Below are 112,777 nucleotides of genomic sequence, written 5' to 3' on the forward strand. Positions count from 1 at the left end.
GAGGATGTAGTAGTCTATAATACCCGGGCTGAGGTTTACTTCAGTAGACGCGGGTTTGAATCCTCCCGGGTTAGAAATCAACGAAATTATGATTGAAATTCCTAAAAACAGGACTTTTTTAAATCTAGAAATCAATAAAATTATGATTGAAATTCCAAAAAACTGGGTACTTTTTATGAAATTAACTTCCCCCACCATTCTTATCTGTGTCGGTACCGGATAGACTCGTCGATCAGAGGATGTAGTAGTCTATAATACCCGGGCTGAGGTTTACTTCAGTAGACGCGGGTTTGAATCCTCCCGGGTTAGAAATCAACGAAATTATGATTGAAATTCCTAAAAACAGGACTTTTTTAAATCTAGAAATCAATAAAATTATGATTGAAATTCCAAAAAACTGGGTACTTTTTATGAAATTAACTTCCCCCACCATTCTTATCTGTGTCGGTACCGGATAGACTCGTCGATCAGAGGATGTAGTAGTCTATAATACCCGGGCTGAGGTTTACTTCAGTAGACGCGGGTTTGAATCCTCCCGGGTTAGAAATCAACGAAATTATGATTGAAATTCCTAAAAACAGGACTTTTTTAATTTAGAAATCATTAAAATTGTAATTAAAATTCCAAAAAACAGGGTACTTTTTATGAAATTAACTTCCCCCACCATTCTTATCTGTGTCGGTACCGGATAGACTCGTCGATCAGAGGATGTAGTAGTCTATAATACCCGGGCTGAGGTTTACTTCAGTAGACGCGGGTTTGAATCCTCCCGGGTTAGAAATCAACGAAATTATGATTGAAATTCCTAAAAATAGGGCTTTTTTAAATCTAGAAATCAATAAAATTATGATTGAAATTCCAAAAAACTGGGTACTTTTTATGAAATTAACTTCCCCCACCATTCTTATCTGTGTCGGTACCGGATAGACTCGTCGATCAGAGGATGTAGTAGTCTATAATACCCGGGCTGAGGTTTACTTCAGTAGACGCGGGTTTGAATCCTCCCGGGTTAGAAATCAACGAAATTATGATTGAAATTCCTAAAAACAGGACTTTTTAATTTAGAAATCAACGAAATTATGATTGAAATTCCAAAAAACTGGGTACTTTTTATGAAATTAACTTCCCCCACCATTCTTATCTGTGTCGGTACCGGATAGACTCGTCGATCAGAGGATGTAGTAGTCTATAATACCCGGGCTGAGGTTTACTTCAGTAGACGCGGGTTTGAATCCTCCCGGGTTAGAAATCAACGAAATTATGATTGAAATTCCTAAAAACAGGACTTTTTAATTTAGAAATCAACGAAATTATGATTGAAATTCCTAAAAACTGGGTACTTTTTATGAAATTAACTTCCCCCACCATTCTTATCTGTGTCGGTACCGGATAGACTCGTCGATCAGAGGATGTAGTAGTCTATAATACCCGGGCTGAGGTTTACTTCAGTAGACGCGGGTTTGAATCCTCCCGGGTTAGAAATCAACGAAATTATGATTGAAATTCCTAAAAACAGGACTTTTTTAAATCTAGAAATCAATAAAATTATGATTGAAATTCCAAAAAACTGGGTACTTTTTATGAAATTAACTTCCCCCACCATTCTTATCTGTGTCGGTACCGGATAGACTCGTCGATCAGAGGATGTAGTAGTCTATAATACCCGGGCTGAGGTTTACTTCAGTAGACGCGGGTTTGAATCCTCCCGGGTTAGAAATCAACGAAATTATGATTGAAATTCCTAAAAACAGGACTTTTTAATTTAGAAATCAACGAAATTATGATTGAAATTCCTAAAAACTGGGTACTTTTTATGAAATTAACTTCCCCCACCATTCTTATCTGTGTCGGTACCGGATAGACTCGTCGATCAGAGGATGTAGTAGTCTATAATACCCGGGCTGAGGTTTACTTCAGTAGACGCGGGTTTGAATCCTCCCGGGTTAGAAATCAACGAAATTATGATTGAAATTCCTAAAAACAGGACTTTTTTAATTTAGAAATCATTAAAATTGTAATTAAAATTCCAAAAAACAGGGTACTTTTTATGAAATTAACTTCCCCCACCATTCTTATCTGTGTCGGTACCGGATAGACTCGTCGATCAGAGGATGTAGTAGTCTATAATACCCGGGCTGAGGTTTACTTCAGTAGACGCGGGTTTGAATCCTCCCGGGTTAGAAATCAACGAAATTATGATTGAAATTCCTAAAAATAGGGCTTTTTTAAATCTAGAAATCAATAAAATTATGATTGAAATTCCAAAAAACTGGGTACTTTTTATGAAATTAACTTCCCCCACCATTCTTATCTGTGTCGGTACCGGATAGACTCGTCGATCAGAGGATGTAGTAGTCTATAATACCCGGGCTGAGGTTTACTTCAGTAGACGCGGGTTTGAATCCTCCCGGGTTAGAAATCAACGAAATTATGATTGAAATTCCTAAAAACAGGACTTTTTAATTTAGAAATCAACGAAATTATGATTGAAATTCCAAAAAACTGGGTACTTTTTATGAAATTAACTTCCCCCACCATTCTTATCTGTGTCGGTACCGGATAGACTCGTCGATCAGAGGATGTAGTAGTCTATAATACCCGGGCTGAGGTTTACTTCAGTAGACGCGGGTTTGAATCCTCCCGGGTTAGAAATCAACGAAATTATGATTGAAATTCCTAAAAACAGGACTTTTTTAATTTAGAAATCATTAAAATTGTAATTAAAATTCCAAAAAACAGGGTACTTTTTATGAAATTAACTTCCCCCACCATTCTTATCTGTGTCGGTACCGGATAGACTCGTCGATCAGAGGATGTAGTAGTCTATAATACCCGGGCTGAGGTTTACTTCAGTAGACGCGGGTTTGAATCCTCCCGGGTTAGAAATCAACGAAATTATGATTGAAATTCCTAAAAACAGGACTTTTTAATTTAGAAATCAACGAAATTATGATTGAAATTCCTAAAAACTGGGTACTTTTTATGAAATTAACTTCCCCCACCATTCTTATCTGTGTCGGTACCGGATAGACTCGTCGATCAGAGGATGTAGTAGTCTATAATACCCGGGCTGAGGTTTACTTCAGTAGACGCGGGTTTGAATCCTCCCGGGTTAGAAATCAACGAAATTATGATTGAAATTCCTAAAAACAGGACTTTTTAATTTAGAAATCAACGAAATTATGATTGAAATTCCAAAAAACTGGGTACTTTTTATGAAATTAACTTCCCCCACCATTCTTATCTGTGTCGGTACCGGATAGACTCGTCGATCAGAGGATGTAGTAGTCTATAATACCCGGGCTGAGGTTTACTTCAGTAGACGCGGGTTTGAATCCTCCCGGGTTAGAAATCAACGAAATTATGATTGAAATTCCTAAAAACAGGACTTTTTAATTTAGAAATCAACGAAATTATGATTGAAATTCCTAAAAACTGGGTACTTTTTATGAAATTAACTTCCCCCACCATTCTTATCTGTGTCGGTACCGGATAGACTCGTCGATCAGAGGATGTAGTAGTCTATAATACCCGGGCTGAGGTTTACTTCAGTAGACGCGGGTTTGAATCCTCCCGGGTTAGAAATCAACGAAATTATGATTGAAATTCCTAAAAACAGGACTTTTTAATTTAGAAATCAATAAAATTATGATTGAAATTCCAAAAAACTGGGTACTTTTTATGAAATTAACTTCCCCCACCATTCTTATCTGTGTCGGTACCGGATAGACTCGTCGATCAGAGGATGTAGTAGTCTATAATACCCGGGCTGAGGTTTACTTCAGTAGACGCGGGTTTGAATCCTCCCGGGTTAGAAATCAACGAAATTATGATTGAAATTCCTAAAAACAGGACTTTTTTAATTTAGAAATCATTAAAATTGTAATTAAAATTCCAAAAAACAGGGTACTTTTTATGAAATTAACTTCCCCCACCATTCTTATCTGTGTCGGTACCGGATAGACTCGTCGATCAGAGGATGTAGTAGTCTATAATACCCGGGCTGAGGTTTACTTCAGTAGACGCGGGTTTGAATCCTCCCGGGTTAGAAATCAACGAAATTATGATTGAAATTCCTAAAAACAGGACTTTTTAATTTAGAAATCAACGAAATTATGATTGAAATTCCTAAAAACTGGGTACTTTTTATGAAATTAACTTCCCCCACCATTCTTATCTGTGTCGGTACCGGATAGACTCGTCGATCAGAGGATGTAGTAGTCTATAATACCCGGGCTGAGGTTTACTTCAGTAGACGCGGGTTTGAATCCTCCCGGGTTAGAAATCAACGAAATTATGATTGAAATTCCTAAAAACAGGACTTTTTTAAATCTAGAAATCAATAAAATTATGATTGAAATTCCAAAAAACTGGGTACTTTTTATGAAATTAACTTCCCCCACCATTCTTATCTGTGTCGGTACCGGATAGACTCGTCGATCAGAGGATGTAGTAGTCTATAATACCCGGGCTGAGGTTTACTTCAGTAGACGCGGGTTTGAATCCTCCCGGGTTAGAAATCAACGAAATTATGATTGAAATTCCTAAAAACAGGACTTTTTAATTTAGAAATCAACGAAATTATGATTGAAATTCCAAAAAACTGGGTACTTTTTATGAAATTAACTTCCCCCACCATTCTTATCTGTGTCGGTACCGGATAGACTCGTCGATCAGAGGATGTAGTAGTCTATAATACCCGGGCTGAGGTTTACTTCAGTAGACGCGGGTTTGAATCCTCCCGGGTTAGAAATCAACGAAATTATGATTGAAATTCCTAAAAACAGGACTTTTTAATTTAGAAATCAACGAAATTATGATTGAAATTCCAAAAAACTGGGTACTTTTTATGAAATTAACTTCCCCCACCATTCTTATCTGTGTCGGTACCGGATAGACTCGTCGATCAGAGGATGTAGTAGTCTATAATACCCGGGCTGAGGTTTACTTCAGTAGACGCGGGTTTGAATCCTCCCGGGTTAGAAATCAACGAAATTATGATTGAAATTCCTAAAAACAGGACTTTTTAATTTAGAAATCAACGAAATTATGATTGAAATTCCAAAAAACTGGGTACTTTTTATGAAATTAACTTCCCCCACCATTCTTATCTGTGTCGGTACCGGATAGACTCGTCGATCAGAGGATGTAGTAGTCTATAATACCCGGGCTGAGGTTTACTTCAGTAGACGCGGGTTTGAATCCTCCCGGGTTAGAAATCAACGAAATTATGATTGAAATTCCTAAAAATAGGACTTTTTTAAATCTAGAAATCAATAAAATTATGATTGAAATTCCAAAAAACTGGGTACTTTTTATGAAATTAACTTCCCCCACCATTCTTATCTGTGTCGGTACCGGATAGACTCGTCGATCAGAGGATGTAGTAGTCTATAATACCCGGGCTGAGGTTTACTTCAGTAGACGCGGGTTTGAATCCTCCCGGGTTAGAAATCAACGAAATTATGATTGAAATTCCTAAAAACAGGACTTTTTAATTTAGAAATCAACGAAATTATGATTGAAATTCCTAAAAACTGGGTACTTTTTATGAAATTAACTTCCCCCACCATTCTTATCTGTGTCGGTACCGGATAGACTCGTCGATCAGAGGATGTAGTAGTCTATAATACCCGGGCTGAGGTTTACTTCAGTAGACGCGGGTTTGAATCCTCCCGGGTTAGAAATCAACGAAATTATGATTGAAATTCCTAAAAACAGGACTTTTTTAAATCTAGAAATCAATAAAATTATGATTGAAATTCCAAAAAACTGGGTACTTTTTATGAAATTAACTTCCCCCACCATTCTTATCTGTGTCGGTACCGGATAGACTCGTCGATCAGAGGATGTAGTAGTCTATAATACCCGGGCTGAGGTTTACTTCAGTAGACGCGGGTTTGAATCCTCCCGGGTTAGAAATCAACGAAATTATGATTGAAATTCCTAAAAACAGGACTTTTTTAAATCTAGAAATCAATAAAATTATGATTGAAATTCCAAAAAACTGGGTACTTTTTATGAAATTAACTTCCCCCACCATTCTTATCTGTGTCGGTACCGGATAGACTCGTCGATCAGAGGATGTAGTAGTCTATAATACCCGGGCTGAGGTTTACTTCAGTGGACGCGGGTTTGAATCCTCCCGGGTTAGAAATCAACGAAATTATGATTGAAATTCCTAAAAACAGGACTTTTTAATTTAGAAATCAACGAAATTATGATTGAAATTCCTAAAAACTGGGTACTTTTTATGAAATTAACTTCCCCCACCATTCTTATCTGTGTCGGTACCGGATAGACTCGTCGATCAGAGGATGTAGTAGTCTATAATACCCGGGCTGAGGTTTACTTCAGTAGACGCGGGTTTGAATCCTCCCGGGTTAGAAATCAACGAAATTATGATTGAAATTCCTAAAAATAGGACTTTTTTAAATCTAGAAATCAATAAAATTATGATTGAAATTCCAAAAAACTGGGTACTTTTTATGAAATTAACTTCCCCCACCATTCTTATCTGTGTCGGTACCGGATAGACTCGTCGATCAGAGGATGTAGTAGTCTATAATACCCGGGCTGAGGTTTACTTCAGTAGACGCGGGTTTGAATCCTCCCGGGTTAGAAATCAACGAAATTATGATTGAAATTCCTAAAAACAGGACTTTTTTAAATCTAGAAATCAATAAAATTATGATTGAAATTCAAAAAAACTGGGTACTTTTTATGAAATTAACTTCCCCCACCATTCTTATCTGTGTCGGTACCGGATAGACTCGTCGATCAGAGGATGTAGTAGTCTATAATACCCGGGCTGAGGTTTACTTCAGTAGACGCGGGTTTGAATCCTCCCGGGTTAGAAATCAACGAAATTATGATTGAAATTCCTAAAAACAGGACTTTTTAATTTAGAAATCAACGAAATTATGATTGAAATTCCTAAAAACTGGGTACTTTTTATGAAATTAACTTCCCCCACCATTCTTATCTGTGTCGGTACCGGATAGACTCGTCGATCAGAGGATGTAGTAGTCTATAATACCCGGGCTGAGGTTTACTTCAGTAGACGCGGGTTTGAATCCTCCCGGGTTAGAAATCAACGAAATTATGATTGAAATTCCTAAAAACAGGACTTTTTTAAATCTAGAAATCAATAAAATTAAGACTAAAATTCCTAAAAACAGGACTTTTTAAAATCTTGAAATCATTAAAATTATGATTGAAATTCCTAAAAACAGGACTTTTTTAAATCTAGAAATCAATAAAAATTGGGGGATATTCAGAGAGTTTTTGATTATAAGTACTCAGGTAAAACAGGTGCACAGGTACTTGGGGATTATAAACAGGGGTATGATGCAGGCCTTTTTTGAGGAAGTGCCATAAAAATCCTTCGGAAAAGTCACCTATTCTCTTTCAGATTTCTTCCGTCACTTAAACCTCTAATATTTGCTTTTTAAAACATTGACTTTGTAAAAAAAAAGTCACATTTTGATTTTCTTCATCTTCAGTGCAATGTTCATGATAGTCGTCGTCACCTTTAGACTCTGGGATCTCCTCACCGACTGGCATCTGAAAAAACGTTTCAGTTTCTGTTCAAATGTTATAAAACTTACTTCAAGATAGGGTTTCGGAGGTGATGTCTTGACTAGCTCCTTAAGACTAAACGGATCATAGAGAAATTTACCGGTTTGCTCCAAACAATAGTTTCGGCATAAAAAGTAAAGTCCAGGCCAGTTTTTGAGCACATGTTCAAGTATTATTATAAGCAGCTACCGATGTAATTGGTAAAGTTATTGAAAGTGAATACATTCTTGGTAGAATACATGTCTAGACTACTGTAATCCCAAGAGATCCCTTCAAATACCACTTCCCATCGCTAAAAACATTAACAGATACTCTCGAAAACATTAAAATGTGCTCGACTATGTAGCTAGAAGTGACCGTTTACGCTGAAATTATTGCATTTGTACTATCTGTTACTCTCAACTTGATTCTCCAATGTTTGATATATGAAATGCCAAAAAAGACTTTTTGAAACTATAAATATCTTATGTTCTCATGCACATTATTGGAAATTTACTATTCATGTTGCGATTACTGGAGTAAACCGGTAAGAATTTTCAAAATGCGTTATTGATCTTTGATCTAAACCTTTGATTCCAGAATGTTCACATCTCTGAGGTTTCGTTCGCCATATTCAACGTCAGAAAAGTGACAGGGTTTAATAAATATATTGGAGTAACCGCGCTGTGTTAGTACTTCTAGTAGTAACTCAAATTCTTGATATTCATTTTCAGCTATTTACTGCGGCTGTTATGGAATGATGCTCGTATCACTCACCACTCATTTCTACTACAGGTTCTTATCAGTCACTCTTCCGTCAAAGCTTTCTCGATTTGCTGTAAAAAACTTTCCAATTTGGGCTCTCCTTGTTTTGATGAGTTATTTGATATGGTTTGGTTTGACATACTTTGTAAACGGTTCCTCTTCTATGAAAGACCAAGTTTTGATACCTGAATTCAAAAGAGATTACTGTATGCAACCTGATGACTTTTCGTATGTGGGAATACAGTACTATTATACTGATCCATTGACAGGAGAAACAAAGATGCATATCCCTTCACTCTTCTCAAGTGGTGTTTTTGCATGTTTTATGACTCTTACTTCCGGTTTCATGACTTATTTTGGTGTGAAGACGTATGCTCATCTCAATGAGCTAACGACCATGACTAGTTTAGATTTCCGTGAACTTCAAAATCAGCTGTTCCGAACTTTGGTTATTCAAACTCTGATTCCCTGTGTTTTCATGTATTTACCAGTCTTTTGTACGTTTTCATTCCCATTATTCGGCCTGACAAGTGAATCTTTGAGAAACTTTTTGCCGATATCTGTGGCTCTCTATTTGTGCTTCGAACCATTGGTGGCGATGTATTTCATCAAGATTTTTAGAAAAAGAATAATTGGTATTCAAGATTTCTTAGGTTCAAAATTACTAATTGCAGATTTTCAGAAGTTGTAACATGCCAGAAGTATAAGAAAAGAGGACAAGTTTCAAATATGCAAACAATAACTTGAATCTTCCTTCATATAAGATTGAGGACACTGCTTCATGAACGATTATTCAATCTGTGTCCTCACCAACATCAAACATTTGTATCAGTCTTTAAAATAATGCGTTGCTTTGCTCATTTTTATACCATTTGCTCCAGAATTGTCTTTTTAGCATTTGCTGAAATCTTGAGTTTTTTGTTTTAAAAATACAGAACGAATTTAATTTTTCAAACTTTATTTTAAAGAAAAACAGAAGCCACACAAATGAAAGGAAGGGAAAAGTTTTTTCCAAAAAAGGGAAGGATAAATTAAATAAAGATAGTAAATCACTGATTGGATTTCAACTTGAGCAGCACTGAATCCACTGCAGACATATCGATGACACGTGGCTTCTTAGTCTCCGTCGAGTCTCCAGATGAAGCTGGACGTTTCCGATTGACAGCAGTCTTGCTCTTTACAAATCGGCCTCGTTTCAAATCTCCTAGAGAAATGAATTTAATGAGGTCACTTCTCTTGACATACGTGGCATCCAACTGTATTTGACCTACAATTCCTTTTGCCTGCTGTCTTGCCATGTTCCTTTTGAATCCTTCAATTTCAGACGTCAAATCCAAATTCTTTGCGTTCTCCGTAAACTCCAATCCCAAGAACCAAGTGGATTCATTTCGAATATTCTTCAGTTTTCTTGGATTGATGTGAGCTGTTTTCACTTGACTATTCCTCTCTATAATCTGAACCAATTGCCGGATTTTCGATTCAAAGAATCCAATATTGGTGTCCTCGTTGATTGTCAAAGCAACGAAATGTTTGTATCGACTGAAGAAATTGATCTCTTCGAACAGGTCGTTCCACGTGGCATTTCCTTTTTGAATCTGATCACAAATCTCCAAAGCAGACTTCATTTCCTCTTGAATTATATGGAGAGTTGACTTCGAGACGTTATGAGTTGAATTCTGTTCCGGGAATGTTGGAGTCAGAATTGGCATCAGATGGTATCGATCGGCTAGATTTTTTCGCGGATTCCAAACCAGGTTTGCCAATTTTGAATCCACACAACCAAACTGCTTCAGAACCACGGGAAACGGCCATTTCCATGTCGAAAACACGAAGAATACCTTTTGAATTATCTTCGATGGAGCTGCATTTGGATACAATTGACACGTCCTTGCAACCAGAATAGCCCAAGTGATGCCTCCGAAGAAACCCATCGCATTCGAGTATACTCCATGATTCTTCGCCCATAACTTGATTGCTCGGAGGGATTGACAGAAGGTATCTCGATTGGGGACAAGCTTCAAAAGCTGTTCAGCCACTCGAATTCCATTCAAACTTCTGATACTGGATTCATCCAAATTCACGAGAAGGGAGTCATCTGATAAATCGATATTCTCTGGGATCGTTGGCTTGTCAAGTCTCGCGAATAACACGTCGAGTTCGATTCCTGAGTAAGTCATCGTTAAAATCGGCACGAAGGCATTCTCGACTGCTTGCAACTCCTTCACATTTGGATTCTTCATAAGAATTTGTTTAAACGAAGTGAAGAAATCCATGCGAGTGACGTGTCGTGGAGCAATGATTACTGTGTCGATATCGGCTCCAGAGCTGTGAACTCCGAGACGATAAGAACCAAATGTCATCAGTTTTCCACCGGCATCCACTTGTCTTCCATTTGGAATCCGTACATCTGCGAGACTTTTGATCCATTTCTTGACCAATAGATTGAGTTTCGAAAGAGTTTTGACACGTTGACAGGTTTCTTCTTTAGATTCGAAACATTTGAACGTCTGGAGATATTCGTTCAGCGAATTGTTCAGTTGAATATCCTTTTGACTTGGAGCTGCCATTGAGATTGGTTGAGATACTCCGAGTATTTTGGTAGAAGACATAATGAAGAGTCAATAGATTGATGAGAATGGGAGAGAATGAGACAAATGAAAACTAACCGGGACAACCAGTCACGGCCAGATGGTAGTCACGCATCTGCGTCCTCAGCGTAATGGCTCCTGGGAAGAGCGCGCACCACTTTTAGGGTTATAGGCGTAGAGTTTTCCCAGGAGCAGTGACTATGGTGCGCGCTCTTCTCAGGAGCCAATACGCAACGGACGCAGATGCGTCTCCACTCGAGGTTACCATCTCCACGGCCTCTACCACATGCCATCCACTATATATTCATCAATCATTCCGAAATGTTTCCAGCTAACGAAAGTTTCATCTGGACATTTTCAAATCAAAATACTAGCCCTCTATAGCTAATTTCCTTATGTCGCTGTTCTCGGCGGCGGAATGACTTGCTTGAAATTCTACTGAACAAAATTCATCTAAATAAAGGTTTTATTTATTATTTACGAAAAAACGAAGAAAATGAAGCAAAACGCCTGAGATCAATTCTATTGAAAAAGATAAATTATTTTGAATTTCGTGCTAAAATTTTAGCTGATTTCAGCGGAGCGCACTACTCATATGTGCACATGTGTCACATGTGGCTTAACCACGTAATGTATTAAAATTGAAATGTCCGAGTTGGAGTTTTCTAGGCCACAGGTCTGCGCGGCCGCGCCGTGGTGCGCTGTGAAGGGTTGTGTGTGTGCAAACGCGCTCCGCAGAAAAAAGGCGTTTCTCCGTTTTTTTGAATCGAGATGGCCTGTGGCAGAGTCCGTGGCATCTCCCATCTCATTATACCTTCCAGACTGCCTACTGTATGGCTGGTCACCCCAATCCCTCTTATTTTTATTGAATACTAGTTCCCCTATCCCTATCGAACCATCTGTGTAAGTTATAGCAATCTCATATTTCATATCCCATACTCATTTTCCATTTTGCCAGTGTCTACGAGAAGTTCTGAATTCCAAAATTTCCAAAGTGAGGTGCAGATGCTGAAATTGGAGAACCAGCGTCATCGGACGGAGGCGGCAATTAGAGGCGAAGAAACCGGTGCGAGCCTCCTCTCCATCAGCACCACCAACACTCGGATCCCCCCTTCAAGGTCCCAATCGATGGGCGCAGACCTCCTTCGCCGAATCAGCAAGAAGCCGACCAACCTCCGTTGGTGTTGCAACCACCGACTCGTGGAACCAGCTGCCGCCGTCCACCTCTACCGTCGACTCCACACACAAAGTACATGGATTCAACAGCCATTTGATATGTTCTCATTTTTGCTGACCCACTCGGAGGCCAATCGCTCGACTCCTCTCGTCCCTTCACAGTTTCCCGCATCGGACGAGATCTGAGCTGAAGGCGCAGCAGGTTAAATTGGAAGTTCTGTCAGCCAAGAAGAATCATAAGGAAGCCATGGAAACAGTGCAACGTCTGTTGAGCGGAATTCGAAGAAGTAGGAGATAAAGTCCGAAAAATTTTAAGTGCGTTTATTCTCTTTAATATTTCTGAATTTGAATATATTTTTCCAGAGTGCGATTCGCCACACCGGAGTTCATTCAATGTCCCCGTGTCCCCAAAGCATTGAGTATGTAAATTGTGACCGATGATTTTTTTAATAGTATACTTTTGTGTTGTGAATCTTGTTGCTTTTGTTGAATAAATGCCTTATTTTTGAACGCCTTCTGTTAAAAACAAGACCTCCATTCGAAAGATGTCACTGGAGAAGATCTTCTAGATGGAAGACTTCTCATCAGACACAGCCTTCCAAAATGTATCACTGTGCAGAAGTTCCCTGCACCAATTGAAAGTTTATTTCAGGTTACAGTAACCTTCAACCCGCTGAAGGAAGATGGGAAGAAAGCTTTGAGAAATCTGAAAATAAATACGAACAATTTCAGAGCTGCTGACCATTAAACTGGGCAACAGCACCCCAGACATCAACGATTGTGAGGATGATAATTGGTAAAACTATAGCAAATTATTCGAGTAATAAACCGCTTCTTTAAAAAGAAAGTCTTACAATCCTTACAGCAATGAGAATATATACAATGAATCATGAGTGAGAAGCTGAAATTCTCGGCTTCTCCAAGAAAATAACCGAAAATTACAATACAAAAATACATATGATGGAGAGATCAAAATATCACAAGTTAGATGAGTGTACACGTTGGATTAGAGGAAAAATGAGAAAATTATTCATGGCTTCTTGTGATTTCTTCCCTGATGATTCGAGAATTTGCGTTGCGGTTCACGATCCTGTCGTGTCACCCGATTCTGACGGACGATTGCGACCTTTTCCTCTTCCGCCTCCTTTGCCACTTTACCGACGGGAGCTTCTTGGCTCTTCGCTACTTCCACACTTTTGAATGGAGGTCTTGGGTCCACAAGTGGGCGGAGTCTTCGGTTTGGTCTTTTCGTCTCATTGGGGGCATTTTCAACGTGTTTGGACGAGCCGGAGAACAGAAGCCAACCACAGATTGGTGCGAACTGAAAAAGAGAAAATTTATTTGATTTTTCAATGTCTAATGAATCGGCTTGAAAGTTCACTTCAGCGCGAAAAAAGAGATGTACTTCATCATGACTAGTTGTCTTTCCACCATTCCGAATATCCATCTCAATCCCTTACCACATAACAAAGTGTCCACTTCACGAAGATTTCTCTTCTCAACCAACAATGTGAAACACGAGCGAGACTGTGAATCGGATCGAATCCGGGGAATCCAATGAAGGTACGAGCTGAAAATTGTTGAATGGTTTCCGGTTTCCTATTTCTGACTTACCAAACGTGAAATATGCCGCGTAGACGAGTGGAACAGCCATGCTTCTCCTTCTGATCCCTTTTGAAGTGAGGAGAAATCGAATGACCGCCGCGAGAACGAATTGAGTGAGAAGTGGTCCGTAGAAGCTCTGGAACTATAGAAAAAATGATCCACTTGGTCAACTTTCCAACTATTCCCCTACCTCAAACTTCCAATGACAAAGACCGGTTCCCAGCAACTTGGCGTGAGTTCCAACGAGCTCTGGCCGATTCGTTTGTCCAGCCATCACACTCCAAATGAAAACAGCCATATATGGAGCGATTAGTGCTCCAATGACCTGCGCGAAGAAAAACGTCAACATCTTTTCGCCATTTCCTTTCCGCTTGACTGTGAAACGTTCGATTGCAGAAAGCGAGTTGGGAACGACGCCGGCTGTGTAGAAGTTGAGAAAATTGAAGACGAAGAAGCCAAGGTCGCCGACAGATTTCAAAACAGCTGAAAATTTAAAACTGTTTCTTTGAAAATTCTCTTTTTCCGCTTACGCTCCTCATAAAATCCGGCGCAAATTTGAATCGTGGCGATGAACTGGATGAGGAAGGTGCGTTGCAGACCCTCCCGTCTCACAAGTTTTTCGGCAATCTGAAAAAAGAAAAACGGGCGTTTATTTGGATAACACGCATAGTTTGACCGACCATTTTGCTGAAAAAAGCCGCGAAATTCAGCAATCCGAGGTAGATGGCTGCCAGGATGAGGGGTTGAATCGTTTTTTGGTATAAATCCCCTTGATCGGGTGAGCCCGTCGTCATTTTGGACCTGGAAAAGGGGAGAAATTGAATGAAACAATTGAAATACGAAATTTTTGTCGAAAAATTGTGAAAACTCGACGAGAAAAGAGCTAAAATGAGTCAAGAGCAAGGAAACATTTCAAGAATCAACCAAAAAAGCCGCCAGCGCCGAAAATTGAGGTCAAATGCAAACTTTTTAAGCCACAGAAAGTTCTAGAACAAAATTTTCAGAAACTGTGAATTTTCGCGTCGGCGTGTTTGCGGACCATCCAGGGACCGCGCGAATTTGAATAGAAAATTATATACGGAGCAGTCTCCGCTACTTTAAAAAATCTATTAATTTAATACCGGAGCAATCATTTATCACATTACACAAGAAGAATAAGATATCAAAATATTCCAAACCGGCGAAAACAAAATTCAAATCACAATTCAACATACAATTACAAATTTACAAATTATCAAGTTCGATTGAAGCTAATCCCTCTTTTTCCCTTGTTTCCCAGCTTTTCTTCTCGCTTCTTGCTCGGTTTTCTCTGCAAGGAGTTCAGCCTCTCTTTCTTGTCTCTCTCGCTTCTTCTCCTTTTTCAATTGAGATGCTGTGATTGGTGAATCCAGGAGGAAACGGCAGCACAGCCAACCAACAACCGGAGCGACCATGTAACTGAGGAACAATCCGAGAATTTCGTCGGTCTTCAAGCTACAAACCGCCAAATGAGAGAAGCTGTACATTACGTCGAATCCGGGGAAGCCGATGAGAACTCGAGCTGAAAAATTCAACTGTTTCGTGAAAAGCGATAGGGGTCAAGTACCGAACGTATAGTAGAAAGTGTAGATAGCTGGGGTAAATTTGGTGTTCAACTTAGTGAGAATCATTCGCATGGAGGCAGCGATCACGATTTGAGAGACAAAGGCGAAAAGAAAGCGTGGGAAGTCCTGAAATAAGACAAATAATCATCCACCAGTATGTTCTTAACGCACTTCAGATTTCCATGAACACCAAGGCCGTTCCAATAATTCGCTGTGCATTGTGGCAATGTGGGTGATCCATGTTTGCTGAGAAAGGACTTCCCAACTGATAATAGTCATTCCGGCAGCCAAAAAGGCGCCAACAAATTGACCGGCGAGGTTGCAGATCGGTCCAAGAAAACCGGTCTTTTTACGATTGAAGACGATATCCTCGAACTGTGTGAATGGACTCGCAATACCCCATTTGATGTTGTGGACAGAGAAGAAGCTGATAGCGTTGATGAAGAAGATGCTGATGTAGTCGGTGGATTTCAGGATAGCTGAAAAATTTTTTTAATTGTTAAAAACATGATCTCGTCTTACATTGTTCATAAAATCCGATGCAAATCTGAAGAGTGGTGATTAATTGAATGAGAGCCTCTGGGAAGATCGAATTTGGACTTTTGCATTGGGTCAATCCCTGTAATTAATTGCGATTTTCCGCAAAAATGTTAATCTTACATATCTCAGAACTTCGCAGACAATGAAGACGCATGTCACATAGAGAGTTGCAACTTTGAGAACGTCAAAGTCGAATGAATTTAGCGCATTGGGATTCGAAACAGAATCCATCTTCGACCTGAAATCGTAAAAAGTAACATTAAAACAACGAGAATTAAGAAATTAGAGAGCACGAGCATAATTTCATTGATAAATTAGATTACTTTTCATTGAAACACGGAGAAAAAATCTGAAAATTCATGAAAACCCGAGGAATTTTCCCGAATGTGTGCATTTTTGCGTGTCGCGACATGTCGAATATTCACAGATCGATGTTTGCGGACCGGTGAAAGAACCGCGCAAATTTCAAAATATACAGCTTTTTGAACTGTTCTTGATGAAAAACAAATATAGAAAGAACACTTTTAGTGAAATTAAAAGACCCTGCAATGATTTATCGAATTAGCCGAATTATAAATAGAAATGAGAGATTGATTGATACAGACTGTATGAATATGAACATGAATAAATTAGGCACAATATTGTCAAAATTACACATCATAATGTCAAAATTATTAGAGAAACTAGTATGAATGGGGGATAATACATATTGTTATTTTATTACTATTTCCGCCGCGAATTTCGGCTTCTTAACTCCTGATTTCTCCTCCTATTCTCTGCGTCAATTGCCTGTTGTTCGGCTTTCAGAGCCTTTTTGAGCTTCGCATCCTGTTCCTGCTTCTCCGCCTTCTCTCTGGCTATCCTCTTGACCTCATCTTTTTCGAATTTCTGCGCCCACATCGATCTCAACGTAGTCCTGATCTGACATGCGTACGGCAAGAATAACCAACCGGAGAGTGTAGAGAACTGAAGTTTTTTTTCAAAGAAAGATTAATCAAAAATCAATTTTTTCTTACGATGTGTAGGCAAAGATTCGGGAGAAGCTCGTAGACCATAGTCCAGCATTCAGGAGCCTTTGCAACACTGAGCACTGGATGAGCGACAGGAACGCCAATTGCCGCATGACCAATAGTGAAGAGGAACGCGTAGATCACAGCAATCGAGATGATACGTCCTTGGAATAGTTCGAGAAGCACACGAAGCGCGAGACCACCGAGGAAATCGCAGAGCATGACGATCGGCAGTGGTTTCTAAAAGATTTTTGATAAAATGTATGTTTGCAAATCGGGAAATCTCAATATTATGAGCTGAAAATATATCAAAATGTAGATCTCGGCGAGTTCTCTCGTTAATGTGCCGCAGGCCGGGAGAATGGCCAAAAAAGCTATTCTAGCCCGGCCCGCGGCACATTAACGATCCTAGATCCGGCCCACAGTAAGTCACAGGCATAGAACTCGCCGAGATCTACATTTTAGTATATTTTCCAGCTCATAATAATGCGTTTTAAGTGAGTTGCGAGCGTGCCCGATTTGCAAGTATAACATCGCTGAAAAATCCGATACCGTGTACTTGAAAAGACACCCGAGCGGTTTAGTTTTCAGGAAAACGTCTTGGGCGGTCACAATGAAGAAGAACGAGCAGAATAGTGCTCCGGCGAATTGTAGCGAAAGAACGGCGAGACAATCCTCATCGCCGACTCGTCCAGTCACGAATTCCTCAGCGACAATCATCGCATTCTCTCCGTGTCTTCGGTTCAACTTCTGGAATATCACTTGATTGACTACAACCATCGGGAACATTCCATAGTAGCCGAATGCGCGGAACATTAGTTCTGGAAGGGAAAATATAGGTTTTAGGCATTCTTGCTATGGACTAAGCTACCCTCTGTGTAGTGGCAGACACCGAACGAGAATGCGGCGATGATCTCGTAGAAGTAGTCTCGTTTCATAGAAAGTTGAGCTATCTAAAAAAATTTTTATAATTATTCAAGTGTTTCAAAGGAAAATCGAACCTTTCTGAAGAAAAGCACAGCCAAAATGAGTATTAAATTGTAGACTAGACACGAGACTAATGTATCCTTCCATTCTTGTCGCATACCGGCCGCGTACATTGTTGCATTGTAGGCAAATTCGAGGACATTGAACTTTTCGTCCGCTTCATCCATTTTATGACTGAAAATTCATAAAATAGGTTAAAGAGATGCAAAATTGATGAGAAGTGGAGCAAAAATCCGATTTCCCCCCGAGATATCAATACGAAAAAGAGTACCGCCGAAAAAAATAGATCAAATGCGAAATTCCGAGCTAAAAAACATGAAACAATTGTTCTTTTATTTGGAAATCAAGTTAAATCGATGATTTTTAGCATTTTTGCGTATTGAATTCATAATTTTCAGATAAAATTCAGCAAAAATGACCTTTTGACGCTGAAAATCGGTCTGAAAGAGCTTAAACTATTTAGCTTCTAGAAAATTTCGAAATTCCAATCTGTGCACTTTTGCGTGTCAAATGTTCACACTTTGGTGCTTACGGACTCCTGAAAAAACCGCGAAAATTCAAAAGTATGGGGCTTCAAAGAGCCCGTTTTGATAGAGAACAAGAGCGAAAATATTAATTCTCAGCAGTGACACTTGAGCAATTTTTCATTTTACACGAATTACATTAATATGACAAGATAATTAAATACAGTACACCAGAGTAAGAAAATTGAGTAAAAATACAAATCACAGGTTAAAATTGCTTTTTCATCGGTTATTCCTTGGTCTCAGATTGTAGCCATGGTTCCATTGCTCTATTTGCGAATCGATTTCCTCATTCATCTCATCCTCTAGCGCTTCATCGTATCTCTGTTGCCAAATCGATTCACATTTTGACGGCGGCGTTCTGAGCATTTTTGACGCAAAAATCCAGCCGAGGAAAGGGAAGGTCTACAAAAATAATTAGTTCGAGTTAAATGAATTTTCTTACCATGTGTATAATAAATGGGATTGGCCAACTGTTAATATTAATGGCTTTCATACAACCGAGAAGACGGGATAAGGTGATGAAAGGGTGAGCAGCGTAGATTCCAATGACCGCATGGGCTGAAAATGTCAGAATTTCCACCAATAATCAATTTCTAACTGACAAAAAGTGAAGACCGCTGCATAGATCAGTGCGCTACACACATCATGATGCCTATCATCTCGATGGAACCGTCTCAAGACTGCGTGTAGAACAGCACCACAGAAGAATCCACAAAGAATAACAACAATGACAACTGGCTGAAAATGTTGCGTTCATAATTGGACATAATTGGACTCACCTCTAAAACGCTGTTCTCGCAAACCGGTTGCGTCGTAATCATGTCGAATAGGTTTAACAGAAGAAAATAGACAATTAATGTGGCGGTGTGAGCGGGGACGATCAATGATAACAAATATGATGAATACCGGTCGTTTTCCGTATTTTTTAACCCCTCATCCATCAAAATCACCATGTTTTCACCGTGCCCTTCGTTAAGAGAATGGCATATGTACATATGACAAAATATCGCAAAGAATAATCCAGTATAACCGAAATGCGTCAACATGACGTCTGAAATTTTGAATAAATACATTTTTAAACTTAGAGAGGAACCTTGTGAGTAAAAACATGCACAGTAGGCCAACATGGCGATAAATTCGTTCAAAAAATCACAGATGCTCGGACGAAACCACGATGCGAGCTGGAAAAAACGAAAAAAATTTAATTGTTTGGCAGAAAAATCTGAAAAAAACCTTTCTGGATCCAAACAAAAACACTATTACTACAGTGGTGTGAAGCGCGAAAGTAGAGAAAGCTTTATTCGATTCGATGGTGGCCAAATCCGAGAAATGTATTACTTTCTCATTGCCCTTTATCAAATGTCTCGTTGCCATGTCTGAAATAAACAGGAGTACAACTGTAAAAATCTATAAAATTTAGGGTATATCATAAAATTTAAAAATTGGAAATTTCTGCATTTTCGCGTGTCGAATGTTCACACATCGATGTTTGCGGAACGGTGAAAGAACCGCGCAAATTTCGAAATATACAGCTTTTTGGGCTATTCTTGATGAAAAACAAAGCATTTTGCAGAGAAATTAAAAGATCCAGCGATGATTTATCGAATTAGACAGTCTTAGCAATGATTCATTGAAATGTTACAGGAAACGTTCACGAAATTAGTGAGTGAAATTAGTGAGAGACAAAAACCACAAAATACAATTACAAGGATTTCACAATACGACAAAATAGCGATCACAAAATAAATACAAAATATCACATAATAATTTCAAATAAAATATTATTAGCAGTTATTAGTAGATATTGCGATTCGAAATTGACACACTTATTTCAGTTTATTAGGTTTATTAAAACCTATTCTTGTTTTTCTTCTTCTTCTTGTTGACCTTGTCTTCTTGTTTCTGCTTCCATACTCCCGTCTTTTGATTTTCCTGATTTTGCTGTCCAGGTTCATCTTCTTCTGGAACTTCTTCTTCTTCCTGTTCTTCTTCTGCTCTTTCCGCTGCAATCCTCTCCATTCTTTCTATTCTCTCCAATCTCAGCCACCAGATCGATTTCAACGATTCCCAATCTCCGAAGTGTGACGCAAATATCCAGCCCATAAAAGATGGTAACTGAAAAATCATACTAGATTTATTTCTCTACTAATTTCCAACATACAGTCATTGTCGGAACTGTAAAACCCCAGAAGCCGTTCTCCACAACGTCAGAGCAACTTATGAAACGGATTACAAAGGTGTGAAGTTGAGCGGAGTAGACTCCGATGGCCGAACGAGCTACAAAAATGAATTTATTAAATGATTCTAGCATTTGAACCTACAAGAAGTGGAAATGATAGCGTAAGCCAACGCGATGACTGTGTGATTTCTGTTGAAGTATCTCAGAAACAAGTTAAAAAAGAAGCCACCAAGAAACTCAGAGAGGACCACGAATGCGATTTCTGGCTGAAAATTGAATAGATTTTCTGGCTGAAAATTGGAAACTCACTTTCACACCTCCTTCATAAACTGATAAATTGTAGAGCGAGGTACATTTCGGGAGTTGATTATACTTGGTCAACATGAATGACGTAAACACTGCGCCTAGCACGTGAGTGGTGAATGTCAAGAAATACCACCAGGTGTTTTCCCTATTATCGGTATATGAATATTCGCCGAGTGGGTTTGAAGGCGCATTTATTAGCCGAGCATTTTTATTACAACTGCGCTCCACCGCAAACGAGAGTTTTTTTTTATCGCGCCGACACAGATTTTCACAGTTTTTGACCAATTTTCGCAGTTTTTTATCATTCATTTTGTAACTTATTATGAAAAAATGCGAGAATTGATCGGAAAAAGTGAAAATTTGTGTCGGTGCGCGAGAAAAAAACTCGGGCGCAGTTGTAAGAGGACTGCTAATAGATGCGCCTTTGAACTCACTCGCCGACTTTCCGTGAACCGATAACAGTATCTTTTCTAGTCATCTCATCCATTAAAATCAGCAAATTTCCGCCGTTTTTCTTGTTGACTGATAGAAAAATGAGCATTTGAAATAGAATCGCGCAGAACATTCCAGGATAACCGAGGTGATGCAACATGAGTTCTGGAAAAAAACATTAGTTTGTTGCTTTTTATAGCTTAAATGCATCACCTTGAGAATGATAGCATAAGGAGTAGCAAACTACAGCGATGAATTCTTTGAGAATAATGCGGATTACGGGTTGGAATTTAGCAGTCAACTGGAATTTGTTAATTTTAGAAACGGAAGTGCAAAAATAGTGAACAGACCTTCCTGATCAAAAACACAACAATCGCGAGAGCAATGTTAGCGAGTACAAAAGAAACGATAACATGTATTGGATTTTCAGGGACCACTTCGAACAAGTTTATTAGTTTTATTATTTTATTAGCGTCGTCGTCCATTTCGGATCTGGAAAATTGAATAATTAGTGAGAAGAATAAGTAAAAATTGAAGAAAACAAGTGATTCCTCTTTAAAATAATCAGAAATTGGGTGAAATTGGCTGAAAAATCTAGAAATTTCTAGAAATTTTCCACGGTCTGCATTTTTGCGTGTCGAATGTTCACACTTTGGTGCTTGCGGACTCCTGAAAAAACCGCGAAAATTCAAAAGTATGGGGCTTCAAAGATCCCGTTTTGATAGAGAACAAGAGCGAAAATATGAATTTTCAGCAGTGAAACTTGAGCAATCATTCATTTTACACGAATTACATAAATATGACAAATTAGAGATCATTAAATACAAAATTGAGCACAAAATATTCACAAATACAGATTAAAATTGAAAGAACCGTCTGTTAACGTCCTCTGTTTCTGCCTCCTCCTCTGTTATTCCTCTGTCTCAGATTGTAGTGCTTATTCCGTTGCTCTTCTTCCAGTGCTCTCTGCGCTCTCATCGCCTGTTCTTGTTTTCGCTCGTATTTTAATAGCCACGTCGATTTCAGAGTTGACGGGCTTCGAGATACCCATGGAACGAATATCCATCCAATATATGGTAGGAACTGGAATAAAATATGAGCGTTTGATGTATTTTTGTTGTTTTAACTTACAACATGAACTACGAGGGCAATGACTCCTTCGTTGACCGGCATTTTGAGAACGCAGCTGAAAAATCGGAAGAAGAAGAAGAGTGGATGAGCGGCGGGGACTCCAGCGGCTCTGCGAGCTGAAAAATGCAATTTTTCAAAATTTACAGAGCAAATAGCGTACTAATTGTAAAAACGATCGCGTAGACCAATGCAGTGGCTCCGTCATTCCCATTGAACTGTCTCAGAAGTATATGAAAAGCGGCGCCAGACAAGAATTCACAGAGGACGACGATGATCATTATTGGCTGAAATTTCTCATACTTATTGATTCCATATCAATAAAACAAACCTGTAACGTGTCATTCTTGAAAAACAAATGCTCCAATTGACACGGAAGAAGACTTTTATACAACATCAATAAATAGGAGAAACTGAGCATTCCGACAGCATGAGAGAAGATCAACGAGATCGGAAACTCGTTTTTGTGTCCCTCACCCATGAGAATCAACCAATTTTCGCAGTGTCTTTTGTTAAGATGTTGGAAAATGAACGTTTGAATGAGTATCGCAATGAACAGTCCTGGGTATCCGAGGTATTTCAATATGTGTTCTGAAAATTGGATTTTTCAAGTTCATTGAGCACTGTTTACCTTGTGAGTATTGGCATGCACAGTAGGAGAACGCGGCGATGACTTCGTACAAAAAATCACGCAATTTTGGCGTACAATATGAGAACAGCTGAAAATTTTATATTTTGAGGGAAAAAAATTCAGAATATATACAAATTCTACCTTTCTGCAGAAACCAGTGAAAACGGCGAGGAAAAATGTGCCGAAAAGAAGAAATACTATAGCCATCCATGATTCTTCGGGGAGCAATCCGTATATATCTACTTTGTCGTCGTCGTCGATCATTTTGTGTCTTGAAAAACATGAAAAATCAGAGAACTTTCGGTTAAAAATGAACGTTAACTGAGAAAATAGGAATTTGGTTGGTTTAAAACTATGTCTTCTGAAAAAATATCATCTTTTTCGTGACAATTTTTAAAATTTCACAAATTTTGAGGCGAATTTATCAAAAAGCCGACAAAAAAGAGAAAAACAACCAAAAAGGCGCAGAATGAAAAGATCAAAAGCACAAATTCCGAAAAAAAAATTCCGACCAGCGCGAAAATTGGGTGGTTTAAAATTGCTGCAATTTCGATATCATAATTCAGGAAAAAGACTGAAAATTTCACAAAAATCTGAAATTGCAAAATTGATAAAATCCAAAACTGTGCATTTCTGCGTGTCGAATGTTCGCACTTTGGCGTTCGCGGACCTGGAAAAATAACCGCACAAATTTCAAAAATATAAAGCTCGCAGAGTTTCTTTTGATGGAAACAATGAGAAAAATAAATACCAAAATGCAAGAATTCAATGATGAAATTATTTCTATCAATTTTACACGAATTACAGCAAAGATATGATACCATATAGCAGGTTAGAGATTAGTTCAATTCAAAGTCAAATTAAGCACAAGAATTACAAAAATAACAGGTCAGTTATATATTAAAATTGATGAAATTAACGCCTTTTCTTGTTATTTCCACCCTGCGGCGCTTGAGATTTCTCCTCCATTTCTTCAAATCTCTGTCCCCAGACTGATCTCAAAGTTGTCGGTTTTCGGGTCACAATTGGGACAAACATCCATCCGATTAATGGAACGAGCTGCAAGAAAAGTAATTTATGAGCCTTTATTTTTATTCCAACACACATTATGAACCAGGAAAGCTAAAAGAGCTTCCTCTGTGACCATATCAACCGAGCAATAGGCGTAACGAGACATGAAAATCATCGGGTGCGGTGCGAAAACTCCGACAGCGTAGTGAGCTGGAAAAGTTAATTTTAATTTTTAAAAGAAATGTTCAACTTACAAATAGTGAAAATCAGTGCATAGAAAAACGCAATGGTTTCAATACGTTTCTGAAATTGTCTCAAGATCATATGAAGCGCGGCACCACCAAGGAATTCTAGAAGGACCACAATGATGAGTATTGGCTGAAAACACTGTGGAATTTTGGTACAAATCACCTCAAACTCACTTGAAGAGCATCATTTTCATAGAACAAGTGTTTGAGATGACAAATCTCTGAAACGGGTACAAGAGTAGTGTCCAATATGAGGAGAGCATAGTAACGGGAGCAGAACGCAGCGGATATTTGAGCTACAATAACCAAACCATAGTCTAGAACGTAGATATTCATACGAAGCACTTCTTCTCCGATTATCAACAAATTCTCGCCGTTTCTCTTATTGAGACGTTGAAAAACGGAGAAATGGAGTAATATTCCGGCGAACAATCCAATGTATCCGAAGTAATGCAATAAGATTTCTGTAAATGTATTAAATTTTCGTTCCAAATGAATAAGAGCGTTAATACCATCTCCATAAAGACAGGCGCAATAGGAGAACGTGGCGATGAACTCGCGCAGCACACGAGCGATGTAGAGGGGAAAATACGAGGTGAACTGAAAATATTTTATTTTTTGAATGAAAAGCTCTGTTTTTTATGGAACTAACCGCTCTGGCCATATATACATTGAGAGCGAGAAAAGCGGTGTAGAGAATGTATACGAATAGTGCGTACCACGATTCGGTGGGAACGCGCTGTAGCAGCTCGGCGAAATTCACTTTATCGTCGTCCATTTTGTGTCTGGAAATGCCTGAAACTAGAGAAAAACCGAAAAGGAGGGGGTATTTGAGTTTAGAACTCGGAAAGATAGAACTATGACAAAATAAAACTGTGAAAATATAGAACTGACTAAAATAGAACTGTTACAAAGTGGAACAGTGAAAGTTAGAACTGCTACAAAATAGAACTCAACAAAATAGAACTGAACGCAATGGAACTGCTACAAAATAGAACTGTTACAAAATAGAACTCTTCCACTGGTTTTGAAAATGCTTATTAGGCTTATCTAATATAACTTTATACAGTTTTTTGTTGACTATTAAATAGACAAAGACTTTATCTACATAAAATAAGTATTTTTAGTCCACTTTTCTCCTCGAAAATTGGTTATAATTCGTCTTAAAAGTCACGAATGCAAACGCGCTCCATTCGAACTAGAGTTCTATTTTGTAACAGTTCTATTTTGTAGCAGTTCCATTGTGTTCAGTTCTATTTTGTCGAGTTCTGTTTTGTAGCAGTTCCATTTTTTCGTAGTTCCACTTTGTTCAGTTCTATTTTAGTCAGTTCTATATTTTCACAGTTTTATTTTGTCACAGTTCTATTCTTCCGAGTTCTAAACTCAAATACCCCCGAAAAGGATCCTGAAAATTAATTAATTTGAAAAAATTTTACTTCCAAATGTGTGCATTATTCCGTCGCCACGCGTGGCTAATGTTCACACTTTGATGCTTGCGGACCAACGAGAGAGAACACAAAAATAGGAGACGCAGACACTTTTCTCAAAATAGCGCTGAAAATGAATGATTTACCAAATCTTTATTACAATTTCACTCAATAATAATGTCAATATACAAAAAATGTCACAAAATACACGAAATAAGAGATCAAAGAATAGAAGAATGACACATGATAAGTGTGATAAATATAAAAAGTTAATAGTAATTACAGTAAATGATTAATAATATATCAAAAATAGTCAACGTCCTCTATGTGGCAACTGATAATTTCCTCTCGAATTCTGTCTATTACGTCTTCTGCTCATTTTTCTCATATTAATTCTATAAAGTCCAATATAATTTCCTCGGCGGTCCCGTCTTCTCGGGTTATCATTTTCGTGTCGTCTCCGTTCACCCTGACGCATTCTTTCCCTCTGCTCCTCGATACGACGAAGCATCTCTTCGTGATGCCGTTCTAATAATATTAGGTGTAATTGTCGAAGTAATTGGCGGAATCTTTGTTCTTTTCTCGTCCTCTCTTCTCCTTCGTGGCACTCTCGCCACATCGTTTTCAACGGTGTTGGCTCGATCAACGAGGCGGTTAACCAGCCAGGGATGGCAGCTAACTGAAAATAAAATTGTTGGTAGGGAACAAAATATAAGAATCATGATTGCACACCAAGTGATAAAGGAGAGCGACAATAGTGTCCGCACTCCAGCATCGACTGCAACGGGCTAGAGTGATGGCTGGATAGACACCAGGGACTCCAACAAAGTATTTTCCTAAAGAAATTTTTTTTAAAAATTTAATAATTTTCATTTACCAGCAGTGAAGAAAGATGCGTAGACAAGCGGCGTGGCGAGAAAAGATCGATTAACGGTTCGAGATAGTAGAAATCGTAGAAGAAAGGCACCGGCGAATTCAGCAACGAAGATGGCATTCACAGGCACCGTATGCACGAAATAACACGGCCGCCGCTCGACTTTTAATCCGGTTGCTTTTTCAATTATAAACCAAATAAAATCAGAATATGAATCAGAGGCCAAGGCTTCAAGGATATGGAACCACAGGGCACAAAGTGCTCTTGGTGCATCGCTGGTTTTCTTAGCGAGTGCCTCTTCGACATAAAGCAATTGATTCATTGGGGCGCCGTTGTTTCGTAGTTGAAATATACTCATATGAATTGTTACGGCAAGAAACATTCCGAAATATCCATAGTTGTCGAATATTACTTCTGAAAATTTCTTGTTCATAAATATTGTCGCAACAAAAAAGTTCCGACATTTTTTCCCCCTCGGTGTTTGCGGACTCAAGCCAAAATTTGATAATTTTGGCTTGAGTCCGCAAACACCGACGAGGAAAAAATGTCGGAACTTGTTTATTTCGATAATAGATTTTTTGAAATTTTTCAGCACGAGCACCTTCTGAATTGAACAAGAAGCATAATGAGAATGTGGCGAGAAACTCGTTGGTCAACTTATTGGCCAATTTAACTCTGCTTTCTATTGGTGACACTCTATCGAATTGCTGAAAATTAAACTTGAAACTTCAACTTTTTAGGAAATTTCACTTACAGAACCGCCGCCTCTGAATAGTTTGAACATGACCTGCAATAATATGGAGAGGAATTTTAATCTGTGAGAAGAATATAGAATCTAACCACTTTACTTATTTCATTTATCGCAAAAACGATGGAAGAGAAGAGAATGCTTGCGTAGAGTGGTTTCAGCGATTCATTATGGAGGAAATCCATCTCATGGCTTCTGAAATCTAAGCCTTTTAAAGCACAAAAAAGTATTTATAAAAACTGCTGAAAAAGAAAATTTTCCAGGAATCTGTGCACTTTGCCGTGCCAAACGTTCACTTGCGGACCTGAGCCGCCTCAATTTAAAAAATAAGACTTCGAAAACGAAGCTCTGATGAGAAAAAAACAGGAAATTTCAATACATTAATTGACAGCGAGTACTTTTATCACATAAATTTTGAGCCAAATACAAGAAGATATGTCAAGTTAGAAGCAATTGAATAATGAGAGAATCATAAACAAGAATAAGTGAAAGAAATTCAAAAACACGAGTTATTTTCCTTTGCGTGTCTTCAAGATCTTATTCAGCAATTTCTGATTCTGTGCTCTGCGTTCACTGAGATATGGAGCACGAACCAGCAGTGCCTCGGGGAGTGGCAGCTTCACAACAAGCATCCAGCCAGCATAGATATAGATCTGAAAGTATAAATTTTAAATTTAAGTAGATGATAACATACAAATTTTGCATTCAAACTCACAGCATGAAGGAAGAAATACAAGAAATTCGGCTCAACTCCCATAGTAATTCCGACAAATGTGATGATCGGATGAGCGCCGGGAGGTCTGCCAACCTGTTGTCCTGAAAAAATACTTCTGGAGAGGAGTGTGGCGGAGCGTCTCACCAGAACTAAAGATAACCGCATAAATCAATGGAATGAGATGGAGCAGTTTAGAATCGGAATACCAATCGAACATCACACGGATAGCTGCACCGAAGACGAATTCGGTTAAAATGATGGTGAAAAGCGCATTGTCATACGGATAGTGGCCACCATGCTTTTTCAGTACAATCCCGAAAGCTTCCCGGATGACAGCCCAACACAAATAGGACGGAACGTATGAAAACCATCCGCCGAGGAATCGTAGAACCTTTTCGTAGCCTCCGAAATCTTCATTGGCAAGACGCGCGCGTAGTCCGTTTTGAGTTTCCCAGAGTTTCTCATCGGATCTGCGATGGAGATAGTAAAAGCGATTGATGTTGAATGACGACACGACGATCATTGCAATGTAACCATAGTTGTCAAACATGATAGCTGAAAATCAGCACTTTCAGATTTCGCTATAAACTTCAACCTATTTACATTCAGCATAATGACATGTACAAAACGAGAGAGCGCCGAGAAATTCGTACATCAGAATCAACGTTCTCAAATTGAAATTGAGTCGATAGACAATCTGAAAACTCGATTTCATTTCAAAAATGGCACAAAAACCTACATTTCTCAAGATTTCGATAGTGCCAAAGTTGAGAATTGTGAATATTATACAGGCACTTAGCGGGTCTAACCAACTCACACCGGAATCACTCATTTTGAAATTTCTGAAATTGCAAAATTGTGAAAGAGTTATGTTTCTGAAAAGCATATGCTTCGGATAAATTAATTCTCGGATAAGAAACCTTAAAAATTTGAAGAATATTGGTAAATTGAACAAAATCGAGTATTATTTTATAGCATTGTTACATGAAGAAAGATAATTCAAGATATAGATAATAGTTATAAGCACAATAATTAAAAATACATCAATGTACACAATGATTCACAAATATTAGTACAAAAATAAGTGGATTCATCCACTTTTCAGGGAGTGGATAGCATGTTCAACGCTCTTCTATTGGGATGATGACGTCGTGGAGTAGTCGGTTCACATCGAAGCAAATAACCACACGCCCAGCCAGCGAACAGTATTATCTGAAATAAAAAACTAAACAATATGTTTTTAACTTTTATTTTACCGTGTGGATGAGGCAATCGGTATCGAATCGAGCATTGCGAGTCACACCGAGTAACGTGAGTATCGGATGAACCATTGGATATTTTCCAACTCTTTGTCCCGACTTGAAAATCATTGCGTAGACTATTGGGAGAAACACTTGAATTCCAGAATCCGGAAGCCAAGTCCAAGCCAATCGAAGAACGAGAGCGAATGAGAATTCGAAGAGAACAATAAAGACGAGATAGTCTGTATATGGATAGGCTGCTGCCTCTTGCGTCGTGAATTCGAAACTCAGACATCGTTCTACTACCATCATTTTCATTATATGAGTTATAAAAGTTGAAGCAACTGCTCCAATGACACGGAGAGCCATCCGCCCTTGTTTGGTCCTTTTATTGATCGCATTACCCTCATTTTTCAATTCAGCAAGAACCGCGTAGTGTCGATCACAGGCCAGCATATTCAGCATACCAACCAACAAATTATGGCATATTGTCACAAAGAGCATTGGTATGTATCCATAGTATTCGAAGATGACGGCTAGAATTCAGGGATAATGAGTGGGATGGATGAAGTAAAAGATTCTAATACCTTCTCCAAAAAGACACATACAAAACATCACCGAGCCGAAAATTTCGTAAGACATTATCACCACTTCCGGACCGAACAATTTGTTTATGAGAACCTGAATGTTTTACTGTTAGACATTTCATTCCGGATAGAAATAAAACATACTTCTCTGAAAACACTCATGAATGAAAGTGTTAATACTGTGTATATTAGATAGGCGGATCCCGGGTACACCCACTCGAGTAGTTCATCATTCATTATTAGAATTCTGGAAATATCCCATTAGAAATTATTTTTCTACCAAAACGCATAGAAGTAAAACTTGCTCGGAACCGAACAAATTCTGATGAAAATCAACAAAAAATCTGAAATTCCAAGTAAAATCGAGTAGTGTTTCATTACAAAGTTAAACCAAATACAGGAAGTCGCGTCAAAGTTGGGAAGGATAAGATAATATACAAGAATGAGTGAATAGCAGAAATTCAAAACTGCAATAATACCAAAAAAGTGAGTAAGTTGTTACATGATTATTGATTGAAATGATCAAATACAAAGTGTTGAAGTGAGAAAGTTTCCGCATTTCCGAGTGTTTCATCGAAGAATTCCCGTTCCACTGCATGTCTCATCTCTCTTTCCCGATCCAGAGCAGCCTTCTCAACCAATCTTGCATCTGTTCCGTTCCTTTTCTCTGCCTCCACAGCTGCCTTGTGCTTTCTTCTGAGCTTCAGAAGTGATGGTGACACAATCTTCCGTTTCGGCGCGAATTGAGAAGCAATCAACCAGCCAGAGTAAAGGATAACCTGGAAAAGAAGCTGTAATAAATGAAATTAAAAAGCCACATACACAATGAAAGAGAAAACCGCCGAAGCTTTGTCCGTTGCCGGTGAACATTTCCATGCAAGTGATGATCGGATGCCAGACACGAGATTTTTCAGCGATTTGTCCTGTAAACAGAAGGAATTATCGATAGGGTAATGTCGACTTACCAGAATTAAAAATTCCCGCGTAAATCAACGGAATGAACTTCTGAAGTCGAGAATAGGGTAAAAGTGCGCAGGCTAGACGAAGACTGGCAATGAAGAAGAACTCGAATCCAATGATGGTAACAAGCGAATCGGTGAACTGGTACATTCCAACATGTTCCGTGACATACATTGCGGTATATTGTTGAATGAGATGCCAAAGGAAACAAGAGGGAATGTACGAGAGAAACGCTCCAATGGTTCGCAGCATCTTTCCATCTTCTCCGGTGTTTGGTGGTGTAACCCAGTCTGGCTTTTCCTGGTCATAGAGATCATCGGTGTACGCAGCAGCTCTACGATTCAGATAGAAGCTGACCGCAAAGTGAATCGCCGACAGAACAATCATTGCGGAGTAACCATAATGTTGGAACATGGCGGCTGGAAAATTAATTTTGATGCGAAGCCAACTGGGCGACGTAACTTACCTTCGGAGTGATAAAGCATGAAAAACGTCACCGAGTTGATGAATTCGTAATATAGCATCAACGTGTCAACATTCCAATTCATTTCTTTGATTATCTGAAAGATAAACTCTCGAAATTGACATTAACAACGAGAAACCTACCTTTCTGAACAATTCGGAAAAGACAAAAGTGAGAATTGAGAAGGTGATACAGCAACGAAACGGATGCACGCCTTCGATCAAATCATAATCTTGATGGGATGTTCCTGAGCCTCTTCGGATGTAATACTCAAAATCTTCCATTCCGAGATTTCTGAAATTTTCAGAGTTCGGAACGAGAGAAAATGTCAAAATCGAGAAAAACAACTTTATGAGCATCAAAAAGACCGAATTTTCGACAAAAAAAAGTGGATTACGAAACAAAAATGTATGTGTCAACGCATTCCCGCCAAAAAAAATTCCCGGAAGTTTATACGTTTAGTTTTTTCTTTTCAATAGATTTACGCCTGAATACTCCCCACTTCCGGGCCATTCCTCCATGTGAAAACTTGGTTCATAAAGTCAAAATAGATTTTTTGAAGAATTTTCAGGAGTTTTCATGGCAAAATAACTTCAAAAAGCCGAGAAAATAGGCTGGAAATTGAGAAAAATCTGGAAAAACATGTTTTCGAAAGTCCGTAATTTTGCGTGTCTAATGTTCACACTTTGACGTTTGCGGACCTCTGAATGGCGCGAATTCAAAAATTTTAACCAGTCCTTTATAGTTTTCGGTTGGAAGAGTTTCAAAAAAAAAACGCGGTATTCGTTGAACAAACATAAAATTACTGAAAATGTAGCAATTTATCATATCGGTTAAATGGATCCATTCTTCTGAAAACAGTCATGACCTAAAATCTATGCAAGAAAAATGAAAATAATGGATTCTCCTGAAAGGAAACCATGATAATATCAACCGAGAAAGTGACAAGTTTACCAAATTTAAATACACGAATTAAATGAGTATATGACACAAAGTTAGATACAATCAATCAAAAATAAACAAATATTACAGAATAGGTTAATAATTTCTCCTATTATTTCTTCTGCCACGGTTTCTACTAGCTGCAGCGGCGAGTCGTTCGGCTTCCTCCTTTTCAGCAGTCTCACGCTCGAGCTTCAGTCTCCACATTGATCTCAACGGCGTTGTGCAAAGCAGCGAGGCGGCCATCCAACCAGCGTACGTGGCGAACTGAAAATGAATAAATGAACAAAGTTCTCAGCTATAAGGGGACATACCAGATAGTTCACACAGTAAATCGTGAAAGAGTCAGGTTGGACAAATGCACAACTTGTGAAACGAGAGGCGCCGAACATTGGGTGGGCTCCAGGCACTCCGATAATGTATTGACCTGAAAATGTGAAGTTAAGAGTGAGATTTCGAAATTGGAAGCGGTACCAGCGACAAAGAAGACCGCAAATACGACTGGAATATACTTTTGACGTTGTGGAGCAGCGAAAAGTCCCAGAATCAATCGAAGGAAGAAGCAGCTGAAGAACTCACAGAGAGCGACGAGCGGAGGCGGCAGCTGGAAGAAAATTGGAGAGTTGAGCTGAAAATCGAGCATCATCCATTACCTTATAGAGGTATAAACATCCCGCCGTCTCGATAACAGTTCCAGTGCTATAGAAAGCGAATCGCCACATAAAAACACCATAAGCCATAGCACAAGCGGCGCCCATATACTGTGTGAGGACGACAGATGTGAAATCAGTTTCGCGCATCGTTTTGTAGAGTGCCTCTTCCAAAAGAAGCATCGGATTCTCGGCGGCTCCACGATTCAGGTGTCGGCAGACTGTCATGTCGATTATGATGGCGATGAACATTGCAATGTAGCCGTAGTTTTTGAAGAGAACCGCTTCGGAGAAATGACACGCACACATCGAAATCGTGCTGATGAACTCGTTGCATTTGAGCTTGAACATGATCGTCTCCTCGTTTTTCAGCAACAAATCCAGAATCTGCAAGTGTTTGGTTGCTTTTGAAGGATAAATGATAAACTTACTCGTCTGGAGACTTCAGCGACGCCGAAAACGAAGACTGTATAGACGATGCATACGTAAAGTGGGCGTAAACTCTCGCCGAGGAAATCCATGGATTTCTGGAATGATTCATTGAGACAAATTGGCAAATTTTCAAAACAACGATCCGGAAAGACAAAAACTCCAAAAAGCTCAGTTTTCAATGAAAACCCGTGGAAATCAAAGAAAAGCAATGATTTATAGCACTTCTTGTTTATAAAATTCATAATTTTCAGACAAAATTCAGCAAGAATAACCCTTTTACGCTGAAAATCGATCTGAAAAAGAGAGAAAAAGAGCTTCTAGAAAAATTTGAACTTCCAAATCTGTGCAATTTTGCGTACTCGAATGTTCACAACTGATGCATGCGTACACCGTAACCCAATGTGGCGCCCGTTTCAAATTGTATTTTTTTTTAGAATCATTTTGCTCAAAAAAACTTTTATTAAACACGTTTTAACGGTAATTATTCACAGATTGAGGCCTATTAAATGGCAGATAAATTAAATTTAAATTAATGAAACAAGCAGGAATGTGATAAAAATCAATTATTGTGCTTTCTTCGCAGCAGCCTTCAATTTCTTCTCCGCTTTCGCTTCCTTTGACGTTTTCTTTGCTGGTCCCTTCTGTCCGACGACGTAGGCACCGGCGAGCCATCCTAATACTGGGCAGAACTGAAAATAGAGTGCTTTAAAAGGCTTTTTGGGTCTCGAAGCGCTTACCCAGTACAAAATCATGAACGATGAAGTGTCGATTCCCTGGCAACCATAAAGACGAGCGGTGGCGACAATTGGGTTAAGTCCGGGTACTCCAACGATGTAGAGAGCTGAAATATGGTTTTTGATGATGGAAACTATTGATTTTTCGTTTTTTTTTGCTCACCTAGCGTCAAATAGGCTGAAATTGCGAATGGAATGAGTCTGATAAGTGCTGGGCGGGCCAAGAGCTGAGCAACAACAACACGAACAACGAATGCTCCAACGATTTCGAATGCAATGACAATTCCTGCGGTTTGCTGAAAAATTTTCCTTGAAGATAAATTCAATTTTCCCTCACCTTGTATTGCAGAACACAGTCCAAGTTGCTAGCATTTTCCAAATGAGCCGATGAATATGGTGCCGTCAGGTTCCAGATCAAATAAGCAAATTTCGAGGCGAAAGTGGCTCCGATCAATTGAGCAGACAGGATTGTGATGAATTTAGTGGATCCGAGGTTTCCAAAAATGAATTGCTCGAAAATCGGGGCGCAATTCGTCCAGGCGCCACGATTGAAGATTCCACCGGCGGTGAGGAGAAGTCCGACACACAGGAAGATCGCTGGGAATCCATAGTTTTTGAAAATGATTCCTGTAATTTCAAAAATGAATTGTGAAAATTTGCGATGGGGCGCACTTACCATTCTCGTAGACGCACGTACACATTTGAATGGTTCCAATCAGTTCATAGAGGAAGAGTTGCGAGTTTCCTCGACTTGACACATATTTGGCAGTTAGCTAAAAAAATCTTCAGTTTTAGTGAAAATTTTCAGAAAAAACTCACAATTCTGGCCACCTCTCCGAGACCAAAAACTAGTGCGAAGTACCCAAGTGCTGAGTAGAGCGGGAAATAGTATTCGCTTGAAGCCGGATCCATTTCTGGGCTGAAAATGAGTAAGAAATTAGGAATTCAGACATGGTGCAGTGGAAAAATCGATAAAAGTTGCGAAAAATAGGAAGAAAAAGCTTTAAAATGAGTTTTGTGACATTTCTGGGTTTTTCTTGGTTAAAAATAGTTCAAACCAACTGCAACTAAGTAACAACTGGTGAAAATCTGCAAAAAAAACATTTTTGGGTTACTGTAGAAAATTTGCATGCATTTTCCAGCTACTGTCAAAACAAACTTTCTTGACATTCGGTGTTTGCGGACCTAAGTTCCCGCGCTTAAAATAAGCCACGCCATCTTTCCGTTGTCTCGGCTATGACATTAGTCGAACTCCCCGATCTTTTCAGAATATATAGCCGAGACATCGGAAAGAGGGCGTGGCTTATTTCGAACGCGGGAACTTAGGTCCGCAAACACCGAATGTCAAGAAAGTTTGTTTTGACAATATTTTCGCAGTTTTAATGAAATTTCGAGCTTTTGCCATCGAAAAAATCCCATTTTAATAGTTTTTCTTTAAAAATAAAACAAAAAATGAACAATTTTCAATTTAGTTTCACGAAAATAAATATTAAAACCATTAAAAACACTTCAACAAATTTATCTAAAAAGTACAATACCAGGTTACAATCAAAAATAAAACGGAGCCACGCCCTGTTCTCCACGAAAAATCACGTTTGTGTCCACATTGTCAAAAAAATCACAAATTTACAATTGAAACCAGGCAAAAAAAAATCGTATCTTATCATTTTCTCCCAAAAAGAGAGACGTACACACAAAAGAAGAAGGCCACGTCAGTTTCATACAACAAATACACCACTAAGACAGTGAAGGAGACATCAATTGCAATCGGCAGGCACTATTCTCGGCCAAAACGGTGTGGGCAAGATGCGCGTAGATTGTGGTGTTTTGTACGTGGTTGCACCAGGTGTGGTGACGTCATCGGGGTTAGTAGGGTTTCAGGCTAAAACAGATTATATTGGAACTGAAACATAAAAAGACATAAAGCGAAAAAAATTAATTTAACAAATCTTTTTTTCCGAGAATTGAAAAAAGAACACACTATTTTCAGAAGTGTGGGTTAAGAATTCCAGAATACGCTTGTTTTCAGCGATTCCGAGCGGTTTTCAGAGATTTTCCGTGATCTTCGTACCCCCCGAAACCTCTATTTTATCACATTTACATCCCTCTTCTCTCTCTTCCCCCGCCACCAACTACACACACATTCCTATACGCCCTCTACCCCTTTGCCCGATGTTGACCTCGGTGGCGCAGGCGGCAACGCAGTTGTCCACCGCACCGAGACAGGAGGCGGCCGGGTTCGCCTCCCCCACGACTATGATAGGATAACCTAGAGTCTCTGAACCATTTCGTGTTTGCACAAACAATGCTCTTTGTCTGAGTCAGTCCTTCTTTTGCATTTTTCTTGCTTTTTTTTCTCACAGGCACCTTCGAAACTAATGGGTGCCCTCGCAAAAGGTTCAAATTACGTCATCTCACCTAATTTTTCGGGGGAGAAGAGTCTAAAAATAAGATGATGATAAGCATCTTTTTGTTGTGTTGAGAGAAATAGAGAAGAGCTTGTTGTGATGCGGAAAAAAGAAAAAATGAGAAGAAGAAGATTGGGAGGACAAAAACAAAAAGAAGATGAAGAAAATATGTCTGCACTCTCTCACTTCTCCATTATCTCTCACCTCTCGATATCCCAACTTTTTCTGTGCAGGTTTTCCGTGATTTTTTTGTGTCGAAGGAAGGAGAAGAGGGAGAAAGCTCAACAAATGTCATGTGTCGTGTTGATAACCCGCCTATATGCTCCTGCCAGGCTCAGCATCTTTTGCCATTCGATATCGGGTTCACCGGAGGAATTTTCGTTTGTTTCTAACTATTTTTTTATACTTTCTAATAGAAAGTTTTGGTTTTTTCAGTTGTAACTTTTTGAAATTAAAGTTTTATTGGAAATAGCTAAAATATTTGAAATCAGTACGCCGAGAGCTTTCATTTGAGTATAATCAAGGTACGGTTCTTATCAAGTTAGGTCTCGACGCGAAAGTACGGTATCTGAAGGGTGCAGGGGTACTGTAGCATTTCGTGGTGAGACCCAATTCAGTCAGAACCTTTTCATGATTATACTCATTTTGAAGAGCTCGACGAGCTGAACACAATGGTAATACTGACTTTAGGTCTCACAACGAAATCCACAATTTTTCTGTTTTCCGTGTGTGTAGCTCGTCTCAAAAACACGAGAAAAACATCTGTATCAAATGTGCCTCTTCAGTTTTATGTATTTTCGAAACATATAAATCACATAAACCACACACATGTCTAACCTAACCCCCTTTCTTTCCACATTTTCTTCCATTTTTCTGATATTTCTGCCTCGTCCAAAATCATGTCTCTGTTAGTTTTTTCCACAACTGGCTCTGTACCAACTCAAGAAAGTTTTAGCCATCTCAGAATGACGTACGAAACCATTTCGGTTCGTATGAACCGCTCGGATCGCAATATTCGATGGGGATTCTCTGTTCGTCAGCAAGCCGATGGTCTCATTATTGATCGGGTAGGTCAGAATTAAGTCAGAAAAAAACAAAAAAGATAAGCCCAATGCGGGGCTCGAACCCGCGACAACCAGATTAAGAGTCTGGTGCTCTACCGACTGAGCTAACCGGGCGGCGATAGACTTTGGGTGTGAGGCGAAATAAAAACGTGTTGTTGGGTGGAAAAGAAGGAGAGGGGCAGAGAGAGAGAGCGTGGTGAGGGGGTGCCCTTTCATGTGACATTTGGAGGACATTTTTGACATTCGATGGGGGAAAAACGACGATTTTTCCTATAACAACTGAAAATACTAGTTTCTAGGCTATCAGATTCGGAAATTGTTAAAGAAAAAGATTTTTCCCACTTTTTGTCATTTTTTCAAAGAAACAAAAATGACCATCGTGTTTAGCTGGTCAAGAGCTTTGAAATGAGTATAATCACGGTTTGGTTTTAACCTAATCAGGTCTCACCACGAAATGTTACAGTACCCCTTTTCGGGGTACTGTAGCACTGACAACTGTAATTTCGTGGTGAGACCCAACTTGCTCCGAACCCTATCATGATTATACTCTTTCCAAAGCTCTCAACACGCTGATTCCAAATATTTAATTCAATTCGTTCTAGCATCCCTATCATCAATTTTTAAGTACAACGGACACCCCATGCACTTCCTCCAACCTATTTATCACACCAAAAACCTGAGTATTTCTCTGCGTCTCTCACCACTAACCCACTTTTTTCTCTTCCTCCCACGCTTCTGTTCTGTTGATGAACGGGTCCCCAGACACAAGTTTTAGCGAAGAGAATGAGAAGAAGATAAGAAAAATCGGGAAATGAGCAAAGATTAGAGAGGACAAGTGATAACATGTGATAACCAAAAATGCTTTTCAAATTTTGAAAATGAAGATTTCAGGTCGAAGCTGAATCCCTTTCCGACAAGGCAGGCGTCAAGCACAATGATAAAGTTGATCAGGTACAGTAACCCAGCTACAGTAATCCATCTCAATTTTATTGTTTCCAGATTAACGGTCGTTCAACACGTGGATTGGATGCCTCTACCGCTAACAGACTTATTGATGATTCCTTCAATGAGGTTCGGCTTTCTTTGCAGAGGTAAGATTTTTTTTGAAAAAATTTTGAAAAAAAAAAACAGAAATTTCAGTCCAGATTCAGATTCGGCGCGTTAAGAGCTTTCAGAAAAGTATAATCATGTCATGTTTTGAAGCAAGTCGGGTCTCAGCGCGAAAACTACAGTAATCCACCAGGACTACTGTAGTTTTCGCGTCGAGACCCAATTTTTTTCAACCCCCCGCATGATTATACTTTTCTGAAAGCTCTCAATGAGCTGAATAAAGTTATCATAGTTAAAAACAAAACTACTGTGCTTTAGATCGGTTTTTCTGGGTCTCACAACGAAAATACGGTAGCTTTCTAATTTCGTGGTGAGACCCTCAAAAATGAAATTGTTGTAAACCGATTCTTGAGGAAATTATACAATTTGGTGAGTTTCGGATTATTTTTCTATATGAAAAACCATCTGAGCTGAGCTCTTCAAAATGAGTTGATTTATGATCGAGTTTTCAAAATTTTCAAATTTTGGGTCTCGCCACGAAAACCTCAAGTTTAGTCAAAACTCTTCATGATTATACTTATTTTGAAGCTCTTTTCACGCTCAATTCAACTACAGTAACCCCATCTTTTAAAACTTCCAGATTCGTCACCTCACACACCTGTTTGCCATGGACCCTCAACGAGAAGGACAACAAAATGGTCGTAGAAGACATGAAGCCAGGATTCGGTTCTGGCTTTGGAAGTGGATTCGGTGGAAATTCTTCGTTCAATCAGGTAGGACATCCGGACATGACAGACCCACAGACAGACACTGCTTTCAGAACACATTCGGCTCCCACTTCGGCACCGGATCCGGCGTGAACCGTAACATTACCAACACCAATACAAGCAGCAGTAACCATCAGAGGTGGGAGGATGCTGTTGGGTTTTAGAGAATAATTAAGAGAATTAGGCGCTAAATTTTATATATTATCGTGTAGTGTGTACTGTATAGTGTAAATTTGACATTTTTGCGAAATGAATAGTTAAATTTTTCCAGTTTTTGATTTGAGGGAGCTGTAGTTAGATTCAGCACACCGAGAGCTTTCAGGAAAGTATAATCATGGCATAGTTCGGATGGGGTTGGGTCTCGCAGCGAAGAGGGAAAACGGGGTACTGTAGCATTTCGCGGCGAGACCCAATGTGAGCAAAAATGTGGCATGATTATACTCGTTTGAAAGCTCTTAAAGAGCTAAATACAAAAAAGTAGTTGAAATTGAGATATTGTAAAATCTAACAAAGTTATGCACGTTTCCTAGAAAGTTCGCCATAGGCACTAGGCGTTTCTAAACTAAACATGCGTGCCAAGAAAGCTCTTAGAAAAGTAGGTTCGATGAAATTGGGTCTCACCACGAAGTGCTACAGTACCATCTTTGATAGCTACCGTAATTCCGTGACAAGACTCAATTTGGTCGAAATCTGAACGTGGATGGGTCTCGCCGCGAAAGTACCGTACCTCACCTTCCCTAATTTCCAGCTCGACCTTCCACTCCTCCTCCCACAACACTTCTGGAAACTTCGGAGGAGCCGGTGGTTTCTCTCCATCCTCTCACCACAACATCCCAATTCGTCACTCCCCAGCACCACCATTCAGCCATAACTTGGCCAGCAACAACTCCTATTCCTCCAACATCAAAAAATCAACAGACAACAATATTCTGCCGGGAAGTGCCACGTATAACCCAGGCTCTGGTTCCAACTATAATTCGACTCCAGCAGGATTTGGAGCCTCATCCGGCGGGTACAAGGGAGGATACTCGAATGGAGCAATTCCAGCTCCAGCTCCAACTCAAGCACCACCATCAACCTATAGGTAAGTTAGACGGATATTCAGACAGACACCCCTAAATTCCAGCTACAACAACGGTGCAACCAACCAAAGTTACGGACAAGGAGCCGGCGGAACCCCACTCAACCAGCTGACATTTATCAACACCGCTCCAGCGCCAGGAGGAGGAATCGGAGCTCAAGGAGGGCTCTCCCCATCGAAAGTTTTCTATCACTCGCCATCGGGTCGCAACAGAAATGATTTGTCGCCCGGGGCGTCGGTTCATCATTTGCAGTACAACTCACCGATGAACCTCTATTCGTCGGAGGCAACCGCCGAACAACTTTATCAACAGACCGGATTGACACCAGAGTAAGTGTAGGGGGTCTCGGTACGAAAGTACCATAGTCAGCTAATTATAAATAGTCATGGTTATCCTGTTCTGAAAGGTCGCAATGCGCTGAAATCAGATAACTGATTAGTAATCCGATTTGAGTCTATTCTGAAAGAGTTAGGCTTTGCTTTTCTGAAGGTATTCAATTTTACCTGAATGAAGTCGTAAATTCTTTGTAGCTCACTGCAAGTCCTTGAACACCTAATTTTCAATTTCAACTCAATACGGGTTTTTAGAAAAGTATAATCATGCACTACATGGACAGAAGTCGGGATTTTGGTACAGTAATACCGTACACTTGTCGAAAGACCGAAATTGATAAGAATGTCATGATTATACTTATCTGAAAGCTCTCGTTACGCTTACTAAGGTCACCGAGTCAGTGCGGAGTTATGGGACATGACCTATATTGTTGTAAAGCTGAAAAAACGCTGATTCCAAATATATAATCAGTTTTTGCTCTCGAGGCCTCGAGTTAATGCGAAAATAGAATAAATTTGGCAATTTTAAATCCTCTTGAAAATTAGCAAATCCACCAAACCACTTCGTGTAATTAATTTTTCGAACGCTCTCAATGTGCTGGGCTCAATTTTCTCTATAATAATCCAAAAATAATTGCTTTCAGAGGACCAGTACCACACGACAAAACCCCAGCCTACCTGACCTCGGAGACCAGAAAGGTAACAAGCTGCAGATGCTGAAATAACTCCAAACTCATAAATACAGAAAGTAGTTAGGTCTCCCATAACCTAGTCAACTAGTCTCTCTCTCCATGAAACTAAGCTCGTCTCGTCATTCAGTTCATCTAACCTCTCGTCCCACTCACCTCCTCAATATTTCAGTTGATTGAAGAAGAAGCACGTGGTCGATTCCAACGTGGCAAGTCACCATCCAGCCAATCCTCATGCTTCAAACGAATTGCTCACGCTGTTGGAGCGGATCATTAAGTGCATTAAAGACGATATTTTGCCATTGATTTGAATATTCAAACAAATCGCTAGATTTTGTTACTTTTGAATCCCACTATACTTTTATCTTGAAAATTTTTATTTTGTCGTATCTTGCCTTGAATTCTGTAATTTTGGTGCTTTGTTTTCTTTTAACTCTTCAGAAAAAGGAGCGTATTTTTCAGTGACTGAAATATATTTTTTGTTTTATAAAAAGATATTTGAATCAATAAATTTTGGAGTATTTTTCAATTTTGTACAAATTTAATCAGTTGTCTGTCAGTGTCGGTGTTGTGTCCAGATGCCCATATGTCTTGTGATTATTTTTCGGTACTTGAACACGTGCCCATTTTAGAGTTGCGCGGAATTCCGACTTCCGACTTCCGGATAAGGTATTTTACTTCCGACTTCCATCATTTCACGACGGTGGAATTTGGGAAGAGTTAATTTGTCAGAAATTCAAGGAAAAATGGTTTAAAAGGACAGAAAATATGCTTTTCTTCAGCCAAAAACTAATTTTCCACTGATTTCTGCGAATTTTATGATATTTTATTTTGAAGTTTTTGAACATTTGCGAAAAATCTACTTCCGACTTCCGCTTTGAAAATTTTACTCCCGCCTACCGTTTTAGAAAAAATCTCTTTCACTCAACTCTGGACTACATATCTGAATATCCCGATGTTCACTCGCTAACAGAAATCAGTGGACCAAATAATCGTCAACCGTCACACACCTACAAGATGTCCACTCGCGTCCGCTAGTCGTCATGTCTGTCTGCCTGTCTCTCCATGCATCCAGATGTCCACTTGACATCATCGAACCAGACATTTGCATCACCATTTCATAAATCACAAATATGTCTTGACCCCCTTTTCCAGAAAACCGATTTCGGACAGAAAGTCAGAAAACCTCATTCATCTGGCGACTCATCCCACAAACCAAAGAAATGATAGACCACTAGAAGTGAGAGTTTTCGACAATCGGCTATTATTTTTTTGTGACCAAATTCTGATTTCTGCCTATATTTGGTAAGGGGGCATTTTTGATCGATAAGGAAACTGGAGTATGATAAACAACTGGGCGACGAGGAGAGGAGTATAAATACATTAAAGTCGGCCAAAAACAGACAACAATTTCTATTCTGGTTCTTTTATGTTTTTCAATTTTCATTTTCATTTTCAGTTTTTTATTTTCAGAAAACAAGGCAAAGATCATTCTCCAAAAATGATAATCTTCCTTTCAATTACCACTGCTATAATTGGAATTATAAGGTATAATATCATTCAGATTTCCTCTATCATCAATTTTTTCCTTTTAGCTTCTACCTCTGGACATGGACCTATTGGAGACGTCGTGGAATCTCGGGTCCCGCCGGGTATCCATTCTTAGGAAGCGCTCTGGAAATGCTATCCTCTGAAAACCCTCCTTACCTCCAATTGAAAGAATGGACTAAAGAATATGGGCATGTTTACGGTATCACAGAAGGATTATCTAAGACCTTGGTCATCTCGGATCCCGATTTAATCCAAGAAGTATTTGTGAAGCAATACGATAATTTCTTCGGGAGAAAACTAAACCCAATCCAAGGAGACCCGGATAAGGATAAGAGAATTCACTTGTTCGCTGCTCAGGGGCACAGATGGAAGCGATTGAGAACTATTTCCAGTCCAACTTTCTCAAATAACAGTTTGAGGTTAGTCATGAAACATTTCTAGTCAACATTTTTGTTTGTTCAGAAAATTAATGACCACCGTAGAGGACAGTGCATTGGAGTTGTTGAGACACATCGAGGACAAGACTGCAGGAGGGAAACCGATTGATTTGTTGACGTGAGTGGAGAGAAAAGAGGAGCATGCTAGCATCAATATTTTTTGATTTGATCAAGTAAAATGTTCGATCATCAAATTTTGCTGGGGAACCTTGAGACTAGTATAATATTTGCAAACAACAAGGGGTTCTAACTTGCTAGTGTTAAATTTTTAGAACGGGTTTCTTATGGCTCGAGCATAGTCAGAACAAATTATGAAGTTAAAGAACTCTCTAATATTAGGGTTCTAATAACGAAGTTGACTGTAAGTGTCGGTTAACAATGAATACATTTCTGGAGGTGCAAATTTTTGAGAGATTGGTTCTCACCATGATTTTTTATCCGGAGATAACTAACTAAGCATTCAAGCGAACTCAGGGTTACCTGACTAGACTCAATATTTCTGAAAGTATGAACAGCCAGCAACCATCTACATACGAACTTGCCACCTATGTATTCCCTAAACACGCTACATTTTCCAGATTCTACCAAGAATTCACTCTCGACGTCATCGGTCGTATTGCTATGGGTCAAACCGACTCTCAAATGTTCAAGAATCCAATGCTTCCATATGTCCGTGCGATCTTCGGTGAACCCCGCAAAGCCATCTTCTTGAGTGGAACAGTTGCTCCATTCACCGGGCCAATTCTCAGAAAAGTGATATTCTCGTTGCCACAAGTCTTCAAAAACCCAGCAGTCCATATCATCCGACAAACAATGGAAGCAGTGGAAAACCGAATTGCTCAACGGATGGCCGATGAGAAAGCAGGAATTGAGCCAGGAGAGCCGCAAGACTTCATTGACTTGTTCTTGGATGCAAAGTCAGATGATCTAGAAATTGAGAATAATGAGGATTTCACAAAGACCGGAATAAAAGTTACAAGACAACTAACCACCGATGAGATCGTAGGACAGTGCTTTGTCTTCCTTGTCGCTGGATTCGACACCACTGCCTTGTCCCTTTCTTACTCCTCATTCCTCTTGGCTACTCACCCAGAAATCCAGAAGAAACTTCGAGAAGAGGTGGATACAGTCTGCAGGGACCCAGAGATCACATTCGATCAACTATCCAAGCTGAAATATTTGGAATGTGTCGTCAAGGAAACTTTGAGATTATATCCGCTGGGAGCGCTGTAAGTTTTAGAACACACTCTCAATCTGATAGATTTTTACAAATATTTTCATTTTCCAGTGCCAATTCTCGTCGTTGTATGCGTGCCACCAAAATCGGTAACTACGAGATCGAGGAGGGTGTTGATGTGATGTGTGACACGTGGACACTCCATTCGGATAAGAAGATTTGGGGAGAGGATGCAGAGGAGTTTAAACCAGAGAGATGGGAATCCGGCGACGAACACTTCTTCCAAAAAGGCGGTTACATTCCATTCGGTCTTGGTCCCCGTCAATGTATCGGAATGCGTTTGGCGTATATGGAGGAGAAGCTTCTTCTCTGCCACATTCTGAGAAAGTACACACTGGAGACATGTCAGAAAACTCAGATTCCATTGAAATTAATCGGGTCAAGGACAACACAACCGGAGAGTGTCTGGCTGAATTTGAAGCCAAGGGATGATAATTGATTTCACATTTCCATAAAAACAAAATGCCTTTATTTTATACGGTAGTTGCCACTTTACTAGATCTCTTGTTGTGTGCCAATAAACTTTGAGAAGACGAAATTATACTTTTAAAGTTTTGTAATGTGAATAATTTAAAAAACGCATACCGTAATACTTGTAATAGAGGCCTGTTCGCATCGATTCGGTTTCCAAAGGAAATATCAAAAAGCTGATAACTGACAAATCTAGCTTAATATTCACAAAATATTTCTTTAGTTGAAAATTTTTTATAACTTTAAAGACAGCCGAGATAGGATGCTCCAACCACTCTAAAAACAGATCAACACTAAGTACGTGTTTCATCATATAAGACGGTCGAAATTTCAAAATTTCTTGCTCACGAACTTATTTTCTTAAAAATTGAGAAATTTTGTACTAGTACATATTTATTTTTAGTTTTAGACTTCGTTCAAAAATGTGTGAAAAATCATGATGTAGAACAAATTTGCTTCACTTCGATCTGTTCACGTCATTTTCTGTTCTTTTTTTCAAAGTTTGTTCAAAAGTACAGAATCGGTATCAATACCGATTCTGTACCAAGAAATTCCTCCAGATTCGGTATACATACCGATTCTGTACTTTGCATAAAAGGTCACGTGAAAAATAGATTTCTCCAAGTTTATTCAAAAGTACAGAATCGGTATCGATACCAATTCTGTACCAAACAACAATTCTGTATAAAAGGTCACGTGAAATATTGAAAATCCACAGTTTCGATGTGTCAAATTTTATTTATGATATTTTCGTTTACGTGGATTCAAATCTGATGTTCATTGAGTGGTCAAAATGACAAAAATGACAATTTTCGATGAATAATCACCTAGATTTTGTTACTCGATTTTGATCAACTTCACATTTTCTTATTCAACAACACAAAAAAGTTTTTATTAATGAACATTGCAAAAAACGTTTTAAAGTGTTTCCTTTTAAAGTAAGAAAATGTGAAGTTGATCAAAATCGAGTAACAAAATCTAGGTGATTATTCATCGAAAATTGTCATTTTGTCATTTTGACCACTCAATGAACATCAGATTTGAATCCACGTAAACGAAAATATCATAAATAAAATTTGACACATCGAAACTGTGGATTTTCAATATTTCACGTGACCTTTTATACAGAATTGTTGTTTGGTACAGAATCGGTATCGATACCGATTCTGTACTTTTAAATAAACTTGGAGAAATCTATTTTTCACGTGACCTTTTATGCAAAGTACAGAATCGGTATGTATACCGAATCTGGAGGAATTTCTTGGTACAGAATCGGTATTGATACCGATTCTGTACTTTTGAACAAACTTTGAAAAAAGAACAGAAAATGACGTGAACAGATCAAAGTGGGAAAACTCTGTGCTTCACGTACAACTTTTTCTAGCAATTGCCAGTTTATTGCATAATCGTTCAAATTCACGGAAATATGGTACTTTCAGTACAGATTATTTACAGAAATCTATTTTTTAATTCGCTAGCAAAAAATTTTGAAATTTCAACCGTCTTATATCCTAACTAAATCATAATCATTTCACACAAACTTCCCCAAAAATCAAAATATCAAAATCTCCTTATTTATTTTCTCCTTTCCTCGAAAGCATTACGAAAGACATGTTTTGTGTCGACGTGCTTTGTGTCCACATGTTTTCCTCTCACCGTCTATTTCTCTTTGTTCTGTCTACCCTCTGTATATAAGTAGTCTCGATTTTTGTTTAGTTTTACTTTGTATTTCTATTTTTCTCAATTATTTTGAATATCTACCTCTTCTGGTGAATAATGGGTGGATTTCTGTCTAACTTGAAGCCGGAGAACAGTCTGGAAGTGTTGAATGCGTCGTGTGGACCTGTCCGAGGCAATATTTATAGGCATGTAAGTTAGAATAAAGGTTCCTGGTTGAGAATCTGGTTTTTTGTTTTCGAAAACAACCAATCTAAAAATAAAGAAATACCTGCCTGTGTTTCAGGACGAAAAGATCATAAATGGTTACCTGGGGATCCCCTATGCCATGGCTCTCGCCAAAGAGCTCCGTTTCACAAAACCAGTTGCTGCAGAGAAATGGAAAGAACCAAGAGACTGCTATAAGTATGGACCAGGTTGCCCACAATCGGGAGACAAGATTTCAATGGTGAATTTCAAAGGCATGGATCCTGTATGCTACTCATGTTTTCAGCTCCTTCCTCCCGGCCACCGTGAATTTTCCGAAGAGCATTGCCTGTCATTGAACGTATTCACACCAAGTTGGAAGTCGGAAGACTTTGTGAGTTACGCATTACTGAAACTGAGTAGTGAAATCAAAACCTTTCAGAAAAAAGGTTTCCCAGTCATGGTGTACTTTCATGGAGGTGGTTTTGAGATTGGTTTTTCATCGAATTTCGATGATTACTCCTTGTCAGGGTGAGTGGTACAGAGACTTGTGATAAATCTGAGACCTACATAGTCTATGAGCATTACGTGACAGGAATGTACGGGGCGATGAGAAACCCCTGGTACCAAAACCCAGACAGTCTTCAGAATGTGTTGACAAAGTTGCCGAATTTTTTGAGAGTCTCACAATCAACTGAGTTCGCTTCACTTAATCTTCAATGTTTAGCCTTCAAAACAAAGTTCACTTTCCAGAACCCTTCCCCTCAAAGAAGTCATCGTAGTCACTGTCAATTACCGTGTCGGTCCTCTTGGCTTCTTCACCACAGGCGATGACGTGGCAGTCGGCAATTACGGACTGTGGGATATGACCCTATCACTTCATTGGGTCCAGAAGCATATCAACTCATTCGGAGGTGACCCCAATTGTGTCACCGTCTTTGGTTCAAGTGCCGGAGCAATCGGCGCATCGTATCTTGCGTTGAGCCCCCATTCTAATAGTACGTTGAGCTTGCTAATTAACAACATGATTGTTTTTTCAATTCTAGAACTTTTCCACCGTTACATGTCAATGTCTGGCGCCGCCTGGTGGGATACTGCAATTCGTCCAAAAAAGCTTGAAGCAGAAATCTGCGAGAGGTTTGCCAAGCATCATGGCTACTCTGGAAACGGTAAATCGCATTCTTATTCTGGAGAATCCAGACTGGAGTGAATTCCCATAAGTTTCAGATTCCGAATCTCTCTTATCTTGGTACAAGGATCAACCGGTCACCAAGTTCTTAGAGACCACGGGCGTCGAAACAAAAGCTTCTGGTATGGGCCATTTCACGCCAGTTTTCGATGGAGATTTCTTCCCAAAACCATTCGACCAATTGCAGAAAATGGCACCAAAACTTGATGTGTTGGTGACAGTGAATGAATACGAGGGACTAGGATTTCGTGAGTTTCAAACGATTAAAATTTTGTAAAATTCTTAAATTTGCAGTAGGTCTATACCCAAACCGTACCAGCGACCTGGTAGTCATTGCATCTGTGTTCGGCCCAGATGTGGTGAAGAATCCAGAAGAAGTTCAAAAGAAGGTTCTAGACTTTTATATGAAGGATGTAGATCAAAAAGATGCGAAGTCAGTTGACAAGAGGTTGATTGAGTTCATCAGTGACTCCTATTTCAACTTCCCTGCCCTCGAAACAGTTCGTCACGCCACTCGAGCCGGTAACAATGGCTACTTGGCCTCTTTCGACTATTACAACATGGACGCAAAAGACCCATACGCCGACTGGTTTCCATTCAGAGCTGCCAATCACAACTCCGAATTGAAATATATGTTGGGGGAGGGGATGGGGAAGTTCGAACCGATTGAGGAGGAGTTCAAAGTCATGGATATGGTTCAGAGATTGGTGACTAATTTTGCGAAATATGGGTGAGTCCTGAGGGCTAGTTTTGTTTGTCATGAGATCTTCGAAGAACCAGAATGTGATGGAATATTGTCCGAACTCTTGTATCTCGCTTCATTTCCATATCAGACAAAATTTAAAACCAAACTCGAATTCTTATGACTGCAGCTATTTATCCAAATTGTGATTTTTCTGACAAGGAAACTCCGTAAGATTACATTATTAAACCCTGAGAACTCCAGGCTGATTAGACCCCTTTCCTTGTGACGTTTTCAAATTTCGTGATGAAGGTATCCTCCGAAACATCATATTTCAGAAACCCCAACGGCAAGCCGTCCGAACCACAAACCTGGCAGAAGTTCTCCTTTGACAAACCCATTTCCTACTACAAGATCGATTACCCAAAGAGTGAAATGAAGGATAACTTCCAGAACGGGCGGCTCAAAATCTATGATGAGATAAATGCAAGTGGAGAGAAGTATCAAGGAATGTTGTATTCTATTCAGACGGAAACCGAAGAGGAGTTGTGAATTTATCTCATTTTATCTTTATTTATTTGTTGGTTTTTAGTGCAAAGAACAAGAATAGTGAATGCTGCTGTTGTGTGCAATGACGTTATATATTTTCATTCAATTATTGGCGCTAAATCTTATTTTTCTACTAATTTATTGGCTGAACCAAAAATTTTTTCTCGATTCAAACATAAATACTTTGCATTTCGAAATTTTCAAAACAATAGATGCAAAAACGATTATATTCATTACTCACAAAATTTGGTCTCTCTGTTCCTTATTGTGACTTTTTCTTCATCACTTTCTACCCGTTTTGTGACCAGTCGACAACAAACACCAGAGTAGTTTCGCAATCTCTGAACTCTATGGGAAGAGAGAAGAGATGCAGACAGAAATGGGGAGAAATATAAATAGAATTGGTCGCGAGAAGATTATTTAGTGTTTATTCTTTAGTGCTGCAGTAGCCCGCTAATTCTGAAAAAAACCATGGTTTTATTTTTATTCCCATGGTTTTCACTAGCTGTTTTGGGAGTGTTGAGGTGAATTTCGATATTTTGTAAAACAAACAAACTGTGGTGGCTGAAGTTTCCCATTTCGTCAATTCTTAGGGCAACATACATAGTTTGTCTGTGTGTCTATCAGTGACTGGGCCCATGTGTCCAGATTTCCAGTTCTTCAGTTAATTGCAAGCAAGAACTTTGAAATTGTGTATTCCAAGCAAACCGTGGTGGTCGAAGTTCTTTATGTTGTAACTTCCTAGGCCACCAAGATATTTCTAGTCTGTGTGTCCATAAGCGACTATGACCATTGTCTAGATGTCCAGTCTAATCAACTGAATGGTACTTTCTAATTCTAAAAATTATAGTAATTGTCAAATAATATGATTTTTTCAAGTGGCCGAGGTTTTACCAAAATCTAGGCCAAAAATGTTTTGTGTTTGTTAGTCTGTCGATGTGCCCCTATACCCGGATGTCCGTTCTAATCAATCTCACGGTAATTTGACATATTATCGCCTTGTTTAAAAATCTAACAATTGCCTAAAGACGTCATTTCAAAAGGTGGCCGAAGTTTCATCAAAATCTAGGCCAATATTTTTTGCTTCAACCGTAGTGCCCGAAGTCCAGATGTCTGTATTCCTAGAATTTTGTGTTTCCTTGTAGATCTTTTAGCCTTTCGCAAATTGGAAGAAAACTTGTATCTTTACATATTCCAGCTATTACCTCTGGACATGGACATATTGGGTCCGTCGTGGAATACCCGGACCCATAGGTTGGCCTTTCATCGGCGTATTTTTGAACAGTCTTGACGAGAACTTCCCAGGACCCCTGCAAGTAATGGAGTGGACCAAAGTAAGTCATATTTTTCTTTTTTAGCCGTCCTTGGAAATTATGATAGTTGAAGTTTTTCAGAAGTACGGAAAAATATTCGGTTTTACTGAAGGCCTTATGAAAACTTTGGTGATATCTGATCCCGACTTAGTTCAAGAAGTCTTCGTGAAGCAGTATGACAATTTTTATGGAAGGAAGAGAAATCCAATTCAAGGAAACTCTGAGAAAGAGAAAAGGACTAATCTCTTCTCGGCGCAAGGATTTCGATGGAAGAGATTACGGACTATTTCGAGTCCCACGTTTTCAAATAATAGTTTGAGGTAATTCATCGTTCTGAAATATTATTTTATTATTTATTTTAGAAAAATCAATTCCACCGTTGAAGATTGTGCATTGGAGTTGATGAGACACATCGAGGAGCAAACTTCTGAAGGACAACAGATTGATATGTTGACGTTCTACCAAGAATTCACTCTAGATGTCATTGGTCGTATTGCTATGGGTCAAACCGACTCTCAAATTTTCAAGAATCCTATGTTTCCGATTATCAAAAAAGTGAGCTCATCATTCTCTTTTAAGTAGTCAACTAATTCTTCTTTCCAGCTTTTTCAAGGAAGCTACAGTAGACTCTTTCTCATCGGTGGAGTCCTTCCTCCATTTTTAGTTCAAATTGTCCGTCAAATCCTTCTGAAAACAATGAAAATGGGATCGTTCCGAAAGATCAATGAGATCACTATGAATGCAGTTAACAGTAGAGTGAAGCAAAGAGAAGAAGATGAAAAGAATGGAATTGAACCTGGAGAGCCACAAGATTTCATTGATTTGTTTTTGGATGCAAAAGCTGGAGATATTGAACATTTTGGGGAGGATAATGAAGATTTCACAAAGAGTACTAGCTACGTGAGTAATCCTTTCTAATTCCAATGATTTGCATAACATGTATTTCAGACCAACCGTCAACTCACCACCGAAGAGATCGTCGGCCAGTGCACAGTATTCCTTATAGCCGGATTTGACACCACTGCTCTATCTCTCTCATATTCCACGTATCTTCTGGCAACTCACCCTGAAATCCAGAGAAAGCTTCAGGAAGAAATAGATAGAGAATGTCCAGATCCTGAAATTAAATTCGATCAACTATCCAAGCTGAAATACTTGGAATGCGTTATGAAAGAAACCTTACGGCTCTATCCATTAGGAACATTGTGAGTTTAGAACTTTTACAATAATGTAAAAATCAATTTCAGCGCCAACTCCCGAAAATGCATGAGAACCACTAAACTAGGAAACGTAGAGGTCGAGGCCGGTACAATGGTTCAAGTGGACACATGGACATTGCAGAAGGATCCAAAGATTTGGGGAGATGATGCAGAAGAGTTTAGACCGGAGAGGTAAGGGGTACAGTAACCGAAGAAAAGATGGACGTACATGACACAAAGACAGACAATAGTCTCACCTTCTTACTAGGGAAAGTTATGGAGTCAATCTGGAGATATGGGACGTGACCTATATCGTTGGATAGGTGGGAAAACGCTGATTCCAAATGTATATTCATTTTTTGCCCTCGACGCCTAGTATTCAAAAATGTTTGGACCTCTATCCAGTCATTACCTTACCGGCGTGTTAAAAGTATCGCCAGCGTGGTGTCGGCGGTAGTGAGGCGGTGTGCCAAACTTTGACCTCGTTTTTCTCGAACACTATTCCACGAGGGCAAAAACTGAATATATATTTGGAATTAGCGTTTTCCCAGCTTTCTCGTGGTATAGGTCACGTCCTATAATTCCCTAGTCAGTTAGTATTATACATATAAAAAAAGTAAATTAGGAGTCTAGCACCCAGCATTCTGTGGAAACTGGGTACATCAGGGGTTTTGGAAAGACACAGTTCTGAATTCATGTACTTGTCTATTAGCATACTTCAATATATTTCTGTGCAATGAAAAAATAATTAGTTTTTCCGTTTTGAGACCCAGAATGTTTGCTTCTAAATCAAAAACGGTATATAAAGTTAGTCTTTCGTGGTGAAACCCAACACTGTTATCTTGTTACATATCAAATCTTCTTTAATCACCTCATCACCTAATTACTTATTTTTCCATATGGGAATCCGGAGACGAGCACTTCTTCCAAAAAGGCGGCTACCTCCCATTCGGTCTCGGACCTCGTCAATGTATCGGAATGCGTCTCGCCTATATGGAAGAGAAAATGCTCTTGGCTCACATTTTACGGAAATATACATTTGAAACTGGTCCGAAAACAGAGATCCCTTTGAAACTAGTGGGTGCGGCGACTACTCAACCAGCAAGCGTTTGGATGCATTTGACACCAAGGAATTGAAATTATACATATGTGAGAATAAAGAGAGATTCTTGGAAGTGTATGTGTTTTTGTTATTGTGTAAATAAAATCTAAAAGTTTTGTTCTTCGTGTTTTGTGCTGTCAACTCTGAATAAAATCTTCTTGGTAGTTTATTTTCGAAACATTTCGAAATGCTGTGTAGCGTTGATGGGCCCCCAATCACTCAACCCAGAGATTTCGTCATCCAACTTTCTTTCTGATTTTCAAAGATTCTCTCCCTCATTTCGTTTAGTTGACCACTTTCCAGTTTCACCTGTTTCTATAATACAAAACTTGAATTTTCAGACGTATATGTTTTCCACCTGCATTTTATCCAATTAATTATTTATTTATTTCAACTGCAATAGTGCACTACTTGTTTGATTTTGAGTTGGAACAGAACTTGTATATTAACCAAAGTAAGTTAAACTCTGAATGAAAACTCAAAGTGTAGTATAATGGTAATAAAACTAACTTCCGTCACAAACCTCTAATTTTATCGCTTTTCGGCGAAATCACCTTTCTTTTTGCTTTCTCAATTTTTATACTTTGAACTTAAAAACTAAAATAGGCAGATTATTTTTTACAAACAGAGTGCTGAATAAAATAGTAAATCAAAAGCCCTAGAAGAAACACGGATTCTGACATTTCTGAACTTGACTTCTGACTTCCCCTCCTCTTTTTATTGTATTTTTTATTTTTTTTTGTTTCTATTTTCAATTGATTAACCTTCACGTATCGAGCATGCGTAAATAAATAATAATAATAATAATAACTTATTTATTTGTTCGGACTGGAATTTTCATTATTTCCAGTGTTCAGTGTTCGCAAGTCTGCAAGCACGGACTGTTTTCATACAAATTTTGTAAAACAGTTCGGTTTATGATGGACGGACTTTAAAGGTGCATAAAGCTTTTTCTTCAACTAATGCATAAATCTTATTTAATATTTTATTAGTTTTGATTTTTTTTTCTCGGAACCAAGATATGTCGTGGTGAACTGACACCACTGGGTGCGCATCCGTTACAGCTTTTAGGCAAGACAAGGAATGATGATTACTTTTGAAGCGTAGACCAGATTTAGAAATCAAATAAGTCTTTGGGGGTTCTGGGTCGTATCAGTTTAGAGTCAGAAGTTTAAGGAAAGTTTTACAAAAAAAACGTCATATAAATTTTATTGAACATAAATTAGTCAAAATTCTAATACTTTTTTTAAACTGCCCGATTTCTTCCCCAGCAATCAGATTTTTCTCAATACATCGATTTCGATGGTACCAATTAAAAAAAAACTTCAGTTTATTTTCTGTGTCTCTGAAAACCTAGTTGATACTTTATACAGTACCGGTCAACAGATTATTGTTAAAATTGATATTTTTTAAAAACTTTTATGTACGAGACCTGCCAAAAAAGTTAAAAATCGGGAGCGTAATTACCGCCTCAAACCGATGTAAACTAGTGAGATTTTGGACCTGTACAATTTGATTGACTGTTACTTTTCAGAGAGATCTATTACAAATCAGTTGTGAACTACAGAAGTAAAGTATTAAGTTTGATGTGCAATTCTTATAAAATTAGTCATTATGGGAAAAGAAGTGAGACCAAAGTACACTGTCAACGTTGGTTATTTTTCACAGAAAACAGCTAAAATCATCGAGCTTTTTTCCAAAACTATACGTGTAACACCAAAAAAAAGTTGAAATTAGGACTTTCCGCAAAACTGGCAGAGAAAAACTTACGACTCGAAAACAGTTCGGCCAGCACTGCTGATTTGCCAGCAATTTTCGGTCAAAATTTTTTTTAGTATTGGGAGGGTTTTCAAAGGTTCTGATTCTCATCGAAAAATGTTCATCTTTTTCTACAGATTTTTAAAACATATTTCCGGAATCTTCCCTAAACCCGTTTCCAGATTTTTCTATTTTTCCAGAACAACCCAATTTTAATGGTGCCTAACAGAATAGTCTGTTTTTGAGCACTCTATCTGAAAACCTTCCCTCGAGTTCTACCATTCCTCAAAACATACAATTATCATCCACCACCACTACTACTACTATTACCTCTAACTAACTCTTCTCATTTCCCAAAACCACATGTGCTCTTCTCTCTTCTTGTATATAATCTGTGTGCACGAAAACGTCACACATCCCCTCCCTCTCTTCCCCCACTATTTCCGTTTCAGGAAAAGAAGGAGAAGGAGAAAAAACGTGTTGAGAGGGAAAGAGAGCTCATTGAACCGAAAGAGCTTGGAGTTTCTAAATAATTAGATACATACATTTTTTCCGGTTCCACACAAGTCAGGTGACGTCGGCACGAATGGGAATCAAAAGTTCTGATGGTTAAGGTTGGCTCCTTTTGTTTTGGGGTGGGAGGAGCAGGAGATGTGTCGGATTTAGGGGTTCAGAGGTAACCTTTGAACATTCACATTTTTTTGAAGGCTAGACGCTAATCTCGTTCAGGTGTTCACAGATTGCTTTCAAAAAGTTTGAAGACCAGAAATAGAACAGATCTCTTGATTTCTAACAATCTGGGGACATATGGACATCAAGCGTGATAGACAGATAAGCACTATCATAAGGTTTGGACTCACAGACCAACTGACAGGCATCCGGACTTCCGGAAGTCCGGTCTAAACCCTATCACAGTTATAAATATCCCTTATCTCTTTCTCCTGTCTACCACGAACCAACGTTCAATTCCCTCCCCAGACACCCAATCTACGTCAGAACTTGAAATTTCAACAATCTATTATCAGTCCCCATTGCCCACCCCCAAAATTTTATCGTCTTCTTTGTTTTACGTCATATGCAAATTACATCTCGTCTTGACTCATAGCCACTTGAGAGACTCGTATAATCATGTTGTGATTTTAAACGGATATCAAGTGTCTCTGTTTACTTTACTTTATACTTTTTTCAGTTTTAGTTCTGCTGGATTGCGTAGGGTATACTGGAAGTTTCATTTGTTAGCAAACTCGTTTTTCTCTTTATATATCAGAGAGAACTTCTTAATTACTTTTAAAATTCCTCATTCTTGCATTTCCAAAGAAACCTTATTTTTGAAAGTGGGCTTCCTTCCTAACTAAAGTTTCTAAACGACAATTTCTGTCTGGATCAAAATGTATTCATTTGCACGTTTAAATTTATGGACGCTATCACACCACCCCATTCTCCCAAATCTAATTTCCATTTTTCCTAAAAGTACAAGCACACTCTGTTACGACACAACTTATCTGAACCATGTCGAGGTACGAAGTTCAAAAACTGTGGAAGCATATAGTGCGCTCTCAGTCATGCGTGAATTACGCGTCGGTGTTGCAAAAAACGGATTTGACGAAAAAATAGGGGCGGGGCTTAAGGTTCTTTGCACAGAAATCAAGCGGTTCGGTCGTTTGGGGGACAAGGTTCGTTTTATAATCAGATAAGCAGTTGTAGGGTCTCGATCATTCTGACGCTCGTTTTGACAAGTCTGAAACTAGATATTTAACGAGTTTTAGATGAGAATTTCAGTCCGTTTCCTCACAGCAACTCTTAAGATATACTGTAGTTAGAGCTAAACGAGATCTCTATAGATTGTAAGTCCGTGAGCTATTTGAGAATTTGGACGTTATGACAGGATAGTCAAATTATTATTTACGGTACTAAAACACTCTGAAAGGATACTGTGTCCTAGAGTTGAAGCTCAAAATTTGCATACTGTCCAAAACGCGTTTTCTGTTCTCAAAAACGTTTCCGTCATTTTAAAGTAAGTACATATGTTTTGAATACCCATTTTACACTATGATCAAGTGATAACGAAAGTACGGTAGCTATTTCAACTGGGTCGCTAGTTTCATTGAAAATGAAGTTTTACCCGTTTTGAATGTTTTGCTACGAAGCTCCTGGTTTTTTGTTTCGTAATATAATTTTCGATCTGACATCAACTCTTCCCATCATCAACTCTCAACATTACCAAATCCGACCCAAATTCTAGAATTACCGTAGTCTCTGCTTTTAACCTTCTCTCCCCAACTTGACCCATTCAAGTGCTCACTCATTCAAAAAAACGTTTCTCAATTTAAAGTAAAGTCCACTTCTTTCCAAAGAAGGGCAAGTGGTGGTGGCGGGTAATATGATCTGTTTAATGGAATGAAAAAGAATGAAAGAATAGTTGAGTAGATATAGAGAGAGAGAGAGAGAGAGGCGGGGTGGGGGTGGAATAAATGTGGTGTAGTTTTGTCTTTTTGCGTGCAGAACAATACATTTCTTGGTTTTTGCTGAGCCTTTTTTGAAAAAAAACGTCACTTTTGAAAAGAAAAAACATGGAATGTTCATTTATAAGAGATGCGGACGCTTGGGAATACCTGAGTTGTCTCTTTTTGTCTGGAACTTCTTTTTTCAGTTTTTGTTGGTTGAAGAGAGCATCTTCTTGCATTTCTTGCAGCATCATATTTCTGAAATCTTCTTCTTTTTGGTTGATGACGTTTAGTGTGTCAAATTGTTTCTTTCTCTCCAAATGTATCATTTTTCCTGTTTTCTTATTTGTTGCGTCATTTCTTCAGTTGGCTTTTGAGACTAGAGATTTTTACGGCTTTTGAGTTGTGCGGTTGTGCCAATAAAGTCAGCAATACGTTGTGCTGTAATTCAGAGCTGCAAACAATGTTGTAACCTCAAATTGAGCCAAATTTACCATGGAAAAATAAGTTTGCCGCAAAGACGATAATAAATTTTTTCACCCTGCTGCAAGAATTCAAAGGATATTTGAAATTAGCGTTAAATTTGCTATAGAATGCATTGGTCCCCCTTATGTACAGAATAATGATATTTTTTAGATCCCGATAGCAAGATTTAGATTCACATAGCAATACTAATCTTTGTAAGAATCCTTTACGAATTAGGATCACGGTGATAACTACTGTACAAACACCACTACGAAAAAGCGCACACTTTCCATTCCAGTTTCTCATTTTACCTATAATACCGATTACAACTTGAATTGTTACATAAAATCCAGAACTAAAACTGGGACACCTTTTTAATTTCTGGTTTATAGGAAGAAAACTTGGGAGACATTTAAAATTCCCTAAAACTTGAGCTTTCAAGGCAAGTAAGACTCTTCTAAAAGTTTGCAGTCAGTTTTCTAAATTCCTGACATACTGTAACACTATGATACCTCGTAATTCCCCCTTCCTCTAATTCCTAGAGTCGTGCATCTCAACAATAATTTGCGTCATCATATTTCTTACCCGAAACAAATCGAAAACTAAAGAAAACGTCTGCATACTAATTCCCTTGCCATTTAATTCTATTTGTTTTTCATAACTACCCACTCCTTCGTCTCCATAATATACATCTCCCCCGCACATCTTCTGATTCTTCTTTCTCTTCTATTCTCCAAGGATTCAAGAATTCTTTTTTTTTATTCATATATAAGACTCAACCACATGTATATATTAATTATCGAAACTTCCCTCGAAAAACATTTGAAAAAGAATTCATCATTTGTGTTCATTCTCTCTCAATTGCCATTTCGAGAGACATCGAAATCACTTTGTTTTTCTTTTTTCGAATAGAAAACAAAAAGTAAACCCCCCAATTTAGTCTCGTTTTCAGTTTTCAGCTGTCTCGAAATGCTGGCTATTTCGAACCTGACAGACAGGCAGACGTCAGATTTTTTCATTTGAGATTTTTGACCAATGACAGATTCTGTCAAGGGTGTCAGACGGCTTTGTTCTCTTTTTAAGTTTTTATAATTTTTGAGTATGGTGCTTTTCAGATTCCGTCTTGACTAACCTATTACGGACAATATTATTGAATCTATCCGTTTTGCAATTATGACGTTTTGCAACCTTACCTTTCATCTTAAGCCGAAGCTTGGTTGCATACAAGTTTCTAGAGTCAGTTGAAAGTTGATGAAATATAATGTCTCTAAAGACATTTTAGATGAAACATTTAAGTTTCAAAACGTCATAGTTTAGAAATGACCACCAGTTCTAAAACGATCATACATTCCCTCATATGAAACTTTGCTTCGTCCCTTGAATTCTTTTCCATTTTCCTCGACACCATAATCTCAAATCTTTTCCGACACATCCCTATTTTGTCAGGTAAAAAATGGGTTCATCATCAGTCGCTCTGATGATTGCCACGTCACTTATGCTTTTCGGAGTGGCATCAACACAAGAGCTCCCACAGAAATCGAAGGATTTGGAGAAGTTGGTGGAGGTGTTGAGATGTTTCAAGGCGTTGAAAGAGAGGTTGGTGATGGTCCTTGGTTGTCGGAAGATATGGGAACATGTGTAGGGGCCATGTGACAAAGGAGGAAATCTGATACATGTATAAAATTGAATTTCATTTCAGTGGACAACGGACATACGTCAGCTACGTTGGCAGCACCATGCGTCTTTACGATGATGATGGTTAGTGTGGTTGGGGGGTTCTAAGGATCTGATGTAGATCAAAACCATTTATAGGCCGCGAAGTCTCCTGCGACGCCGAGAAACAGCTCGAAATCCGTCAACGTTCCGACCGTCGTTGCATCTTTTCTCCGATTCATTGCCTGTTCGATAGACGACTACAAACTGCAAAACTCCTTCGAAACGTTGGTAACAAGCGACTCTTTGGGGAGAAGAGACGGAAATGATGTGATTGGATTAAGCCGTGGAACATGACAAGCTTATAATTATGATTCAAACTCCCCTTAAAAAGTGATATATCAAACGAGATGTGTGTTTTTGAAAAAAAGAATAAAGTAATGTATTTATAGAATCAGCGGTTTATTGGAATTCAAGAGAGGTAATTATAATTAGATTACATAATTTTTCCGAGTTATGATCCAGAGGAGTTTCCTGGCTTTTCGTCGTCCTTCTTCTGAAAACAGTGACAAATTATATAATCCTTTCGATATGATTGCTACACTAACCTCCTTAGTTTCCCTCCAGCCGAAAGATTTTTCTGGTTTCTCACTGCCAGGATTTTGACGAATGGGGAAGGAGATTGTCTGGAAATCTATAGTTTAGATGCAGAATTAGTCTTTGCTAATGTGCCCTTCAAGAATTTTTTGATTGGTAACTATGCTTCACTATAATTGATATTTCCCTGTTGCGACATTTCATCAGTGCTACTGTCAGTTTTGCAACTGTAGCGTTTCGCAACTATAACATTTCTGAATATTCATTATTAGGAAAGTGTAAGATAACATATTTTTCTGTTTCGTCGGTTTTAAGTGCGCTCTCAGACTTTTTGTAAATTTCGAAATTCTAAACTGTCCCAAATAGGAAAACATTATTTGGTTGCTAAACGTTAATGTTGCAAATCATCGCAGTTGCAAAATGTCGTGGTGCGCTATACAGTATTTTCTGCTAGAGAACAGTTTCGAAACGGGACGGTTCAGGTAAAACAGTGTTGAGAAGATTAGGTTGCTATTGAGGACAGTTCTAGAAACGTGACACAATTGTGAAGAATTAAAGTTTTCAGCTGGAAGTTTGGGTAAATCACGTCACCTAGCTGTCTGGTACAATGCCTAGAAATTTTATCCAGTGAACTTTTATGAGCTTCAGAAACAAATTTTTGAGTAAAAAGTATAACTATTATTGGTAAACTTTATAAAGAAACAGTTTGGGTATCAGACAACTTGGACCCTAGGCATTGCGAAACTATGACATTTAAAACTAAAAATGCTGCCACAAACGAGTGTTTCAATGCAAAATTTCTACGTCATTTCTCCAAAGTCTACAAAATAAACGCATTCAAAAGTAACCTACCATGTGTCTCCGCTGCACCGATGGCGCGTCATCCAAGCGCGGTACCTTGAATGACGATTTTTTCTCCTTAACACTTTAAAAATTTAAAATTTTTTTGTTATAATGGTTTCTTACCGTTGTCTTGTTGCTCATCTTCTTAGCAAATCTCAGATTGTCAACTCCGAATTGACACTAAATAGGCGCAACAACCAAAAAAGGAAGAAAAGAAGAAAAACGAAAAAGAGAGAGAAATAAAAACGAACGAAACTCACAATTAGACTTGACGAGAGAATAAATGACATATTGCTCTTTTCTTCTTCTTTTTGCTTTTTCGAAAAGAAATATAGAGTCACTTTGTGTTCTTTCCAATTTCAAATGAGAGGGGAAATTTATGCCCGATTGCGACTGGTTTTGCAAAAGGAAATTTAAATTTTGCAGGAAATTTAGAATTGTTTGGGAGGGTTCTAAAGTCACCAGAATGGGGTCAAGGTACTAAGAATGTGTCTAAGATCAGTAGATGGGGATTAAATTCAACTGAAGTATACAGTAGCGATCATAGGGGAGTATACCTGCATACTTTTATATGTATCTCAGCTGAAATGAGTCCGTTTTGCATAAACTTTTTTTTCAAAGATAGCTGAAACATTCAGCAATACGAAAATCAGTTTTTTGAAGTAGTTCCAATTCTGATTTTTTTGATAATCGATTTTTCCTGATCGTGATTTGAAAATTCGAAAAAAAACTTTTTATTTTTCTCTTGGAGTTATTGAGTTTTTGATGTCAAAATGTTGGAAAACACTCAAATAAGCAAAAAATCATGTTGAATCGGCATTCTACTTTATAAGCATCGTGCCACAGCTCCAGAAGATTTTTAAAAAATTTTTCACTCAAAAATTTTTTGATTCCAATTTTTTTCTAATTTTCAAATCACAATCAGGAAAAATCGATTATCAAAAAAAATCAGAACTGGAACTATTTCAAAAAACTGATTTCTGTATTGCTGAATGTTTCAGCTATCTTTGAAAAAAAAGGTTATGCAAAAAGGAATCATTTCAGCTGAGATACATATGAAAGTATGCAGGTGTACTCACCTATGATCGCTACTGTATATCTTCAGTTAAACAAGACGCGTGTCTACACTTTATCACCCGTTCTTTAAGGGTACTGTAATAGAATTAAGAAAATGCACCCGATCAGCGCCAGCTCCTAAAAATTCCATTCCCCTGAATCTATCTTTAACTTTTGATCCAATAAACCTTTGATTTCAGATCACTTTCACTTCCTGATAACCAATTCAATTTACGACCATGTTTTTTTCAAAATATTTCAATTTTATTATTCATCAAAACATAGCGGGTATGAGGTAGGTCTATAAAACTAATGTTAAGATCGATTAAAAACAAAACAAACACATAAAAATGTGAACAGCTAACCGGTCAAATTGGTAACAAATTGGTAAATGAACAGGTGAAATAACCGAACAATACAACGAAATAATACTAATAATAATTACAAGTGTCTAGAAGTCAGATGAACATAGACATTTTCTGGAGAAGTAGTTGCACTTCCTACCAGTTTCAACGGAATTGAAGTCATTGGACCAGTTTCGAACGAATATTTTTTGAGAATATGAGTCAAGAGAACCTTCTGCTCCATCTGAGCCAATCGCATTCCGATACATTGACGGACTCCCAACCCGAATGGAAGATATGCTCCTTTGTGTTCTAACGGATTATCTGTTGTCCATCTCTCTGGTTTGAATTCCATGGCATCTTCTCCCCAAATCGAGGTGTCATAGTGTAGGGACCATGTATCCACTTGAACGTATGTGCCCGCTTCGATTTCGATTCCGTTCACAGTGGTGGTTCTCATACATTTACGAGCATTCGAGCTGGAAATTTATAGTTTTTGGGTTGGATAATTGTAGTGACAAAGGAAAATCCTTGGAAATGATTAGCTGCAAAATTTTTCATTCGAACGGCTCGTAACTCGCTTAAACGCAATATTATGAGCTGAAAAATATACCAAAATGTAGATCTCGACGAGCTCTATGTCCGTGACCTACTACGGGCCGGATGTGGATTGTTAATGTGAGTCGTTAATGCCCCCGGCCCGCGGGGCATTAACGACTAGCCATCCGGCCCGTAGTAGGTCACAGACATAGAACTCGCCGAGATCTTCATTTTGGTATATTTTTAAGCTCATAATATTCATTTTGACGCGAGTTACGAGCCGGCCCGGTTTGCAAGTATGCAATAAAACTGTCGACTACATAAACCCTGTTTTTGATCTAAAACCTAATTATCCAATGAACTTCTGTGACCAACTAGTGACAATTCTAAGTTTTTAACATGTGTAACGTTGCTGAATTCAAACTATAATAATTTTCTTCAAACGTGCCAACCAGACTTTTATAGTTTCGCAACAATGTTCTCAATCACCGAATTAATTCCTTATCAAAAATTTTCCGCATAATTCAGCACTATCTATCACCGACTAGTTAAGCATATTACGGAGTCAAGTCATAGTACGAATTATACAAAAAGTGGTCTACGCGGTCACTTTCAAAATTTCTTTTCAACAAACTCACATCGCAGCCAACGGATACAACCTTAACGTCTCCTTGAGCACACAATCCATATACTTCAGTCTTCCCAGTTTATCGAACTCCACATCCTTATCTCCGAACTCTCTGTCCACTTCTTCTTGAACTTTCTTCTGAACTTCTGGATTTGTAGCCAGACAATATGTTACATAAGACAATGCCAACGCAGTCGTATCGAATCCGCCAATTAAGAACAAGAAACATTGTCCGACAACTTCATCGGTACTCAGCACTTTCGTCACTTTCATTCCTCGTTTTGAAAACTCTTTCTCCTCCTCCTCCTCTGTCAATCCCATCTCTTTCGTTTCTGATCTAGCATCCAAGAACAAATCAATAAAATCTTGTGACTCTCCGAGCTCCGCCCCCATCTCAAGCTCCCGTTGTCGTTGAGCAATTCTTGCAAAAACCGCATCTCGAACTACCGTATACAATGTGAACGCTGGTATTTTACCAGAGAACTTAAAAGTGAGATCTCGAATCATGTAACCGAATGTTGGGAAGACTTGACAGAAGAGTAAGATGTTCTTTCGATCTCCACAGAATACTTTTCTGACAAGGTCGACGAATGGGTTTTTGAACATTTGAGTGTCACGTTGGCCCATGGCAACACGGCTGATAACGTCCATAGTGTATTCTTGGTAGAATCTGGAAATTTTCCTAACTTTTTTTCAAAATCAGGTCAGGGAATGATGAATGGATCAAGTTTTCTGACTGTGCTACTGAATTCTCAATATAACTCACTTCAACATATCAATCGGTTTCCCTCCTGCAGTTTTCTCCTCGATATGCCTCAACAATTCCAATGCACTATCCTCTACAGTACCCATCATTCTTCTCAAACTTGCATTCGAGAAACTAGCAGACGAAATCGTTCGAAGCCTTTTCCATCTACCTCCCTGAGCAGCCAGCATATGTACACGTTGATCTGTTTCTGGATTCCCTTGGAGTGGATTCAGTTTTCGTCCGTAGAAATTATCCGCGCATTCTGCTTTCACAAAAATGCCATAGACCATTGAGGGATCCGAGACGATCAGCGTCTTCTGCGTACCATCAGTAATACCATACACTTTTCCGTATTTCTGTAATTTTATATCCTTTTTTTGGTTCTTAATTTTCCCTACAAAAAAGTCTCCCAAAATGTGTCCCGACCTTGAACTACACGTTCTTTTCGTGTACCGGAACACACTTCCACCCAGTCATCATCACATGACTTAGTTCAATTTTTTTGCATTCATTCGTATTAGTTTCAATGTCACTTTTTTGCACTTTTCCGATTTTTTTCGTTGAACATTGCCTGAAAGTGCAAACGATCAGAGTTCTAATGGAGCGTGACCTAGAAACCTCAAATAGCAAAAACTAGGCCGCCAATGGGAACTAGCAAATCAAATGTTGCACTTTCCGCAAATGTGTTCTGACGTATTGTTGACTGTTCTTTTTTAGTTTGGCTGGGAAGGGTTAGTTTTATATGTTTTTGACTGGAAAGGGTGACACGATAGAATACATTAAAGAGAGGAAGAAGATGGCATGTGGACTAGTACGTTTTTAGAATGGGAAAAAAGCACGTAGAGGTGGATTCTGCAGTTTTGAATCTGTTTTGTTGATATGCGTTTTAGGCCAGTTTTTGACGGGAACTGACAATTTTTGCCTGGGTGTCTAAATAGAGCTTGTACTGCTACAGTTAAAAATTTGCGAAATTTCCAAAAATCATAGTTTATTCTCAATGACACATACATAACAGAACTACTAACAAAATGCCATGTCTATAAAATTCTCAAAAGGTTATCCCTTGTCAAAATCAAAGCAAGAAAGTTTAAGTGTATCAGAGGAAATACGGTAACTAAAAACATTAGGATCCAGTCTAGTTTCATGCACTTATTTCTGATAAATACATTCACGACAATAATTATTCCTGAATGCTTTCCGAATTCTGATTAGAACCAATGTGATCAATAAACTCTAGTTTCCCCAACAGAGTGGTTTTTTCAGTAAACTTGCATAAGTTTTAGAGACCCTTATATTCCTTTGAGAGGTTGTTGAAAAATATAACGGCATGACAATATATCACAGGTTTTTACAGTAAGTTTCTTGCAAAACCGGTGAATGGCATACATAGTTAAAAAGTTCTTCTCTTCGTGTCTTTTATCGCACAAATTTTATTTTTATCTTCAGTTTTCCTCGCGGTATGGTAACCACTACTTATTATACGTTCTATTCCCATATTCAAAAAAATCACTAACCTTAGTCCACTCGCTCAACTGCAACAATCCCGGCTTTTCATGATCCAACAGAACATCCAGAACCCCCACAAATGGTTTCCCCCTAGGTCCATTGACTCCTCTTCGTATCCAATACGTCCATATCCATAAGTAATATGTGACAAATCCAAGAATAATCGAACAACTGGCAGTGATCACAAAACCAAGACTCATTGTTTGATTAGAGCAAACGAGAGAAGGAGAAGTTGAGAGATAGGTGGAGAGAGAAGAAGCTGCAAAATGGTCGGAATGAGTTCGGTCGGGAGATGGGAGAAGGTGGGTCAACTGTTCAGAAAAAAGTGTTTCGGGAAAAAGAGGAAAATTGGAGAAAAACGAAAATGATGGGCAGATGGTAAGCTACCAAAAGGAAGGAAAGGTGTCTGAATTTCTCAGCATCAAGGAAATTTGGAAAAACGGAAAAATGAAAAATCATATAGACATACATGTTCCTGAATAGCCGGTTGTATAGAGGTGAAAAAAAAACTGCCAGGGTGCTGACATACTACTGACCTCTGGACATCTGGATTGGCAGACATACAGATAGAAAATCCATCAAGTCAGCATAAGTGAAACTTTTATTAATCTACAAAAATTACATTTTCAGTAATTTTGACTTGGTGAAAGAATCCCCTGACATTTGGACACACAGAGATTCGGACAGAAACTAAAGAAAGTGAAGGAAGTAGAAAAAAAAACTTATGTAATATTCCGGATTGTCTACAAAAGGAGAACTCTAGAAAACTGCGGACATCCGGACACACTTTCAGACAGACAGACAAAAATTGAACCTTCTGATACTGTAAGAACTAGACAGTCCCGGACATCTGGTAGCTTTGACATCCGGACATCTGGATATCCGGAAATCCAGATATTTGGACAGCCAGATTTTTAGAATCTACCGCTCCCCGAGTCCCCCAAAAAACGAGCACACACGTTGAGCTTTTCTCTCTCACTCAAATATTTACTCGTCGAAACTTTCTCTGCCAAAGAAAAAGAACAAAAACGCGGAATCGGGAAACCGTTCGTCTCCCCCTGGGGGTCGTCGCCAGACACCCCTTTATTTATACAAGACGCTCCACCCCCAGGCCCAATATTCTCTCTCGTTTCTCTGACTCTCTTGTTCTCTAATCACTGTGTACCAATAAACCAGACACACATTTTTCTCTCATCACTCTCTCATCTCGTTCCGTTTCATTTTCTTCATGAAACGAGAGAGAGAGATAACAATCACACACAATTTTAATCGGAAAAAGTGGAAAAACGAGAGAGAAGAGAAAAGCTCTCAAGGTTAGTCTGTGTCTACTCATTTATCTTCTCAGTACTTGTAGGTAAGTCACGGAAAAAAGAGATCGAATTGAACACCGACCAGACCAAGGTCGGTTAGGGAGAGGATGGGTACTTCTGAAGGGAATTACATGTCCAAAAAGGGGAAACATGTCGAGAAGGAAAAATGGAAACCCTGGAGAAGCAGTAAGCAAGAGTAGAGTGTATTCCAATGTTGCAGAATATGATAGGCAGGGTTGGGAAATTCCGGGCCGGGCCAGGCCGACTGAAAAATTTTCCTCGGCTCGGCCCGGCTACTGCAGAAATTTGAAAATTTTTGAATAAATTTCGAATTTTTTTTGCAAAAAAGTCGAATTTTCGACTATGTTTTGGAATATCGATAAAAACTGAAGTGTACGAGAATTTTGGAGAATTTTGATTATTTTTCAATGAAAATTTAGAAAAAAAAATGTGAAAAAATTGTGCACATTTTTTTTCGTATTATCAGGCGGCCTTGTAGAGGACCAGAAGATTAGTCGATGTTCAAAAGTTCAGCCCATTTGGCTGATCCGCGGCCTCGGCGGTCAAAAAGCCGCTGTCGGCCTTACGACAACTTGATGGGCATCCTCAATATGAGTCCAAAATTTGAAAAGACATTTTCGTGATGGCTGAAACTGGCGCACCTTTGCCGCTTTCTAGACATTATATGTAGTCAATAATGTCAATGCTATTTCTCTTATGATCGAAGCTGGTGCACCTTCGGCGTTTTTTCAGTATGTTACTCCTCTTACATTCTCTGTAAGAAACAGGGATTATCATCATACCGTTTTCACTTACATATCTAAAAATACCTGCTATAAATGGGCACCAAAATTTTAATTTTTTCAAGGTTTAGGACATGTATCAACATTCAGAAAATATATTTTCTGGAATTTTCAGAAAAAAAACAACTCAAAACGTTTGTTCTCCCAAAACCCCCTCTCCCCCAAATAAATTACCCTCATAAATCTTGAAAAAACGAGAGAAAAAACAAACGAACATTCTCAAAAAATTGGATACAAACAGACCCATTAATCTTGTCGTTAGTCACCCTCCAACTCTTTTCGAGTAAAAATCAGACTTTCGAAATAAAAAAGAAATATTAGGTTTAAAAATTCTGAAAATAAACATGAAGCCTTATAAAATTTTTCCAAATCCAGCAGCTGCTCGTGAAATGTTTCCTGTCTAGACTAGACGGATTAGGAGTTGAAAGAATGTACTGATAAAATTTTCAACTAGAAATTTATGTGACTGGGAAATCATAAGGATTCTGGATATAACTCTGACTAGTGAGATTTGAACAGGGTAATCGTAAAAAATGTACTACATGCCGTTATATTTTTCAATATATATTTTTTGTCTTCCAGGTAAGTTTAGTGGATTTTGACACTTCTAAATGTTCACCAATAAAGCTTCCTGACATTCTGCTTGCTCGCTGATTTTTTAAATCAGAACCATAGAAAATGTACGGGTGCTGAATTTTGAGCATGTAAGAGTGACGTTATAATACAGTTGCCGTTAAAATACAGTCACTATTACATAGTTCAGACACCCAAACTTCTATATATGTATATTTATTGGGACTAAAGGAAAAAGAAATAGATACAAAAGACTGGAAACGGTCCCTCACGAGACAGTTTCGAGTAATAAATAGAGGGGGACAAACAATGAAAAAACAAGGGAAAGAGGAAAAAAAGCGGAAGGTTGAAAATACAGACAATAATGGCACGAAAAAACTGAGACCACGAAAAAATTCCAGCGTCGTGCAAGTTCAAAAGTCCTGTTATCTCTGTGAATTTCTGCAGTATTCAATATTTGAAAACAAAATCTGAATCCTCACGACCAAATCTTTCCAGCGTCTACAGTACTCCACGTTTTCGTGGTGAGACCCAATTCTAACCGTACCACGACTTTGAAGCTCTCATTCTCATCCCAATTCCGCAACATTTCTCATTTTTCACTAATCACCGATTCCTATACATCATCTCCAAAATGTCATTCTTTCTCTTAAATGACCGCAATGTTCTCCTCCTCCTCCTTCTCGATCTTATTCTCCATCTGTCGCATTCGCCGCCGTGAATGTTGCGAGAAAACCGAGAGAACCGACCACTTATCATATCATTCTTTATCTTTTTTCGGAAAGAACACAAACCATGTTACAGGAGGCCAAATGAACAAGACACAGAATTACGAGAGGAGAATAAGAGAATGGCAGAAAGATAACAAGCAAAAATCAAAAATTAATCAAAATGTCTCGGTCGCAACTTGAGGTTCACACTTCGTGGAGCGGTGGTTGATCGGCCGACGAGTTTCAGTGGGATTTCAGTGGTAGCAGTGGTCTCAAAGGTGTATTTTCGGAGGATGTGAGCCAGGAGCATCTTCTCTTCCATCAGTGCCAAACGCATTCCAATACAGATGCGAGGGCCGAGACCGAATGGGAGGTAACCGCCTTTTTGGAAGAATTGCTCGTCGCCGGATTCCCATCTGGAAGAAAAATGGGGTTTTAGAGGGTGTTAGGAAGGTGTTCGGCTCTTTAACTGTTTTTCTAAACATAGATTCAGCTTTTGCCCTCGAGATCTTGTATTCGAAAAAAAACCAGGTCAAAGTTTGGCACACCGCGTCACTACCATATCGATATTTTTCACCCATCGGTAATAACTTGTCAGCGGTCCAAACTCTGACCTCATTTTTCTCGAACACATGCTTTGAGGGTAAACATTGAATATGTGTTTGGAATTAGCGTTTTCTCAGCTTTCCAATGATATAGGTCACGTCCTATAACTCGACGGTCACTCGGAGGCCTTCACTAGTTAATAAGTCCTCTCCGGCTAGATTTCGTACAGTTAACAGGTCTGGGAAGACATTTCTGTACTGAATGCCTGTTGGTCTAGTTGTCTCACCTCTCTGGCTTAAACTCTGCCACATCATCTCCCCAGATCTTAGGATCATTATGCAACGTCCACGTATCCACTTGAACATTTGTTCCCTCCTCGATTTCCATACCGCACACTGTCGTAGTTTTCATGCATTTTCGGTTGTGAACACTGAAACAAATAAATGTTTGATTTTTGACCCATTTCCCCTTGCTAACTGATCAATTCCAGATCAAATCTGTCTTAAAAGTACAGTACTTAGTGACTGGCACAAACCTAGAGAAGTTAGTTCGAAATATTCAAAACGATTACATGTATGTAAAAGAATGATTGATAAGATCACATGAAAATTGAAAGAAGAAGAGAAAAAGTGATAAGAGGAGAGAATGAGAAGAGAATGGAGAACTGCTTAACTATGCCATTCGGCACTTTTGCAAGAAACTTGGCAAGAGGGAGATGGGGAGGAATTGAAGTTTGAATTGCAGGGAAAATTTAGAATTTAGGGAGCTAAAAAAAGAGAAAACAGCATGTTTCAGAAAATTGAAAAATTCGATATTCCACAGTAGACAAATGGAGTATTTTGGAAAATGAGTCATGTCTCATTCCTAGCATTTTTTTCTCAACTTAATCTCAATGTTCGGCAGCAGAGTTGCGCGGAATTCCGACTTCCGACTTCCTACTTCCGGGCTGTTTTTAACTCCCGACTTCCGGCTTCCGACTTCCGTTTTCAAAATTTTACTTCCGGCTTCCGACTTTCGTTTTAGAAAACATCACTTTCGCGCAACTCTGTTCGGCAGATTTCAAAAATTTGCAACCATATTCAAAATACATTTTTTCTGCCTCACTAAAAGTAAGTTGATCACAATAAACCATATTTTCAGTAGCTAAAAACACCTAACTTCTCTGAAATATCAGTCTCAAGAAACAAGAAGTTTGATAATATTCTTCAGTGAAAAATACACTCACACTGATGCCAACGGATAAAATCTCAATGTTTCCTTCACCACACATTCCATATATTTCAACTTTGCCAACTGATCAAAACTAACTTCTGGATCCGGGCACTCTCTATCCACCTCTTCTTGAAGTTTCTTCTGAATTTCCGGATGAGTTGCCAACAGGAACGTGGAATATGACAGGGACAATGCAGTGGTGTCGTATCCAGCAATCAGGAAAACGAAAAGTTGTCCAATGATCTCGTCAAATGTCAAGTGCTTATCCACTTTTGTGATTTGAACTTTCGCGAATTCATCTTTTGCTTCTTCTTCGAAAAACTCCACGTTGGCACGAGAATCCAAGAATAAATCAATGAAATCTTGTGGCTCTCCAGATACTTCGATTCCAGATTTCTCATCAGCTTCACGTTGATCCACTCTAGTCTTTACTGCTTTCTCAATTATATTCATGATATCAAATGCAGGTTGGATAGTTGGGAATCTTGAAAAAACATAACGGAAAAGGGGTGCAAGGAATGGGAAGACTCCAGTGGTCAGGAAGAGATAATTGCGGCCCTCCATGAAGATCTGAAATAATACATTTTGATGGATACAATGAAAAAAAGAAATAAATTCATGCGTTCGGGGGGAATCGAACCCCCGTCGAATGCTTGGAAGGCATCCATGCTGACCATTACACCACGAACGCGGCGAAAATCACAGGTAGTTGGCGTGCGGACCGCATGCGGATTCAGTCCCATTTTCCGCCCACATAGAGTCCGCAGCGGAAATTTGGTCCGCTGCGGACTGTATATGGACGCAGCGTGGACTTCGGGAAAAGAGTTGGAAGTGGGCGACAGGCGTCCGCCCGCGGACCGTATATGGGCGCGCTGGCCGCGGCCGCGGCATGCAGTAGCTCTTCCGAAGCTCTCGGACTTCTCTCGGATAACGATAATTTTTTATTCATTTATGGAGCGTTTACGTTTCTTTCCCTATTTTTTCGAAAGTTTCGCTTTTCTTTATGTTTTTCTCTATTGAAATTTCTCTTAATTAAATTTTTCGTGAAAAATTCTCTCATTTTACTGTGAATGATCAGAAAAATATTGTGTTTTCAGTCAGTCCGATGATCCCAAAAAGAGAAGCAGCAGCGACAACAGCTGATATGGAATCAATTCATCGCTTTTCTTAAAGGTTTGTAATAGTATTCAGCATTTTCTATTAAAAATAACATTATTTCAGTGAGGTAATTCGATAAAATTGGCCACTTCCCAAGCACAACTGTATTTTTCCGGAGGGAGGAACCCATTTTCGAAAGTAAGTTACTGAAAAATTATATTTTATTCCGCAATTAATTGATTTTCTTTTCAGAAATACGATGTGAAAACAGAAGTCAACGACTGAAAACTGCTTCTACGACATGTGGTATTCGATGGATTTCAAGGACATGACTGCCGGACAAACTTCTGATTTCTAAGTCTAATTTGCTGTGTTTTCTTCTTATTTTTATCATTTTTAATGTTCCTTCTATCTTTCTTTTAATAAAATAGTAATTTTATCTCAATTCTTCTTTGTTAAATGACAATCTCAACCGGAAAAAAAATAGGGAGAGGGCTGGCAGTGCGATCGACTACGTCCGCGCGCGGACTCAAAACGGACCGTATACGGACCACATACAATCCTCTGCGAATTCGTGCTGAGTCCACGCGCGGCCCATATATCGTCCATATTGCGTCCGTGGCGGACTACCTGTGATAAAGGGTCTGGAGGGGAGTCATGAATAGACGAGGAGAGGCAGTAGAGCGGGGAAGGGGCTGCTGGAGAGAGAGAGAGAGAGAGAGAGAGAGAGAGCGAGAGAAGCGGCCCGAAGAAGTCATGTAATATATCACTCCGCAATGCTTCTTAGAAATTATTTTTCCAAACGAACCGATTTAACTTTAGGCAACATTGGATTCCTAAACATCATTGAATCGGTTTGTCCCATCGCAATTTTTCCAATGACGTCGAGAGTGAATTCTTGGTAATAGCTGAAAATAATAATTATAAAATGAAAAAAATGTCTCGAAAAACGTACTCCAACATATTCAAAACCTTCCCTCCTGCACTCCCTGTTTCCAGATGTCTCATCAGTTCAACCACCGACTCCTCTACAGTTTTCATAATGTTTCTCAAACTTTTATTAGAGAATGTTGGAGAAGACAACGTCCTCAATCTCTTCCATCGATGCCCTTGGGATGCAAACACATGAACACGTTTGTTCTTATTTGGGTCCCCTTGGAGTGGGTTCAGTTTTCTTCCGTAGAAGTTATCGAATTGTTTCACGAATACTTCATTGACGAATTCCGGGTCAGACACTACCAGAGTCTTCTGAACGCCTTCAGTGATGCCATAGACAGGTCCGTATTCCTGGAAATGAAAGTTAAAGTGTTTGTGGTTCATGATATTTTTGAATCGAGAATTTTGGTCAATAGGTTTTGGTCCTCAGTTTTAAAATCCTCTGAAATCAGCGAAAATTTTCGGAATAACTGAAATAAATCAACTCAAAAAGATTGATCTGCGTATCCAAATGCCACAGCAAAACGTCCAATTTGAAAAATTAAAATTTGAATTTGCCTTGAAGTCTAATGGAGCGCGTTTAATTTCAGTACTCACCCCTAGATCCCGTGTAGTGAAACTTGCCGGAGCACTGTAATAGAACGGCACCCCTATATGCTCAGAATTCATGACTACATGTATTTTTTCTTAATTCGGATCAACGTCACCGAATAACCACTAGATTAAAAAACTTAACGTCTAGAAACGATACCGTTAATAAGTTTCAGAAATACAAAAGTTTCTCTGAAAAGCGGTTGAAAAATATAACGACATGCCGTTATAAAATAGTTTTCACTCTCACTAGAGAACGCTGATTTCAAATATATACCGTAAATACTGTATTATAACGGCATGCCGTTATATTTTTCAACTGCCTCCGAGAGAAATTTTGTGATTTCAGAAACTCATTAAAATTAAACGAAAAAAACTTTTTTGGGCGTTCTATTTGCAGATCTAGAAGTGACCAAACACGGTGCTTCTAATCAAAACCAGTAAAAAACACTGGTATAATCATATTATTGGGTTCTGAGTATAGATGGAGTGCCGTTATAATACAGGTGCCGTTCTATTACAGGTGCCGTTATAATACAGTATTTACGGTATTCAGTTTTTGCCCTCGAGGCCTGATATACTTAAAGATTTGTGAAAAAGTACTTTCCCTGTACTTGAAAATGCCTCTAGGGCAAAAACTGAATGTATATTTGGAATCCGTGTTTTCTCTTCTTTACAATGATATAAGTCACGTCCAATAACTCCACGGTCACTTTGCGGCCATTCCTAGTCAGATATAGTACTTCTCATTTTTGCAGAGTTTCGATGTATTTTACCCAAAATGTCCTCACCTTCGTCCAATCCCTCCACACTCTAACCGCTGGATATTCATAGTTTCGGAACAGATGAGTGACTCCTGAGAACGGATATCCGCGTGGTCCCTTGACTCCTTTTCTCATCCAATACGTCCACATCCATACGTAATAGGATAGAAATCCGATGAAGAAGGTAGTTATTAGGAGAAGACTGAAACTCATGTCTGAAAAAGAAAATGGGTTAGAGGGATCTGGAAATGGGAAAAGAATAGAGAAGACGAGAAAATAGTGAGTTAGATGTTTGGAAGGACGAAAAGTTCGAAACGAAGATCGAAGACTTTTCTGCCTTATGACATATGCATTGCTCGAAATTACTACGGTCTACAAGGATTTCTACTTTCTATGACAACTTTTCAGACGGTTTCGGAAGAAGCCCTTGAAAATTGTAAGCTAGAAACATTTTATTTAAAATGAAATGTCTTTAACTAAAATATTATTTGATATCATGTATCCCCACACCGCTGTCTTTATATACCATTTCCCGTCCTCTCTCCATAATTTGTTTACTCTCTACTCACCCCTAACACCTGGTCACAAAACACTTTTATGTATAGAGTTTTGGCAACAAATCACAGTGGTTTGTGATGCGAGAAGGGAAGAAAATGATGGAAGAAGTTGTGATTGTTTCGATTTTTGAGGTAGTGGTGATGAATGAAAACATTGATAAGAATCAATTGAACAGAATATTGTCTAGTTTTTCTAGAGATTTTTTTGTTTTAAATTTTCATGTTTTATAATTTTGAAAAAAAAACAACTGCTTTAATCTTTATCTTTTTAATCCGAAAAATTGAAAACAAAAAATGTTTGCTCGTTGAGCATTTACAGTACTACCGTAACCATGAGCCGAAGTTCAAATTTTTGCATATGGGTTACTGATGACCGATCGTATCTGTTTTTATAAAAATCTCGCCCTAGGACACTCGTTGCTCAAATCTTACAGAGAACGCGCTATATATATATATATACATATTTGTGGTCTGTTGTGATGTTTTCATATCATAATGTATGAGTTTCGGCGAGTTCATTTTCATACTTCAAGAATTTTTTAATTCGGTCCATAGCCCGCTGAAAGCAAGCGCCGGAAAGTATGGTCATTGAGATGGCCGAAGAAAGTTGAGGGCCGTGGCCTAGAAATACGATTTCGGACGCATTGATTTTTTGAATTTTGATGGTATTTTCGATTATTTTTGTTAGCAGCATACTGAAAAAATCAACAGAAAGTTTGGTCAGCGAGAATTTTCTAGAAATTTCACTTCGGTAAAGTTGTTTTTTCAGTATTCTGCTCTTTCTGCCGTCATTTTCAATAGTTTTAAGTGTTTTTCAATCAATATTTGCCATTTTCTATCGAATTCATTGAAGAAATACAACAAAACTGATCGAAAATACCGTCAAAATTCAATAAATCAACAGGTCCACCAAACTTTCCGGCGCTCGCTTTCAGCGGGCTATGAACCGAATTAAAAAATTCTTGAAGTATGAAAAGGAACTCGCCGAAACTCATACAATATAATATGAAAACATCACAACAAACCACAATACGCCTTTAAAATAAGGAAGAAAATGGGAGATAATTTAATAGGTGAAAAACAACCGGGAGAAGAAAAACCATGGATTCAGCAAGTTAAGAAAGGAAAAGAACACCGGGAGGAGGAGACAGGTTAATTTTAGAAACGAGTAATACAGTACAGCTCAAAAGGTTATCTTCGGCTGTTTTCTGTGAAAAATTACCAACTTTGACAGTGTTTTTTCGGTGTCCCCTGATTGTCCTACGAGTATTATTTTGTTTAGGCTGAATAGAGCAAAAATATCACATTATTTTTTTAGCTGACCATTTTTTTTGTAGGGGCACTATCTGGAAAGTTACAGGTATTCAAAGTCATTTTCCAGGAATTGCTGTTTAGTAAATGTTCTTATTCAGTTGTAAAACGCGAAGTCCTAATTTGGATGATTCTGCTTTGCACCTATTCAGTTCTGACTATAAAAAGTTTTAACCAGGACGGCTCTGATTCAGGACAGTTCTGTTACAGTCTTAGTTTCGATTCATACCAGTTCTGATTCGGTTGGTTCGGATTCGGGACATTTCCAAGCTCATTCTCCAAGCTCGCCAATAGAATTCTCCAAGAAATTTTACAATTTTCAACTTTGATAGTTTTACGTGAATGTCTGGTAGGCTCAGGACAACGTGTTCACGTTTTCAAACCATATAAAGCCTATAAAAACTCAATTTCCATTATTTATCAAATATTTCCATTTTGAAACCACTCCACTCATGGATCCCCAATACTCGTCTTCCATTCAACAGCTCATCGAAAAAGCAGCATACTATCGAGAGACGTTGGCTGTTTCGCAAGATGGAATAACAACTTGTATGGAATTTGAACAACAATACAGTGATATGATGAAATGGGAGCAAGAGAACCATAAATCGATGGGAGTCGATTACTGTAAGCTGTCAGACAAAAACAAAAAGGATTTGGCATTCTATCAAAAAACTGCGATGAAAAGTCAGAAAAAGTTGGATAAAGTATTGGAAAAAGCGGATAAGCTGGGAATTGTTGCCTAGGCAAGGTAATCCATTAGGAATCAAAAACTGGAATTTACAAAGCATACCATGTTTCAGACTTGTCAATCTTCTCAGTACGACAACTACTTCAAACAAATTGGTTATGACAAAATAAAGTATTTTTATTTGTTTCATTGAATCAATTCGTAATAATATGAAAACACAACTATTCCCTCGCCACCAAATGCATCCAAACACTAGTCGGTTGTGTAGTTGCTCTTCCCACCAGTTTCATCGGTAATTCAGTTTTCGAGCCAGTTTCAAAAGAGTATTTCCGTAGGATGTGAGCCAATAACATTTTCTCCTCCATGTAAGCCAAACGCATTCCAATACATTGACGAGGCCCTAACCCGAAAGAAAGGAAGGTTTGGTGTGAGTTGGGTGGGGATTCCCATCTGTAACAAAACTACAGTACTTGCCATAAAGAACATTTTCAGATAGTAGTTGAAAATGTTCAACTTTGGGTGTGTGAGACGGTCTCCCTGATGGTATCACAATATCGATTGTTTATGAATTGTATAGATCACATGTATAGCTCCATGTTTGTAGGTGATAACTTTTTCGTACGGGCACATCCTAATAAGTTCCAGGCAGTCAATGTAAACTGCTTAAAAATCTCTTAATTTATTACTGAAAAAGAGCAACAGTGGCGAGAAATTACTTCGACGATTGCTAAAAGAGAGATTTTGAGCAGTTTACATTGACTGCCTGGAACATATTAGGATGTGCCCGTACGAAAAAGTTGTCAACTACAAACATGGAGCTATACATGTGATCTGTACATTTCATAAACAATTTATATTGTGATATCATCAAAAAGTCCGTCTCACGACCAAGGTTGAGAATTTTCAACTAAAACCTAGCATTGACCTACCTCTCCGGCTTAAATTTATTCGCGTCATCTCCCCAAATCTTTGGATCCGTATGTATCGCCCATGTATTGGCGACTACGTGTACTCCCTTCTCTATCCGAATCCCATCTCCAATTACAGTATCGTTCATGCAGGTTCTGGAGTTGGCTCTGATATAAATCCTTCATTTCTGAAAATTTATTTTGATGAACTTACGGCGATGCCAATGGATATAATCTCAAGGTCTCCTTCATGACACATTCCAAATATTTCAGTTTAGAGAGATGATCGAATGTAATTTCCGAGTCTTGACATTCTCTATCCAGTTCTGCTTGTAACTTCCTCTGAACTTCTGGATGGGTAGCCAGAAGGTAAGTAGTGAACGATAGAGAGAGTGCAGTTGTGTCAAATCCGGCGATGATGAATAACGTGCATTGAGATATAATTTCATCCTTTGTCAGGCGTTTTGAGATTTTAGCATGACTATTTTTCAGACTGTAATCCTTTGAACTGATATCATTCTCCACTTCTTCTGACTTCGCATCCAAAAACAGATCAATAAAATCTTGAGGCTCTTCCGGATAATTCTCATCTTTTGACCTCTCCTCAATCCTCTTCTGTACCGCCTTCTCCACAGTCTTCCATATCAAACTTGGATCAGTTTTCGAGGGAAGGAAATTCCCAAACCTTTGAATAGCCCATTTCAACAAGTCAACCATAGCTGGGGAGACTGCTCCAATCATCATAATTTTCTGTCGGCTCTCTCCAAAAATCGAGCGGACATGAGGGAATAGAGGGTTCTGGAACATTTGAGAGTCGGTTTGACCCATAGCGATTCGGCCAATCACGTCGAGAGTGAACTCTTGGTAGAAACTAGAACTTTAGGATCAGAACTATAAAAAGGAACTTTGAAAAACTTACTGTAACATATCGATTTGCTGTCCGTCTGTAGTTTGGTTTTCGATGTGACGTAGAAGTTCCAGTGAGCATTCTTCAATAGTTCCAGTCACTTTTCTCAAACTGTTATTAGAGAAAGTGGGACTGGAAATTGTCCTTAACCTCTTCCACCTGAATCCTTGAGCCATGAACATACTCGCCTTTTTATCTTTCTCTGGATCTCCATGAAGTGCATTTAGCTTTCTTCCATAGAAATTGTCAAACTGTTTCACAAATACTTCATTCACAATTTCTGGGTCAGAAATAACAAGAGTCTTCTTGATACCTTCCGTGAACCCGAATATTGGGCCGTAGATCTAGAATTCTTAGTGTTTTCAAAGAATTCAGAAGAAAAATTACTCACCTTTCCCCATTCCTTGATCCTCAAATATGGCGGGTAGTCCCCATTATACGTTATATTGGAGACACCCACTACAGGATAACCACGTGGCCCAGATATACCGTGGCGGATCCAATAAGACCAGTGATAGAGGAAATAGCTGCAAACAATATTTATCAAATTCAAAATTTCAGGAAGACAGCTACCTGAACAACCCAATAATACCAGTTAGAACAGAACTCAATATAACAAAACTCATTTTTCAAAACCAGAAAAAACAATTACTCTTCTCTTCCCCGTCCATTTGTTTATATACCAACACCCTCACTGTTGTTTGCTACCTACTCTTATTCCTACTACAAAGTCAGAAAAACTAGCACTTGGTGATTGCATTGAGTGCAAAATTTTGAGCAGTTATATGACTTTTAAAGAAAAACCAGGTGGACGTGCTTGGTTTTCTGATTTCTGACTTGTGTAAGGTAAATTTCGTTGTTTTGTTTTGTTTGGAGAACTGATAAAAGTAAGGGGAAGAGGGGAAGGTGATACTAGAAATTGTTTATGATCTATTCCAACTTGTAAGATACAGTAGCGAGCAAAAGTGAGGGCAGATTGATTTATTTATTTGAAGGACTTTCACCACTTATACAAATAAGAAAAAAGAAACAGTTATAATTTAAAAGTTAGAGTGTTCATACTTTCATGTGTATCTCTGCTGAATCGTGTCCGTTTTGCATAATCTTTTATTTGACAGATAGCTGAAACATTCAGCAATAAGAAAATAAGTTTTTGAAAAAGTTAACATTTTAATTTTTATCGATAATCGATTTTTCCTGACCGTGATTTGAAAATTCGAAAAAAAAAGTTTCATTTTTCTCTTGGAGTTATTGAGTTTTTGATGTCAAAATGATGGAACATGTTCAAATAAACAAAAAATTATGTTGAATTAGTTTCTTAGTTCCTGATCATCGTGCTAGAGCTTCAGAAGTCAGAACTAGTGTCCTCGGGAAAATTATCATAACTCATCAATTTTAGAAAAAAAAATTTCAAATTTTTTCACTCAAAAATTTTTCATTCCAATTTTTTCCTCGATTTCCGATATTTTCTGGCAATAAAACGAACAAACGTTTCAAATACTGCATGCAAAGTGCTTTATCACAAATAATAAAACACATGTTTCTGTTTTTTGTTCGTTATTGCCTCATTTTTCTCAATCTTGTGCACGTCAACATCTCCATTAGCAATAGCCTCAAATTGTCGCAGGCATAGTTGTCAAGGCCCGGGCCGGTAGAAAATTTTCAAGGCCCGGCCCGGCCCGAAGGCCCGGCTTCAAAAAATGACCCTTTTTTTCCTAATTTTTTTTTTGAAATTTTTTCAATTTTTTATCGAAAATGTGACCATTTTTGACTGTTTTTCAGATTTTCTTCTAATTCTGAATCATAGTCGAAAATTTGACTTTTTCGCAAAAAAAATTCAAAAAATTCGAAAAAATTTGAAAAAATTTGAAAATTTCACTTTCGCGCCAATTTGCCCGGGCCTTCGGGCCGGGCCTTGACAACTATGGTCGCAGGTAGTTTCTTCGAGTGAGGCCTGTTTTTCCTTTTTGCGGGTTTTTCATTTGTTCCAGAACACTAGCGGTCAAGTTATCGTCCGCAACCGAAGCGCGTTGGATGACTTGGAACGCGTGGTATGTTCCGGTACCTGTCCCGTAATTTTTCCGGTACCTGTCCCGTAATTTTTCCGGTACCTGTCCCGTAATAATCTTTCAATCCATCTATCCCGACTTGTTACATCGTTCTGCATTTTGCAATAATCATCCCGACTACATTCCGTTTGAAGCACTTCCGTGTAGAACATCACAGTTTCGAATTTGGTCTAGGAACCCAGATAGATCTTTTGCGCGTTAGCCACAATCATCATTACTTCTCTTAATAATGATTTGTTAGAAATTTCCAATGTGGAACACGCGTCCATGATTGCTTCATCCGTTGGAATTGTTACACTCCAGAGCGCGTCAAAATCCTCTTTCAAGTGAATACAGTAAACCGGAACCATCATCGTCAATTCCTCGTCGGTGGGTTTGCTCGTAATTGTCGACTGGACTCGGTGATTCCCTTCGCAAATAATCACACGTAACATGCCATCATGGGTTTTTACGAAAATTACTGGAAACGATGAAGCCCGTTCTTTCCATATGTCACACACAGACAACCCGGAGAAATCTTGAATTTTTTGCGTGTCGAATCCCCGAACTAAACGACCTCGCTTTTCGGCGTTGAACCAAAACTTGAGAGGCAGAGAAACTCTCTCGCATAAACGTTGTTCTGTGGACCAAAGTCGCGTACATCATAGACAACTTCATCTTCTTCGCCTGAAAAAATATTTTTTTGCATTTCTGATCATGCTCAATTATGACAACAAACCTCTGAAGTGCCGGTTCTCTTTCGTTTCCTTCTCTTCTTGTTGCAGCTCGAGCAATTCGACGATGTCATAGGAATCTCTTCCTCCTGTTCAACTGGTAGCATCGGTTCTAGGACCAATTCACCTGTCTGAAACACAGAAAAATTGAATTTCAGGCATATATTTGCCAACAAACCTTTATTGCTGTTTCTGGAGCTGTCTCAAATTGCGCGTGCAGTGCGTCAGCAAGACTCATACGGTACTCAAATTGCGCGTCGTCGTGTAGCGCGTCCAGAAGTGTTCCGTCTAAACCGCAGTCCTTGATGTAACCAAGTAGCACACTCTGTAATTACGTAGTTGACGATGTGGCATGAATTTAGTGTAAATTTTACCTCAGTGTCGTTGGATTGGCTATCATTTTGCTCCATAGTTCAAATCTGAAATTTTCAATACTTAAGTTTATTAAGTCAGAGAAATGTTATGATTTGATCCGGGATCAAAAATTTTGAAAATTGAAAAACACACAAAAATTTGATCCGGGATCAAAAATTTGAAAATTGAAAATCGAACACAAAAATTTGATCCGGGATGATTCCGCCTTCCGCCTTCCGCCTTTTCAAAAATCGCATTCCGCTCAACTCTGTTGTAGACTCAATTGTGGCTAATAAACTCATTTCTAAATTTTACGTATTGTAATGATAATATACCTGCAACGTTCTTTTGCAAACAAGCGCTCAAATAAAAAATCAAAACGAAAAAAATCATTTAAACCAATCAAGTTTTTTAAGACAAATCAAACCAATTCATCAAACAAAATTAGGACATCTACAAGAGAAAAATACAAAAATAAATAAAGTAGTTTGAATATGGTATCAATTGTTGACGGGCGCGTCAAGACGTCTTTCGATGAAGTTCTGACTCACAAAAAAAGAGCCAGCTTGGTCGGATGGATGCGCGTAATTTGTGGCGCGGTATTGGTCAAGTCCTTGTCGGCCGCCGTGTTCTCTGAATATATTCTCAAACATGAGAAGTCTTTCTTCAGCGGTAACGTTTTCCGCACCTGAAAAAAAGTCTACTCGTAAAAAAGGGATATCTTGTTCATACTCAGCAGATCCAATCGAATCATATTCCATTTTTTAGACATCAGCGGCAGAACAAATCTACAAGCCCTCTGCATATTCCGATCTTCAAATGATGCAACACTTTCCTGTTGGTGAAATAAAATTTCAGATTTGAGTCCATCGTTTCGAACAACCGGTAGTCCAATGTTCTCAACGAATGTTCGATCAAACAACACTTGAAACAGTTTTTCATTCCCGCCAAATAGTCTGAGTTCTCTGTGGTCAACTACGAGTCCTGGAAAAAAGTTATCTAGATTCTGCAATTATCCGTCAAAATGTACCTGTTTCAATTAATTGTCTTGCGCGTGTGACAAGGTATTCGCCTGTGGTCAGGTCAATAACCCGAACAATCGCCATCTTGGTGAGAGATGGGATACCGACCGAAACATTTCTCAATTCATTGGCAAGAATTGCGGAAAATTCGTTGCGAAAAGTTGGATGAAAGCATTCAATGATTGCTTTCAGCGGATTCATTGTGAACACAACTTGAGACTAATAACGACAAGAATAGCACGAAAAAATCGGCGAAAAAATCGACAGGCAAAAAAAAACGAAATTTCTGTGCGACAAAAAGCGAGTTTTCAGAGTGCGGGCACAAATTCAGTCTAAATACGACGAGAATAGCGTAGAAACGACACAAGCGTCAAAAACTGTCGTTTAGAAAAGAGATTTTCTTCTGAAATCACGAAAAATCGCTGAATTTTAATCCATAAACGAAACAAGGAAAAAAATAACTTGGGCCTAAATTTTGGATTTGATCCTAACGAGACCCAGTGTGTGGATTTACCCAAAACTTTTGAAAATTGAACTACACGCAAAAATTTGATCCGGGATCAAAATTTTGAAAATTGAAACTCAAACACAAAAATTTGATCCGGGATGAAAATTTGATGAAGCGATGGAAGACGGAAGGTGTAAGCGGAATAAAAAATCTTCGCTCAAAGACAGAAAACGGCAAGCGGAAAGTGAAACTGTCAGAAAGCAAAAGACAAAATTAACTATCATTTTTATATGACCATTTAGGAGTTGTATGGTATGAAAAAAATCCGCAAAATAGTTAGATTTATTTGAGATTTGGACACAAACTTCGGGCTTCCAGTGACATTTGCTGAAAATATCCACATTTTCACTTAGGTTACGCAATTATCTGATACAAACCTTACGAATCCTTTGAAATTCCTCGTTTTTAGTGTCCAGTAAGGCCGCGCCGACGACGAAATTCTCGATTAGCCTGAAAATAGACAATTTCGTCGAAATTAGTAACAAATAACGAGTGAAAAAGTTTTTGACAGATAAATAAACCATTTTTACTGAAAAGAATGTAAGATAAACAGAAGAAATACCATAAAAATTGAAGGAAAACGAACGAATTAAAATTTTGACGCGGAAAGAATTCAGTGTCGATTTACGACAAAAAAGGCGCGCTACCGTAATTTCGGAGTGTCGTTGCGAGCTTCAGCTTGAACGAGTGGACTCGAAAATTCCAGTGAAAAATGATTTTTTTTGAAAAAAAAAAAAGGAAAAAACCTGATAATTCCTGAAACAAATTTTTGAAAAAAAAAATCAAAACTGTCTGAACAAAAGTAGGAATTGATCAGATAGCGAATCTACAGTAATACTTGTGAGATTGTGAATAGAAGATACACTAATGTATCCTTCTGGTTCGGTTTTGTGATTTAAAAAATTCTTGAATATGAAAAGTTGAATGTTGTACAAAGTCAGTAAACCAACTATAGACATCCTCTCGCTCTATAGATGTTCGTTGAATCACTAGCAGCACTATTTCTTTATATAAGTTCACTTAGTTTCAAAAATTAACCATTTAGACTTTTATTGAATTACTAGAACACTAAAACTACTTTTGTATAGATTTCAGTGATTTTTCTACACCAAATACTTTCTCAGCCTGTTTGAATACTTTGAAACGCCAATAAGTCGCCATTAGTCCGTTTTTCGGCCGCCAGTAGACCGTTGTTCGTCCGTTGCTTCTTAACATGTCCAAAACAAGAATTTGATAGCTTCAAACAACTTCTACGGACTCTAAATGGCATAACAATGATTTTGAAGCAGTATTTCGAAAATCCATTTTAAGTTTCCGAACGTGTTTTGTTCCAGATTGATCAATATCATACAAATACGGGTAGTTTTCTGGAGACAGCTAAAAGGGGATTGTGGATATGGGTCCACATTTTTAAAAGTATTAATAGCCAATCTGGCTAGCATTTACCTTCTTCTTCTTACCATGGTTTTAGCTCCGCCTACTTTTTCGTGTAAAATACAGTGAAAAGCGGAAGTTGCGTGAAGTCCAAACATGGGGTCACGTAAATCCCATTCTTTTGAACTGCTGATAACTATCATTTTCCTATTCCCTTCATGGCGTCACTGTCTCCAACAACTACTGTTCCTGTTGACAATTTAGTGGATGATTATGGTGCTGTTTCTCCTGTTTCCTTGAAGGTGTGCTCCATCGCTCAGAATCAGATGGGAGATTGAAGCTCGGAGGAATTTATGGGATACAGGATATTCAACGCATCACACAGGAGTCGGTTAAGAAAAACGACAAAAAAAAGACGTCGGGCTGAATTTTTGCATATCGACTTATCTTTTGGTCCTCTACAAGGCCGCCTGAAGAAGCGAAAATTTTTCATAGCTGGGAACAGAGATATAAAATCGCCCCGCGGCCTTTTTGACAGGCTTGGCTTGGATTCAGATATGAGCGTGAAGCTTGGCGGAATGAGGACGAGATGATGACACAGGAGTCAGTGTGGAAACGAGATAAGAAAAACGCATAACCTCGCTTTAGAGAGAAAGATAGATCAACTTTTACTGACTTCAGAAAAATAAAGCTGCTGATTCAAATCGCATGGTAGGCAAACGAAAAGCTGAGAGTCAGGATGACACAAAATAGAGGTTGAAAATCATGGCAACTGATACAGCAGTACGACGATCTCTACAGTCTGACACAGAGTCTTAATTTGACTGGATGCAAAAATGTGATATTCGTTTGAAACCGCATAAAGTTATTGTATAGTGGGACAGTGTTTTGAAAAAGTATCGTGGTTACTGTTACAGATCTTCTCATTAATATCAAGAAATTATAACTGCCGCCAAAAAACAAAAACAAAAACAAAAACGATATTTCAGCCAATAAGAAGATTATAAAAACTTTGGATAAGAAAATCAAGTTTCACAGATTTAACAAACAAGGCACACGATGCGAACAAATTGGAAAAAATAAGAATGAAATATGATTTTTCAGACACTTGAATGTTCCAAATGAGATAGATCTATTTCGAAGTCTTTCTCTCCCACTTCTCCCATCAACCGATTTTCCTCAAATCACAAAATCCAAACCATATTGTCTGATAACACTCTAGTTCTCCTCATCATCAATGTTGATCTGTTCCGTTGAATTCTTATCAACAAATTTTGCATCACTGGAAACGAGATAGTGTATGGGGAGGAGAGATGGAAAAGAGGAAAAGGGATAGTACTGATAATTTTTCTGTGGTAAAAATTTGGTTTGTGTCTGACTCGGGTGGGTATAAAAAACAATGGAAAAATATGAGAAAATACAACATTTTTGAATTAGATTTATATTTTGAACATAGATTTTTCAGAACTAAAAATGATCTTGCTGCTAGTTTTCATTGCTATTTCAACTTATTACATCTACCACTGGACCTTCTGGAAACGTCGTGGAGTCCCTGGTCCATGGGGTCTTCCTATCTTTGGAAAATCTGGAGCCATGTTGGATGATCGTTTGGCTCCGCCCCTTATCCTTCAACAATGGACTCAAAAATATGGAAAGATTTATGGATTCACAGAGGGAATGCAGAAGGTTATGGTGATTTCGGATCCGAATTTGGTTCAGGAAGTTTTCGTCAAACAATATGATAATTTCTACGGAAGAAAGCATAATCCAGTCCAGGGAGACCCAGATAAGGATAAGGATATCCATATTATAGGCGCCCAGGGATTCAGGTGAGAGATATTGTGTCTGTTTGTCTGTTTATCCAGATGTATTTTCCAGGTGGAAACGTCTCCGTTCTATCACTGCACCCGCTTTTTACAATAACAGCATCAAAAAAGTGTTGGCCACTATGGAGGACAGTACTCACGAGTTTATGAAGCATTTGGAGGAAAAGGCTGGAAATGGGCAACCCGTGAATATGCATCTGTAAGATTTTCAGAGCTTTGGAGATATTAAAATGTATTGAAACAATTCAGATTCTTCCAAGAGTACACCATGGATGTGATCATGAGGATTGCCATGGGACAACCGGATTCCAGAATGTTCAACAATCCAGTGTTGTATGACTGTAAAGGGGTAAGTGAGGACATCCGGATGTACAAACAAAGCAACGAACACTTTTTCAGTTCTTCGAAAACAGCCGTTGGCCAATTTGGATGTTCAGTGGAGCCTTCCCATTCGCCGTCACCACATTAAAATTCATTTTCTTGAAACTTGGAAAATTCGGAGCCGGTCCATTTATCAGAATCCTGAAAACTGTAACGGATGCAGTGATGGCAAGGATAGCTCAACGAGAAGCAGATAAGAAGAATGGAATCGAACCAGGAGAGTCTCAAGACTTCATAGATTTGTTCTTGGATGCAAGAGTTGATAATGTTGAGCATTTCGGGGAGACCAATGACGAGTTCCACAAATCCACTGTATATGACAACCGTCAACTCACCACTGCTGAAATCATCAGTCAATGTTTTGTCTTTGTGATTGCTGGATTTGACACAACTTCCATCTCCCTCTCCTATGTTGCCTATTTCCTTGCTCTTCATCCAGAAGTTCAAAAGAAAGTACAAGAAGAAGTAGACAAAGAATGCCCTGATCCTGAAATCACTTTCGATCAGCTTTCTAAACTGAAATATATGGAAAACACCATTAAGGAGGCACTCAGATTGTTCCCGATGGCGGCTTTGTAAGTTTTTAAGTTTTCCGATCTGAACCTGTTTCATAACTTTATGTTCTTTTAGCGCGAATTCCCGACGCTGCATGAGAACAACTAAAATTGGAGATCAATTGGTGGAAGCTGGTGTAGATATTCAATTGGATACCTGGACACTTCATCATGACAAGCAGATTTGGGGAGAGGATGTGGAGGAGTTCAAGCCAGAAAGGTCGGTAATTCAAGCGATGTATACTAGACCCAAATAATAGTATTACTATTCTAAAACTTCACAACCTTTTTCCAGATGGGAATCCCCACTCAACCCGCATCAAGCCTTCCTCTCCTTCGGTGCAGGACCCCGTCAATGCCTCGGAATGCGTCTGGCTTACTTGGAGCAGAAGAGTGTACTGGTTCATATGCTCCGGAAGTACAGTTTCGTTCCAAATATGCAAACTCAAGTTCCGATGAAGTTGGTAGGAAGGGCCACATCGAGACCGGAGAGTTTGATTCTGACATTGAAGGCGAGACATTGAGTGATGGAGATATGTGTGTTTCAATTGTTTTCTCCGTTTCAGATTGCTTTAACTTTTGTTGTATAATGTTTTTATTCATTAAAAAATATTTTGTTGTATTTTTGTATAATTTTCTTTAAATTCTGGAATAAATCTTGCATTTGTCTGATTTTAAAATATTTAAAAGCAAATAAAATTAAAAACATGTTGCCGCCCGCGTTCTATTATGTGTATCCAAATATTTTCATCAACTCGCTTACATCTCATTCAGATGTTATCGGTTCGTCTGCATGTATGTTTCCACGTTCGGATGTCCACATTCCTCCCGACCCAACATTTTTCGAAATCTGAATAAAACATGTTTTTTGAAACTTATTTTGAAAAAAAAAATCGAATGAAAAGAGTCAAGGATGGGAAAAAAATGCACGCCCTCTGCATGTTTTCTGACAGGCTGTCTACCTGAGTGTCTATATGTCCTGATGTCCTCTGTGGTTTTCTGTAGTTCTGTTCGTCCGGATGTCCATGAATCCATGTTTCACTAATTCCAATTCTTTGAAAAAAGAATTGCCTATCCTCTTTCCAAATGTTTCGTTTGTCTGTCTCTCTACCCTCTCCGACCACCCGTCAATCTTTTTTATGATCTGTGATTTGTTGTGTCGATAATTGTTGTTTGTGATCAACTGTGTTTTGTTACCTCCTTCACATATAAAGAGAGAGAGGTCAAACAAGAAAATAAGTCAGTTTACTCGCCATGATTTTAGTACTACTTACTGCTATTCTACTGGGTATTTTTACTTATTCCGTATGGGTTTGGTCATATTTCATCCGGAAAGGAATCAAGGGACCACGTGGGTTCCCAGGGATCGGGATGTTGATTCAAACAATTGATCATGAGAATCCGCCGTTTTTGAAGTATCGGGAATGGACAAAGGTAAGATTTTTTCTAAGGACTAGTTTTCTCAACTCGATTTTTCTAGTCCATCTATCTATAAAACTTTGCCATTCCAGCAATACGGTCCAGTATGGGGCTTCACCGAGGGTCCACAACAAACCATGGTAATCTCTGAACCGGAAATGGTAAACGAGATTTTCAACAAGCAATTCGATAACTTCTACGGTAGAAAACTTCGCCCAATCATTGGTGATCCAGAGAAAGATAAGAGAGTCAACTTGTTCGCTGCTCAAGGAAAAAGATGGAAGCGGTTGAGAGCAATGTCGAGTCCATCATTCTCAAATAACAGTTTGAGAAAAGTGAAGACTACGGTACAAGAATGTGGAACTGAGATACTGTGGAATATTGAGAAGAAAGTGGCGAGTGGAGAGGATATTGATATGTTGTTGTGAGTTTTATTAATGGTAGTGATAATTTATTATTTTTTATATTCAGATTCTACCAAGAATACACACTTGGAGTTATTAGCCGTATTGCTCTGGGACAATCCGAATCTAAAATGTTCCAGAATCCATTGCTCCCGAAGGTTAAAGCGGTGAGTTATTCTCTTTTTAGTTTTATATTTTACCATGAAGGAAATTTTCAGATCTTCAACGGATCATTCCATCTCTTCCTTCTTACTGGTGTCTTCCCACCACTTGCCGCCTTAATCCGGAAAATGTCTAAATCCCTTCCAGCAGACTTTGTGCCTGCATTCAAGATTTTCGATCTTATTGAGACAGCAGTAGAAGCCAGAATTGCTCAACGAGAAGCGGATGCAAAGAATGGAATTGAGCCGGGAGAGCCACAAGATTTCATCGATTTATTCCTCGACGCCCGTTCTGACGTGGATTTTTTCGGAGAGAAAAATGATGACTTCTCTAAATCAGTTGCAATGAAAGTGAATAGAGAACTAACTTTTGATGAGATCGTAGGACAGTGCTTTGTCTTTCTGGCTGCCGGATTCGACACCACTGCTTTGTCGCTCTCATATGCCACGTATCTATTGGCAACCCATCCAGAAATTCAAAAGAAACTTCAAGAAGAGGTGGACAGGGAGTGCCCGGATCCAGAAATCAATTTCGATCAGCTGTCGAAATTGAGGTATATGGAATGTGTAATGAAAGAAGCTCTGAGATTGTACCCACTAGGTGTGACGTAAGTGAAACGATATCTGAGTACAAGTACACAGATTCATTCTCGGTTTTCAGAGCTAACACCAGAAAATGCATGCGAGAAACCACAATCGATGGTGTCACTTTCGAAGAAGGAATGAATATTCAAGTGGACACGTGGACCCTCCATCATAATCCTAGAGTATGGGGAGAGGATGTGGAAGATTTTAAGCCAGAGAGATGGGAAAACTCAGCGTCCGAGCATTTGGAGCACAATGGGTCTTACATCCCATTTGGCTCGGGACCCCGTCAATGTATCGGAATGCGTTTGGCTCAGATGGAGCAGAAAATACTTTTGGCTCAGATTTTGAAAGAATACTCGTTCCGGACAACAAAAAATACGCAGATTCCATTGAAACTCGTCGGGAAGTTGACGTTGTCCCCGGAAAGTGTGATAGTGAAGTTGGAGCCGAGGAAAGATCTCTTGTAATTATGTAGTTGTGTCATTTTCAAATAAAATTTTTATTTTTAATCGATGTGAGCAAATGACTGTCACCACCGACATCTTCCTTGATTCAGATGACATTTTCTCTGGATTCTCCGATTCTCAAAAACCTGCAAGGCCACAAATTCTCATTTTAAATCTCCATTGTTCCCTACCATTCACCAATCCCATCAAATGATGAACCAACGGCTAACTTCATCGCGAAGTTTTCGAATCGATATATTCCATTGTTAGAGTCTAAAATGATACATAAGCTGAAAAAGAAAGGTGTCTGTTCACTCACATTTCTGAATTTTATTCATTCTGGGAACTGATGGATAAATAGGAATGACCAAATCCTTTTTTCTCTCAGTTTTTTGGTGGAGGTCATCGGAAAATGTATACGGGGTTTTTAAACTGCCACGAATGAATTGCTTTTCAAAATGATATTTTGCATTTTACAGTAAACGTGAGGGGGCGGAGCTTCGACTGTTTTCTGAGGGATCCCAATGTTTTTTTTAAGTTTGAAGAAACTGTCTACACTAAAGCGATTGTGAAGAATTCAAATATCTAATTACCGCCAAAAATGGTATAACTTATTGCCTTTTTCCGTTCAGAATGTCCAACTTTGAGAGGGTTTCATAGTAAAACAATTTTCCCACAAAGTATACTTTTTATAGATCAAACGGATCAAATTCAGATCTTCGTTTTTGCAGTTGACAACTTTCTGATAGCTCCGCCCACTTTTGAGATATGCTCCTTTGAAGTTAGGGAGTCTCGCTTTTCGACGCGCGCACTTTGGAAGTAGGCTTTCTTTAAAGGCTCATATCTCACAAGTGAGCGGAGCTACAAAACAGTTGTCAACTATAAAAATTGAGTTCTACTCTTGGTCTGTTCGATCCCATAAAAAGTTATTTTGTGGGACAGTTAGTTTTACTATGACACCCTCTTAAAGTTGGGTATTTTCAACTGAAAAAGGCAAAATATGCTATCATTTTGGCCGGTACTGTAGGAATATAAATGCTGTTTCAAAATATGTCCAACTATTCCAGGTTTTGAATGAACAAGCCACCTATCATTCGATCTTAACCAGGCTTTATCCGATGATGGAAATTAGGAGCCAATTTTAATATTAGAAATCGATAGAGATTCGAGATGAAGCCCCAAATTACATTTTGTTTTAAATTCGAGTAGAAATAAATATATGCTTCTATTTTATTAGCTCAAAAGAAACAATTTGAAAGAAAAAGAGATCAATTTATCGGCGCAAGAATTTCTCAGTTCTACTCTTTTTTCTCATCAGTAGACTCCTTTTCATCGTCTTCGTGATTGTTATCTTTGCTCTTCTCCTTGTCTTTTCCTTTTGCTTTTCTCTGTTTTTTAATCTCATCAGATAGCTTCTTAAAGTTTTCTTTGGCTGTTTTAGCCTGAATAACAAAACCTTACTGTAAGTACCGACATCTAAAACTTACGCGTTTTTCTAATTCAGTTACGTCGTCTTGTGCCGCTAAATGGAGCTGCGTTCTACCATCAAGTTCAGTTTTCACTCCCATCAATACTTTCTTCATTTGCATCAGCTTGAACTTCAAATCCACCATATATTTTGCTTCTTCTTGCGGTGTCAGTTTAAGTGTAAGCAGTGGCTTTGGTGGCGGTGGAGCTGCTGGAGCTGCTGGCTTTTGGGCCGGCGATGGAGATACTGGTGTGGATGGATTCATGTTTGTTTTGTTAAATGACTAGTTTCAACTTCTTCAAAAATATCGACCGATGAAGTGGCGCAAGACGTGAGGTCACGGTCACGGAGGATTTTACAAACGCTCGTATTTCCGCTATTTGAGGCAAAGTAGAACACGCGAGCATAACAAAAACGAACTTGTAAAATTTATTTTTTTCCACTATTTCAAAATAAAAGATTTTTGTATGAATTTATTTAGAAAGCCAGGGAAAAGAGATAATCCTCTTGGAGCCATGTCTGAAAATCCGTTTGAAGCGAGTTATGAGACCTCAAAAATAAGCAAAAAAAGCAAAAATCGCTCCTTGTCGTACAGTTTCAGTACATTTCAAAAGACATTTTCTTCGTCTGCCCGTGAATCAGAGATGAGCGGAAGCAGTTGACGGACGAAATCCTTAAATTGGCGGAGTAGCTTTTCTTTAGGCTTTTTTCTGGTAGCAAAAAGTGTTCAATAGATAAAATTTGCAGCATAAATGTGTCTATCGATTGGAAAAAACAGGACATAAAATATTAAAAACTAAACGAGTTACAGTCATTAAGGCTTATATTCCGCCTTCCGCCAAATGGTCTCAGGGTGGAAGGCGGAATACAGGCTTAAAGTGACTGTAACTCGTTTAGTTTTGAATATTTTAAGTCCTGTTTTTTTCCAGTCGATAGACAAATTTATGCTGCAAATTTTTTCTATTGAAAACTTTTTGCTACCGGCCTAAAGAAAAGCTACTCCGCCAATTTAAGGATTTCTTCCGCCAACTCTTTGAGGGATATGTTTCAAGTCTTCTTTGTATCTTATAGTCTCTTATCCCTTGAAGTAAATAAATAAAAAAATAAAACGGAAAAAAGAGCGATAACTCTTCCGCTCATCTCTGCTGTGAATGTTTTGGCACTTTGGAGGATCATAACTCGCTTAAAATTTTCGGACATGGCTTCAAGAGGCTGTTATTATAATATATTATTTACAGTTTCTTTAAATTTTTCTTTTTGCGTGATTGAGACGGTCGTTTGTGTCTTCCCTTATTCTCGGCTAAACCAAAAACCAACTTCAGTACCGTGGAGTAAGATATACAATTTGGTCGTTTTTAATTGAAAATGACCAACTCTGAGAGGGTGTTACGGTATGGCTTATTGTCCCACAGAGTAAATTATGTATAACAGAACAAAGGTAGAGTTTCATTTTTGTGGTTGACAACTTTTTTGTACGGACGCTCCCTAGCAAGTTACATATCGTCCCATTTCAGTGCAAAATAGAGTGATTTTTGAGCTGTCCCCTTTAAAATGACCATAACTCTCTTGGGAGTGTCCGTACTAAAAAGTTGTCAACTATAAAAATGAAGCTCTACTTTTGTTCTGTATGGTTTCTACATAATTCACTGGGGCCAATCAGTGATACCGTAACACCCTCTCAAAGTTGATCATTTGAAAAATGCCTAATTGTATATCTTACTGCGAGGTACTGTAATACATTATTTACGGTTTCTCTATTTTCTTATTTTCTGCGTAATCAAGACGGTCGTTTGTGTCTTTTCTTATTCCCGGCTAAACCAAAAGCAACTACATACAATATAACAATGTGTCTTCCTCTCTCTATTGACACCCTATTGTTCAATCACACCTTCTTCTTCCCTATTAATGAAATAAAACAAACAAATAAATACAAGAAGAAGAAGCGGCGAGATGAGATTTGTTCAGATCCAATACACGCAAAGAGTATCACTTGCTCGCGCACCGCTCGCGCACACTATTTGAAATTTGATCTACCACCTGAAAAAGACAAGAAGGATACGGTATTAGTTGCAAATATATGTGAATAGAGGATGGGCGGCCGATTCAGAGATACAAATGTGTGTAGTGGTGAAATGGATATATTAGGGGATGTGGGAGGGGAGAGAAGACCTCTTTGATCTTAAGGATCTGAGCAATTGTTTGCACAATAGTGAAAATGAAACTACAGTATCCCCAAAGAGATCTTAGAAAATGAAGTAAAGCGTGGGAAATGGAGGTGCTGTTTGGAAAGTTTTAGTTTTTGATGAGTCAGGATTACTGTAGCAATCCTATTTCCCATTTCATATGAATGTGTCTATCTGTGTATCTAGTGTGTCCGGATGCCCAAAGCCTACTGACATTAAAAAAACTGATAAATTTCTTGTCGTTCTGTAAGGCTGTCTATGTATCCAAGTATCCGGATGCCTCTTTTTTCCCATCTCGATTGGTTTTCAGATTGTTCTTGGATTCCGCTATTTAGTAATATCTATCTGTCTGAATGCTCTCATATCCGGATGTCCAGAAATTCTAGTTTTCATGTTTTCATATTCAAAGACATCTCTGAACGGAAGTTTTTAAACCGAACTTTTCACCAGCAATACATTTTTATTTCAACTTTCTTATAATGCATAATACTCTCTTCCAATATTCAAAAAATCGATAAATTACTCATAAGGCTTAAACAAAGTGACAGTTTTCTTCTTCCCACCATCCTCACTATTTGATCCCTGTCCTCCGGGAGACGGAGATTGACTGAAGTTGCTCATCGCATCATCTGTTTCAGATCTCTCTGCTCTCGACTCATCCCGATCGTTGGCTGCAGTTTTCCTCCATTTTGCTCGTCGATTCGAGAACCACACTTGGATCCGGGCTTCTGGTAAACCAGTCCGTTTCACTAGGTCTGCTCGTTCCGTTTGTGATGGGTACGGCTCACGGAGGAATACTTCTTCAAGGGATTGCAGTTGCTCTGGAAATACGCATTTAGGGTATTTGAAAAGTATAACTTTACCCCAGAACTAACCATTACTAAACGTACTCCTTGACAACCTTCTTGCATTCGCTCCTAATGTTGAATCATCTTCCGAAAGACTTGGATTCGATTCCACCGAAACTTGACCAGACGACCCTCCACCACTTCCTATCAGAGCTCCTCCAGCTCCCTGAGCTGGCAGTGACAACGCTCCAGAATTGATCAAAAACGATAGTTGAGCAGGATTTGGTAGGAGACCAGGGAAGACGAATGGCAGTGGAAATGGGAATGTCGGTGGGAATCTGATTTGTTGAGGTCTCATTTGTGGAGGACGGGCGAGGTGTTGAGCGGAGAGAATCATTTGCAGCTCTTCGGCTGCTCGCTCGGCGGCCCGGGTACGGAGTATACGGTTGATAGAGGAGACGGATGGTGGAGTGGTGCACACTGCTGAAATTCGGGAAGTCAATTATAGAGGGACACATAGGAATGGAAACTATGGCTGAAAACTTTTACTGGAAAAGTTGAGATATTGATGAACGTGCCATTTTTTTTGTAAAAGTAATGTTTCGATTATGTTTCTGGTTGTGCTCTAAAATTACTACGTTTCACAGAACCTCCCGACCTGGGTTCTAATTTTGGTCGGATTTTAATAATAAAGACAACTTTAACATTCTGTAACTTGCTAGGAAATGACTACCTGAAAAAGTTGTCAACTACAAAAACAAATATCTACTTTTGATCTTCATAGCCTACAAAAATTAGTCTTGTTAGACTTTCACTGACCATGTAGCACGTTTTCCACCTAGGTCGATTATCTCAAAAATTCGCAAATTTAGATTTCACCCTATGCGAGTTTCCCACAAAAAAGTTGTTAACAGCAAAACTGCTGAAGACCTACTTTTGGTCTGACCAATTATTTAATTAATCAAAATGCATTTTATCTCATTATCCTTACGAGTCTCAACTCACCTTCACTTATCAATTTTTCTCGTATTTCCCACGCAAAAATCGTCGGGTTATCCCGTTTGTATTGTTCGATTTTTGCGACGACTTGAGGTGTGGCGACCTGGAAATACCTTATTTAGTAGCAGATTCTCCCAAACGTAACATCTACAGTACCCCCGAGCTACCGTAACCCACTCACCTTTGGTTTAGTCCCTGCTCCTCCAGGATTACTATTTCCTGGCGGTTTTCCAGGTTCGTGTTGTGAATTTCTTCTTGTCATTTTGCCCATTGTGTTGTGAGCTCCTTTAAAAATTAAAAATTGGACTAATCCATGAAAAAAGAATTTCAAAACTCACCCCAGAAATGCAAAAGTTGCTCTTGAGACAATGATTGTTGAGAAGCCATAAAATCCTTAGGTTAGAAAACTAAGCAATACGGAATCAGCTTCTGCTCAGCTCAGCTTATCCTCAAAGGCTCCGCCCCCTCTACAGTACCCCTGTGGCGGCCTGTTGAGCACGGGCGGCTTCTTTTACGGTGTACGGTGTGGAGAGAGAGCGGGTGGCTGGGGGGGGGGATAAGTTGTGTAATGAAGTGTTGTTCGGACAATGTGGTAGAGATTAACGGGTATAAGTGGGGGTACATGGAGAAGGGGGGATAAGTACTTGATAGGTCAAATTATGATAGGGACGTGTATTGTGTAGACGGGCGGTGCTTTGATGTTTATGTAGTGCTTTTTTGGGTGGGTTTGAAATAGGGAATAAGGAATAGCTATGGAAATCTGTACATCAGGGACACACAGACAGATTTTCTTAACATTTTTGATATTGTATTCCTTCTGCTAGCTCTCGCATAGACAGTAGCGATAAGGATAACGGGACGGTGTAGCCAAATAATAATTTGGTGAACTCCAAAACTACAGTAATCTCCAGACTGCAGTAATACCAGTGTCAAAGGCATAGAACATTACATAATCCAGTTTAGGTTGAGAATGGCTCATTCGTAAAATTTGGAAAAAGTAAAATTTATGTCTCACACAAAAGTGTAATTTTTCAATGATTCAGAAAAATAGATCAAGCTTGAGGTTGCATCACAATCTCACTTGCTGTAATATCATTCCAAATTTAAATGTATACTGTTGCTCATATCTTGATCTCTATTTTTATAGTTGAAAACTTTTTTGTTCAAGCTTTCCCTAAAAAGTTACGGCTCAGACCAAGCTGTATGTGACCATCGCTTGATATGCTCGTTTATCGAGCCGTAACTTTCTACGCAGCAATCATACAAAAAAGTTGTCAACTACAAAAATGAAGCACTAGGTTTGATTTACACACCATACGAAGTTTAAAATAATTGGATAACCTAGAGCTTTGTGACTCATTTTCAATAAAAGATTCTATCCACCACTGTAATTTTCAAACCATTCCATGCATTTCTCCCATTTCTACATATTGTTCAAATCTCTGCAGCTGCCTCATACACTCTCATGATTGTTATGTAAATCCGAAAGCCTATCTCTCCAATTCTCATTTGTCGGCATGTATTCTGAAGAGGTTCCCTCCCCTTTGCCTCCGGATGTGCACAATGATGATTAGGAGGGGGTACCAACACGAACATGAATGTCAAGTGGCGTTTCTCTGTCTATCGGAACGCGGAGAAATAACCCAAAGATAGCATGCCAGATTGAAATATGATCTTCTCTTTCTCAATATGTGTCGGTGTCCTGTCAAATCACACCACTTGGACACAACGGGTACTTCAAACTTGTGTAAGACACTGGGAAGACATCGATTTATTTGTATTTCATTTGGATGCGAAAAGGGTGAAGAGGAGTTGCGCAATGAAGAAATGAAGTGCTAGTCAAAGGTAATCAGGAGTTGGTGAGCTGGAAATTCTGAGGAAAAATGTCTGTCTGTGTTTTCAGATGTCCCGATGTCAGAAGTATCCAAGTCTCTAGAAGGATAGTAGTCTAACGATGAGCTTCCGCTCTGATGCAATATTCTCTTGAAAACCAATTTCGCCAACTTTTTTAGGGTAAAGTACCGTGCAGTAAGATATACAATTTGGCTTTTTTCACTTGAAAATGACCAACTTTGAGAGAGTGTTACGGTATCACTGATTGTCCCACAAAGTGTGTTATGTGTAAAAACCATACAGAACAAAGGTAGAGCTTCACTTTTGTAGTTTACAACTTTTTTGTACTAGCACTCCCTAGCAAGTTACATTCCGACAAAGTTATTTCTCCCACAAATTGATCAATTTCAGTGCAAAAAGAGCGATTTTTGAGCTGTCTCTTTAAATTGACCATAACTCTCTAGGGAGTATCCGTATAAAAAAGTTGTCAACAACAAAATTGAAGTTCTATATATGATCTACCGTACCTGAAAAATTTGATTATTCGGAGCCACCAGCAAAACTGTGACGCCCTCTCAAAGGTAGCCATTTTTAAAGGGAATCTCGAAAAAATATGACCAACTTTTGGACGGTTCTCTACCATGCATGTTCTCCAGGTTTTCAATATTTTAGTCATCGGTCTTGTGTGAACGACAATCTATACACAAGTAAACATAATTCATGGACATCCGGACATGCGCACATGTCGAGAGACACACGCACTGCCGGAAGCCACCTTCCACATCGTTGATTTTCGCTTTTGCAACTCTGCTTTTTCGCCGGATTCTCGTTTTCACTTTTTTGACCTACTCTCACAATTCATGAACACTCCTCCAAAACCTCCCCAATTCTACCGTACCCATCTCACCAAGGAACAACTTCTCCATCTGATTACCACTATTTCTAACCAACTCAAAAAGTTGCACCGTGGGGAAAATGCTCCAAAGGTAATCCTCATTTTTAGTTTCTTGAAAAAGAAAAAATAACATTTGCAGACCAGAATGGTTACTTCTCTTGTTGCAAGTGCTCGTCGGGATATTGTATTTGAAGTTTTTATAAATTTGATCAAGCTTTACAAATCAGCGGATCGAATGGTTTCAATAGAAGGGTCGCAGACTAACTTGAAGTGTCTTTTGGGTAAGAAGGACATCTGGATACACAGACTATTTTCATTTCCAGTATCCGCCAAACTTCTCTCTTCATTTTTCGACACCACATTCACCAAGCTTCCCCAAAATCAAATTGAAGACGTCTTCGATGAATTCTACATTTCCCACAATCTCACTCAGAATGACGTGGCAGTCTCTGCCACGTGGCGAATGATTAGTAACGTGGCAATTAGTCATCATGAGCATCATTTGGAGGTCAAGAAGTCATGTCAGGAACAGAAGGCGTTTAGAGAGTCTTTTTTGAAAACCCAGACAGATTTTGATATCGATTTCGAGGATCATGAAGCTGACCAGGAAACTCAGTTGTTATCGATTGAGGATGCGGTGCTGATTATTCAGAAATTGGAGAGAAGTAGGACACAAAAACACATAAAAGTTAGAGTCTTTATTTTCATTGACACAGAATACCAAGCAATATCCCGTCGTAATTATGTGAGGTTTGTTCGTGAACGAGCAGCGGAGCTACATGGACAGAAAGTAGAAATAGATGCGACACAAGCAGCGATCAGGATTCAGGCGGTGAGTTCTCTATTATCTGAAACATCCTATATGATACTTTCTAGCGCACCCGTGGATACTTTGCTCGAAAATGGGTTCGTGAGATGCGTGAGAGGGAGCTAAACATCTTGAATATGACACCTGAAAGTTATATCCGGAAGAGGTGTGCGGAGAGGGAGAGAAAACAGAAAGAAAGTGTTGTTGGAGGAGTCAATGGAGTGGAAAAGATCGAGCAGGTTGAGGATTTTGTGAGTTTTTGGGCTTTTTGGTAAAGTTAAGATGGGAGGAGAGTTAAGGTCATAGTTGCAAATCGAGTCAAAACGGACCGGCACAGGCCGGAGCGTAATTCGCTTAAATCGCAAAGTTACGGACTGAAAAATATACCAAAATGTAGATCTCGGCGAGTTCTATGTCTGTGACCTACTGCGGGCCGGATGGCTAGTCGTTAACGTGCCGTGGGACGGGTAAACGTGCCAAAACACGCGAAAATGGCCGAAAAGCTCGTCCGGTTCGTATTAGGTCAGAGATATAGAATTTGCTGAGATCAACATTTTAGTATATCTTTCAGTCCGTAACATTGCGATTTAAGCGAGTTACGCTCCGGCCCCGTGTCGGGTCGTTTTGTCCCGATTTGCAAGTATATGGGATCTCAACTCTTGAATGGTTTTTTATTCCAATCATTTCAGCCTGACGACCTGGAAACCGCTCTGGAACTTCTCAAAACCGACTTCTTCCACTACACTCCAGACCCAACTGAACCTCTCAAACAGCTCAAACTTCCCACCCAAACCAACCCAGATACAGTATACCGTGACGCGTGTTTCCGTGGAATCGTGTCGCCACTTGCCCAAACTGAACTCGCAGAACTCATCTCCCAACGGGAACTGTGTAAAATCGATAGTCGTTCATTCTTATTCGACTTTCGTTCGTTTCTCACACTTACCGTATGTATCCCCTTATCTCTTGCCACGTGGCAAAAACCCAAAGAGCAAAAAGTGCCTAATAAATGGCTCTTGCTCTCGGGTGCTCCTGACTCCGGGAAGACAACGTGGGCAAGAGCGGTGGCTCGTGCCTGTCATCTCACTCACGTACACGTGTCGAAGAATGTGGTGAATATGGGAAAACGGAGGATTTATTCTGTCATAAAGAAACTGGCGAAGCAGGAAAGAAGGTTGTTGGTTAGTATAGATAGGATTGATGTATTGAAAAAGGATCCGAAGAACAAAGGGTATACACATAGGCAGGTTAGTTTTTGGGGTATTGAGTTTGCAAGAGCTACAGTATCCGTTCTTAGTGGGAACTTTTGTAGCTGTTATAGGAGAGACCTAGGGCTTTATTTTTGTAGTTGACCACTTTTTCAAATGAGATCTCTCTGAAACGTTACAGTGGCCCGGATTCAAAAAATGTGGACTTTTTTTTAAAAATAGTCAAACATCTCTCGTACGCTACTAAAGTCGAAATGGGGCCCAACTAACACCCACAAAATCTTTCAAAAATTGTCATAACCCTGTGCAACGGCGAAAGTCAACAACCGGATACTGGACAACATTTTCAGTGAGAGCACTTTAGACAATCAAGAGGGTCTAGTTTTCCAAGGCATGGCCTAGAAAACCAAATTTAGGAAAACTAGTCCCGGGTCATTTTTGACAGCTTTGATGATTTTATGAGGTTTTCCTTGGTGAAAATCGCGTTTCTCATAATTTTTTACGTGTGGAACAAGAAAAAACAGCCTGGGGACTAGTTTTTCGACACTTGGCCTAGAAAACCAAATTTTGGGAAAACTAGTCCACGGACTATTTTTTGTCGTTTTTGTCCATTGTTGATGGGTTTTTGTGTCAAAAATGTAGTTTTTGCGCCCCATCAATTGAAATTCGAGCTCATATTCAGATCCCTTGCAACGGTTGCGGCCCAGTCATATATATTTACCTCAGACAGCCAAAAAAAAAACGGTTAACTTCCAGATGCTCCTTCGCACTTTCCTCTCCGATCTCTCCAACATCCGCACCGCTACCGTAATCGGTATGACCAAAGTCACTCTTGAAGAACTGGACTCTTCCATCACCGACCTATTCCCACTTCAAGCTGTTCTGAGCAATCCTCGTAATGCGACGAGATACGGTAACCCATTAATTCTATCTGGATTTTTTTACAAAATGAACACTTCAGATCTTGCCGTGGACTGCTTGAGCCGTAATTGGGAGCAATACAGACTTCCGAAGATCCCTCATAGAATATTCGATATTGAGAAGCAAACGAAGGGAGTTAGTAGAGGAAAAGCGGCGAAGTTTGTGACGAATCGATGGAGTGCTGCGAATAATAAGACTAATTTGTCGTGAAACGTTTTGTGAAATAAAAAATTGGACATCTGGACCCGCAGGCAGACAGACTGATCGACAGTGCTTATTTAATTTACCATTCCTCTGGGTTACTGTAGATTACGATTACTGTATGATTAATAAAAGTTTATTCACAAGAAGTAATTATCACAAAAATGTTTGAATATGTAATTTTTCAATTTCTTCCTTCTCTTCCAGTTTTTGATGATTACTCAAATTTGTAGACTGGGTATAATGGAGCGAACTTCTGAAAATACATTAACCCATATAAACATCTAAAAACTATATCCCTACCTGAACATCACGATTCTTGAGTACAGTAGCCGCATAGCCAAACACTGACTTCTTATAATCGAATTTGCGTTCTGCAATTGTTTAATTTTTGATCTACAACGTTCCATTCAACATACCCTTGTCAATTGGAACCGTACCAATAATAAACGGAAGTTCTAGCTTCATTGCACTTTTCAATGTGCCCAATGTGCTCATTTTGACTTTCAGAAAGTACTCGACATCGATGATTTCACAGGTTTTGGTGGATGGTGGGAGTGGTGGGATAGTTATTGATTTGTCGACATCATCCTTTTCATTTTTTGAGATTTTGATTTCCTGGAATTGCAAAGTAAAGTTCTGAGCCGGGACGCGACCGCGACGCGACCGCAACGCGTCGCGCCAACCGGTGTAGTGAACTTACCACAATTTCCTCCAAAACCTTCCGTTCCTCAATCCGAATTTGAGCATTTAGTCTCGTCGCATATGTCACTTTCTCCTTCTCATTCCCAATACACGGATGAGATTGAGAATTGACGAATCCATCTCGGAAACCGGTGTACGTGACACGTTGCAGAACTTTTAGGCTTATCTGAAATTGCTTTTTTTTAAAATTAAAAGTATAAAAAAGTTTTTCTATCCAAAAATTTTTCAATTTTCAAAATACCACCCGCCAGCCGTCACTCTTACCACGTTACTCTCCTCCGGCGCCCACTCTCCCCTCCTCCCCCTCGTGCCCCCCGCTCACTTGTTTACCCTCAGTCCCTCGTTCTTTCGCCGCTTCCGTAGCGCAGTAGGCAGCGCGTCAGTCTCATAATCTGAAGGTCGTGAGTTCGAGCCTCACCGGGAGCAAGGTTTTTGCATTCTCTTACCTTGCTGAACGTTTTGGAAGACTTGTTGTCTACGACGATCTTTACAGGTATACCTTCTCCGCATACGAATCCTTGTTTTGGAAGACGGACCTGGAAGTTTTCTTTAAAATAAATTTATAACGACAATCAGGGATTACCTCCATTTTCACCAATCCACTTTTACACAAGACCACTCCGAACTGTTCACATATGTGTTTTTTGGATGGTACCAATGAATTCGGGATCAAAGATAAGTCAATGCTGGGGAGTACTGTAAGGCACGTGATGAACTTGTCGTCGAATTTCCAAGGACGATCGATTTCGACTTTTATGAAGTAACGGATGAATCCGAGGTCTCCTGAAAAGAGAAAATTTGAGAGACCTGAAAATTTTCAAACTAGAATTTTCAGACGAACCTTCAAAGCTAGGCGGTGCCCAGTGGGGAAGTTGGAATGAGAATGGGAAAATATGTTGGCCAGAGGGCATGTCGTTCTGGAAATTGAGGGTAATAAGATTACAATATTTTGAGACCGCGTTATTTTGTAGCTACTAATTTCGCTGGTACATTGAATATTTGAGAATGTTGAAGTTACAAAAAGTTACAAAACGTCATGGTTCTGAAGTATTCCATTAACTTCAACTAACTTTTGAACCATCACTCTTCCATACAATCGTCTCAAATCGACAGTAGACAATCTTCCCCTTGTGGTCAGCACAGTTGTGACGGACACGTGCGATGTCGCCGTTTCTGAAACTTTTAAATTATTTTTCAGTCTTGCTAAAAGATAGAAACTCACTTGATCTTATGATTATTCTTGACGTTCCCCTCCCAATATGTATAAGCCTTTCCGATCATCTCCATTCTCACTTTCCTCGCTTTGAACTCATCCTCTGGTATCTGCATTTTAACGTTTCCGGTTACTTTGTCACCGGGAGAGAACACTGTGGGACTCTTGTCAAATTCCACGAGACAAGTGGCCATTCTGGAAGCATGAAGAGGAAAATAGAGGGAACAATGAGGACGGAGAGGTCAAAAGGAAGCTGTTTTGTTTTTTAGGAAAAGGCTTGCAAAACATAAAGTTCAAAGTAATTGTAGAGAAAAAAGGGAACAAGAGCGTAGGTGTTCATTGAGAATAAGCTATTATGAGAATCTTGAAAATTCAGAACACAAAAATGAAGATAACAATGAAGATAAGATGTGTTCTAGATAAATATAAAATACAAAAATGTACTCTATTAGACCGGAAAACGCAAATAGATTTTCCCTTGAAAACGTATTTCCGCTGTCAGAAGTTAAAGTTTTCTTTAATTTTTCAGATTATGGACATCCGAGCACACAGGCACATAGCCAGTCTAACAAATGATAAAGTGAAAATCTTGTTCTAACTGACATCTAAACTCAAGTGAAAATATATACTTGGACATCAGGAATTCCGGACACACAGAGTAATGACAACAACTTTGAAAAAAGGTAAGATAGCGGTTAAGAAATTTAAGAAGGCTCGCTTTCTGAAAATATATCATTTCAGGAGTTCATTCATACTTATTACTGACGGATAACATGAAAGAGAATCCAGGAAATCTAGACATCCAGGCATGCAAACACACATACATACACCAATATCACATTGATATCTTATGAAATTCTCTCGGAGCAAAACTTCAAAAATGAGCTCTGCCAAAAATAGCATAAAAATTTTGTAAATGACCGAAAAGCTCGAAAAACATATTTTCTTCTCTCCTCTCTTCCTAATTAAAACTTTTTGCTCAAATGAGCACATAATCAGGTTACTGGGGACAACTCCTCCCTTTTGACTCTTCCGAGAAAAAGGAAGAAATGCAATTTCAGAGAGCAAGACGAATAAGGGCCAGATGCATAAGAAATTGGATATGACATCGAGTAAAAATATAATATAAATTGATATATTTATGTGTAGTCGGGTCGTCGCTCCTCTTTTTGTTCTTTTTTCGAGAACAACGAAAAAAACCGAAGCAGTAAAGAAATCCAAAAAAGAAACTAAAGAGAAACCGGAAATTTGTTGAAATTCGAGATTTCAGATAGACGAGATTTTTGGTTGGAGCATTTTGGGGAGAGCGTTTTTCTGAAAACAGGGAGAGGGAGTGAGATAGAGACTCTAAAAATAATCAAATGAGGGACAGATGGGGAGCAGAGAGCAAAAACAATCCGTTTCTTTTGCTCAATTTCATTTTTACACCCTCTATAAGAACCTTGTTGTTGGGAACATTTTCCAAATATGAGGTATTTTAGGAAAATATTAGGGATTTTTGTTATTATGTGAGATTGTTTGGATGTCTGGATGTCTGTTTGTTCGCTTGTCCTTGTGTGTTTCAATTTGGGCTATTCTGAACTCAGACATTTCGAAACTTTAGTTTTTGAAACATGAAAATATGAAAGTGAAATAAAATGAAATGTCTGAAATAAAACAAAATAGTTTTTTTTTACAAAGTTTCAAGTTTCGCGACTTAAAAGCATACTTGCAAATTGGCAAAGCCCGAAGGCCCGGCTTCAAAAAAGGTACCTATTTTTTACCAATTTTTCTGAAATTTTTTGAAATTTTACATTAAAAATTTCAAATTTTTGATGCATAACTAGCTTTTGATTGAATTCTGAAGTATAGTCAAATATTAAATCTAAAAAATTCAAATTTTCGTTCAAAATTTCAGTTAAAATTTTTCAGACGGAACTTCGGACCGGGTCTAGGGCCGGGCCGGCCCGTTGCAAGTATGCTTAAAAGTGTTTTTTTTTCACATATTTTATTTCAAAAGTCTAAATTCTCAATTGCATCAGAATCTTCTCGATTTCAAAATTTGAAAACTTGGAAAATTTTGAAATCAGTCGATTGTCTGTCTGTATATCATGTTGTCCAAATGTCTGATACTAAAAATGTTCGTCTGTCTGTATGTCTGTTTATCCGGGTGTCCGAACGTCTGCGAAACATAAGATATATCGAAACGGAGAGCCAAAAATATTATGCCTTTTGTTTCCGTGTGCCTCTTTCAAGTTTCCCAAATTTTAGATTATCAAAAATCTTTGTTTAAGTTTTAGAAGATCATTAAGAACCTAACCAACACGCATATCAGGAAAAAATAAAATCACATCACCCTAGAACAAAAACACACGAGTAATATGATGTCAATCAAATGGAGAAAGGTGCCGGAAGAAATCGACGTTTTTTCCTCCTATTTTTCTCTCTGACGCAAAATTTGATTTTCCTATAATCCACCTGTTCCGAGTTCACTATTATGATGATTTGATCTCAAATGTTTGTCAGGTTTTTTGAAACTGATGTTTCAAAGAAGCGTGTGATCTAATTAGAAAGTTTCTGCTCAAGAGAGCTCAAGAGTTGATTAGCTAGGTTACTGGAGCATCAGAAATTGGTTTGTTTGAGGTTATAAAACAGAAATTTTGAAAACGAAAAAAATGGGGGAAAATATTCCAAAAAAAGGCGTAGGTTATTTGAAAACACACTAGTGACATCAAAATTGATTTATAGCTGAGGAAATTGTGGAGGTGAGGAGATGGATGGGTGGCTGGAAGGTATGAATTTGTGCAGTGTGACACGTTGGGGGGAGAAAATATTGAAATTTTAGTAAATTCACTGAAAGTTGATGTTCCTTCTGATTGAACTTGTTTTTCCTATAAATATTGGAAAACTAATAATTCTCAGAATGAATTTTTTTAAAGATGCAATCAAGTAGATTTTGAATGAATTATACAGATCAAAAGTAGAACTCCATTTTTGTAGTTGACAATTTTTTTGTACGGACACCCCCTAGAGAGTTATGGTCATTTTTAGACGACAGCTTAAAAATCGAACTATTTTACACTGAAATTTGTCGATTTAAAGAAGAAATTACTTTGTCGATATTTAACTATCTAGGATGTGCTCGTACAAAAAAGTTGCCAACTAAAAAAATGAAGCTCTACCTTAGTTCTGTATAATTCATTAAAAATCTACTTGATGGGACAATCAGTATTAACATGACACACTCTCAAAGTTGGACAATTTCAACTGAAGACGTCGAAAGTTTACAACCTTTTGACTATTTTGTACATACTCGTAATCTGTCGAAGTCAGAAAACTATCAGACATGTTTTGACTAGAACGAATTTTATTCGAAAAATGGCGAAAATCAAAAAAGATTCAATAACAGGTTTAAAACCAGAAGTTCCTAATATTGAACAGTCTTCACAAGACGTAGAACATGATTAAGGGAAAACTATATGAAAGGGACTATCAAAAATTCAAAGCTAGACTAAACAAAACTATTCAAAACATTATCTACGGTGCAGTCGAAAGAATTGAACAGACATAAACTAATTCAAATATCAAAAAGAGAAGCAAGTGGCGCCAATTTATTCTTAATCTTTTGTGCCGGGAAGCTGATCACTCTCTTCTTTTGCGGAGCATCTCCAACGAACACAATCAACGGTAATGTGATGTACAGAGAATCGTAAGCATTCATATCTGCCTTCTCCATCTTCAATCCCACAATCATTTCATAACCGCATGTCATCAGACCAGTTTCAAAAGACGGGGTCTTCACCTCCTTCGGAATAACGAACGGCATAACGAATGCACCCTGTAAGTGAGGATGGATACAAACATTTATTTCTTTGTATCCTAGTTTCGTCGGAGTTGTTTTTTGCTGTTCGCTACTCAACGGACACAAATCACAAATTCTACAAGAGGTCTGTAGGTTGCCGGCGTGATAATGTTCTCGGCTGTAAAATTCTGCGCATATTCGAGTTACAGCTACATTGCTGTCGTTGTGAATTTCGTATTCCAGCTGAAACGATTCTCCATACTTCAGCGCTTTATTTGGTGTGACAACCTGAAACAAAAAAATACAGGTTGTCTCTATTGTTTGAAAACTCACTTCAAGTTCCACCAATCCAGAAAGTTTCAAAGAAGTCTCCGCGTAACTTTCGGTGTGGTTGTACTTCTTTCCAATCTTGTACCTGGTCATCATATGTTCCATAGTCTTAGTGACGACGAACTCCTTCTCAACTCTCGTCTGGAGTCTTGATGGTCTTTCGAACACCATTTCAATCAGATACTTGTTCTCACCAAGACTTCCCTTAAAAGTTGGCGGACACATTTGGGGCAAATCGAATGAGAACACGTATTCGTGATGACCAGCGGGAATCTGGCTCTGAAGAATGAGGAGAAAATATGTAAAATTAAAAATTCTTTCTTCTAAAAATTTCTCCTAATGAAAACCAGAAACTGAAAAAAACTAACTTTCCGTCTTCGGTCATCCACGCCACTTTAGTCCCATAAAACCAGTATTTCTCACTTTTTTGAAGAAACGAGATACCCTCCGTCTGACTTATACCAGACCAATTGATAATCAACAATTGTGCACTGAGTGGTTTGTCGAGCTCCAGAGTTACTTTTCCGGCTACATTTCCTCCTGTTTGATACGCATCACGATCGAACGTAAAGAAAACTTTAGCCATTCTGAAAACGAAAATTTAGAACATTTACTGAAAATCGGAATACTGATCGGACAATATATTCGTTTAAACAACTATAATTCTTGAAAATTATTATTTTTCCATTTTTGTAGTTGACAAATTTTTAGAGCAAGGAATTCCAAAAAAGTTATAGAATAGGAAAGAATTAACTCCGACAACTCCCTACATAGCAAAAAGTTGTCAACTAAAAATAACAGTTTTGTTTTTGATCTACAAGTTCCACTAAAAAAATATCATATAATACTATTTGCAATACCGTGTCACAGTCTTAAAGTTTGTCAATTCTAACTTTTCATTACGGTTACTGGCCAAAAGAGCTTACTATCAGAAGACTACTCAGTTAGATCGAGAAATGTATGTAAGAAAACTGAATATCTACCTGGATTGTAGCTGGAGAAACCCCTGTTGGTCCAATCTTTTTCCAGCGTTACACAGTGTGACTACTAACACTTTCCTCTTGATATGCTTCGTTTTTTTCCTCATTTTCCTTCTCATCTCTTGAAACTGATAACTTGTTGCGGCACACTCATTAATCAATCGTCAGGAGAAGATAGCGGGAATCAAGTTGGCTCGAAAACATCACAATTTTTCATGGATATGAGAAAAGATAGACAAAAACATAGCAAAGAATAATGAGTCATTTCATTTATTTCGAAGAGAGAGTTATTTGGAATCAGAGAGACATAAGATTGAAAAGATAGACAGAAATTAATGACAATGCCACTTTGTTATGTAAAAAAATTCGTGACTAGAGCAATATCTCTGAAAGCACAGCAAGAACACATGAGAGGTAGAAAAAGTATCGCAAAATTTACAATAATGAAAATGAGAATATTGATGGAGAGTAAAATTGAATTGACAGAATTTGGTTTCAACGATTTTCTGGGTCTTATAAAACCAGAATTCGGAAAATGAAAAGAAACATGAGAGAATTTAAGGAATACAGATGTACATACAGATTCAATTCCTGCCAATGATTATGGTTGATATGCTGGTGGTGCAACGGCTTCCGACACCTCTTGCTTCTTTGTTTTGATCTCCTCGGTCTTCTCTTCAGGAAGGTTCCCAATCGCCCTGTATAATGGCATTGTTTTATTTCTCACTGAAGAGTTTTCCAGTTTGAATCCGAATTCCATGAAGTATCCACATGTCATCAGACCAGATTCGAATGTTGGTGTCTTTGCCTTCTCTGGGATCACAAATGGGAGAATGAACGTGCCCTCGGAGTGTGGCTCAACACGACATTTCAGTTTGCTTCCTCCGATTTTTCTGTTTTGGTTATATCGTTGATCGAGAGCTAATGGGCACGACAACCCAGGACTTTTGCATGGAGTGAGTTGACTACGAGCGTGATAGTGACCAAAACTGGAGAAGTCCATGAAAATTTCGCTCACAGCCACATTACTGTGGTTGGTGATTCGGTATTCGAGGTCGATAGATTCTCCGAATGTGTAGAGGTTCTGTGGCTGATACACCTGAAACATGCAAAGTTTTAGATGACGTTCATATAGATCATCAGATGTTTTGAAGGTATTACATCAAATATTCAAACTCACGGAAAGTTTAACTGGTCCATAAGAGAAAATGATTCCGGTGTTAAAAGTGTAGTTGGTGAACCATTTTACCCCATTTCTGAATTTTTTCACAATCTCCTTGTCTGCAGTTGTGGCCACAGTGAACTCTTTCTTGACTTTGGTTTTAAGCTTCCATGGTCTGTCGATGACAACTTTGACTCTGTACTTGGTCTTACCAAAGAGGCTTTTGTAACTTGGTGGGACCCCTTTGGGCAAGGAGAACGAGAATGGGTACTCGTGCTTTCCGCAAGGAATTTTGTCCTGAAAAGGAACAATTAAATTGAGTGATTCAGAAATGTATTGTTACAGACGAATGTGACACAGTTTGTCAATGATTACTTACCTCTCCGCCCTTTGATACCCAGGCAATTTCTGTTCCAACCACGAAGGACCTCCGAGCGAATTGAGTGAGGGTGACACCCCTGGTTCGACTGAATCCCCACCAATTGATCATCACAGATCGAGCTTTTAAGGGTTCGGTGACCTCCAGAGTGACCTTTCCGGACACTTTGTCTCCTGGCTGGTAGACATCTTTGTCAAAAGTGATGACTGGTTCGATCATTCTGGAATTTAAAAGGTTTATGTCAGATGGGTACAGAGAAGGATAAATGAAGAAGCGATTTAGAGGCCGTTTGGCTAGAGATCGTAACAAAATATGAGCCAACAAACGGAAGCGTCTGTTGCAAATCAATAGAGCAGACGGTGTGCGGATGGTCCAGAGCGCAGGCAGAGAACGGAGAAGAGGCAACTACACTGTAAAGAAGAGAGGGTCCTCTCCGTTGTCTCTTTATCTACCAATCTACAGGTTGTCTTCTCGACGACGAAGAGGGAGAGAGAGAGCGGACCAAGAGCACACATCACTCTAGGCCAAAGATTTGGGGAAGGGGATAGCAAAGACCGTTGGTGGATGAGCGAGAGGTTGACAACAAAAAACGAGGAACACCGAAACATAGGAACTGAATGTTTGACGAACGTAACATACGGAAGGGGGCATCCGAGACGTATTCGAAAGTCTCAAAAAAGTCAAATGTTTCCAGGGAAAGGATAGAAATGTGGCACATTTTTGTTAGTGAATAGATCAAGAACACAACAGCCTTAAATTAATAAATCTGAGCCTGAAAAACAGGACAATGTCTGCGAGAGATACAACGGACTATTTTCTCTGAAGGTGTAAAAAAATGAGGAGCTAATAAGGGAACTACACTGTACAGGAGAGAGGCACCTCTCCGTTGCCTCTCTATCTCTTCATCTACAGGTGGTCTTCTCGACAATGCGATGAAGAGGGTAGGAGAGAGCGTGCCAAGAGCATACATTCCTCTCGGTCAGATGTTTGGGTAAGATGAGGAGAGAGGTAGCCTAGACGACGTGTGGATGAGCGAGGGGCAGGCAAAAAAACAGGAACACTACAGCATAGGCACTGTTTTTTTCACGAATGTTCCATCCAAAAAGTGACACTTCGGGACACCGAGGTACACTTTGACACCTCTCGGAAGTCTTAAACAAGTAAAACGTTACAAGGTACATAAAGGATAGAAACTTGACAGATTTTAGGCCAAAACTATAAAAGTCCAAGACTTTAATTTTTAAATTCAGATTCGATCCCAAAAAAACCTAGAAGTAGCCTATACACTACCACACAAAAATTGGCACCCTGGTGCAATGAGAGCCAATTTGCCACACTCTCAACAATCTCAAAAAATCAAGAGTTTCAACGAAAATATTTGAAATATGGCACAATTCGGATCGATTTTATGAATCAAGAACCGAACAACCTCAAGTTTATAAATCAAGAAAGAACAAAGATATACTGAGCCAGGACTAGTCGAGAACCAGTACATCGAGAATAAAACCAAATGTCTCTGAAGGTGGACGGAGGATAATGAGGGCGGGGCACACAGAAGCACACAATCCTTTTATTCTCTTCTCTCTCCGGTATTCACACACTATATTGAGAGGGTGTTCGCTTTGGACTCCGTCCTCTTCCTTATTTCCCCCAACGCACTAATCCTGTGGCCTACGTTTGCTTAATTAGAACATTTATGAGGGAGCTCGTAGAGATTGGCAGAGGGGCAGATGGATATCTGGTTTGGACGCCAAAGCCAGTAATGAGACTGGGGCTTTCATAACGATTTTTATCTGAAAATGTAGATCAGCGGATAGGATATTAAAAACTGAATCAAGTTTCATTTCTGTAGTTGACCGTCTTTTGGTAATGATATTTGCCATAAGAGTTATAGCTCGGCAATGTATATGTTACTTCAAAAGGAACTACACCAATACGAAAGGGTGAAATCTAGTAGCTGTTATGGATATGTATATCAAAAAAGTTGACAACTACAATAGATGCGATCGGGAAAACAATTGGCACTAATTGAAATCCTCTCAAAGTTTTTCATGTTTTAAGTCGGGTATTCATTGAGTTAGAAGAAACACAGGTTAACCATGGACTCATTCTATTTTAGTCAGTTATCTGAGAGAGATCGAAAGAGCGAACACCAAGAAATATAAAATGAACAGCCCAATTTCCCGAAATGAAATATGGAGGTTGGACCATGAAGAGGAAAGGAACTTTATTAGAAGCACATTTCTCTCCTACTCCAGTATCCATGATCTATTTTGATTGCTTCGGAAATGCCCACTTCCTTCTAACACACTAATTAGGGGACCGCAAGGTATATTCAATTAGCATATTTGTGAGATTAAAAACGGGCAGGTGGGCTTTTAGTAGGGTCGGTTGCATCGAAAGGCTATCCGTAATTAGCTATAAGCCTGAGCAATCTGCCAAGATTCGGCTGTGCTTTATGCTCAACAAATTCCTTTTAATATTTATTCCAAGAAGGGAAAAGATAATTGAAAAGATATCAAGGGGGTGAATGCATATATGAAGGACGGAGATGTGTCATTACACAGGTGA

The 112,777-nt window shown here is 38.8% G+C and overlaps 32 protein-coding genes across 32 annotated transcripts; 9 read left to right on the forward strand and 23 right to left on the reverse strand.

The window, feature by feature from the left end:
• Positions 1-8,047: 8,047 nt before the first annotated feature.
• On the forward strand, positions 8,048-10,228 carry GCK72_004766 (uncharacterized protein; the record flags this gene model as incomplete). The annotated part of the gene is made up of 5 exons (XM_053724882.1): positions 8,048-8,107; positions 8,161-8,248; positions 8,295-8,553; positions 9,650-9,890; positions 9,944-10,228. The coding sequence occupies 5 exons, from the start codon at positions 8,048-8,050 to the stop codon at positions 10,226-10,228; spliced, it is 933 nt and encodes a 310-aa protein (XP_053589076.1).
• On the reverse strand, positions 9,375-10,934 carry GCK72_004767 (uncharacterized protein; the record flags this gene model as incomplete). Its single annotated transcript, XM_053724883.1, has 1 exon — positions 9,375-10,934. The coding sequence occupies one exon, from the start codon at positions 10,932-10,934 to the stop codon at positions 9,375-9,377; it is 1,560 nt and encodes a 519-aa protein (XP_053589077.1).
• A 2,185-nt stretch (positions 10,935-13,119) lies between these two features.
• GCK72_004768 (uncharacterized protein) lies at positions 13,120-14,488 on the reverse strand (the record flags this gene model as incomplete). Its single annotated transcript, XM_053724884.1, has 6 exons — positions 13,120-13,410; positions 13,550-13,659; positions 13,704-13,830; positions 13,885-14,177; positions 14,225-14,321; positions 14,375-14,488. 6 exons carry the CDS (start codon positions 14,486-14,488, stop codon positions 13,120-13,122), a joined length of 1,032 nt encoding a protein of 343 aa, XP_053589078.1.
• A 456-nt stretch (positions 14,489-14,944) lies between these two features.
• Positions 14,945-16,048, reverse strand: GCK72_004769 (uncharacterized protein; the record flags this gene model as incomplete). The annotated part of the gene is made up of 5 exons (XM_053724885.1): positions 14,945-15,234; positions 15,280-15,403; positions 15,449-15,756; positions 15,800-15,824; positions 15,938-16,048. The coding sequence occupies 5 exons, from the start codon at positions 16,046-16,048 to the stop codon at positions 14,945-14,947; spliced, it is 858 nt and encodes a 285-aa protein (XP_053589079.1).
• A 492-nt stretch (positions 16,049-16,540) lies between these two features.
• GCK72_004770 (uncharacterized protein) lies at positions 16,541-17,981 on the reverse strand (the record flags this gene model as incomplete). The annotated part of the gene is made up of 5 exons (XM_053724886.1): positions 16,541-16,783; positions 16,834-17,067; positions 17,380-17,648; positions 17,699-17,780; positions 17,829-17,981. The coding sequence occupies 5 exons, from the start codon at positions 17,979-17,981 to the stop codon at positions 16,541-16,543; spliced, it is 981 nt and encodes a 326-aa protein (XP_053589080.1).
• Positions 17,982-18,560: 579 nt separating this feature from the next.
• On the reverse strand, positions 18,561-19,715 carry GCK72_004771 (uncharacterized protein; the record flags this gene model as incomplete). The annotated part of the gene is made up of 6 exons (XM_053724887.1): positions 18,561-18,662; positions 18,784-18,899; positions 18,944-19,079; positions 19,292-19,392; positions 19,435-19,522; positions 19,575-19,715. 6 exons carry the CDS (start codon positions 19,713-19,715, stop codon positions 18,561-18,563), a joined length of 684 nt encoding a protein of 227 aa, XP_053589081.1.
• Positions 19,716-20,189: 474 nt separating this feature from the next.
• On the reverse strand, positions 20,190-21,743 carry GCK72_004772 (uncharacterized protein; the record flags this gene model as incomplete). Its single annotated transcript, XM_003098299.2, has 7 exons — positions 20,190-20,456; positions 20,503-20,618; positions 20,663-20,786; positions 20,830-20,971; positions 21,261-21,423; positions 21,472-21,559; positions 21,609-21,743. The coding sequence occupies 7 exons, from the start codon at positions 21,741-21,743 to the stop codon at positions 20,190-20,192; spliced, it is 1,035 nt and encodes a 344-aa protein (XP_003098347.2).
• A 394-nt stretch (positions 21,744-22,137) lies between these two features.
• GCK72_004773 (uncharacterized protein) lies at positions 22,138-23,281 on the reverse strand (the record flags this gene model as incomplete). Its single annotated transcript, XM_053724888.1, has 6 exons — positions 22,138-22,341; positions 22,390-22,505; positions 22,550-22,673; positions 22,718-22,947; positions 23,018-23,105; positions 23,159-23,281. 6 exons carry the CDS (start codon positions 23,279-23,281, stop codon positions 22,138-22,140), a joined length of 885 nt encoding a protein of 294 aa, XP_053589082.1.
• Positions 23,282-23,932: 651 nt separating this feature from the next.
• On the reverse strand, positions 23,933-25,054 carry GCK72_004774 (uncharacterized protein; the record flags this gene model as incomplete). Its single annotated transcript, XM_003098267.2, has 6 exons — positions 23,933-24,076; positions 24,123-24,238; positions 24,283-24,406; positions 24,451-24,740; positions 24,789-24,876; positions 24,929-25,054. The coding sequence occupies 6 exons, from the start codon at positions 25,052-25,054 to the stop codon at positions 23,933-23,935; spliced, it is 888 nt and encodes a 295-aa protein (XP_003098315.2).
• A 962-nt stretch (positions 25,055-26,016) lies between these two features.
• On the reverse strand, positions 26,017-27,361 carry GCK72_004775 (uncharacterized protein; the record flags this gene model as incomplete). Its single annotated transcript, XM_053724889.1, has 5 exons — positions 26,017-26,382; positions 26,436-26,503; positions 26,581-26,991; positions 27,179-27,284; positions 27,332-27,361. The coding sequence occupies 5 exons, from the start codon at positions 27,359-27,361 to the stop codon at positions 26,017-26,019; spliced, it is 981 nt and encodes a 326-aa protein (XP_053589083.1).
• Positions 27,362-27,834: 473 nt separating this feature from the next.
• On the reverse strand, positions 27,835-28,872 carry GCK72_004776 (uncharacterized protein; the record flags this gene model as incomplete). Its single annotated transcript, XM_003098261.2, has 5 exons — positions 27,835-27,978; positions 28,041-28,141; positions 28,185-28,595; positions 28,644-28,737; positions 28,780-28,872. The coding sequence occupies 5 exons, from the start codon at positions 28,870-28,872 to the stop codon at positions 27,835-27,837; spliced, it is 843 nt and encodes a 280-aa protein (XP_003098309.2).
• Positions 28,873-29,141: 269 nt separating this feature from the next.
• GCK72_004777 (uncharacterized protein) lies at positions 29,142-30,105 on the reverse strand (the record flags this gene model as incomplete). Its single annotated transcript, XM_003098301.2, has 4 exons — positions 29,142-29,252; positions 29,297-29,817; positions 29,869-29,962; positions 30,013-30,105. The coding sequence occupies 4 exons, from the start codon at positions 30,103-30,105 to the stop codon at positions 29,142-29,144; spliced, it is 819 nt and encodes a 272-aa protein (XP_003098349.2).
• Positions 30,106-30,374: 269 nt separating this feature from the next.
• GCK72_004778 (uncharacterized protein) lies at positions 30,375-31,575 on the reverse strand (the record flags this gene model as incomplete). Its single annotated transcript, XM_003098277.2, has 5 exons — positions 30,375-30,647; positions 30,691-30,791; positions 30,834-31,247; positions 31,295-31,388; positions 31,435-31,575. The coding sequence occupies 5 exons, from the start codon at positions 31,573-31,575 to the stop codon at positions 30,375-30,377; spliced, it is 1,023 nt and encodes a 340-aa protein (XP_003098325.1).
• Positions 31,576-32,329: 754 nt separating this feature from the next.
• Positions 32,330-33,404, reverse strand: GCK72_004779 (uncharacterized protein; the record flags this gene model as incomplete). The annotated part of the gene is made up of 5 exons (XM_003098245.2): positions 32,330-32,500; positions 32,548-32,660; positions 32,708-32,837; positions 32,887-33,270; positions 33,315-33,404. The coding sequence occupies 5 exons, from the start codon at positions 33,402-33,404 to the stop codon at positions 32,330-32,332; spliced, it is 888 nt and encodes a 295-aa protein (XP_003098293.2).
• Positions 33,405-33,878: 474 nt separating this feature from the next.
• GCK72_004780 (uncharacterized protein) lies at positions 33,879-34,961 on the reverse strand (the record flags this gene model as incomplete). The annotated part of the gene is made up of 6 exons (XM_053724890.1): positions 33,879-34,004; positions 34,053-34,156; positions 34,213-34,345; positions 34,402-34,676; positions 34,726-34,822; positions 34,869-34,961. 6 exons carry the CDS (start codon positions 34,959-34,961, stop codon positions 33,879-33,881), a joined length of 828 nt encoding a protein of 275 aa, XP_053589084.1.
• Positions 34,962-37,422: 2,461 nt separating this feature from the next.
• On the forward strand, positions 37,423-41,718 carry GCK72_004781 (uncharacterized protein; the record flags this gene model as incomplete). The annotated part of the gene is made up of 9 exons (XM_003098255.2): positions 37,423-37,524; positions 38,413-38,472; positions 38,521-38,612; positions 39,212-39,344; positions 39,392-39,477; positions 40,087-40,422; positions 40,465-40,749; positions 41,397-41,451; positions 41,614-41,718. The coding sequence occupies 9 exons, from the start codon at positions 37,423-37,425 to the stop codon at positions 41,716-41,718; spliced, it is 1,254 nt and encodes a 417-aa protein (XP_003098303.2).
• A 1,224-nt stretch (positions 41,719-42,942) lies between these two features.
• On the forward strand, positions 42,943-45,105 carry GCK72_004782 (uncharacterized protein; the record flags this gene model as incomplete). Its single annotated transcript, XM_003098248.2, has 5 exons — positions 42,943-42,989; positions 43,037-43,411; positions 43,455-43,547; positions 44,008-44,658; positions 44,718-45,105. 5 exons carry the CDS (start codon positions 42,943-42,945, stop codon positions 45,103-45,105), a joined length of 1,554 nt encoding a protein of 517 aa, XP_003098296.2.
• Positions 45,106-46,913: 1,808 nt separating this feature from the next.
• Positions 46,914-52,128, forward strand: GCK72_004783 (uncharacterized protein; the record flags this gene model as incomplete). Its single annotated transcript, XM_003098259.2, has 15 exons — positions 46,914-47,006; positions 47,101-47,262; positions 47,308-47,394; positions 47,443-47,531; positions 47,754-47,998; positions 48,047-48,169; positions 48,228-48,437; positions 48,484-48,919; positions 49,210-49,419; positions 50,619-50,754; positions 50,815-51,053; positions 51,096-51,288; positions 51,337-51,633; positions 51,682-51,938; positions 51,981-52,128. The coding sequence occupies 15 exons, from the start codon at positions 46,914-46,916 to the stop codon at positions 52,126-52,128; spliced, it is 2,925 nt and encodes a 974-aa protein (XP_003098307.2).
• Positions 52,129-59,154: 7,026 nt separating this feature from the next.
• GCK72_004784 (uncharacterized protein) lies at positions 59,155-59,683 on the forward strand (the record flags this gene model as incomplete). The annotated part of the gene is made up of 3 exons (XM_003098239.2): positions 59,155-59,297; positions 59,401-59,459; positions 59,514-59,683. 3 exons carry the CDS (start codon positions 59,155-59,157, stop codon positions 59,681-59,683), a joined length of 372 nt encoding a protein of 123 aa, XP_003098287.2.
• A 2,608-nt stretch (positions 59,684-62,291) lies between these two features.
• GCK72_004785 (uncharacterized protein) lies at positions 62,292-65,816 on the reverse strand (the record flags this gene model as incomplete). The annotated part of the gene is made up of 4 exons (XM_003098307.2): positions 62,292-62,673; positions 63,373-64,032; positions 64,129-64,466; positions 65,625-65,816. The coding sequence occupies 4 exons, from the start codon at positions 65,814-65,816 to the stop codon at positions 62,292-62,294; spliced, it is 1,572 nt and encodes a 523-aa protein (XP_003098355.2).
• A 3,368-nt stretch (positions 65,817-69,184) lies between these two features.
• On the reverse strand, positions 69,185-74,372 carry GCK72_004786 (uncharacterized protein; the record flags this gene model as incomplete). Its single annotated transcript, XM_003098303.2, has 6 exons — positions 69,185-69,428; positions 69,845-69,988; positions 70,784-71,340; positions 72,677-72,776; positions 72,824-73,155; positions 74,187-74,372. The coding sequence occupies 6 exons, from the start codon at positions 74,370-74,372 to the stop codon at positions 69,185-69,187; spliced, it is 1,563 nt and encodes a 520-aa protein (XP_003098351.2).
• Positions 74,373-76,479: 2,107 nt separating this feature from the next.
• GCK72_004787 (uncharacterized protein) lies at positions 76,480-76,773 on the forward strand (the record flags this gene model as incomplete). Its single annotated transcript, XM_053724891.1, has 1 exon — positions 76,480-76,773. The coding sequence occupies one exon, from the start codon at positions 76,480-76,482 to the stop codon at positions 76,771-76,773; it is 294 nt and encodes a 97-aa protein (XP_053589085.1).
• Positions 76,774-77,643: 870 nt separating this feature from the next.
• On the reverse strand, positions 77,644-79,159 carry GCK72_004788 (uncharacterized protein; the record flags this gene model as incomplete). The annotated part of the gene is made up of 5 exons (XM_053724892.1): positions 77,644-77,782; positions 77,841-78,497; positions 78,546-78,877; positions 78,925-79,060; positions 79,107-79,159. 5 exons carry the CDS (start codon positions 79,157-79,159, stop codon positions 77,644-77,646), a joined length of 1,317 nt encoding a protein of 438 aa, XP_053589086.1.
• Positions 79,160-80,772: 1,613 nt separating this feature from the next.
• On the reverse strand, positions 80,773-81,725 carry GCK72_004789 (uncharacterized protein; the record flags this gene model as incomplete). The annotated part of the gene is made up of 5 exons (XM_053724893.1): positions 80,773-80,980; positions 81,159-81,268; positions 81,321-81,446; positions 81,494-81,640; positions 81,690-81,725. 5 exons carry the CDS (start codon positions 81,723-81,725, stop codon positions 80,773-80,775), a joined length of 627 nt encoding a protein of 208 aa, XP_053589087.1.
• A 4,321-nt stretch (positions 81,726-86,046) lies between these two features.
• On the forward strand, positions 86,047-87,858 carry GCK72_004790 (uncharacterized protein; the record flags this gene model as incomplete). The annotated part of the gene is made up of 6 exons (XM_003098271.2): positions 86,047-86,402; positions 86,452-86,598; positions 86,649-86,748; positions 86,799-87,355; positions 87,411-87,554; positions 87,630-87,858. The coding sequence occupies 6 exons, from the start codon at positions 86,047-86,049 to the stop codon at positions 87,856-87,858; spliced, it is 1,533 nt and encodes a 510-aa protein (XP_003098319.2).
• A 730-nt stretch (positions 87,859-88,588) lies between these two features.
• Positions 88,589-90,373, forward strand: GCK72_004791 (uncharacterized protein; the record flags this gene model as incomplete). The annotated part of the gene is made up of 5 exons (XM_053724894.1): positions 88,589-88,768; positions 88,846-89,177; positions 89,225-89,324; positions 89,376-89,926; positions 89,980-90,373. The coding sequence occupies 5 exons, from the start codon at positions 88,589-88,591 to the stop codon at positions 90,371-90,373; spliced, it is 1,557 nt and encodes a 518-aa protein (XP_053589088.1).
• Positions 90,374-91,650: 1,277 nt separating this feature from the next.
• GCK72_004792 (uncharacterized protein) lies at positions 91,651-92,085 on the reverse strand (the record flags this gene model as incomplete). Its single annotated transcript, XM_003098285.2, has 2 exons — positions 91,651-91,794; positions 91,840-92,085. 2 exons carry the CDS (start codon positions 92,083-92,085, stop codon positions 91,651-91,653), a joined length of 390 nt encoding a protein of 129 aa, XP_003098333.2.
• Positions 92,086-94,522: 2,437 nt separating this feature from the next.
• On the reverse strand, positions 94,523-96,177 carry GCK72_004793 (uncharacterized protein; the record flags this gene model as incomplete). Its single annotated transcript, XM_003098246.2, has 5 exons — positions 94,523-94,824; positions 94,879-95,274; positions 95,797-95,893; positions 95,972-96,075; positions 96,129-96,177. The coding sequence occupies 5 exons, from the start codon at positions 96,175-96,177 to the stop codon at positions 94,523-94,525; spliced, it is 948 nt and encodes a 315-aa protein (XP_003098294.2).
• Positions 96,178-98,483: 2,306 nt separating this feature from the next.
• On the forward strand, positions 98,484-101,665 carry GCK72_004794 (uncharacterized protein; the record flags this gene model as incomplete). The annotated part of the gene is made up of 8 exons (XM_003098268.2): positions 98,484-98,609; positions 98,658-98,799; positions 98,842-99,183; positions 99,235-99,350; positions 99,395-99,577; positions 100,016-100,573; positions 101,291-101,447; positions 101,496-101,665. The coding sequence occupies 8 exons, from the start codon at positions 98,484-98,486 to the stop codon at positions 101,663-101,665; spliced, it is 1,794 nt and encodes a 597-aa protein (XP_003098316.2).
• Positions 101,666-101,873: 208 nt separating this feature from the next.
• Positions 101,874-103,768, reverse strand: GCK72_004795 (uncharacterized protein; the record flags this gene model as incomplete). The annotated part of the gene is made up of 9 exons (XM_003098257.2): positions 101,874-101,912; positions 101,960-102,030; positions 102,076-102,274; positions 102,360-102,527; positions 102,808-102,897; positions 102,945-103,144; positions 103,203-103,278; positions 103,432-103,534; positions 103,584-103,768. The coding sequence occupies 9 exons, from the start codon at positions 103,766-103,768 to the stop codon at positions 101,874-101,876; spliced, it is 1,131 nt and encodes a 376-aa protein (XP_003098305.2).
• Positions 103,769-107,130: 3,362 nt separating this feature from the next.
• Positions 107,131-108,271, reverse strand: GCK72_004796 (uncharacterized protein; the record flags this gene model as incomplete). The annotated part of the gene is made up of 3 exons (XM_053724895.1): positions 107,131-107,643; positions 107,689-107,964; positions 108,206-108,271. 3 exons carry the CDS (start codon positions 108,269-108,271, stop codon positions 107,131-107,133), a joined length of 855 nt encoding a protein of 284 aa, XP_053589089.1.
• Positions 108,272-109,266: 995 nt separating this feature from the next.
• On the reverse strand, positions 109,267-110,425 carry GCK72_004797 (uncharacterized protein; the record flags this gene model as incomplete). The annotated part of the gene is made up of 3 exons (XM_003098241.2): positions 109,267-109,764; positions 109,846-110,124; positions 110,207-110,425. The coding sequence occupies 3 exons, from the start codon at positions 110,423-110,425 to the stop codon at positions 109,267-109,269; spliced, it is 996 nt and encodes a 331-aa protein (XP_003098289.2).
• Between the last annotated feature and the right edge of the window lie 2,352 nt (positions 110,426-112,777).

This window comes from Caenorhabditis remanei, chromosome II, assembly GCF_010183535.1.
Source record: "Caenorhabditis remanei strain PX506 chromosome II, whole genome shotgun sequence".
Taxonomy (NCBI): domain Eukaryota; kingdom Metazoa; phylum Nematoda; class Chromadorea; order Rhabditida; family Rhabditidae; genus Caenorhabditis; species Caenorhabditis remanei.